This window comes from Mya arenaria, chromosome 13, assembly GCF_026914265.1.
Source record: "Mya arenaria isolate MELC-2E11 chromosome 13, ASM2691426v1".
In the NCBI taxonomy this organism is placed as follows: Eukaryota; Metazoa; Mollusca; class Bivalvia; order Myida; family Myidae; genus Mya; species Mya arenaria.
The window spans coordinates 24,444,854-24,568,795 of NC_069134.1; the positions used below are offsets into that span (position 1 = coordinate 24,444,854).

The 123,942-nt window shown below is 36.7% G+C and overlaps 4 protein-coding genes and 1 pseudogene across 10 annotated transcripts; 4 read left to right on the forward strand and 1 right to left on the reverse strand.

The window, feature by feature from the left end:
• Positions 1-683, forward strand: part of LOC128214491 (procathepsin L-like) — a 10,617-nt pseudogene extending 9,934 nt beyond the window's left edge.
• A 23,534-nt stretch (positions 684-24,217) lies between these two features.
• Positions 24,218-41,292, forward strand: LOC128214066 (E3 ubiquitin-protein ligase HECTD3-like). 2 transcript variants are annotated; one of them, XM_052920314.1, is made up of 16 exons: positions 24,218-24,609; positions 26,660-26,814; positions 27,402-27,633; positions 29,966-30,081; positions 30,822-30,938; positions 31,382-31,473; positions 32,877-33,042; positions 33,307-33,388; positions 34,397-34,473; positions 35,124-35,279; positions 35,951-36,119; positions 36,647-36,859; positions 37,075-37,278; positions 38,263-38,392; positions 39,172-39,325; positions 39,552-41,292. In XM_052920314.1, the coding sequence occupies exons 1-16, from the start codon at positions 24,331-24,333 to the stop codon at positions 39,703-39,705; spliced, it is 2,496 nt and encodes an 831-aa protein (XP_052776274.1). In that variant the 5' UTR covers positions 24,218-24,330; the 3' UTR covers positions 39,706-41,292. The 2 variants fall into 2 exon arrangements, with proteins under 2 accessions (XP_052776274.1, XP_052776275.1); XM_052920315.1 differs by having other exon boundaries at positions 31,382-31,470.
• Positions 41,293-42,184: 892 nt separating this feature from the next.
• Positions 42,185-51,954, reverse strand: LOC128214685 (uncharacterized). The gene is made up of 13 exons (XM_052921306.1): positions 51,833-51,954; positions 50,561-50,741; positions 49,253-49,320; positions 48,924-49,022; positions 48,139-48,351; positions 47,656-47,792; positions 47,237-47,357; positions 46,415-46,640; positions 45,788-45,993; positions 45,310-45,555; positions 44,662-44,768; positions 43,967-44,105; positions 42,185-43,711 (listed from the first exon to the last, which is right to left on the reverse strand). The coding sequence occupies exons 1-13, from the start codon at positions 51,945-51,947 to the stop codon at positions 43,563-43,565; spliced, it is 2,007 nt and encodes a 668-aa protein (XP_052777266.1). The 5' UTR covers positions 51,948-51,954; the 3' UTR covers positions 42,185-43,562.
• A 6,489-nt stretch (positions 51,955-58,443) lies between these two features.
• On the forward strand, positions 58,444-89,489 carry LOC128214310 (neurogenic locus notch homolog protein 1-like). 3 transcript variants are annotated; one of them, XM_052920706.1, is made up of 18 exons: positions 58,444-58,589; positions 60,437-60,526; positions 60,835-60,909; positions 67,204-67,272; positions 67,704-67,832; positions 70,618-70,830; positions 71,096-71,220; positions 74,709-74,842; positions 76,140-76,430; positions 77,741-77,868; positions 78,209-78,400; positions 79,262-79,624; positions 79,888-79,987; positions 82,663-82,802; positions 83,018-83,110; positions 83,579-83,755; positions 88,596-88,756; positions 89,010-89,489. In XM_052920706.1, the coding sequence occupies exons 1-18, from the start codon at positions 58,526-58,528 to the stop codon at positions 89,232-89,234; spliced, it is 2,769 nt and encodes a 922-aa protein (XP_052776666.1). In that variant the 5' UTR covers positions 58,444-58,525; the 3' UTR covers positions 89,235-89,489. The 3 variants fall into 3 exon arrangements, with proteins under 3 accessions (XP_052776666.1, XP_052776667.1, XP_052776665.1); XM_052920707.1 differs by lacking the exon at positions 79,888-79,987 and adding an exon at positions 80,874-80,970; XM_052920705.1 differs by lacking the exon at positions 79,888-79,987 and adding an exon at positions 81,644-81,773.
• A 6,457-nt stretch (positions 89,490-95,946) lies between these two features.
• Positions 95,947-113,488, forward strand: LOC128214312 (neurogenic locus notch homolog protein 1-like). Of its 4 annotated transcripts, none has more exons than XM_052920710.1 (18): positions 95,947-96,078; positions 98,151-98,240; positions 98,563-98,637; positions 99,916-100,008; positions 100,376-100,507; positions 101,785-101,988; positions 102,268-102,392; positions 103,400-103,533; positions 103,708-103,998; positions 105,305-105,432; positions 105,730-105,921; positions 106,748-107,110; positions 107,382-107,481; positions 109,911-110,056; positions 110,263-110,355; positions 110,821-110,997; positions 112,387-112,550; positions 112,799-113,488. In XM_052920710.1, exons 1-18 carry the CDS (start codon positions 96,015-96,017, stop codon positions 112,991-112,993), a joined length of 2,766 nt encoding a protein of 921 aa, XP_052776670.1. In that variant the 5' UTR covers positions 95,947-96,014; the 3' UTR covers positions 112,994-113,488. The 4 variants fall into 4 exon arrangements, with proteins under 4 accessions (XP_052776670.1, XP_052776671.1, XP_052776668.1 ...); XM_052920711.1 differs by lacking the exon at positions 107,382-107,481 and adding an exon at positions 108,096-108,192; XM_052920708.1 differs by lacking the exon at positions 107,382-107,481 and adding an exon at positions 109,084-109,213.
• Positions 113,489-123,942: the final 10,454 nt, after the last annotated feature.

Consider the following 123,942-nt stretch of genomic DNA (forward strand, 5'->3'; position numbering starts at 1 on the left):
TTTATATTTTATATTCCAGGTGTATTTACCGACCCAACATGCTCACCCTCAAAGTTGAATCACGGGGTGTTAGTGGTGGGGTACGGCTCGTCAAGCAGTGACTACTGGCTCGTGAAGAACTCGTGGGGCAAAGCCTGGGGCCAAGAGGGATACATCTGGATGGCCCGCAACAAAGGAAATATGTGCGGCATCGCTAGTTTTGCCATCTATCCGCTGGTGTAACCTAACACATCGTCGACGTGATCCATTATACAACACTACTTTGAAATATATCAGTTGTTGTTTGGAATTACTTTACTTAAAGATTGATGAGAAGGACCATGAATAAAAATTATTTTGTACATAGAACATTTCATATTATGAAAAATTGTAGACCATTGATAGTTATACACTTGCCATAATCGTTTAAATAATGCAAATAATATCTGAATGTATTAGTCACGACAAAATGTATTAAACCACATGTTGTTTCTATAATGTAACCTTTTGACAATGAGGGTATAATGACAATACATCAATACTATGATTCTTGTTCTTTATTTTTGAAGTAGATTTGAGATCTTTTTTATATAAGCTGGCAATACATTCCATTATTTGCCTATAAAATAAAGAAATGTTTTCTTTAACATAACTTTTTACAGCTTTTGATCTAGTGTAATATGAATTAAAATCCATGACATACACATGTCTTCCTTTTAAGTACCACACTTATTAATTACAATTTGAAAAAATACGTATCTTTGTTTCCATTTTCAAAATTCAACAGAGATATTGGCAACACGTACTATGAGTGTTAAGTCTTTCTCTTGGCCATAAACCATATAAACCTCACTGGAGAAATAATTTACACACAAATGTACCATTTTAGACTAAATATAGCCAACATATTCTTTGCGAGGCCAAATCCTTAATCCGCCAATGATTTGACTAAACTTGCCAAACACAGTGAAAAGTCCTCTATAGCCAAATCCTTGACCCGCCCATGGTTTGACTAAACTTGCCAAACGCCGCGAAATGCCCTCCAAAGCCAAATCGTTGATCCGCCAATGATTTTACTAAACTTTCCAAACGCCGCAAAAAGTCATCTAAAGTCAAATCATTGACCCGCCAATGATTTGACCAAACTTGCCAAACACAGTGAAAAGTCCTCTATAGCCAAATCCTTGACCCGCCAATGATTTTACTAAACGTTCCAAACGCCGCAAAAAGTCATCTAAAGTCAAATCCTTGACCCGCTAATGGTTTGCCTAAACTTACCAAACGCCGCGAAAAGCCATTCAACGCCAAATCGTTGATTTGCCCATGATTTGACAAACTTGCCAAACACGGGTAGGAATTTCTTTACTCGAACCGGAAACAAATGATTGATATTTTTCATGCATACCTTAAATTGTCAATTTGTCCACAAATTGATGAAGCAAGGTGTGCAAGAAAAATAATCGCAGAACACGCATTTTGTAGTTAAAAACGTTGACCTCATTCTGTTCGTCTAAAAATCGCTTTTTCGATTATTATTTATTTTCATTTTGTGATTAAATTTCATATTATGAATATATATTATATCGCGCTTTATTGATAAAAAGGGTTTGGTTGGAGGAACAAGGGTGTAGCTGTATTTTTCGTTCCGTTAAAAAAATAAGAAAATACGCGTTGTTGCGATTGAATCATCTTGCATGGGATTTTCCAGCACAACCGATTTCAACGGAAATGCCTACCTGGTGTGCAAGAAAAATATGCGTTAGGGACCAATTATCTATAAGTAGTTTAACTTCCCACGAAGTGAACTACTGTTTCGTTGCTGAAAGTTCCAAGGTGTCGACCACAGATTTTATACATATATTTCGATACGCGTGTGGTCAGTCTATGTCGTTTTGTATATTGTACGTCACTTGTTAAGTGTTTGTTTCTGCCTTAGCCGTGTACCTTTATACAAGCTCTTCGGTAGATTTTTCACTGCTAGGCTTATCCCCGTCCTTTCAACTGTATTATTAACATCAGTACAAAAACAATCACGAACGTGTCCGTGTTGCCACCAAAAGTTTTTTTATGTGCATGTATAATATGCTACATACTTTCCCTGTTTGATGCAGCAAGGTTTTATATTACTCATTCAGACACGAACTGATCATACATTACAATTCAAATTCAATGAGCAATGGATACGGGAAAAAATATAATCAAAGGACCATAAGCTGCAGTAAGACGTATTAATTTAATACTTTAGTTCACTTTAGCTCTTCTTTTTATCAATTAAGATGTATTAATTTCAACACAGTTCGTAATTATGTCAATTCTGTAAGTATCGATATAAATCAAACAGAGAAATATAACAAAAAAAGTACCAAAACAGCTCCTGTTGGCAGCAGGATTGAGGTTATGTAGTCCCGGACCCATGAATTTCAGACTACAGACCCAAAAGTGTAAACAAATGGTGCAACTGAATGTTTCGAAAGCGGTTGTTGGCAGTATCTATAGTGTCAAATGACAGACGCTTGGACATGAGACCTTTGTTTGGAGTATGGTAGAGATGTCAAGGCCAATGCATTCTAAGACTTTTATACGATTTATGGTGTTAAATAGAACTCGTACTACTCATTTTATTCATATAGCTACTGTTGTGTATGTAGCTAGTGAAGGCATTTCGCGATAGTCACGAGTTCGAGGCAAATGGAATCTTACATCTTTAAAGAAACTATTACCGATGGATAGGTAGATGCCATCAACGTCGGTTATATTAAGGGCCTCATACGTCGGTATGGTTTTTAAAAGGTCCGTCTGAATTGCTTTTGATAGGTCACCGCAGCCGACACTGAGGAACCGTCTCTGGGCAAGGTCACCGCAGCTGACACTGAGGAACTGCTCTGGGCATCACCGCAGCTGACACTGAGGAACCGTCTCTGGGCATCACCGCAGCTGACACTGAGGAACCGTCTTTGGGCATCACCGCAGCTGACACTGAGGGACCGTCTCTGGGCATCACCGCAGCTGACACTGAGGAAGCGTCTCTGGGCATCACCGCAACTGACACTGAGGGACCGTCTCTGGGCATCACCGCAGCTGACACTGAGGAACCGTCTCTGGGCATCACCGCAGCTGACACTGAGGGACCGTCTCTGGGCATCACCGCAGCTGACACCGAGGAACTGCTCTGGGCATCACCGCAGCTGACACTGAGGAACCGTCTCTGGGCATCACCGCAGCTGACACTGAGGAACCGTCTCTGGGCATCACCGCAGCTGACACTGAGGAACCGTCTCTGGGCATCACCGCAGCTGACACTGAGGGACCGTCTCTGGGCATCACCACAGCTGACACTGAGGAAGCGTCTCTGGGCATCACCGCAGCTGACACTGAGGGACCGTCTCTGGGCATCACCGCAGCTGACACTGAGGAACCGTCTCTGGGCAGAGTGCCACTTGGTAATCGTTCGGACCGAGCAATAAACATATTCGTATTTGTCTACGAAATATCTTAACAAGGTTTAAATAATTTAATTACGTAAATATATGCAGTGAATATGAATATGATATAAGGTTGTCATAATTCACAGTTTATGGTAGATAAAATCCTACTTTAGCCACCCTACACCCGAAGAAGTGATCACTCGAACAATTGCCTGACCTTTACCAAATTTGGACACATCGTGTATTGGCATATTATTTTTGGTATGTTTGATAACCAATCATTTGGTCTTATTATTAGAGACTCTTATGTTTTAGCCCTTGGTTTTATCTCAGTAAATCAATGAGGTTTTTTAACGGACGAATCATGCTCTGTCTCATTCACATATTTCAAAACAGCTATGCAAAGCTGAGAAAGGTACAGGTATATATTGTGTGTGTCCAACATTCATCAAAGATCCCTACCAGATTTACTAACGTCCTCGATCTGAAGTTAAAACTCGAGAGTAAAAGCTGACTACTTTTGACTGTTTTTGTGGTAATACTTTTTGTAATTGACAAATAGCAGATTGAACCGTTTGAGAACTAAATAGAAGACAAGCTCTCTAAGTTTCCCATTGAATGTACGGACACTGGTTTGTACCGAGAGATTTAGCTGTCTCCATGATTAAGCTTCCCATTGAATGTACGGACACTGGTTTGTACCGAGAGATTTAGCTGTCTCCATGATTAAGTTTCCCATTGAATGTACGGACACTGGTTTGTACCGAGAGATTTAGCTGTCTCCATGATTAAGCGTAAGTACATAAATTTAACCTTAAACTAATAAAAAAAACTACTTAAATACATTCTCTTATCTTAAAACGTGTAGCTTGGACATGAGACCTTTGTTTGGAGTATGGTAGAGATGTCAAGGCCAATGCATTCTAAGACTTTCATACGATTTATGGGGTTAAATAGAACTCGTACCACTCATTTTATTCATATGGCTACTGTTGTGTGTGTAGCTACGCCGTAAAGGACGTTATATTCCAACACGTCGACAGGCACCGGCTGTAACAAACCTAGAACGCTGTCAAGTTCGTAACATCCCGATACGGCGACAGGCACCGGGCTGTAACTAACCTAGAATACTGTCAAGGACACGGCGACAGGCACCATCAAGTACATAATATTCCGACCGGCGCCGGGCTGTAACGTACTTGCTCGGCCCGAACGTTTACCAAGTGGCACTCTGCCCAGAGACGGTTCCTCAGTGTCAGCTGCGGTGACCTTGCCCAGAGACGGTTCCTCAGTGTCGGCTGCGGTGACCTATCAAAAGCAATTCAGACGGACCTTTTAAAAACCATACCGACGTATGAGGCCCTTAATATAACCGACGTTGATGGCATCTACTTTCCATTGGTAATCATATTTTTTTTATATCTAATGAGTCTTACCGCGAATGCCGCATTCCATCTGTTTACTTTTTTGAGTGTGTTCTGTTTGATTTCTTAAAGCTAGAACGCCGTCAAAGACGTAACATCCCGACACGGTGACATGTGCCGGGGCTGTAACAAAGCTAGAACGCCGTCAAGGACGTAACATCTCAACACGGTGACAGGTGGCGTGGCTGTAACAAAGCTAGAACGCCGTCAAGGACGTAACATCCCAACACGGTGACAGGTGCCGTGGCTGTAACAAAACTAGAACGCCGTCAATGACGTAACATCCCAACACGGCGACTAGGTGCCGGGGCACCAACAAAGCTAGAACGCCGTCAAGGACGTATCTTCCATGGCCGAGAGTGTAAGATAGATTATTTCCGACCCGAGCGCAGGTTGTTTTGCGGAAACGAGAATTACCGAGTTTCCGCAAACACACCCCGCGCGAGGGTCGGGATGAACCTATCTTACACGAGCGGGTATGGTCAAGGCTTTTTCTCCCTCATCAGTAAAACAAAATTAAGTAAAAATGTTTTTTGCTGGAACTTTTTTGTGCTTAGTGAAAAAATTGCGTATGGGTATGCGATAATTCCTGGTTGTCATGGATATGCGCGCAGAGATTCAGATTAAGTTAATAGTCAAATCGGTCTTTAAATAGTTCTAAGGAGAGTGAAGCATTATTTCTTGAAAGGTCCGTGAAAACTGTTTGCGGTGACTTTTGACGAGAAGTTATTGGTTAGCGTTTTAAATATTGCCACAAGATTCACATGATGCTACAGACGACAGTCTTAAACAAGGGAGGTAATTACAATGTGGTGACCCTTAAAAAGGAGTTCCATACGGGCATTTCATCTTCGCCCGTGGGCAAGATAAGAATTTCTAGTATGGTTAAATTATTGGATCTACTTATCTGAGGTGGGAGAAAAGAATATCTAGCATGGTTAAATTATTGGATCTACTTTTCTCCCACCTCCGATAAGTAGATCCAATAATTTAACCATGCTAGAAATTTTCATCTTGCTAAACTAAAAATTGAACTAAAAATAAAGAAAATGATATGGGAAATATTTCGGGGTATATTTCATACTCTTACCTTGAAATGACCATTACCTTGACCTAATAAAGGTCAATGTCGTTTGTAAATTTGAAGTAGAATATGAAAGAATCCTTGTGTATGTCAAGAAAACAACAGCTCATACGATATTTGAGTATCATCGATCTTCGGAACAATATAACCTGACACAAAAATGTGTCTTGTTGAGTGTCTTGTTGGCTTTGTATTGATACCCATGTCTTTAAACTAGGTCATAATTTGGGCACGTCACTAAAGTTTGTATTCCATGATATAATGTTGGTTTTATAAACAAGACTATCGTTATTTTAAAGGTTTCCTATATGACATGTTTTTGTACAACAATGGTATATGATAAATCCGTTATTATATCGATATTTGTGCGATGAAGGGAAATATTTAGGGAATGAATGGCGGGATTGATGTCATTATCGGGGTATGAACGCCCTAGTATGCATTAACATAAAATAATATTGAATGTCTTGAATACAAAGGGTATGCATGAGACAATCTCTCATGTAAAACAACTATATTGATTGGAAAGACGTACGTTCAATACATGTGTAATGAATACAAATAGTAAGTGTCTATTATAAGTATAATGCATGAGGTGACGTGAGGCGGTCATATGGTATCGTGTCTCCGCCTCTCAATTAAGAAGACTCAGGTTTAAGAACCAAGGGCTACTGTACGTTTTCGTGTGTCTTGAAAGGCACCAACACCAAATTGAGTATAAACTAGAAACACAGACATTCTTGATGCATATAAATCGGTATAGTTGTCTTCACAGGCATTCGTGATGCTTACCAATCGGTATAGTTGTCTTCACAGGCATTCGTGATGCTTACCAATCGGTATAGTTGTCTTCACAGGCATTCGTGATGCTTACCAATCGGTATAGTTGTCTTCACAGGCATTCGTGATGCTTACCAATCGGTATAGTTGTCTTCACAGGCATTCGTGATGCTTACCAATCGGTATAGTTGTCTTCACAGGCAATTGTGATGCATATCAATCGGTATAGTTGTCTTCACAGGCATTCGTGATACATATCAATCGGTATAGTTGTCTTCAAATACAATCGTGAAAAATATCAATCGGTATAGTTGTCTTCACAGGCATTCGTGATGCATATCCATCGGTATAGTTGTCTTCACAGGCATTCGTGGTGCATATCAATCGGTATAGTTGTCTTCACAGGCATTCGTGATGCATATCAATCGGTATAGTTGTCTTCACATACATTATTGAAGCATATCAATCGGTATAGTTGTCTTCACATACATTATTGAAGCATATCAATCGGTATAGTTGTCTTCACAGACATTCGTGATGCATATCAATCGGTATAGTTGTCTTCACATACATTATTGAAGCATATCAATCGGTATAGTTGTCTTCACATACATTATTGAAGCATATCAATTGGTATAGTTGTCTTCACATACATTCGTGATACATATCAATCAGTTTAGTTGTCTTCACATACATTCGTGATACATATCAATCGGTAAAGTTGTCCTCACGATAACTCTAATGGCTACAATTAGTACAATACAATTTGCATGAAATATCATGAATTATATAAACGAACCAAACGCTGTGAAGGAACAATGCTGGTAAGGAAACATGAACTTAATTGTATGATTGAAACTGCCATATCTATACAATTATATCGAGTATTTCAAGTAGTTCTTATTTGAAAATAAAATTAATGGTCTTGAACGCAAGGGTCGAGGAAAAATACGGAGAAGAAAGAAACAGAAGAAAATAATAAAAGCATAACTATAGATTAATGTCGTTCTTTATGGCATACTAGAGTCGATATGAAGGAAATATTAATATCTACCATACCATACATTTATGAGGAAGTCGTTAAAACCTGATCCAACGTTCTAATGAGAAAACTGTCACAAAAAAAACATCTTTATGGTTCCCATATGAGACATCCCGGGGAAAATTAGCAAAGGAACAACAAGGTTGTCAGGTATTATGAGACGTCTCTAGTGAAACGATATGGTGTAATGGGTTTCTTACTTAATAGTCACTGCTATTAGACATTTTTAGATTTGTTTTTATTATTTACAAATAACAGTTATAATTTATGCGCATACCGTCTTCTTTAAGTGTTAATATTTAAAATTTATAATTACCGTTATATCTTTATTTCAGTGATTTGATAGCAAATATGTATTATTAATTAACCTTTCTCTGATTCGCAAATTATATATTACATCAAAATAATAAAAAAAGTCTGTATTTGTATCGCCATGAAGATCTCTGTCTATTTATTCATCAGTTATGCAAGAACAACCAATAATTAAAAAAAAATCATTACTAAAACTATGATCTCTTCTTCCAGGAAAACTTTAGCATCCAATTATATGAAAATGTTCTGGACACTTGATGGCAAATTGTGTCTGCCCTAAATTTACTTCGTTATGCAAATTCTCTAACTATAACGAAGAATCATTTGCCGTTGACAGACAATTGCAGTAAGCATATTTCCTACTCATTTTGCAAGCAGGACAGCGCAGTAAATCGAATTGCGTATACAATTTCAATGTTTTATTGGTGACATATAATACGTACATTGGGAGGAAAGTTTACTTTTTTTGTACAATAAACATTAGAATAGTGAAATATTTAAGGTCGAAAATTATTCACCCCTAAAATGATAACTGGGTTACAACAATCAGTGTTAAATATAAAGATGTTCGTTAAAATAGAAAGTCATAGGTTTAGAAGGTTTTCTATGTTGACCATAACAGCTGTCGGTAAAACTCTGTTCACTAGTTTTACTATCCATAACAAATATATGTTAACATACAATGTCAATGTCACCAAGGCTTACTCGCTCTCAAGTTTAACAGGAAAGACAACTCATTGCTTTCTTGTTTGAAATGAAGTAATATATACAGATCAGAGTTATCTCAAACAAGAAAGGGCCAGTTAATTAAAAACAATATTCAACACTTCATAAGTGTCAAACTGTAGAGTAGACACTGTGTTGGACATGCAACGTCCATATTCAACAGATGCATGTGATAAGTTTGATTTCAAGAGAACAAGAGAACACGATTTTATTTCATTTCAAACATTCAAAATACATGGTTTCAATGAAATAAGTCGAAATGACCCTTGATCATTGCAAAAGCTGATACACATTCACATATATATTTATATGTCGATCATAGTCAATAGGTCAAATGTAAACACATTTAGTATTCTAGCATGTATAGCACATAGATAAACTATACACACAGAGAAATGAAAGTAATATATGCGTTTAAATTCAAGGCTTTATAAATTATTACGCTACCTAGTTAACTCTTTCCTTATTTCAAGTGAAACATAGGCATGCATATTGTAATACGAAATAGTGGTGTTCATGTTTGCATTGTTGAATCCTCTTCTCGCGTGGTCATATTTAACATTAGCTCTATATTTCAAAGTAAATCATTTGTATGTTCCTGTTTTACATGCAATATGCTTGTGAGAAAAGTAATTGTCTTTTCATGTAAAGAGGTGATAGTCGTTTATAAATATTATTTTATTTTTACGTTTATAAATTTTGTTTTTATTTATGTGTTTGTCTTTTATTGAAAAGGAAATAAAAAAAGTTTGTATTTTACTGTTCGTTTGTGAATATACAAGAATATGTATGTGCAATGAGCCGTATTTTAAACATGTGTATTGAAATAGAAAAGTCAAAACAAGGCATTAAGATGGAAATTGGCCAGAATTTTCCTTTAAAGATAGGAATGGTCAAAACTGGTCCAGTTCTTCTCAAGACCGTTCTCAAATCACCTTCTATAGAGGAGATTCCCTGTATGCCTGTCTCACAGTATTAAGGAAAGTCAATTGTCGCTCCATCTTACTATTGGCCTTATCAGACAAAACCTATTCCCCATGATTTATCGGCTAATGACAAATCTGATTAGGGAATGTGCTTGATTTATTATAAAATAAGCAAATATTATTATATCCACACAAAAACAAATGTTGTCAGGTGACCAATGAATGGTGATATATAATTAAAGATTATATATACGCGGGTATAGACAGAAGTTCGTGGAATTGCTTAATAAATTCAGCTGTGTGAAGTTAGCTAAACATACGACATTGGACATTGGACATTCAAAATCGAATGTTGTGCTGGCACGACATTGGACATTGGACATTCAAAATCGAATGTTGTGCTGGCACGACATTGGACATTGGACATTCAAAATCGAATGTTGTGCTGGCACGACATTGGACATTGGACATTCAAAATCGAATGTTGTGCTGGCACGACATTGGACATTGGACATTCAAAAGTGAAAGTCGTGCTAGCACGACATTGGACATTGGACATTCAAAATCGAATGTTGTGCTGGCACGACATTGGACATTGGACATTCAAAATCGAAAGTCGTGCTAGCACGACATTGGACATTGGACATTCAAAAGTGAAAGTCGTGCTAGCACGACATTGGACATTGGACATTCAAAATCGAATGTTGTGCTAGCACGACATTGGACATTGGACATTCAAAAACGATTGTCGTGCCGGCACGACATTGGACATTGGACATTCATAACCGAATGTTGTGCTGGCACGACATTGGACATTGGACATTCAAAAGTGAAAGTCGTGCTGGCACGACATTGGACATTGGACATTCAAAATCGAATGTTGTGCTGGCACGACATTGGACATTGGACATTCAAAATCGAATGTTGTGCTGGCACGACATTGGACATTGGACATTCAAAATCGAATGTTGTGCTGGCACGACATTGGACATTGGACATTCAAAATCGAATGTCGTACTCGCACGACATTGGACATTGGACATTCAAAATCGAATGTCGTGCTGACACGACATTGGACATTGGACATTCAAAATCGAATGTCGTGCTGACACGACATTGGACATTGGACATTCAAAATCGAATGTCGTGCTGACACGACATTGGACATTCAAAAGTGAAAGTCGTGCTAGCACGACATTGGACATTGGACATTCAAAAGTGAAAGTCGTGCTGACACGACATTGGACATTGGACATTCAAAATCGAATGTCGTGCTGACACGACATTGGACATTGGACATTCAAAATCGAATGTTGTGCTGAGGTACCTAACACATATTTAACAAAGAAACTTGTATTTGAAAGTCCGCAACATTGTTATTGAGAGTTGTATTAAAACAATCCTTTCGATTGATATACATACATATTTCCATGTAAATGCAGACACATTCATTAATGTAATATAATTATTCTAAAGCTCTGTAGATAAACACATACTGAAGCGCACATTTGTTGGGTTTATATAATTATTTGCGCTTTGTTTCCTTTCAACCCTTTCAACCATTGTCAACCATTGTCAGTTCTGCCCAAGATGCCATTTCCAATGGCGCTGGTGTCACATTTTACATGTATAAATTGTATATTCTGTAAAACCTATAAGAACTTATGTCGTATGTGATGAAGACGTCATTTTGAATTCTTTAATGTCGATGCGATTGATTATAAAACGCTTTGTGTAATTCTGTCGACTTATCAAAAAGGTTTATCGAACACAATTATTTCATATAAACTTTACCAAATGAAGACGACGTAGCATGTTCGACTAACTGAGTCGATAAAAAACAAGTCGACAGGCAGGAATAGGTTACTTTATCGACTCATTGACAATATTTTTTTGTGTTTACGTAAAACCAGATAAAAAAGATGTACGGACGATTACATTTATACTTGTAGGAATCATCAATGCATGTCTATATTATCCATATGTCATTATATACTGTGGATATAATTATCTTCACTTCCTTTATAAATGGTACTAGATGTGTAGCAGTGGTGTGTAAACAATTAAGCTTATTAAAAATATGCCATTTTGAAAGCATTATCACTGTTTGTCTACATATAATCCACGACCATTCATAAGTATATTCATCTGAATCTTTCTCTGCATATGTGACATCATAGATATCTGAATCATGCTTAAATTTCAAATATTGCGATGGAATCGTCATGACAATGCTCTCTTGGTGTTAATAAATTTTATAATGGTTCATTGCTTTGTGATCTCTAACCCTTTTCAAATAATTTCAAGACAATATCTCAAACAAACAAAAAATCTGAATAATGCATGCAATCAAAATTAATTTAAAGTCGGTAAAAAAAACCATGCATTCATAAAACATGTCATACATTGATTTAAATGTGCTAACTGCTAGCACGACTTTCACTTTTGAATGTCCAATATCCGTGCTGGCACAACATTCGATTTTGAATGTCCAATGTCCAATGTCGTGCTAGCACGACTTTCACTTTTGAATGTCCAATGTCCAATGTCGTGCCAGCACGACTTTCACTTTTGAATGTCCAATGTCCAATGTCGTGCTGGCACAACATTCGATTTTGAATGTCCAATGTCCAATGTCGTGCCAGCACAACATTCGATTTTGAATGTCCAATGTCCAATGTCGTGCCAGCACAACATTCGATTTTCAATGTCCAATGTCGAATGTTGTGCTGGCACGACATTCGATTTTGAATGTCCAATGTCCAATGTCGTGCTAGCACGACTTTCACTTTTGAATGTCCAATGTCCAATGTCGTGCCAGCACAACATTCGATTTTGAATGTCCAATGTCCAATGTCGTGCTAGCACAACATTCGATTTTGAATGTCCAATGTCCAATGTCGTGCCAGCACAACATTCGATTTTGAATGTCCAATGTCCAATGTCGTGCTAGCACGACTTTCACTTTTGAATGTCCAATGTCCAATGTCGTGCCAGCACAGCATTCGATTTTGAATGTCCAATGTCGTGCCAGCACAACATTCGATTTTGAATGTCCAATGTCCAATGTCGTGCTAGCACGACTTTCACTTTTGAATGTCCAATGTCGTGCCAGCACAACATTCGATTTTGAATGTCCAATGTCCAATGTCGTCCTAGCACGACTTTCACTTTTGAATGTCCAATGTCCAATGTCGTGCCAGTACAACATTCGATTTTGAATGTCCAATGTCCATTGTCGTGCCAGCACAACATTCGATTTTGAATGTCCAATGTCCAATGTCGTGCTAGCACGACTTTCACTTTTGAATGTCCAATGTCCAATGTCGTGCCAGCACAACATTCGATTTTGAATGTCCAATGTCCAATGTCGTGCTAGCACGACTTTCACTTTTGAATGTCCAATGTCCAATGTCGTGCCAGCACAACATTCGATTTTGAATGTCCAATGTCCAATGTCGTATGTTTAGCTAACTTCACACAGCTAATAAATTCAACACATTTGAACATTTTTCAACGAACATCAGCTCGCTATAAAATATATTTCAGCTGTAAATGACATATTAAAATTCAAACTGATACATACAATATAAAGGAAACTACAGCTTTTTCATTAACATGATGTCAGTATAGTCCCCGCAGTTCAAACGTCAGAATCTGACGTCAACGTCATACATTCTCAAAGTAAGAGCCGTTCGCCACAATACAACATCGATGTCTCGCTACCCACTAACGGTAATTGTCACTGAACCACTCTGACTTGTAAGAATACAGTCGTGTCTAAGCTTCACTCTGTAGTTCCTGAAAGTCATTGAAGCGTTTACCTTTCAGTTCACATTTAAGTTTCGGAAATAGGGCAAAATCGTATATATTTCACCATTCATAAATTATGAGAAGGCCTATTCTTTGGGCTATTTTGGACTATGATAGGCTGCATCTGCAACATGAATATATTTTGTTTAACACATTATAAAACATGTATTTATTGTTCTTATGTTACAAACAAGTGGTAACTTAAATGAATATGAACATATTTCGAAAGTAAATCGACACAAGTCCATGTGTCTCATCGCGTTCAACAAGACCTTGTGTCTTTTCATAAAACTTGCATAAAGATTAGCTAAGAGGTAAAATATAACTGCAATTAATTCCGACAATGTTTCCATTACCTGTTTATGTTAGCCAACTACCTGTACCTTCAACAAGGTGATCAGATTTCATATTTTATTCAATAGTTTGCATGGTTGTAGGATATGGTGACCGCATCCAGAAACAGCATGTTCCTGAAAAGTTCATAGCATCATGAACACATGTCAGTGTTAAACTTCAAGTACAGAAATTAAGCATATTTAAAGAAGTTCAAAAATAACACCAGGAACAAATTCTATGGTACGCTGTACAGGCCGGTTTTGAGTATCAGGCTGTGATCAGCATATGAAGCTACTAAATGAATATCGCATGTCGGACTCAACCACAACACCCGGCGTGCAATTCAGGTACTAGATACCAACTAAACCGAGCTAACACCAACTCCAGCTAGCTCTCTGATATGTCCAAGTCACCGGTACCGGCTTAATATTGATCATAACTACTTTTAAATTTCATTTTTTTCAAGATTTGAAAAAGTCATGTAAAGTGTTTCACTCTCACAGATTGAACGTTTGAACATTTTTTTTTGTCTGGGAACAAGCCATTTTTTCCGACAATCCATGGAGACCAATTATATAAGACTGCTGACAAAAAATCATATCGCTGGTTTTTGTATTTAAGTTCAAAAAATTATGTTTTATGCATTTTTCTTAAACCGTTAGTAATCAATCTGTTCAATCATCAATAAAGTCTGGTAATTTTCCTACTAACAGATCATATAATGGACTGATGCATGATTGAAATATTAACATTTTTGTTATGTTAATGTTTTCGCCGCGGACACGAACGTTCACTTATTCGCTCGGCAGTTGTCAAATATTTTTACGATTTAACTTTTTAGCGTCGTTCAAGGCATTTTTTTCCATTTACAGCAGATTAAAACAAATTTTTAACACTCACAGTGGCTTGTAATTAAAAACAGAAAGAAATATCAAAAGTCATTCAAATATACTTTGCCATATTTTATATCACGGTTACGGTAGGGCTACAAACAGGGGAAGTAACACTACAATGGTTGTTCAATGGAGAAGACTTTTACAAAACAATTCCTTCAGGTTTATTTATACCATATTAGCAATTGTTTCAAGCTTTCGGTGAATTTATCACTGTTTCACTGCCATAATGTAAGAAATGTTAGAAGCTAAGATTAAAATGAAATATACAAAAAACAAACACGTTTCAAGCGTTTTATTTGACAAGCGAATACCATTCCAAATATAGACGGTATTCTGAATTACGAAAGGGAGGGTGGGGCAATTCACCCTCATTCGTATTAACTATACATGCTGCACAAACGGATATATATTGTAATAAAGATTTTTGTTACTTTATATAGTTTTTTACTTAGGTCAATTGAAGTGGTGATTGAAGAAAACCATAACATACATGTGTACAACATTTAAAATTGTGCTAGGGGAATATATCAGTGGAAGCATAACATACATATTAAACACGATTACTTCCCTTTATATATTATACTTACATGTAAGTTCAAATGATATACAAGTCATCCAAATTTATACCATCGGAAAACTAATTAAAGAAGAACTGCTTGTATTCGTACAGTATTACACTTTCTACAAACAAAGTATGCATGATATTACATATAACAAAGTGCTTTTTATTTTATAAGAACACTTACTCAAACTGCTTTTCCAAGGGCTACCTTTGGTACAGGACGTGTTACACAGAGCAACACTAGCAAGATGTAACATTTCGAAATAGCAACGTTTTAATGTTAAGTCTACTGTTACACGTGTAACATGAACGCAACAAGGGTGTAACATGGGTCTAACACCCTGTCACATGCACAGGATTCCAATGTGTTGGGGTTTTCGTATTTCGCAACTGTAACACACCTAAAACGCCGTAAAGGACGTTATATTCCAACACGTCGACAGTTACCGGGCTGTAACAAACCTAGAACGCGGTCAAGTACGTAACATTCCGACACGGCGATATGCACCGGTGCTGTTACAAACCTTGATTGCTGTCAAGGACACGGCTACAGGCACCGTCAAAAATATAATATCCGGACAGGCGCCGGGCTGTTACAAATATAGAACGCTGTCAAGGAAGTAACATCCCGATACGGCGACATGCACCGGGCTGTAACTCACCTAGAATACTGTCAAGGACACGGCTACAGGCACCGTCAAGTACATAATATCCCGACAGGCGCCGGGCTGTAACTTACATAATATCCCGACAGGCGCCGTCAAGTACATAATATCCCGACAGGCACCGTCAAGTACATAATATCCCGACAGGCGCCGGGCTGTAACGTACATAATATCCCGACAGGCACCGTCAAGTACATAATATCCCGACAGGCGCCGTCAAGTACATAATATCCCGACAGGCACCGTCAAGTACATAATATCCCGACAGGCGCCGTCAAATACATAATATCCCGACAGGCACCGTCAAGTACATAATATCCCGACAGGCGCCGGGCTGTAACGTACATAATATCCCGACAGGCGCCGGGCTGTAACGTACATAATATCCCGACAGGCGCCGGGCTGTAACGTACATAATATCCCGACAGGGCCGGGCTGTAACGTACATAATATCCCGACAGGGCCGGGCTGTAATAAATATTGAACGCTGTCGAAGAAGTAACATCCCGACACGGCGAAAGGGACCGGGGCTGTACCACACCTAGAATGCTGTTAATGACGTTAATTTCCGAAACGATGACAGGTGCCGGGGCTACAACAAAGCTAGAACGTCGTCAATGACGTAACATCCCGACACGGCCACTAGCTGCCGGGACTGTATCAAAGCTAGAACGCCGTCACGAACGTAGCATCCCTACACAGTGACAGGTGCTGGGGTTATAACAAAGCTAGAACGCCGTCAATGACGTAACATTCGGACAAGGCCACTAGGTGCCGGGACTGTAACAAAGCTAGAATGCCGTCAAGGACGTAACATCCCAACACAGTGACAGGTGCTGGGGTTATAACAAAGCCAGAACGCCGTCAATGACTTAACATTCGGACACGGCCACTAGGTGCCGGGACTGTAACAAAGCTAGAATGCCGTCAATGACTTAACATTCGGACACGGCCACTAGGTGCCGGGACTGTAACAAAGCTAGAATGCCGTCAAGGACGTAACATCCCAACACAGTGACAGGTGCTGGGGTTATAACAAAGCTAGAACGCCGTCAATGACGTAACATTCGGACAAGGCCACTAGGTGCCGGGACTGTAACAAAGCTAGAACGCCGTCAATGGCGTAACATCCCAACACAGTGACAGGTGCCGGGGTTATAACAAAGCTAGAACGCCGTCAATGACGTAACATTCGGACACGGCGATAGATGCCAGTTTTGTAACAAAGCTAGATCGCCATCAGGGTCGTGACATTCCGACACGGTGACAGGTGATGGGGCTGTAACAAACATAGATTGTTATCAATGACGTAACTTCCCGACACGGTTACAGGTGCCAGGGCTGTAACAAACATACAATGTTATCAATGACGTAACATCCCGACACGGTTACAGGTGCCGGGGCTGTAACAAACATAGAACGCCATCAATGACGTAACATCCCGACACGGTTACAGGTGCCGGGGCTGTAACAAACATAGAACGCCATCAATGACGTAACATCCCGACACGGTTACAGGTGCCGGGGCTGTAACAAACATAGAACGCCATCAGGGACGTAACATCCCGACACGGTTACAGGTGCCGGGGCTGTAACAAACATAGAACGCCATCAATGACGTAACATCCCGACACGGTTACAGGTGCCGGGGCTGTAACAAACATAGAACGCCATCAATGACGTAACATCCCGACACGGTTACAGGTGCCGGGGCTGTAACAAACATAGAACGCCATCAATGATGTAACATCCCGACACGAATACAGGTGCCGGGGCTGTAACAAACATAGAACGCCATCAATGACGTAACATCCCGACACGATTACAGGTGCCGGGGCTGTAACAAACATAGAACGCCATCAGGGACGTAACATCCCGACACGGTAACAAGCATAGAACGCCATCAATGACTTAACATTCCGACACGGTTACAGGTGCCGGGGCTGTAACAAACATAGAACGCCATCAATGACGTAACCTTCCGACACGGTTACAGGTGCCGGGGCTGAAACAAACATAGAACGCCATCAATGACGTAACATCCCGACACGGTTACAGGTGCCGGGGCTGTAACAAACATAGAAAGCCATCAATGATGTAACATCCCGACACGGTTACAGGTGCCGGGGCTGTAACAAAAATAAAACGCCATCAATGACGTAACATCCCGACACGGTTACAGGTGCCGGGGCTGTAACAAACATAGAACGCCATCAATGACGTAACATCCCGACACGGTTATAGGTGCCGGGGCTGTAACAAATATAGAACGCCATCAATGACGCAACATCCCGACACGGTTACAGGTGCCGGGGCTGTAACAAACATAGAACGCCATCAATGACGTAACATTCCGACACGGTTACAGGTTCCGGGGCTGTAACAAACATAGAACGCCATCAGGGACGTAACATTCCGACACGGTTACAGGTGCCGGGGCTGTAACAAACATAGAACGCCATCAATGAAGTAACATCCCGACACGGTTACAGGTGCCGGGGCTGTAACAAACATAGAACGTCATCAATGACGTAACGTCCCGACACGGTTACAGGTGCCGGGGCTGTAACAAACATAGAACGCCATCAATGACGTAACATCCCGACACGGTTACAGGTGCCGGGGCTGTAACAAACATAGAACGTCATCAATGACGTAACATTCCGACACGGTTACAGGTGCCGGGGCTTTAACAAACATAGAACGCCATCAATGACGTAACATCCCGACACGGTTACAGGTGCCGGGGCTGTAACAAACATAGAACGCCATCAATGACGTAACATCCCGACACGGTTACAGGTGCCGGGGCTGTAACAAAAATAGAACGCCATCAATGACGTAACATCCCGACACGGTTACAGGTGCCGGGGCTGTAACAAACATAGAACGCCATCAATGACGTAACATCCCGACACGGTTACAGGTGCCGGGGCTGTAACAAACATAGAACGCCATCAATGACGTAACATCCCGACACGGTTACAGGTGCCGGGGCTGTAACAAACATAGAACGCCATCAATGACGTAACATCCCGACACGGTTACAAGTGCCGGGGCTGTAACAAACATAGAATGCCATCAATGACGTAACATCCCGACACGGTTACAGGTGCCGGGGCTGTAACAAACATAGAACGCTATCAATGACGTAACATCCCGACACGGTTACAGGTGCCGGGGCTGTAACAAACATAGAACGCCATCAATGACGTAACATCCCGACACGGTTACAGGTGCCGGGGCTGTAACAAACATAGAACGCCATCAATGACGTAACATCCCGACACGGTTACAGGTGCCGGGGCTGTAACAAACATAGAATGCCATCAATGACGTAACATCCCGACACGGTTACAGGTGCCGGGGCTGTAACAAACATAGAACGCTATCAATGACGTAACATCCCGACACGGTTACAGGTGCCGGGGCTGTAACAAACATAGAACGCTATCAATGACGTAACATCCCGACACGGTTACAGGTGCCGGGGCTGTAACAAACATAGAACGCCATCAATGACGTAACATCCCGACACGGTTACAGGTGCCGGGGCTGTAACAAACATAGAACGCCATCAATGACGTAACATCCCGACACGGTTACAGGTGCCGGGGCTGTAACAAACATAGAACGCCATCAATGACGTAACATCCCGACACGGTTACAGGTGCCGGGGCTGTAACAAACATAGAACGCCATCAATGACGTAACATCCCGACACGGTTACAGGTGCCGGGGCTGTAACAAACATAGAACGCCATCAATGACGTAACATCCCGACACGGTTCCAAAGAAGAGGAGTATATTGCTTTGCACATGTTGGCCACTACGTCCGTCTGTCTGACAGTAGGCCAAAGCTTTTCCGGGTGATAACTCTACAATTCCTAGACCTATTGTCAAACTTGACATGAAAGTTTGGTTTAACCAGTAGATGACCCCTTTTGATTTTAGGGGTAATATGGTCAAAGGTCACAGTGACCTTGAACAGGAAGGTGTCAAACCATACATCTGACTGATAAGTTGACAATGCCTGCACCTATGGCCCTCAAACTCAACATGGAGGCGAAGTCTGACTATTAGAAGATCCTATTGATTTAAGAGGTCATTGCGTCAAAAGTCAAGGTCACAGTGACCTTGAATGCTTAAAGGTTGTACTAATAATGACTGGACAAAGCCTGCACCCATGGCCCTTGAACAACTTGACTTTGGGGTTGGGCCTGATCAGTAGGTGAGCCCTATTGATTTGTCACAGACCATTGAACACAAAAAGCTTGCCTGTGTGACAACTCGACAAAGTCTGCACCCATGGCCTTCAAACTTGAAATTTAGGTTTGGGGTAAACAGCAGATGACCCCTTTGGATTTGGAGGTCAAGGTCACATCTCCAATATTGGTCATTAAAACTATGTCATTTACTTATTCCCTGCTGCTAAGAGGATACATGTTTATCAGCAAATATCAGCCGTCATCTGAATATGAGTGAAAACTGTACCAACTACCCTCATACTTTGAATAGCATAATCTTAAAACTGCATCAAAGGCATCTTTTGTCAATGAAAAACCAGCTGTCATTTCGGTCCATGCATATTTCATTCAATTGTCCAGATATTCTTGACAACATGGCGCTAATTAATGCTGCAGGTTTGAAATTTAAGACATTAGTTTTTTTTCTTCAGCACCATGCAGATTTATTAACACTTTTATAATAAAAACAAACTAGAAAACAAATTTTAAAGATATTAGTTTTTTTCATGGTATGATGCAACAGCACCATGCAGATTTGTTTTCACTTTTATATCAAAAAAGGTAACTCGAACACAAATTTTGTAGATATGTGGACTCTGTTGAAGTTCTGGGAGACATTTTTAGGCTTGAAAGAGCATCATTTAAAAGTTATATTTTTATTATGTCCCTTGAATCTTGGGTATAGTTTGTATTGTATTTGCATTTTAAAGACATTGGCTTCAACAGACCCTAATGAAATGAAGGAATGTAATTGCTTACTGAAACTGTTATAAGCGACGTCATAAATTGAAGCAATTTTAACATAATGAATATGCATTTAACTAATTTAAAGCAGTTCAAAATTAGGAAATTTGAATTAAGAATCTTGTAGGCCATTGGATACATGATTAAGTAGGGCCAATATATTTGTGCTTATTATAATCACATTTATCCTTCTTCATCTACCTTAAAGAGTGTTCATCATTTGTATAAAATCATTTGATCACGTTTCATTTGAAAGAACTTTGCGGTAGTGTTTGCTTGCTTCAGTTACGTCACCGACGGTCTTGCAGCGCTTTCAGCGCTTTGATTTATATTCGGAATCTATATCCATTGGCATGCGTGCCGTACATATGGATACGTTTATTTACAAGGGACGCAACTCTTCCAAACGTATTACTCATATGTTTATATACAGTTGATGTGTTAAAAGGGTGGATGGTGGGCTGTGACAATGGCCTTGTGGTCTCGCAGTGAAGATCTAACCTTGTGGAACGAGGAATTGCATTGAAAAACAACAACAACAATAATTAAAACAACAACAACATAAAATTAGCTATATATTGGCGCATTTTAATGGGAATTTATGGCCACGTGGCTATAAATATTTTTAACAACGGTTGTGAAAACTAGTGTCCATCATTTACAGTGATTATGATTATAACTATGCAGTGTAAATGCATGTAATTCTCAACTTGACTGCAATAGTATTTGAAATTGCAAATCACTAGTATTTGAAATTGCAAATCAGTGGTGGTTATCCTTTCTCCAGTTTGTTGTTATACTGTTAATTCACTTTCTGTCCATTAAAATAATGCCACCGAAGAAATCATTAGGGCATGCATATCATGAAACAAAAATAAAAGCTAAACACAACAGATAAAAACACGTAATGTCATTATCATTTTATTTTGTTTTGAAGGTTTTAAATGATCATAGAAGTATCTTCTGACTTAATGTAATCAAAATAATGTATACACAATGCGAAAAGTCAACGTGTTTTTGGAGGGGCCTAAAAAAGGCGAAAAAAGGCCTATGGTAATGCTTACACGCAAATTTTGTGTGACATTAATTTCGGCTATTCGGAAGCATGTTGGGTGTTTTTTCTATTGTTATTTATTATTTGCTACATTTAGAAACCAAACGACGGTGTTGTGAACTTAAACAAATTTCTGAACAAACGAAAAAACTAAAATACACCCTTTTGTATCATTAAAACTGTTTGACAACATATTTATAGCTGTTAGGTATCAACGTATTAGGACTGCACTGTGCCCTCACCATTTGCTTTACTCATGATACTTCATCGAGCTTTTATAGCTTTAAGAAATCAAACAGAACACACTCAAAAAATGTAGACAGATGGAATGCGGTATTCGCGGTAAGACTCATTAAATATAAAAATACAATCAAATTGCACCTCGTTGACCAAAATCCGGATGTTAATACACACAAACAAATTCCTGTTAACGTTCTCTTTACATGTCACCGGGAATAGTGAATACAGATTTCGAGTATTTGAAAGGCATTTAAGTTTATTATTGAAAACGGAATAAAGTAAACGAAGCAAATGCATTTTATATAATATATTTTTATATATTTGCAGTTATGATTAAGCATAATGTAAAAATGCAATTATATGATCATGAAAAGAAAAGTTTTGTTGCCATAGAGTAGATTTTAAATCATTTTAATTTGTTTTTCAAGTAATAACTAATAAATAAAAGTAATAGAATTCAAAAATTTACGCGTTCATCTCATAACTCCGGAGATAAAATATGTGTGTGTCGGGAAGGGTTATGTCGGGTAGTCGCTTTGGTATTCTTTTGGTATTCTCGTAGGTGCATACACCTTTGTATAGGCAAGAAGAAAAAAGAGGCCTTAATGGATTAGTGACTCATGCCAGATAACATAATTACTACGAAAACATAAACAACAATTTCGATTAAAACATACCATTTTCAATCATCGTCTTATTAAGTAAAAATTGTTGTACTTGTTTTTGATTGTTTTTTGATTTCCAGATCAGGAATAACGTTCCATTGGCAAGCTTGTGTCTTTAAATACTAAAGTATTAAGTTTAGTTTTCCGGTCAGAGAGCTATATTTCCAAACCGGGAAACATAATTGCAAATAGTCCTCGCTGTTTAACTAAAACTTCTAAAAAACAAAGGAATTGATAAAAGTTCTGATAAACATGATTTAAGATTAGTCTTTCGTAAATACGACTATGCCTTTAGCACTTGTATACTTCTAATATTCTTAAACTCGGGGACACATGTTATGTAAAGACTCGCTTATGAAAGAATGTTTTATTTTGTAAATGTCAAGAGTATAAAATATCAGTATAAATAATATATGTCCAGTGTATGTTGGCTTTGAATGCACATGTATAACATAAGCTTAATTATGACTTGAAACCAAAGCTCTTGTGTCAGTAACTTGACGCATTTGTTGATTATATCTTAAGTGACTACTCAGCAGAGGTTTGGGGTACATATAATCCAAGAAGCTAGAAAGAATTCTTTTAAAATTTTGTAAAAGATTATTTAGAGTCAAAACCAATACTTGTAATGCAACCGTTCATGGCGAATTAAGAAGATACCCGTTTTATTTTCAAATATATGTGCGTGAATTGCCATCATGATTGGTTTAAGGTTACTACCACTGATAATATATGTATTGAATTATATATGCGCAAGCTTAGTATGATTGTGGTAAAGTTTGTCGTATTTTGGTGTTTGAAATTAAAAACATTTTATATGATTTTGGTTTTAGTTATGTTTATTATGAATTTGAAGTAACGGAGTACTGGCCGCATGATGCGCCCACTGGCACAGGAATAAAAAAAAAATAGGCCCTTGTACGTGGTAAAGGGGTTTTCGGGACCTCCCCTTTTGGTTTATTGTATTTTTAGATCTGGTTAATTCTTTCTAGAGTGCCGTATTGACATGCTTCAGATGTATGGTGCTCTTTTTCATTACTCTTGGTCTGTTTTAGGCATACAGTACTGTACCGAGTTAATAATCACAATGCAATAATGAAATAAAATATCAAATAAACTGATATATAAACTTACATACACATAACAATAACACTATCTTTCAAATTAATATGATAAAAAGTTGTATACATTTAGTTATTGATTTAGAAAAGAATGAGAGAACATTTGCCTATCTGGAAAAAAATATTGTCTGTCTCTATTTGCTATTTTCACGAGTTGCAAATGTAACCGTACCAAAATGGCGACTGAAAGTGAAAATTATTCTTGGAGATGACAAATTTTCCTACTACTATATTCGTTTTAATATATGTCACCTTTTAAAACATATCGAGTGTGTTTCACAGAAACAACATGAACGTCAGTCAACATAGGAAGCGTTTGGCTTTCCTACGCTGCTTACAAGAATGTATAAATTGTTTCAAAGATCGAAAGAAACTTCCGGAATGTTTATGTTACGTTCCGTCGGAAGTCATTTACAAATGCACTAGTCTTTGTTTTCTTCAAGTTTATAGCGAACCGTCAGTAGACAGTATAAGGATCCGCGATTTGAAGGGTAGTACAGATTCTATCGTCACTGTCACGGGAGAAGAGATGTGCAACTCCGGAGGAAAGTGGCTGAAAGTTGTAAAGGTACCTAACTGCAGTGTTCGACACTAACTGGGTCCCGGGATCCCGAGGACACCAATTTTTCGGGAGGGACACCTAAACTTCAAAGTGCGGTTTTCCGTCGGAACACTTAAATTTCTGACCGATAAACGCTAAATATCAATAAATAAGTAGCATTTCATTAATTTATTACCTATATTCGGGTCCCCCTAAATTCCTTGACAGTGAATGACAAAATGATATTATATTATTATTATCGCACACACCAAAGCAAAAGTATAGCTGACTTTTTTACTATAGTTAGGTCATGAATCTATAAATAAACAGGTCATGTCACAGGGCGCATGCGGGTTAACGCTTCCGTTTTGTTGTTTACATTATTAACAAGGTCAGAGGTGACAGAGATTTATTATTAAACTACTTATGTGGAATTGTTATGCGTATGTGTCAGAACCGCCCAAAAAAGATGCCAACACTGCTGACTTTAATGCCTTAATGATGCGACCTTCGAGTAGTTACAGTAACATTTACGGCACAATAGACCGACATCCTACATTCAGCATTCTTTGTTAATTAGCATTCAACTTATCAGTATTATTTGTTAATTTTAAAGACATTTATTTTAATGCTTTGATCAAAACAAAATAGTAATAAAATTTGCAAAGTTAAATTAATTATCTAGAATCAATTTATAAAATTTTACGACTTTTTGGCGCGAAAATTAACATACACAATTTTTGGTCGTCTAGCTGCTCTTCCAGTATGCACGACACCTGTTGGGCTGTCTGATTGATTTATCAGCAGCTCTACTAAATATTGACTTGAGTTTTCCCAAGCCAGATGTAATATTCCTACTGTTTCTCAATGAAAGGCACCGACATATGACAATACCCTGGACCATGATGTATTTTATGCGTATTTCCCGAAAATCTAAAAATAGTAACAACATCAAGTTTTTGTTTACATTGTATTCATCTTTGTTTTTGACTGGGACATTCTACCGCTTTTGAACCCAATCCACCGACTAAGAGACCCAAATACACCTCACTGCCATTGCCAGAGGTTCACATGTCTGACATTCAGTGCTACTAACTTGTCATTACATGCTGTTAAAAACATGTATAATAGGGTGTATACTTGAATTGCAAATTGAAAAGTAAAAGACACTGTATGTTGAATTAAATATTAAAACAGGCTCAACAATGATAAAAAAAATAAAAAGTGGAATGGACTCCTAATTTCAGGAAGGGACACCTGATTTCAAATGTTGGTGTCCCTTCGGGATCCCTTGGAAAAATGGTTAGTGTCGACCCCTGCTAACTGATAAATATAATCATATTTCATTTGTTTGATTACACTTAGGTCTCTCATGTTTAACTGACTTTACTCTAAAATCTGGTAGAAATTGTCAGAAAATGATTCATCAAAGTTCGTAAGGCCAAATTTACCACAACCTTGATTGCCATGATATATCAGAATTACGGACATAACTGACCATGGACATTACGGACTAGATTTAGGGACATTGCGGACCAGATTTAAGGAAATTACGGACCATATTTCAGAAAGCAATCGAGCATCTATGAGAACATATAAATATTCACATTTACAAATAACAAGTTGCTTGTAAAATTATAATTCATTGTATGTTTTAAGTGTAAATATTATCTTAATAATTTGTTTGTTACTGTTTAATACGAATCGGATCACTGTTGGTTGAAAAAGGATTCGAGAGAAAGTTTGCTTTGCACCTTCGATGCTCTCTATTTTGGCCTTCTCAAATTATAATTAGACCTGCTTCTTAATGAAAACCCTTAAAAAAATGTGAGATAAATTATAAATCATTGTCCGCAAATATGGTATGTTATAAAGTTAGTAAAATTAAAGATCTTGGTCCGTATTGTCCCGAAAAGTGGTCAGTTATGTCCTGTCCATAATGTCCATGGTCCGTAATGTCCGTGACCAATATATAATAAGTACAATGATTTTCGACTTATTCAGTTTTAAAATTGAATTATGTAAATGATTATGTAGCATGTATTTTTTGTTCACATTTTGTCACATGTATTTTCAGTTCAAGGCCAATCCTTCTGCTGAGGATATAGTATTTGACACAGATGCCTGGATCCTCTTGTTCAGCTGCAAGACCCCTGCTGAAGATTTACTCACTTTAAAGGAACAGCCTCCGTCCCCACCGCGTAATGCACCACCAAAGGTTGCTGTTAACAAGTATGTACATGTATACATTTATGCTAATTTATAAATGTGACATATGTATTTCTTTTACATTTTCAAACTATTTTTTTATAATAAAAGTTTATTTCAGAAATGCACATCAAAAGCAAATGTTGCACTTGTGGCTATGCCAATTGTTAAGTATAGGGTGTAGTGGCTCACTTGGTGAAATGAATTGCCATTTTACACTGAAGCAAACATTCTTCCAATTATATCTTTTTATTATCAATTAATATCACAATTTTGAGGACCCTAAGTAATTTAAATACCATATTATACTATGTATAGGACGCTAGCATAGATAGGATGCAGGGAAAAAAATTGGTGAAGAAACAGGTAAAAACCCTTAATATATTTAAGATAGGACGCAGCGGAAAAATTTCAAAATTGGAGCCGAAAAATTTAGGTTGGTTAAGTAATTATAACATATGGTTATTTATAACAATTTAAAACTTATTGCTTGCTGACTAGTCTTGATATTGTCTTGAGTGCAGTTCTGTGTTCATAGAATAAATTGTGTGCCCAAAGCAGATGTTGTCAAAGTCAGCAGTGTTTCATTCAAACATGTTTTTTTTTCACAGGTGGTCAGAGGTTGTGATTCACCATTTCTCGCTGGATCTACGCAAGAAAAATGTTCATGTTGTACCTCCTGATATCACTGCTGTTGTAAAACTACAAACATTACCCTCAAACTGGACTATAGACCATGATGAAGCTTTAGTTAGGCTAATGTCAAAACATCTCTCTCCAGAAAATGAACAATTAGGCAGTATAAAAACCTATGTGGATGCCATTGAAGTGTCCTCATATGTGGTAGGTATTTAAAAAATACTAATGGTTAAGATATGTAATTATACCCCCCAAAACAAAGTTTGGGGGGGGGTATACTGGAATCGGGTTGTCCGTCTGTCCGTCTGTCTGTCTGTCCGTCTGTCCGTCCGTTTTTTTGTCCGGGATTCATCTTTGTCGTTATTGAACAAATCTTTTTCAAACTTTCAAATATTAATGACCATGATGTAAACCTGTGCCTCCGTGGATTTGGTCAGAGTCGCATGATCCTGAGTGGAGTTGTGGCCCCTTAATGAGTTAAATTGGGCAAAATTAGCTTTGTCCAGGATTCTTCTTTGAAGCTATTGAGCAAATCTTTTTCAAACTTTCAAATATTAATGGCCATGATGTAAACCTTTGCCTCCATGAATTTGGTGGGAGTCACATGATCCTGAGTGGAGTTGTGGCCCCATAATGAGTTAAATTGGGTAAAATTAGTTTTGTTCGTCCTACTCCTTCGTCATTTTTGAATGAATCTTTTTCAAACTTTTAGCCATGGTGAGAACATTTGCCCCTGTGATTGTGGTTGGAATCACATGATCATGTCTCCAATTATGGCCCCTGAATAAGTTAAAATAGGCAAAAATTATACAGCTTTGTCTAGCCTAATCCTTGGTCATTTTTTCTCATTTTTTCTATAAATCTTTTTCAAACTTTCAGATGTCAATGACCATGATATGAACTGTTGAATATGTGATTTGGTGCACCTGTATTAATCAGAATGTTTGCATGGCCTTAAAAAGACCTTTAATTGATTTTGTCCTTAAAAAGACCATCAAAAGTCCTGAAGTTAGGTGCATACAGGCCTTAAATTTGTTACAATATTCGCTTTGGTGGCCTACTCCTTTGTCATTTTTCAATATATTTTTCTCAAACTTTCAGCTATCCATGACCATGATGTGAACCTTTGTATATGTGATTTTGTGCACCTGTATTATTTCCTTGGTACTCATGTGTGGGGGGGAGGTGGTGGGGGTGGGTAAACAGAAATTGGGTTGGCAGACTGTCAAATTCACCCGTCCACCTTCATTTTGGAATATCCTGTCAGGAGTCATGACCCCTTTATGGTGAAAATGAGAGAAACAGGTTTGTTATCTCCCCTGAGGTGGGTGGGAGTGGGGTAATATTCGCTTTGGTGGCCTACTCCTTTGTCATTTTTCATCATGACCCCTTTATGGTGAAAATGAGAGAAACAGGTTTGTTATCTCCCCTGAGGTGGGTGGGAGTGGGGTAATATTCGCTTTGGTGGCCTACTCCTTTGTCATTTTTCAATATATTTTTCTCAAACTTTCAGATATCCATGACCATTATGTGAACCTTTGTATATGTGATTTTTTACACCTGTATTATTTCCTTGGTACTCATGTGGCTGCTGCAGTGCCATGGCAGTCCCTGATTCAGTAATAGGTATTCTAAATAAACTAAATAAATGTATTGCCTTGTGCTTTCTAATGATACCATAACTAAGGCCAGGGCAAACAACCTAGACAGGGAAGGGTTGGGGGGTATTCGTTAGCCTTTGGCTTACAGTTCTAGTTGATTTAATGATTTAGTTATTAACATACTCATTTTGAAAGCCTTTTTGTATAAAATATTGACAAGAAGTCCTCCTGTAATATTTTTATTCAAATATTCCCCACTCTTTTGTAAAATAGGCATTCTCATAGCTCATTTTTGTAATTTAAAATCTAATAGTGTTTCTTTAAAGCCTTTTGACCAAGGTGTCAGTTGAAGATTTCTTTTTGTAATTTTGTAGTTTACTGTTGTTGAAGTACATGTAATTATGGTTCAAGTTTTTCGCCAAAAAATCTGGGGGGAAAACTGATCAAGAACACATTTTAAACCAATGCCAGTGAGTATATTTGAGTATTGGAGAAAGGGGGTTCACTCGCAATTTAAGAAGTCCTTAGTGTTACTGACAGATGCATGGATAAGCTTGTAGAAGATGACATGTCAGATCATCTGATGTGCCCTGGTGCCCTTTTTTGAAGGTGTAAACAGTGTCACATTACAGTGCCCTTTTTAGGAAGTAAAAAACAACGACATGCCCTTTGTCAATCCGGGATGAAACACTACATTTAAGAACTATCTTAAACTGATTATATTTTTCCTTAAACTTGTTAGCCAATTTCTGGTTATTGAAGGTGCAAACTGACTTGAGTTACTACCAGCTGTATTGTAGGCAGAACGTAACTCTATCTTAAAACCTTCAATATAGACAGGGCAAATATCAATATCTTGTGTAAGACAATGTACAATTTAGCATTGAGCCCTCCAATGTATTATGTGTATCAGCTGATGTGTACTGTTTTGACAGGAGGACTACGGAGCGTCCTGTCTGACAGATGGTGACCCCGACACATACTGGGAGAGTGATGGCTCACAGGGTAGACACTGGATCAAGCTCAAAATGAAGAAAGGAACCATTGTCAAGTAGGACTTATTTTTTGTCCCTGTGATCATTCCAATGCCTTGTACAAGTATTAGAAATTTAATAAAAATAATAGTATAATTGTATGCCTATCAATTTTCCGCACACCATATTGAATAACCTGTATCATGCTACTGTCATATTTCAAACCCATATCAGCACAGTAGCATGCATACTTTTACTGACTGAGGTTTATTCAAGTCTGTTTATAATATTAAGTTACTACTTGGTAACAAACTGTTTTTCATAAAGTAATGGTTCATATGTAATCAACCGCTGATTTATGTATATGTATACAAAAAATGCACTTGATCATCATGATTGATACAATGGACTTTTGACGTCAATTCCGGAATACAAATTCTGTAAAATCAAGTGTGAAATATAAGAGGGGTTTAGTAGGTTTAAACTTAAAAAGGTGCATTTAACATGAAAATAATCAAATGAGGCATCATGTAATAAATGTGATTTCTGATGACGTGTATCACTTCTTGTTCGCTGTATAAACATGTATATGTCTCTACCGCTATGCAGTCTCAATGGATATGCGTTAACACATCAAACTGGAAGAGGCACAGGACATCAGAAAAGCTTCCTGTCATAATATCCCATATGTATCACTACATGTGAAATGATGCACATTTAATTCCTCATAAATGTTACCAATCTTATACGCTTGAGAACAACATGTTCAAGTTTTCTGCTGTGACAGTCACATAATCATTCTGGTATTGACTTGCAGGAAGCTTCAGATAGGAGTGCACTCCGATGATGACAACTACCTGCCATCTAAGATCACAGTAAAGGGTGGAGCGGAGTGGCACAGCAGGAAGGTCCTCAACACCATCAATATTGACTGGTCTGTACATTGTACATGCATTTTAATGTTGTTAATGTTTTTTGACAGTTCTTAATTCATTGTATCTATACAGTTGTGTACCCTAATTCATGAGATTAATGAATTGATAGGTGGTTCTGATGGTGTTCATAGTAATCAATAATGCAATTATTAATATGGGCAATAGTAATTTTGTTTATAATTAATAAATTATATATCCATGTAAAATACCCCATGATGGCCTAACATGATTCCAATATGTAATTATTTCTATTTATTTATGGAAATTTTGCTTGAAACAGGGAATTTCGAAATTATACAAAGAATACTTTAATATTTATGAAGGTTAATGATAAATGTAATCAGGGCTGCCTGAAATTTCTGCCAAAAATCTCCAGAGAGACAGCCCTGACCATAAAGATTGTTAAGATATACTGTTCTTACAAGAGACCTGTATATTTCAGGGATTCCAATGAGGCCGGGATGATCACAGTTTTGGAGAACATGACTGAACACTACCTCTGGATCACAATCAAGATAGAGGACTGCAAATGTAGTATACCCACCTTTTTGCCTTAATTCTCAGTCAGATAATAAAAGAAAATGCATGCAGATCTAAAATTGTAAGATTTATTGGACTTGTGCTCAGTTTTCAGGCATGTTGTAACTTTCATTTATGTAAAAAGACCTTGGAATGTTATGGTTTTTACTGACCAATGAGATACAGGTACCAGTACTAGTATTCCATAAAATAGTCCTGTGTATTCTCACACTTTAGTTCTCCTTCTATTATCATTTAAATACACAGTAGAGAATTCTCCTGGGTTGCTATTTCACTTGGGTTTTAGAAGAATGATGCTGGTGAAGTTTTTCTATCATTCACACATCATCTGATCTTTGTAACAATTTTCTGGGATTTGAATGGTCATCGATTCAGTGTAAAGACGTTAGTGAGAATAGGCCTTAAACCGTGATACACAAAGTCATTTATACATGCACTGGATTTCCTCCTATAATTGAGCAAAAAGTGTGCCCCACTCGTAATACCAAAATTAACACTTGTTGTAGTATATGCAAAAGTCACAAAATCTGATGTTTAGGGCCTATTTTTCTGTATTGTTTTGGTTATGGTCTATTGTTAAATCTCTCTGTAGGTATGGTTTTTCTCAGGTTTGCTGAGGGTGAAAAGGGCACTTTGTATTGGACGGCTAAAACTTAAGCATTATGAATTCGACAAAAATGATAGGACTTGTTATAATTTGAATTAATATGAGATTTTTGCTGCCAAATATGTAAAGTTTGTATGTAGTATAATCATACATAAGTCTTAATCTCAAGACAAAACATGTTTGATTATCTTGAGCATTCAATTCTATGAAGGCAGAAGGGTGCACATTCTGGTCCACATGAGGGCAGAAGGGTGCACATTCTGGTCCACATGAGGGCAGAAGGGTGCACATTCTGGTCCACATGAGGGCAGAAGGGTGCACATTCTGGTCCACATGAGGGCAGAAGGGTGCACATTCTGGTCCACATGAGGGCAGAAGGGTGCACATTCTGGTCCACATGAGGGCAGAAGGGTGCACGTTCTGGTCCACATGAGGGCAGAAGGGTGCACATTCTGGTCCACATGAGGGCAGAAGGGTGCACATTCTGGTCCACATGAGGGCAGAAGGGTGCACATTCTGGTCCACATGAAGGCAGAAGGGTGCACATTCTGGTCCACATGAGGACAGAAGGGTGCTACTAAAAAGGGACTGTGTCCAGCACCCTTCTATAATTCTTTAGCTAAAACCAAACTGTACTTGTATTTTAACATTGACTTCAAAGTAAGTAATGGTATATGCCCAATTTCTAGCTCTTTCCACATGTAACCATGTATAATATGAATTGTTTTGTATCAATATTTTTTAAAGGCCACATTTACAGAATGAAAACACTGCATTTATACATTAATAGCTGGAGGAATCGACACAAGAATACGGGAGTTGAAACTGGTGTCTACAGAAGAACGTACTCTCGGGTTTGACCTAGATTTCTTCAAGGCGGAGAACCTGATACGGTATCCGATCCTGGAGACGTACAAGCCGGAGGAGTTGTACCAGCGTTCTCAGGTGCTACAGAGGTAAGCATGCTAGTTATACAAACAAATGTCACATGACCAATTAATGGAAGATGAAAAAGAGGAATTTTCACTATGTAATTCAGATAAAATTTTAAGAAAATAAAGATAATTATATTCTAAAGTCAACGGTTATTTTGATTTATAAGAGTAATGTACACACAAAAGCTATTGTTAAAATATGTAAAAAGCATCATTCCTGCCTATATTTGCAGGGAGTTTTATTTGTAATGACAGATATTCATATGACTTCCCCGTTTCTTGCAGGTTTATAGAGATTATAGACAGTGTTCTGTACTACATTGTACCTGCTTGGGAATACTCAATAGGTTCTTACAGCTCTCTAGAGGTAAGAAATGCCCTTATTTATCCAAATTATCTCTTATTGTATTGGTTGACATGGGAATAAATCGCTATTGAATCACATGGGTAAAATGACCTTGTCTCTAAGCAATATTAAAGTAGCTTTTCAGCCACTGGCTTTGTTGATGAAGATAAAGTCCAGGTATAGTCATAGCCTGGCTTCATTGTCAGCTTTGGTTTACAAAATCTCTAACCTTGGCCATCACTCAAGAATCGTTAGAGGTATTTAAATGAAACTTAGAACGCTTGTTGCCAGAGACAATACCCCTCAGTTAGGCCTCTTACAATAGCTTTATTAATTGTTTAAATATTTCCCTTTTTTACTAAAATCCATTAGACGTATGTTGGTGTTCACTTCATAGTGCTTTTGTTATTAGATAGGAACAAGCAAACGAAACTTACTGCCATAAATTGTATGGAATAGGTGGGAGGTGGCTACATGGCCCATGATGGGTGAATCACTTGACAAATAATTGGTGGGAAACCTTGATGTACCCCTTGTTGACATTTATTGGTGGCTTTGATCAAATATGCAGATTTATGAATGTGTCAATTTCAATTAATTTGTCTCATGCTTTTTAAATTTGAGGCTGTGAGTAGGACAACTGTAGTTTGTTAGCCTGTAGAGTAAATGTTTATTTTATTTATTATATATAAATGTTGCTAAAAATGTTTATAACGACATGTAAATAGATTTTGAACAAACATTCTTAAGAAACACCAAACTTATGTTTGAACAGTAATTACCATTTCCCCAACAGTAATCAAATTATGAAATACCAGTATATGCAGTTTCACCTTACTAATTGGGTGAATAAAATTTATTTTGTATGTATGCTAGGAGTATGATTAAAGTCCCAGATGTATGTGTGCAGTTGATAGTTCTACTATTTTGATATTATTTCCAAAAAATGTTGTGTTTATTAATATACAGATACATGTATAATTATTATATACATGTTTCTTATTTTTATTCCATTCCTCCATTTTTCAGTATGTACGTCAGCTATTGCCTTTATCCAAACGGAGATTAACCTTAATAGAAACATGTTTAAAGGAATCAGCATTGAAGTAAGTCCTTTACTACACATCTAACCATTAAGGTATCAGCTGTACTAAAACACTTGTCATTTCAGCCCAAAATGTTTAATTTTTATGCCTGGTGACCCCATATAATGTTGGTATCATTTGAAAGAGAATTGATTATTGATTACTTATACTGAAAATACATGACAGATAAAGTGATGGCAGTTTGTATTAGTTTTCTTTACTTCAACTGAAATCGGGAGTTAAATAACCAATTTTTGATTCTTTCATGGTCAAAACCATTCTCGTTCACCAGAGTGATGATGCAATGGATACCATGTTAGATTTAACACGATCGTACCTCTGATGAATACGAATGGGTCAGATCAGGGTGTTTGCAATATCTTCATCAGTATAATATGTACATATTTTCTCTACACATAAACCATTTCATATGATACCAAAATGTAATGGGATCACTAGTCACATTGTACATCGGATGAATAATTTATGTACATGTACATGTATGCAGCGTGACATTCTTCATCTATAGTATCAGTTTCAACTATTTTGCTTCCTTCATATTTTGTTACGTTCGTTATACTATAATGGCAAGAACTCTTTGAAATCAATAGGAATACATAAATGTACTAGAACACAATAATGTAAAAAGTGTGCATTTTTTTTTTTTTTAGATGGCCAAACATGCCCAAGTTGTTCATTAATCGCCGTTTAGCCATGGAACACAGATGTGACCCCACAGCAGATCCAGAGTGCAAGAATTCTGTATTTATGCAGATTTACGAGGGCCTAAAACCCCGTGACAGAACGTCAAAACCTTTGAACTACAGGTATGAAGTTTGAGTGTATTGATTTCTTTGTCTGCAATAATGGATACAACAAAAGATTGAATATTGCCATTTGACAGGTTCATTAGAGTATTTTGAAGTCCTGCAATAAGGAATAATAATGTAAATGGTGGTAAAATCAGCCTACCTTTAATGTCTAGGAAAAGTGATATTTGCTATACTGTTTTTACCCCTTAAAGGTGAGCATATAAAATTCGCATCATCCGTCAGTCCATCCATCTGTTGGCCCATACAGTTTCCTGTGTCTGATCTGTAATTTTGTCATGGAGAGAGGGATTTTTAAATTACTTGTGTTAGGTATATAAAGATAACATGTACCGTGCAAGACCTACCTCAAGGTCAAGGTCACATTTATATGCACATAGATAGAGTGTAGTTGGCTGTGTCCTGGCTGTAATTTTGTCATGCATGGAGATATTTTACCATTATTGATGCATGATCCATGTCCCTTCCTCTTACAGCATCACTCATCAACACTTTTCATCAACCATTATGCTAGTTTATATAACCTCCTCCTGAATACATGTTAGTGATTGCATAAGCTATTGAATTGGATGGACTTTGGGGGGGCATAAGTCCCTTACTGTGACAGCCCTTGTTTCTCACTTATTTTTTATCTAAGCATGCCAGATTATATGTACACATTTTCTCAGGTGGTCAAGTCGTTATGACCAATGGTGGGAGTGCAAGTTTATCTCAGAAGGGGTGATAGACCAGGGAGGGGGATTTCGGGACAGCATGTCTGACCTCGCGGCGGAGCTGTGTCCCTCTGCTTCCGACTGCCCTGTACCCCTGCCATTCTTTATACGCTCACCAAACCAGGTTTGTGTAAATTGACTTTTATGTTAACAAACGTTTAACAAACATGTATAGCATGGATTGAAAATAGGAATTAAATCATAAATGTTCTCTGAATGAACATGAAAGCAAATTCATATGTTATATTTTTGTTATTCTTCAAGGTTTTTCTTCATTGATTATATTTAGGCCTTTAGCTGAATGCAAAATGATTTATACCGTTGTATTATTCAACCATATTTTCTTTCTGTAGAGAATCAAGTCTAATAGTGAAAATCCATTCAGAGTATGCAATGGATTATTGGCAACCTCAGTTGTACATGATGGGTTCTCAATCATTTGTCACTAATGTACATGTTTAGAAGAGCAAGTATTTTTGGAAGCATTCATTCTTACTTTCTTTATTTTTAAATATTCCAGGATTATTATGTTCTACATATTCAGTGTTGTAATGCTTTGAAACTGAAACTTATACCATAGAAATATAAAATGAGCTGTACATGAATGAAGGAGGACTCTCCAAGTATTTGTTACCGAAATTTTATTTACAGTTTAGTGAAGACTCGAACATCAATCGAGATGTGTATGTGCCAAACCCCCAGTGTCGAGACTTCCCCCGCTATGACTGGATTGGTCAACTTATGGGGGCGTGTCTTCGAGGAAAGGAAAACCTGGTGCTCTCCCTTCCCCCTTTCTTCTGGAAAAAAATGGTCTGCGAGAGAGTGACATGGGAAAGGGATTTCTTCACCGTTGATGCAGCTACGGTATGTTAAGTTTTTAGCTTATCAGTATTTCCAAGAAAAAGAAATTTAGGTAATGTTATAATCTTGGTGCTGCTGTTTTCCTTTTTTATCAAAAACCTAGGCCAAGATTCAGAAGCCTTGCATTTAAATGAAATTTAGTAACTTTTCCTTTAATATCAAAAGTTTTTCCCCTTGATTACCAGAGCCTAAACATATTGACATGCTTATCACTTCAGGTGAAGATGATAGACACATTGGAGACAATGGAATCATCCGAGTTTTCCACAGTGAGTCGGAACTGGTCATGCACACTCAGTGACGGCTCTGTGGTGCACGTGAAGTTGGACGGGGAGGGGAATGCAGTACCATTGAAGTATGATGATAGGGATCGATACTGTCGGGAGGTGCGACGTATACGCATGACAGAGTCAGATGAACAGGTGGGAGTTCTTGCTTGTATAATCATACATATGATAATCAGTGCACCAGCCAGAATTTGATAAGGGCAGGGTGCTAGGTGAGAAGGGGCACTTTTGATGCACATAGAATGAGCCTTAATGGGGTACTTGCAAGGACCAATGTTCAATTCATATTGTGTATGTGTTGTAACTGAAATCAATGTTGATAGTTTGTTATGAATACCTTAGCTGTTATCTTTACTTTAGTGTCAAAATTATGTGTATTTTTTTTTCTTTTAACTTATTTCTGAAAATTGTCTCTGACAGTCAAACAAAAGGGCACATCAGGGTGTAGTAAAAGGCAGCAGGGTGCTGGAAAAGGGCAGCAGGGTTCTCCACTACTTTTTAGGCCTAGCTGGAGCACTGCAGTTATATATCCTTGTAGTGACCATGCCATAAAACATGTGCAGGCTAGTTGTTTGGGGATGGGCTTTATTGGTGTATTTATTTATGTATTTTATTTATGACAATTATCGTACTGTACTAAACAATGGATAATGTCAGGTAGCCGAACGTTATTAGGACAGGAAGCTTGTTGACCATTTCTCAGCCTGTTTTGGACGTCCTAACCTGGCAGGAGCCATTAAAGAGAGATGCAGAATTTATTCTCCTCTAATTACGTTTCTTCTTGCCAAGTGGGTACCCAAAAGCAAGAATAATAAGCTGAACAACCCAAAATTCCTTAAATGTTCCCAGAATTTTAATCTTGTAGCTTTATGCTATCCAGACAGGCCTATTGAAGCTCCTTTAATGTTCCCATGACTTTGTCTTGTAGCTAAATGTTATCCAGGCAGGCCTATTGAAGCTCCTTTAATGTTCTTAGAACTTTGTCTTGTAGCTAAATGCTATCCAGACAGGCCTATTGAAGCTCCTCTACTGTTTCCAGAACTTTTATCTTGTAGCTTAATGCCATCCAGACAGGCCTATTGAAGCTCCTCTACTGTTTCCAGAACTTTTATTTTGCAGCTAAATGCCATCCAGACAGGCCTATTGAAGACCATCCCCCAGGCTGTGTTAGACCTCCTTACCTGGCAGGAGCTGGAACAGAGGATCAGTGGAGACCCAGAAATCACCATAGATGCTCTAAGACTGTCAAGTATGTTATATATTTGTATAATGTTACATCTAGTTTTTATTCTGTCAATTCCCGATGAATCATTTGTTAAGTAATGTGTTGTGAAGGTTATTGTGATTAAAGTGAAGGTTTATTTGCTGATTATTTAAAGTGACACTCTTACTCAAAATCTATACATACACATGTATAACAAAAATAATCTTTGAGTGATTAACCTTTAACTACTTTATACTAAATAATGCATTTTTGGAAAATATTAATTACTGATAACACGATTGTAACCGTGTAATTAAAAGCTGAACACTCAAAAATATTAAATGATTTGTGAATGCTAAAAGATTTACTGTAGTATTCTATCGTCTCATTAGCAAGAAATACTGTATTTCTTGCACCTTTATTTCAAATTAAACTCGGTTTCCTTCAAACAAACTGTTGTTTTCAACATTTATTCCTCCTTTTTGGTATGTTAAAACATTTGTATTAATTTTGGTGAAACTTGTTTGGGAGTAAGAGTGCATCTTAAAAGATTATTTTTTTAAAAATGTATTGTGTGTTTCATGTAAAAATAATCATTCAATGAAGATGAAAAGGGATGATACCTAGACACATTGGATCTTATGACAACATGACACTTTTGATATTATATTTGCATACCGCAATGCTAGTTAAAAGATAACTGATTTCTTCTATTTCAAGACTTTAGTCCCAAACTGAAACAGTAAAATGTTTTAATTGTTGAAGTATAAAATATATATAAATAAAGGTTGATTATTTATATTCAAACTTTTCAATCTTTCAAGCACACTATGATGATGTGGAAGAAAAGGACACAAGGGTTCGGTACATGTGGGAGGCATTGAAAAACTTTTCAAACGAGGATCGTAGTCGATTCCTTCGCTTCATCACTGGCCGTAGACGACTGCCTGCATCTGTACATATATCTTCCAGTAGAGAGTGAATATGAAATTATTATTAACACAAATAGATACATAAATGGGTAGAAACCAGTATAACTTAACATTTTAAATGCCTTTTTATTTCTTAACCATCAAGCTTAAAATATACAAGTTTCAATTATTTTTTAATTGGGGGAGCCTCCAGCGCCCATTGACAAGTCTCTTGAAAACCTTGCAAATTCCTATAATTAAATGCGTAATGGAGTTCTCGCATCCCTTTGCAGTAACGCAATAGATTGCCTGCCGGAGTCAAGCACCTGTGGTAATGCACTCTACCTGCCGAATTACACAAGTGCCAAGATAGCTGAGGAGAAGATTAGATATGCCACCTACAACTGCATGGACATTGACACTGACATGAATCTATGGGAGGATTGAGTCTGAATACTGAGTGACCGGTGCTTGATGACCGCTCTGTGATCATTGATTGCCCATTAAGGAACATGCGATTACTATCTGCTGAGTAACACATCCTGAATCACTACTATTGCCACTCAGTGACCAATGGTTGCCAACTGAGGAACGTGCACTAGACGGGTGCTGAACTTTCATTAAATGGCCTATATGGATTATCAATTGCCATGGTGATTAAACATTCAATGGCCATTTAGCGACCTCTACAGGCCACTGTGACACATATATTAAAATAAATATCCACAAGGTGATGTATATTGAACAGTGAGTTACATTTGAGTGGCCCGTCCTGTTCATTCTTACTACTTCAATTGTGGCTTGTGATTGTAGATCATCAAAAGCTGATTGACCACTTTGCAGTGGAATATTGCATATTGATTATTGAACACTTGTGTTAATTGAAATATGAGTAGCCAGTACTGATTAATAAGCGAAGGTACTAACCATGTGTTGTATGTTATTATTACATTGTGTTTATTATCTGAATCAGTCTATTCATTAATTGAACAGTACTCATTATTTAGTGCCTGGCACTGATCTTTAGTTGCGGATACAGGGGATCATTTCAGCAAGTCTGTAATTCAAAATCGTTTTTAGGAATCTTAATGAAATTGCTCCCAGATTTTTAAATTACCAGTTCTGATTGGTACATGGTTAATACTGATATTCAGGTTGATGGTGCTTATTGACTGGTACTAATGATAGTGAACTAAAATGGAGCACTTAAATGCTCTTAATTTCTTGATAAGAAGTTGTGTTTATATGCAATTCCATGTCAACAGTGTTAAAAGGTATGACAAGAAATACCATGGTTTATGTTGTGCAGTTGGTAGTTGTACAACTGGCATGCACTCCACAGGTTAAATGTTTCCCAGGTTTGTTCAAATTTAAATTTTACATAGCAGGTCTTGAAGAAATTGCTGAAGCCAAGCTCAAAATCAGGGCTTGTGTATTTAAACGTTCATGGCCTGCCATACATGTATTTAATGGACATGGGCTGAAGATAATTGTTAAGATTATGTCATAGATGGTCAAACAATATATATACAGCAAAGATATTCAACCCTGGTTTTCACTGTTAACATTAATCAACAGAGGTTCAATGGAACATTTTGTTTATCAACAAACTCTTACTTTTCATCAATTTGTATTGTATTATTATTATTCACACTAATTTTCAAAGAAATTTAATTTTATCTGAAGTTAACATTATTTAATCAGAAAAAATAAACCTTCCATGTGGTGAAGCTGTATGGCTAAGATAAAAAATAATTTTAAGTAAGCTATTACACTTTTACATGTATATGAATGTTAGTATCTGTCATGCATGTACATTTTAACATGTAACTGATACTAGTCCTATCTTCATAGTCATGCAGTGTTAGTGCATGGTAAAATCATGTTGTTCATGTATGTGCATTGTTTTTAAGTGCTTACATTAGTGAATGTCTGACCATGTATTTTAAGAATTTGTTTTTCAAATCTAACACTTCTTATTGATGTAATAACTGTGATATGGACGTAGACATTCAATAAATTTTGTTACATTAATCTGTTTTCCGTTTTAGATTAATCTGTAGTCTGTTTTAGATTATGAATTTTTTGAATGTTCAGACGTCAAGTTGCCTAACTTTGACCAGCCTTGAAAATGGTAGATTTACAAATCATTGTGACATTGATAATTGATTTAATCAGTGTCCAGGAAGTATTGCAATAGTGTCAAAAACATTTTGTAACATTTGCTTTGCAATCTAACACTTGTCAGATACAAAGAGAGCACCCTACCACTGAAGTTGGATGGTCCTAGGTCAAACTGTTCTTTATTTATTGTGCCTACAGTTTTCATTACATTGTTGCCTATGACCTACTGACCTCAAAATCAATAGGGGTCATCTACTGGTAAGTGAAATCATACAAGTAAATATTAATGGTCTACGGTCAAACTGTTACCAGGAATTATTGTTATTGTGTGCACAAAGCTTTTATAAGACTGTTGACCTTGATCTTGAAGCCCCAGAGGTCATTCACTGTTCAAGGGCAATCTGTTGACCTTGATCTTGAAGCCCCAGAGGTCATCCACTGGTCAAGGGCAATCTACGCTTGATGGATTTTACTAGGTGAGACTGATCTTGAGTTTTTCCACGCAGTATTTTATCGTAAGGCCAGAGTGAATATTATACGTCATCCTTTCAGACATCAAAAAGCAGTCCTATTCAAATATTTTTGAAAACTAGTAATTTCAGTAAGAAGTTTTTATGCAACAAAAAAAATTCATTTAGGATGCATGTAGGGAAATGTTCTGTAATAAGAAAGGTGAGTAATAGCTAGTAAAAAACCAACAACATTTGTTGGTTTGGCTGGACAGGTTATGTGGCAAATATATCATCACCCTTCAGGAAGTTTAACAAGCCTGAACTTGTTCAATGATGAAAAACGATTTCCATTTTTATCTTTTATTCTTACATGTATGTAGAAAAATATTTACTGAGTAAATTATAGTCGTGATAAATGTATTCAAATGAATGTAAAAAATATACTATATACAAATTTACACCTTAATAATATGCATCTACCTGGAATGGTTAAATAAGGAATGGTGTTGTTACTTCTATGATATGTTTCGTTTATCAACAATATGGTGTATTGATTTCTTTAAACATTCGGCATGAATAACTAAATTCAGTAATAGTTCGGATAGCGATATGGAAAGCACTATTGTGAGGTTGTAATAACACCTCATATAGGGAACAATGCAAGTGGTTATGTTTGCAATGGGTAAAAATTCCAATTAATAACTTTTAACAGTTGGACTTCTATTGCTTTATTGGAAAACTATTATTTACATTATCACAATTTAAAAAATATGCACTTAAAAATGAAGATATTGGCATATATACATAGATAATAAAGGTCCTATATACACATACTTGCAAAATAGTAACATGTTCTATGCAGTATCTATTTACAAATTTAATCTGTAACAATAGCGCCGCAGAGCATATACCTATCGCTAGTCTGTTTTCTTCTGTCAAAAAAAAGAGCCGTTACTGGACAATAATTAAACTAAGAGTTTTGGCCGTGTGCACATTGTCACTTTGCAAACTATTACCAGAGTTCCATTTAAATATCTTGAACAGCCGAAAGTCACAACTCACAAGTAACATTCGATTTCCGTTACTCACCTCAACTCACACTCAAACTTGAGTTGAGATTTCCGTTACTTGACTGGTTTTTCATTTATGGCCACGGTTAAGGTTTTGTGCACGACACTTACACCAAGGCTATCACAATACCTCCATTTTTTTTCTTCAGAAAAACAGATAACAGCTAATAAAGTGATATGTTCATGGTAAAAGAAGACCATTCTAATGGTATTTACAATGAAAATTGACATGTTAAAAGCATGATTTTCCTTCTTGGAATGTTCCCTTTCAATTCTAGTACTATCAGATTAATTCAGTGCCAAATTAAAAGCACATCAGTTTGTGTCCCTAAAACAACTTGAAAAATTGAATAAAACATTGCACACGTAAACATTTCTTTCTTATCTTACTGACATGGAACAGATTTCTTTATAGATATACATGAAACAGATACCATTCTTCTATTTCACCAGTATCACTGTTATCTATCTGAAATTTCAGTATCCATTTATCCAAAGTTTTCGCCATACAATATTTTCAAAATCTACCAATAAGTCCAGAAATCCACAATTTCAAACATTAAACATTAAGTGTAACCTCTACCTTTGCTCTAGAGATACACATGCGTGAATGTTTTGTTACTTAATAATTTAACGTCACAGTTGAAATAGCTATATATTAGTGTAGTGTAACCGCCAGTGTTACTATTGAGATGAGCAGTGTAAGGAATGATGGGAAGACGGGCGTGGCCCCACTGAGCACCCACAGGGTGATGGGTTTCTTGTGTTCATCTGATCCAGGGTCAAACCGCTGAGGACAGTCATCAACTGAAATGTAAGAAACAGTCTGTGAACAAGAGATCATGTGCTGAGAAATCATTAAAAAAAAATGCAATAGATTAATTTACATAAAACATTAATGCAAATTTACCTAGTACATTTTTAGTACCATTTCAAAAACATGGTATGTGAACTTGATCACATCTTTAAGTTAAAGAGCACTAGGCTACCAACTATTTTCTCCGTTTATCAATACACACAGTTGTAGGTCCAAAACACTGGAAAACTTGAAAGAATACTTACACAGCCTTTCATTCTCTGTCAGATCCAGGAAGAGCCCTGTGCCGGGTATCTGGTAGTCAGTGGCGATCTGTAACCGGGGGCAACGAGCATTCTGGGCCCGGGACATGTACACTCCAGTCCAGCTCTTACGTTCATACACCTTTGTACAGGAAAGAAGCATAATTAAGCCTCAATGGTTTAGTTTCATTAAAATATCGTGAACTGTTATAGAGTTATAATGGCTATGGTTAAAGTTGAGTCATTTTTGCTTTTGACAGTGGCAACTCAGGTATGTTGCTATTAAAAGCATTAAGCTCTGAAGGAGTCTGTAGCCAACTCCTAGAAACTGGTGCAGTACAAGAAAGCTGTGTGGTCTCCTGACCGAAGAATTTTGCTGCCACACTGAGTCTCGAGCTTTTCCATAATACATTTTCAACATTTAAAAATTAAATAAACTGATAAAACCCTGTGGTTTAACATTCCCTGTTGTTGTTTTTTCTTGGTTAACTAGTTATTTTATTTTTATTAGAAAGTGGCCATTACTCTTAGCGCTACTTTTGTCCTGCCAAATAATGCTCTGTCTGTCTAAACAACTTGATCATGGTCTTTCAAAAACATTGCTTTTAATTTAATAGGATAATATAGAGTCATAGTTAATGCAGGCTATGCAATAACAAAACTACAGCGTATGAAGCTAAAGCAAAATCCATGCATACCCAACAACGATAGCTGGAGATGGCATCCTCCTCATCCCAGGTGACAAGGTACGACTTCATGTCCTCCATCCAGTAACCAACGCACATCAGGTAATTGTCCGGCTCGTCTGAAAATAGTAAAATATCAATTTGATTATAACACAGGGGAATATGTATTTCCCAGAAATTAAGAATGTACGGCCTAATAATAATTCTTATTATATGATTTAAAAAAAGCTGCTTTGATTGGAATACACACCTTCTATTTGAATCAAATGTATTATCATATTTAATGATTTGGGTTTCCTTAAAGTGATACTTGTAACATTATAAAGGAAAGAAATATAATTTCTCTCAATGTCAGAGTTTTGCAAAGAGTGAAAGTGTAACAACAGAACCATTTTTAAGAAATCAATTACATAACTTTAAATTTTTCAAATAAAAATGTAAGTAAAAACATGAAAGCAATAAATTTCTTACATCGGCGAATATCACTTCTTATTACACACTCTTCATAAAATAGCTGGTAGGTGAAAAGCTTATTTGCAAATCTTAAACAGAACAATATCTTGCTTATAATGTTCAATGAAAAAAATGATGTAACTATAAACCACTGCATATAAACAAATAATATTTGTTGGTGGCGTTGGGTCTTTTGAAAGTACACACCATACTCTCCGATGGGTCTTCCACGGTAATCAACAGACTCGCAATACTCGGCATCAATTTCAATCCTCGTCATCGTGTTACTGCAAGACTTGAGTTCAGTCACCCAATTTCTACAGGGCACCTTGACACGAGGTTTCTCAGTAACACCACGGATACGGGTGCGGTACTCTTCCTGGATGGACAGGGCACGCTGTCCAAACTTGTATCGGCCAGCAATGGGGCAGGGAACCGCTGATGGAGGATCCACTGAAATGGTACAGAATTTTATACATTTATTACCAAACAAAAGACTGTTTTCACTCTAATGTAAATATAAAGAGCAACTAATCATAAAGTATACTTAGGTTAACTCTAAAAATCTGAATCCATTGTATAATATAGTGTAAACTCATTTTTTAAAACTTAAATGTCATGAAAGCTGATAGCTCAAAGAAACACATTAGAGCAAAGAATCATGCTAAGTACTATCAAAACTTACAGATCATGGTCTCATAGTTCCACTCATATTCATCTCTATCGAATGTGAACGCCGTCCAACTGCAGGCATCCCTAAACGTCTCACGTAGAAAAGTTGATTGGTCTTTATCGCCCCCTGATGTAAGGTATTGATATGGTTTGCCCACACGGTAGCGCACAATGCTGTGTCTACGACGTACCAAGTCAAAGCAGACAAAGTCTACCTCACTGAAATGAGTAACTGTACATGTAACAAAGGAAATAAAATATACAATTTAATGCATTCAAACTTAGTTGAAAAATTATGTACAGAAATGAAAAGTATAGGACTGTAAACAAATTGAAAAGTATAGGACTGTAAACAAATTAAATACTATGAATTTGACAGAAATTGAAAGGGATTGTGTTTAATTCAAGTAAGAATATGTTTCAGTTGCAAAATATAAATTTATATGTATTTATAATCACATCATAAGTTTAAATCAAAACAAACGTTATTTTCAGTCTTTAGTTTTTATTTCTATGAAGGCAGAAGGGTGAATATGCTGTTCTCCATGAAGGATGGGTTGACAAAAAATGACATGGTGCAGCACCTTTCCATAACTCTCGCTAAAATTCTACAATACATATACATGCACTACAAACATACCACTTTCCTACAACCACTTTGGTCATGAGATAGCGTGTCCCCTGTGACTGCTGACAGGAGAAGAATGTTTCCTGGTACTCAAACTCGTTGATACGGGTGTTGTAGTAGATATGCGTGTCGTTGATTTTGATGTTGGACATGTACTGCACACCCTGCGTGATCCACGTTCCTGTCAGGTTACGTGGCAGACTGCACTGCGGGGTCAGGTAGTTAGTGGCCGGGGTCACTGTTTTCAACAAGAGTAACACATTTAATATACTGTTAACAAAATGTATAACAAACTACAAAATTGGCTAAGAACATCTGTTGGGAAATCCAACCATTCACTATGCAGGCTAGTCATCGAATTTAAGACTTAATGGTGAACAAGCCTTAAACGTAATACTAATGATACCATCAACAAATTTCACCTAGTCCTCTTATATGAAACCATTGAGAAAGCTTAGAAAGCAATTTACTGGTACAAGGCTTGCAGGCTTGTGCTAATTTGACCACTGGAAGGCCAAAACCCTTATCTCTAGCTATAAAACCTGCCTTATAATGACAGTGCCAATATCAAAAACCAGATTACATGTATTTGCATTTGGTCAATATTGTATTGATTGAAATGCATATTCATGATATTGTGACAGTTATTAAAGCCAGAGTTACGGGCCTTGTCACACATATGCATATTGTCACTGGTGACATGTGCATATCTACAGAGTTGTTTTTAGTATGTTCAATGTTGAAACATTTCATGCCATTGCAATGGGTGACATCAAGCCTTTGTTCATTTTTTTCTTAAAAAAAACAGACAAGCGTAAAAAAGACTGTACTCACCTCTTGTGAGCACCAGTTTGAGCGGTCCAACATAGGCACTCTCCAGGTATGTACACTGAGCAAATCGAGACATGGTCCACCGAACCTTGTTAAAGGCTTCCTTCTGGTTTCTGTTTGTCATCTGAATAATAGTTTTAACATTATCTTCAAGTATCTAATTTTACTTTATACAAATATTTACAGTAGTTAATTTTTGTCAAAGTAGATTATCTTAGTTGAACTCCCAAGACCACATCAATAGTTCATGTGGTGGTTTATAATTTAATTCTCTTCATTGGTTTTCACAGTTACTAATATTCATGTCAGCCGACTCAGCTTCTTGCTAATTCCACCTTTAAAATACAAGTCAAAACACAAAAAAGTGAAAAATATTAACTTATTAATTGATGACTATCTACATCCTACAATAACTGTCATACCAGGCACTTGAATTTCTCTCTCGTGTCCTTCTCAACGGTGTCTTCAATGGCGGCGTAGGTGTACCCCGTACCTCCCCGACCTTGCTTGTCCTGACCTTTCATCGCGTACCACGTACCCAGGCACTTGTACCGAATAACTGTTGAAGAATTATTGATAATTAACAAACTAAAAAACTTGTACAGTATACAGCAGTAATAAGAACCCTTTTATTATATACATTGCTGGTAAAATAACTCAAAAAGCACATGTTTTCATAAGATATGTCATTTTCATTATTCATAATGCACTATTTTGTTATATAAAGTCTTTTTTACATTGCGCAATGACACATTTATGATGCGAAGCCAGCAGAGTGGATTATGGTCGAACTGCACTGGGGTGGAATACAGACTTTTGTTTGCGATTTCAGATTAAGGCCAAGATATGAAGAGTATACCCATACAGACAAGAGATTGAATAAGTGTGTTAACTAAAAACGTCACCATTGTTATAAGATGTCGCTACATCCCGACACATTGCATAGGTCATTCTGAAGACCTGATTGTCTATGTAGCTAGAGCCAGGGTCTTGACACGCCATTATGATGGAGTTGGGGTTGTCGCAGATACCACCACCGCCAGAGTCAACTTCATACGTGAATTGGAAGACTCCCTCAAATGTTGAGATACAGTTCACATACACAGTGTCTGTCTGACCTGAAATTTTATAAAGGAATATATAAACAAAAGCTCATTTTTTTCTTCATTTAATTTTGTATGGTATGACATAAAATGTTCTGAATATTAAACAGTCCTTCTATTTTCAAGTTATTTTTGAGATGTGATGAAAAGATAAAGGTTACCTATCATGAAAATGTATTATAATATTTTCTGCAAATAGATCTACAAATTCAGGGATGCCAACGCAAATTTGTAAAAAAAAGAGCTAACTAGTACCAAATATGGGTATCTCCATCACACTATATACAAATATTGTTTTTGCATAGATCAAATGAAAAGCAACAATTTAAATTTAATTATTTTTGTGGCAAAAAAAGAGGAAATCAGCTGAAAAGAGGAAAATTGGAATCCCTTTTACACAGTCCGTGGAACGAGTGTTGGCCGTGAATACGACATCATTACGTTATTGAAACAATTTACAATGGCAACAACATATAATTTCAATTAAAACGGCTTTGCATGTAAGCCATTGTGTCACCAGGCATCAACTGGTGGTTTATAGGACTATATAATAACTTGTTTCTACTAGAAAACCATAATTTACTTACGGAACACTGTGATGATTTCATTCACCGTGGGTAGCACGTTGTTTGGTTTGAGCGCCTCACAATCATTGAGTTGAACTGTCTGCCCTGTCTGGCATTTACCTAAAATAACAACCAATCAATAGGTCACACTACCCCATTACTTATATCACTTACTTCATTATATGACTTGTTTCTTGAGTCATATTTTTATCATTTGATTATCAATCCCAAGAATATCAATTTTGGTACTTTATTTTGATTTTGCTAAAAATTCTTTAATTTTGAAGGTTGAAAATCACACGCCCTATGACACAAATTATAAATGAGTTGGACATGGTCACTCTACGTACCAAGTTTGTATTGCAGAACATTTGCAGTTCTCCAAAGAACATCCAAACAATGCCAGCAGTCCTCTTTCCTGAAATAAATATAAAGGCATTAAGTTGATAATTACATAAACAGCTTTTATGTTCAGCCATCATAAATGACTTTTGGCTCTTACCTGACAAAACTCAGTTTTAAATTTGGCAACTTGTTCGCAAACTCAAACTTCAAAGGAGAGACTGGGAATCTTGTTAATTCCCAATTCTGTGTTTTACTTTTGTAGCCTGAGTTATTAAATGTTTATAATTTAATCCTGTTTATAGTTTGTATTGATTTGGACCGTTATATTGTTGATATCATGATGCGTACCACAATCATTGGGTTAAACCAACACACCAAAACAGTAACTAAGATGGCAATTCATAATCATCCTGTTCAAAACAAACATTATCAGTGTTGTTTCAATCATTTTTGGAAAAATTGACACATTTACTAAAGTTATATATCCAAGAGATAAATATGAATACAATTTCAGAAAAGGATCAAGACGGTAAAACACTGTGATAAAATGTATTCTTTCATGAAAACATCGATAGTTTCACATGCAACAATTAAGTCTTCTAAATCGTTGTTGCTCATTCTTTTCAATAAATGATTTTCTCTCAAACATACAAAATTAAATCATATTAAATACCATTGATAATGGGACTATAAGTCGATCCAAATTGGTAAAAAAACCATTGTTGATCAGTATGTTCAAACTTTTGCCTTCTTAGAAACAAATGTGAAAGATGAGTGATTTTTTTGGCGCAATTTATACTGCCTTTTAAAGGCTGTTTCCCCTTGTGAAAATCTGTTCAACATTTTTCCCAAAATTTTATCCCAATTTGATCAATGCAGATGAAGTTTATGAATAAAAAAGCATGAATTTCTTTAAAATAAACAAAATCATGAAAATACTAACCCTTTCATAGCATAATGTATGCGTAAGAAAGTTAAAACATGTATTTTTCCCAATGATCACTTTTTTACCCAATTTGCAAGAAACAGGCCGTAAAAATAATTAAAAAACAAATCACTGAAGATGATAAAATATCACATATTTGGTAGTTGAATACTAATATTACTTCAATTAAACACAATTAACATTAAGAACATTTTCTGTCAGATAAATTATGTTTATGCTTACTTCAAAGCCCAATACAAAATGCACCTTTCACCCTTTAAAGTCCCTCTTCTGCGGCATCCTGCCCTTTATAAAAACTATCTAAAACATAAGACCATTACATATATGTAAATGAGTATTTCTGTTCATGAAATCGATATTATCTTACTTAAGTAGAAATGTGTGGTTTTGTCCAGCAGTGCCCTCGACAGGTTTTGGATGTGCATAGGAATCCCAACAGCGCATGTTGTTCCAGTTATTGTCATCTACTAAGAATGTAACACTGTCTCCACCAATCATGGCAAACCAGTCGCCCTTTATGTACTTTGGAATTGTGCATGATTGCGCCGCTGAAATATAAAGTACAAGACAATTGAAATAAAACTTCAAAAGATTACTTCCTTTTATCATTTGATTTGACAGTAAACCAGAGGTTAGGAATTAAACAAACATCATCATATTTGTAAAATAATTGACTTCTCGGCAATTTACTGTTAATTTTTCATTGTATAACTGAAAGGTAAACAGCACATATCAGGTAAGTCTAAGTCAGAAAAATAATTTATAGTGCTAACTGTTTACATTTAATTTGTTTTGTTTTTTCTTCAAGTTTACTCGTTTAATACAGAACTTACATGACAGCCTAGGACCAAGGCGTACATGTTTGTGTACATTTTCAAGATTTTGTCACCGATTTATTTTACTATTTTACTAAATAAAGTAACACCTGCAGTTCTGTCAAAGTATTAGCCAAGCAATGATAAGCCCAAAACACATTCTGCATTGAGATGATTCAGTAATGGCTGATACTAAAGTAAACCTGGGAGGAAAAGTGCGCCCGGTGTGGGGCTCGAACCCACGACCGCCGGAACACTAGCACAGCGCTCTAACCAACTGAGCTAACCGGGCGGCTGGTTCTTACCCACACACACTACACTCCTCCCCCCATTAACCTTTTAGGCCGACGGAGGCACTACTGCCGTTTACCGCTGCCACCAGTAAAGTAAACCTGGGAGGAAAAGTGCGCCCGGTGTGGGGCTCAAACCCACGACCGCCGGAACACTAGCACGGCGCTCTAACCAACTGAGCTAACCGGGCGGCTGGTTCTTACCCACACACACTACAATACTGTTATGTAAAATATGTGATCTTCTGAACATCATATCAAGAGAAATTTTGAACTGTTAGATCAGACTAATCATAAAACTGGTATAATCATATTAAGCCTAAGAAAATAAGTGATTATGAGACCAAACTGGACCCATCCAGCTGAACATCTTGTGAATCTTGTAAAAAGGCACACCTGAGTCACCTGTAAACAAACTTCCGGAAGTGACAGTTTTAAAAAATAGTCGTCGTAATGAGACTTTTTGGAAATGATTGCGTGAAAATATGAGCTTAAACAAGAAAACAAACGATAAACTACTGAAATTTTGCTTACCTGTGTATCCTAATAACGATGCAAAGAATAAATATATAAATGTTATGCGCTTCTGGGTTAACCAGGTATGCGCCATTTTTAATGTTCTCGGATCGGTACCTGAACAAATGCGCATGCGCACAGGTAAGAAATTATGAAAACCGTACGTTTCAGTACAGTTGTTTCCATCCTGGGTGAAATATTTACACCCTGTTCATTCGCTAATACCAATATATTCATGCAATTGAGGTTAATTGTCTGAAACAAATAACATGGCGGTAGTAATGATAAAAACAGATGTTTTGAAGTATGCGCACTGTAGTGAAACCCATTTTTTTTCACTGAAATTCGTTCAAATTATCATATATAATTCAAACATATATATATACCACTAGATTCTTGATATAATATAGAAACTTGAAAAAAACAAAACACTCCTATTAATGTTAGTACCAAAATTTGATCTGTGTACATTTGCCAGTGAAACTATTATTTTGATTTATATCTCTTAAAACTACTTCTAATTGGACGAAATTATCACTTAGAATATATAATAGTTACAGACGTGTACAACTTAGACTGCATTTGCTTGTTGCTTCGACTCATTCGTTGTTCTAGCTTATACGTATTATGATGCCTATAGAAATAGGGTTTTATTAGTTGCTTTCTTTCAGTGTCTCTTTGAAATGGTTAAAGTCAAACAAAATTTAATAGTGAAATTCATCAATCACCTAATTTATCATTGCAATATCTACACAATCTATCATCTAGTGGTATCCTATGCCAGTTGCCTGTTTCGGCGGGCATCGTAAGATTTTTTTCTTGAAAAATCTGTAAAAATATACTATTGCTTAAAGTTCCTATGTCACAATGTTTCAATGAAAACACTGAGAGAGTCAAAAGGCTGTAGGTTCGACAAGCGTGATTTTACTTTTTTACACGTCTTTTCGATAGGCGGCCAAAATCGTATCCAAGTAATATGTGGACTTAAACTGTAACAGATAAGTGCCGCTCAGAATAGGATATTTAGATTAGCGACTTTTTTGATACAATGAACTAGTTTCATAATGTAACCGATAAACCTATATGTACTGGGATATTTGAACATTGCTTTCATCCCGCAAGTGTAAAGTTAATTAAGTAAAACCCGATATTGGCTGAGGAAGTTTTTAATGTTTGAAGTAGGTAAAATAAAGCAGGGTATTTTAGTCAATATATTTCCATTTTCTGCGTAATTATTTTTAATTATCTATTTCCATTGGTTCTTCCCCAAGATTTATTAAAGATTATTGGGCTTTCGTTCAAATTCATGTAGTCGTTGCAAACTTATCATAATAAATCCTTAAATGCCCACTGTTTTAAACCGCATAACACCCTACATTCTATTTTGTGACCACGACGCATTATTTTTTAACATGTCATGTCAATTTGCGATACTAAAGCCTCCGGCCTAAAAAGCATTCATTTAAAAGGAAACTATTTAGCTTTTCAGTGGTTTTTAACCACTTTGTCAATGATATAAATTACCTCTTGGTTTAGCCAAGTATTATTCAGGCCGCACTTGATAAGGATGGATTTAATGAAGTGTATCCTACGATATTTTTTTTTCCTTTGTTGTTTCATCATTTGATGATGATGATGATGATGATGATGATGGTGGTGGTGGTGATGTTGATGATGATGATGATGATGATGATGATGATGATGATGATGATGATGATGGTGGTGGTGGTGGTGATGATGATGATGATGATGATGATGATGATGATGATTCCAAATAGTATATGACTATATATAGTTATGATGAGAGTTTACACTCAGAGCTGTTGTTTGCGGTAATTAGTATTCCAATAAAGGTTATATTTATTATTCGATTTCAATTGATAATAGTTTCATTCCGGTTTCTCCGAAAACCATGTATTTGAAACATGCACACACACGATTCACATGATGTACCGAATGGGATTATTACAGACCAATAATTAGTACATGTACTTGGGGTTTTAGGCTTTTCAGTTTCACAAACAGAAAATAAAATAAGTTTATTTCGACTTACGCAACAAAGCATATCGTCAAACAAATATATTCAGGTAAATTCATGCATGTGATCCCTGACGTAACAAGGTAGTCAATATTAAAAACAATTCAAGTATTGCTAAGAAATATGGAGAATATTCAAGTATAGCAATATTGTGAATAATAGTTATAAAATGCTGTAAAGCTAGTGAATTAGGTATAATGATGAAATGCGGGTGGTAAATGGCCATGACAATGCTTGACTTCCCTCGTTACATATAACGACTATGTTTGAATTCTCTAGTTGCATCCCACGACGATGTTTGACTTCCCTCGTTACATATCACGACTATGTTTGACTTCCCTAGTTGCATTCCACGAAGATGTTTGACTTCCCTAGTTGCATTCCACGACAATGCTTTACTTCCCTCGTTACATATCACGACTATGTTTGACTTCCCTAGTTGCATTCCACGACAATGCTTTACTTCCCTCGTTACATATCACGACTATGTTTGACTTCCCTAGTTGCATTCCACGACAATGCTTTACTTCCCTCGTTACATATCACGACTATGTTTGACTTCCCTAGTTGCATTCCACGAAGATGTTTGACTTCCCTAGTTGCATTCCACGACAATGCTTTACTTCCCTCGTTACATATCACGACTATGTTTGACTTCCTTCGTTACATACCACGACTATGTTTGACTTCCTTCGTTACATTCCACGACGATGTTTGACTTTCCTCGTTACATACCACGACTATGTTTGACTTCCTTCGTTGCATTCCACGACGATGTTTGACTTCCCCCGTTACATATCACGACTATGTTTGACTTCCTTCGTTACATTCCACGACTATGTTTGACATCTCTCGTTACATATCACGACAATGTTTGACTTCCCTCGTTACTTATCACGACGATGTTTGTCTATGAACTATTAAAAAATAGTTCGAATGAAGTAAGCAACCAACTTAAAATTTAAACTGGTACCATGCATACTTTGACATGTTAAGCTCATAAAATATCGTCACATGATCCTGTAATTTACATTCGTCAACATCCCAGTACCTCAAGAAAAAATATATTTGTGATTAAGTGTTTCCCATTTCAGTTTTGTACGAGTTTTCTCTGGTCCTTGCCAAACAATTATTCATAAACGATCTGGATCAAATGTTTTGCAAATGACATAATTTTGAGCTTTGACCATGACTTTATTCAATTACTACCTTTTAGAGTTCATTTGACGATCTACAGAAATTGGTGCGAGCTTTCTCGGGCTGCGGCCTAGCTGCGCTTGCCCAATCATTTTCTGTAGATAACCAAATAACTCTAACATATACAGGGAGTTTCATCGGTTGAAACAATATGTGTACTAGCATCGGCAGACCGGCCACTGATACCCGTTGGTACTTCGGCGTGCGAGTGATACAAGGAGATCCGTTCCAAGGAAACGAACTTAGTGGCCCCTGCGGACGCGGCTGTCGTGCTGGATTGTTTGCCCCCTCCCCCCACCCCCAGCTGGCCATCTAAATAACAGAGACCACTGCTTCTAACGAAGTCCGTATAGTTACAATTTTAACATGGACATTTTGATTGAATTCTGGATACGTGTTCTGGTGGTAAGGTAACTCGTTGCTCGGTTCGTATACGGCCGACATGATTTGATTTACGCTTGAAAAGACGTACACGACCTGCCTTGGTTTGCCAAATCGAAAGTTTCCACGTAAGAGTACGTTCTTCGCTATCAATAAACTCCTGTCCCACAATCCCCACATGATTTGCTTTTAAGAATTTCCATTGATAACGTTTTTCGTCTGTATCAAATTTTAGTGTAGCTTGACCTAAAATTTCCATCTTCGACCTGTTTGCTGTTATAAGATTTAACTCGTTACTCTCTAGTTTTGGCCTATCGTTTCTCAGTTTTTCCCATATGTATTTTGAAGTTGTGCTTACTGGTCATCCAGTGTCAAATAACATTGACAAGGCGACGTTTTCAATTTTGGCGCTGAATACCAACAGGCATTATAAAAAACGTTCAAGGAACTACATACGTTTGTTGCCGAAGATTTAATATTTAACCCCGGATTACTTTTCCGACATGATTTGATTCTTGTTTTAAAAGACGTATATACGACCTGCATTGGTTTCCCTAATCGAAGGTTTCCACGTAAGAGTACGTTCTTTGCTATCAATAAAATCTTGCCCCACAATCCCCATAAGACCCTTAAGGTTTGCTCTCAAGAATTTCCATTGATTAATTTTTGCCTCTGTATCAATTTTAGTTTAATATACGCAGTACTTGCACGGCTTCCTATTCCCCTCACGAACTGACAAGTCAACATGTACAAATTTGCTTCGCTATACTAGCCTGGTAACGCGGTCTCCATTGAATTTTGTAATGCACGTGTATACTGCCTTACAGACACGCCGGTTTGTCTTAAACGGTTGTAAAAATGCCCAGAATAATGCGCGAACACTTTGGCTCATCATACCTGCATCAAAGTCGCCTTAAAATGCTCTTAATTCACATTTGTGACGGCCTGAGTCGGCAAATGAATAAACCTGCGTCATCGGCCGTACTCATAACTTGATAATCAATCTTTTCTGGAAGACTAGATTTGCTACCCGCTATTTAAAACCGGTCAATACATGTTTCCCATGAACTTTTCCCGTTAAACGTAGGCAAGGGAATTCCCCATGAACCTTAGACAATCGAGAAACCAGTGATCTCTATGGCACAGGGGCATTGCAAGAAACTAAGCCTTTGTCAGCCGCACCACACACGGCCTGCAATAATTGAGTAGTGTGGAGTTTGCTCATGTCCACAACTCGGGTTTTGCAACCATACTATCCATATGAACTAATATACTCTCTTGAACTTGGCGCACTTAATGAAGGAGCGAACGAAACGTGAAGGAGTTTTAATCCTGCCAGAGACTGAGCGCCTGTGGTACACGGACGGGTGTACTGTGTGGTAGACGTAGACATGGTAACAGTAGTATTTGTATCGGACAGCGAGTTCGACCAAGAACTGTTTGCAGTCGGTACCATTGCATTAAACCCTATATCAGACGTTCGATTTTAGAGGCGTAGACAAGAAATTAAACTGGTTACTAGAACTGCTATACATCGCGGACGTACTGAGGAAGCCGGGCTCAAACGAAATGTTTATGTGATTATACATGACCAACCTCAGAATAGTGGAATATTCGCACAATTATATTTTACGAATTCTATATAAGGCTCAATAAGAACCCTTTTTTCAATACGCGTAACGTGAGTTAATCTCTATATGGAATTAATACCTTATGTAGTAAAATGAATGTCACTTTTTCCCTAAACCCAAAGCATAATAATGTCCTTACCCAAGAATGAACTGGAATAGTCTTTCACTTTCCCAGCAACCCTTGACCTTCGCCCTATTCGCAGCGCCAAAATGTAGCCGAACTCGTATTAAACGAGCGTTGGTAGGCGCACGGGCAGTCACATGAACCCTCGGGTTCGACACAGGGCAAAGTCAGGAGGTTGAGAGTGTAAAACGACTGAAATGTATTCATGTTTTATACAATATATTCAATATTCAATTCATTTTTTATTCAATTGGCAACAATTACGTATCAATATTTACTATACACTCTATAGTAAAGAGAGATAATATTATTTTAAAAGGAAACAAACTGCGATTTACATTGTTAATTTTGTTTCGTTATTAATTTCACTTTGTTAAGGTTAACGTTTAGTGTTTAACTCTATTGCATATATCCTTCTTCACATATTGTAGTTGTTTAAAATGTACATGTTTGTCATATAATATGTCTCTGTTCGTGACAACTAGGACATAAATACAATGTAGTTTGCTTAACGTTTGTTAGTCCATCCTCAATGTTAATTTAAACAATATTTAACGCCAGTACATAATTATCTCCCCTATGTCGTAGGCCATAATTAGAAGTAAACAATTGTTACTTCCCTTATATACACATTGCAAGAGAATTCTTCCATTGTTTTGAATTTTGCCATTATTGTTAAGAAAAGTTGTTAGAGTTATTAAAATATCAATATTCTACTATTTCTCTCGTGTGGTTCCTTACTGGCCTAATACAAAATTAATGTGTAAAATACCTGGGACCAATATAATAATCCTACTCCCAGAAAATACCTGGGACCAATACATTAATCCTATTCCTTAAAAATACCTGGGACCAATACATTAATCCTACTCCCAGAAAATACCTAATCCTACTCCCAGAAAATACCTGGGACCAATATAATAATTCTACTCCCAGAAAATACCTGGGACCAATACATTAATCCTACTCCCAGAAAATACCTGGGACCAATACATTAATCCTACTCCCAGAAAAGACTGAAAATTAATATTGGTCCTGCTATATTTTGCGTGTCTCACATCCAACCAATTGTGTTTACGTTGTATATATTGTATGTATAATTGAATTAATAAACATGTAATGAGGAAGACGTTTGTGTTCAAATTACTGCATGTGTAAAATGTATCCTGAATCTGAAATCTGACTGAATTTCATTGGCCACTTAAGACAATGAGCGGATTCTTAATTGTTGATGATAGTGTCTGTTCAAGTTTATTTTCCTGTTTTTGAAACTTCATTTGAAAGTCATTGTATACATGGGAGATGAGATCATGTGAACGTGTTTGAATCTGCGCAACAACATGGATTTCAACGCCATGCAAATAGTTTTGATTGGCATCTTAAGCCTTTTATATTTGAATAATGGTAAGACAGCATGTTTTTTTAATACTTCTCAAATTTCCTTGAAACGAATATCTGCAAAACAATATTAAAAGGTTTAACTTCTATCTCATTCAAGATGTCTAAGTTTTAAAGGGGGGGGGGGGGGGAATAGCACGAGGTGTCTTGGTAAGGCCATAATGCACTAAAATTATCCTTCGTTTCCCCTACCACGACCAATGTTGATTGAGCGTGGGTCGGACGGCCGATATGTTGTTGTTTTTTTCTTATATTATTTCCTGGAATCGAGAAGGAATGTATACGTGAGGGTGTATATGTGAGGTCATGTTTAAATACTGTGTCAGACGACCACATTCCGCGGTGATTTGCGACCACATTCCGCTGGATTTGGAGACAATAGTTAGTCACACTTTAAGTAATAAAATAAAATGATTTTGGTCGGGCTGATTTTTTATGGTCGGTCGTAGGCGGACAATAATTAAATATTCTAGTTTTGGCATAACTGACCTGTCGTAGCTAAAAAAAACTGGCACCAATTATGATCATTTCCTCTATATAACAGAATATAATGCAAACATTTCTTTTGTAATAAGTAGGTTGTGCAAAGTTTAAAGACAACGTTAAACAAAAAGGTGAATCATTCCCGGTTACACCCTCCCAATTGTCGGAGGGCACATAGTTATTTGCAAACATTGAAGAGCGCAATAATTAAAAACATTGGGTAAAAGAAGTAAACACGAACGTTTTTTTTTCTTTATATACTTTTTTTGCATCGCATTTTCCAGAAATATATGTAGCTTGGTTGTGATAAATGATTCATGCCATGAAACGGCCATATGTGCACATGATCCCATTGTGTGGTCGACATCCTGGAGGAGTATAAGAAGCAGACTTTCTGCCACTTGAAACGTTTAACGTAAAGAGAAAAATAACTAGTTAGACAAAGATCCACCGGCAAGGTTCAAGTGCTTTCATGACCGGACTGTTATCTTGGGCGACAATTGCACACCGTCTTCCGGAACGCTAATAATTAGTTTCCGGATTTGAATGATACAATCAATTGGAGGTTGAATGATGACGATGGTGATCGTGATGATGATACACTCAAAAACAAAACAAAATAAAATGATAAAAAACATTATATTAGTTACTTATTTTGAACACCATTTAGACAATCTAAACGTGCATATTTTAGGTCTTAACATAAAAAGCTAAAATAAACATAAATATCTTTGAATACGAATATAATTTTAAATTTAAAATAATAATAATAATCGAAGTTAACATGTTTAACTAGAAATCTTCAAATGGTTGCTTTCTACTATATGATGCATTACTTAAACATGTTTTTGCATCAAATGTTTTCAAACATATAATAATTTAGTTATATGCTAATATAGACAAAGAAAGTTCTTAAAAGAAATGATCATTTAATTTACAAACGTATTTTAAACATTTTTTTAATACAGTAAAACTGCGATAACTCGAACAGACAATAAATCATTACCTGCGGATTGGTCGATATCGTGGCTAAGTCCTGACCTTAAGTATTTTTATATTAAATATACTCTTAACATCGAATAACCAGAAGTTTTAGGCCGGGCCCTGGCTTCACCGAATTATCGCAGCTTTACTGTATATGTAAATGACAATTTAAAACATTTCACATACCCATACTTCAGATCCATATTAACATATATATTCGTTCAGACATTTATTATTTACCAAGTGGTAAATTTGAAAGGATGCATTTACTTCCTCAAACATAGATAAATGATACTTTCACAATATTCGTTCTTATACTATAGTACAAACGAAATGTGTTTAACTTTATATATAAAACTCATTTTTAACTTTTATTGTGCTTTTAGTTGCTTGGGGCAGCACCGTGCAAACAACAGAAGCCCAAACTAATCCATCCGACAATATTTATACCACCGACGAAACTAAAGACGTTACAGGTAATCATTTTTAATGTTCCAGCAGTGCGAGTTCATTATTTTAAATGGGTGACGCAATCTGCAAGATAACGCGTGAACTCACGGTTTTCAACACACTTTTTTTTAAATTAAAGCGAGTTTTTTTGTTTCTGTCTTTTTTGTATAGTCATTTCCACCTGTGACCTGGTCACGCAGATTTTCATAACACGGGCCTTAGTATAATTATAAATTTACTATAGTTGATATTTCTTATGCATATTTTTAGTAATCGCTGAATTATTATAATAAAATCAAATACACATGTACTAGAACTTATTTTTCATATGCAGATGTTGATGATTCTCCGACAAATACTATTCCACCAGTGTTGTTAGGAGGTTCGGCAAATGATTCCACTTGCACAGGTAAGTGTTTAATTCTACCTGAGTTTTTCACTGACTGTGCAAAGACAGTTAGCCCCTATATTAACCAACGCTTTACTTTCATAGTTGTGTGATGTGTGTTGTCTTGTAGAGTTATGTATCTCTGGTATGGTGCGTGTTGTCTTGTAGCGTTATGTATCTTTCGTTTGATGTGTGTTGTCTTGTAGCGTTATGTATCTCTTATTTGCTGTGTGTTGTCTTGTAGCGTTATGTATCTCTTGTTTGATGTGTGTTGTCTTGTAGCGTTATGTATCTCTTGTTTGATGTGTGTTGTCTTGTATCGTTATGCATCTCTTGTTTGATGAGTGTTGTCTTGTAGCGTTAAGTGTCTCTTGTTTTATGTGTGTTTTCTTGTAGCGTTATTTATTACTTGTATGGTGTGTGTTGTCTTGTAGCATTATGTATCACTTGTTTGATGTGTGTTGTCTTGTAGCGTCATATATCTCTTGTTTGGTGTGTGTTATCTGGTAGCGTTTTGTATCTCTTGTTTGATGTGTGTTTTCTGGTAGCGTTATGTATCTCTTGGTTGGTGCGTGTTTTCTTGTAGCGTTATGTATATCCTGTTTGGTGTGTGTTTTCTGGTAGCATTATTTATCTCTTGTATGGTGTGTGTTGTCTTGTAGCGTTATGTATCTCTTGTTTGATGTGTGTTGTCTTGTATCGTTTTGTATCTCTTGTTTGGTGTGTGTTGTCTTGTAGCCTTAAGTGTCTTTTGTTTGATGTGTGTTGTCTTGTAGCGTTATATATCACTTGTATGGTGTGTGTTGTCTTGTAGCGTTATGTATGATATGTTTGATGTGTGTTGTCTTGTAGCGTTATGTATCTCTTTTTTGGTGTTTGTTTTCTGATAGCGTTATGTATCTTTTGTTTTATTTGTGATTTCTGGTAGCAATATGTATCTCTTGGTTGGTGTGTGTTGTTTTGTAGCGTTATGAATCTCTTGTTTAATGTTTGATTTCTGGTAGCGTTATGTATCTCTTGTATGGTGTGTGTTGTCTTGTAGCGTTATGTATCTTTCGTTTGATGTGTGTTGTCTTGTAGCGTTATGTATCTCTTATTTGCTGTGTGTTGTCTTGTAGCGTTATGTATCTCTTGTTTGATGTGTGTTGTCTTGTAGCGTTATGTATCTCTTGTTTGATGTGTGTTGTCTTGTATCGTTATGCATCTCTTGTTTGATGCGTGTTGTCTTGTAGCGTTAAGTGTCTCTTGTTTTATGTGTGTTTTCTTGTAGCGTTATTTATTACTTGTATGGTGTGTGTTGTCTTGTAGCATTATGTATCACTTGTTTGATGTGTGTTGTCTTGTAGCGTCATATATCTCTTGTTTGGTGTGTGTTATCTGGTAGCGTTTTGTATCTCTTGTTTGATGTGTGTTTTCTGGTAGCGTTATGTATCTCTTGGTTGGTGCGTGTTTTCTTGTAGCGTTATGTATATCCTGTTTGGTGTGTGTTTTCTGGTAGCATTATTTATCTCTTGTATGGTGTGTGTTGTCTTGTAGCGTTATGTATCTCTTGTTTGATGTGTGTTGTCTTGTATCGTTTTGTATCTCTTGTTTGGTGTGTGTTGTCTTGTAGCCTTAAGTGTCTTTTGTTTGATGTGTGTTGTCTTGTAGCGTTATATATCACTTGTATGGTGTGTGTTGTCTTGTAGCGTTATGTATGATATGTTTGATGTGTGTTGTCTTGTAGCGTTATGTATCTCTTTTTTGGTGTTTGTTTTCTGATAGCGTTATGTATCTTTTGTTTTATTTGTGATTTCTGGTAGCAATATGTATCTCTTGGTTGGTGTGTGTTGTTTTGTAGCGTTATGAATCTCTTGTTTAATGTTTGATTTCTGGTAGCGTTATGTATCTCTTGTATGGTGTGTGTTGTCTTGTAGCGTTATGTATCAATTGTTTGGTGTGTTTTTCCTGGTAGCGTTATGTATCTCTTGTATGGTGTGTGATGTCTTTTAGCGTTATTTGTCTCTGGTTTGGTGTGTGTTGTCTTGTAGCGTTATGTATCTTTTGTATGGTGTGTGTTTTTGGTAGCGTTATGTGTCTCTTGTTTGATGTGTGTTGTCTTGTAGCGTTATGTTTCTCTTGTTTGATGTGTGTTGTCTTGTATCGTTATGTATCTCTTGTATGATGTGTGTTATCTGGTAGCGTTATGTATCTCTTGTATGATGTGTGTTGTCTGGTAGCGTTATGTATCTCTTGTATGATGTGTGTTTTCTGGTAGCGTTGTGTGTCTCTTGTTTTGTGTGTGTTGTCTTGTAGCGTTATGTGTCTCTTGTATGATGTGTGTTGTCCTGTTGCGCTATGTATCTCTTATATGGTATGTGTTGTCTTTTTGCGTTATGTATCTCTTGTTTGGTGTGTGTTGTCTTGTAGCGTTATTTATCTCTTGTATGATGTGTGTTATCTTGTAGCGTTATGTATCTCTTGTATGGTGTGTGTTGTCTTGTAGCGTTATGTATCTCTTGTATGGTGTATGTTGTCTTGTAGCGTTATGTATCTCTTGTTTGGTGTGTGTTGTCTTGTAGCTTTATATATCTCTAGTATGGTGTGTGTTGTCTTGTAGCGTTAGGTATCTTTTGTATGGTGTTTGTCGTCTTGTAGCGTTGTATATCTCTAGTACGGTGTGTGTTATCTTGTAGCGTTATGTCTTTCTTGTTTGGTGTGTGTTGTCTTGTAGCGTTATGTATCTCTCGTTTGGTGTGTGTTGTCGTGTAGCGTTATGTATCTCTGGTTTGGTGTGTGTTGTCTTGTAGCGTTATGTATCTCTTGTTTGGTGTGTGTTGTCTTGATGCGTTATGTATCTCTTGTATGGTGTGTGTTGTCTTGTAGCGTTATGAATCTCTTGTATGTAGTGTGTTATTTTGAGTGTTATGTATCTCTTGTATGGTATGTGTTGTCTTGTAGCGTTATGTATCTCTAGTATAATGTGTGTTGTCCTGTAGCGTTATGTGTCTGTTGGTTGGTGTGTGTTGTCTTGTAGCGTTATGTATCTCTTGTATGGTGCGTGTTGTCTTGTAGCGTTATGTATCTCTTGTTTGATGTGTGTTGTCTTGTAGCGTTATGTATCTCTTGTTTGGTGTGTGTTGTCTTGTAGCGTTATGTATCTCTTGTATGGTGCGTGTTGTCTTGTAGCGTTATGTATCTCTCGTTTGATGTGTGTTGTCTTGTAGCGTTATGTATCTCTGGTTTGGTGTGTGTTGTCTTGTAGCGTTATGTATCTCTTGTATGGTGCGTGTTGTCTTGTAGCGTTATGTATCTCTCGTTTGATGTGTGTTGTCTTGTAGCGTTATGTATCTCTGGTTTGGTGTGTGTTGTCTTGTAGCGTTATGTATCTCTTGTTTGGTGTGTGTTGTCTTGATGCGTTATGTATCTCTTGTATGGTGTGTGTTGTCTTGTAGCGTTATGAATCTCTTGTATGTAGTGTGTTATTTTGAGTGTTATGTATCTCTTGTATGGTATGTGTTGTCTTGTAGCGTTATGTATCTCTAGTATAATGTGTGTTGTCCTGTAGCGTTATGTGTCTGTTGGTTGGTGTGTGTTGTCTTGTAGCGTTATGTATCTCTTGTATGGTGCGTGTTGTCTTGTAGCGTTATGTATCTCTTGTTTGATGTGTGTTGTCTTGTAGCGTTATGTATCTCTTGTATGGTGTGTGTTGTCCTGTAGCGTTATGTGTCTGTTGGTTGGTGTGTGTTGTCTTGTAGCGTTATGTGTCTATTTTTTGGTGTGTGTTGTCCTGAAGCATTGTGTATCTCTTGTATGGTGTGTGTTTTCTGGTAACGTTATGTGTCTTTTGGTTGGTGTTTGTTGTCTTGTAGCGTTATGTATCTCTTGTATGATGTGTGATGTCTTGTAGCGTTCTGTATCTCTTATTTGGTATGTGTTGTCTTGTATCGTTATGTATCTCTTGTATGTAGTGTGTTGTCTTGTAGCGTTATGTATCTCTTGTATGATGTGTGTTGTCTTGTAGCGTTATGTATCTCTTGTATGTAGTGTGTTGTCTTGTAGCGTTATGTATCTCTAGTGTCGTGTTTGTTTTCTTGTATCGTTATGTGTCTCTTGTTTGATGTGTGTTTTCTGGTAGGGTTATGTATCTCTTGTTTGATATGTGTTGTCTTGTAGCGTTATTTATCTCTTGTATGGTGTGTGTTGTCCTGTAGCATTGTGTATCTCTTGTTTGATGTGCGTTGTCTTCAAGCGTTATGTATCTCTTGTATGGTGTGTGTTGTCCTGTAGGATTGTGTATCTCTTGTTTGATGTGCGTTGTCTTCAAGCGTTATGTATCTCTTGTATGGTGTATGTTGTCTTGTAGAGTTATGTATATCTTGTATGGTGTGTGTTGTCTTGTAGAGTTATGTGTCTCTTGTATGGTGTGTGTTGTCCTGTAGCTTTATGTATCTCTTGTATGGTATGTGTTGTCTTGTAGCGTTATGTATCACTTGTATGGTGTGTGTTGTCTTGTAGCGTTATGTATCTCTTGTATGGTGTGTGTTGTCTTGTAGCATTGTGTATCTCTTGTATAGTGTGTGTTGTCCTGTAGCGTTATGTATCTCTTGTTTGATGTGCGTTGTCTTTAAACGTTATGTATCTCTTGTATGGTGTGTGTTGTCCTGTAGCGTTATGTATCTCTTGTTTGATGTGCGTTGTCTTCAAGCGTTATGTATCTCTTGTATGGTGTGTGTTGTCCTGTAGCATTGTGTATCTCTTGTTTGATGTGCGTTGTCTTCAAGCGTTATGTATCTCTTGTATGGTGTGTGTTGTCCTGTAGCGTTGTGTATCTCTTGTTTGATGTGCGTTGTCTTCAAGCGTTATGTATCTCTTGTATGGTGTGTGTTGTCCTGTAGGATTTTGTATCTCTTGTATGGTGTGTGTTGTCTTGTAGCGTTGTGTATCTCTTGTTTGATGTGCGTTGTCTTCAAGCCTTATGTATCTCTTGTATGGTGTGTGTTGTCCTGTAGCGTTGTGTATCTCTTGTTTGATGTGCGTTGTCTTAAAGCGTTATGTATCTCTTGTTTGATGTGCGTTGTCTTGTAGCGTTATGTATCTCTTGTATGGTGTGTGTTGTCTTGTAGCGTTATGTATCTCTTGTATGGTGTGTGTTGTCCTGTAGCGTTGTGTATCTCTTGTTTGATGTGCGTTGTCTTCAAGCGTTATGTATCTCTTGTTTGATGTGCGTTGTCTTCAAGCGTTATGTATCTCTTGTATAGTGTGTGTTGTCTTGTAGCGTTATGTATCTCTTGTATGATGCGCGTTGTCTTCAAGCGTTATGTATCTCTTGTATGGTGTGTGTTGTCCTGTAGGATTTGTATCTCTTGTATGGTGTGTGTTGTCCTGTAGGATTTTGTATCTCTTGTATGGTGTGTGTTGTCCTGTAGGATTTTGTATCTCTTGTATAGTGTGTGTTGTCCTGTAGCATTATGTATCTCTTGTATAGTGTGTGTTGTCCTGTAGCATTATGTATCTCTTGTTTGATGTGCGTTGTCTTCAAGCGTTATGTATCTCTTGTATGGTGTGTGTTGTCCTGTAGGATTTTGTATCTCTTGTATGGTGTGTGTTGTCTTGTAGCGTTGTGTATCTCTTGTATGATGTGTGTTGTCTTGTAGCGTTATGTGTCTCTTATTTGGTATGTATTATCTTGTAGCGTTATGAATCTCCTGTATGTAGTGTGTTGTCTTGTAGCGTTATGTATCTCTAGTGTCGTGTGTTGTCTGGTAGCGTTAGGTATCTCTTGTATGATGTGTGTTGTCTTGTAGCATTGTGTATCTCTTGTTTGATGTGTGTTGTCTTGTACAGCTGTAGTAGTTTTTTAATAGTTTTATTGTTAGGCGTAAAATGTTTGTTTACGCTGATCCGTCCGACCTCATTATTTGCAGTCGACCGTTAAGTATATTTAGTGATATGTTTTTCCGTATACTAGTTACTTCATGTCTGTCTTCAGTTTTTGTGTTCGTCTTTTGCTTACATACAAGGTATCACATGGAACAAAGTAAAGGACTAATTCACAGACTTTATGTAGGTAAAGATATTTTCAAACGATATTTAAATTGAATTATTTTACTCACTATTGTTAACGCACACCAAAACCAACTGGCAGTTTGAATAAAGCGCACGTTTTGTATGTACTGTGTTGCTAATGTTTGCAACTGTTGGCAACTGTTGTGTTGGAAACTCATACAGGGCATCCTCTTGGTAGTGACGTACTATTTAGCAAGATATTTTTGTCATATGTGACGTGTTAATATCACTCGAGACGATGGGTATATAAAATAACGCATATTGCAGACGACACCAATTGTCAGAACAACGGAACATGCAGCAACGGTTCGTGTGTCTGTACGGGAGAATTTGGAGGTAGGAATACATAATGCATGATACTTGTACATATACAATATAAACTGTAACTTTATTTGTTTGTGTTTATTATTTTAATACTTCTTTTATCCCACAAGAAATCAAACTCAATAGAAAGTAGTTATTATTTTACATATTACCATTTCCTACGACAGTATTTTATACATTGATATCTAATTTAGAATGCAATGATTTCGGGCGTGAAATTAAAATTAGAAACAAATTTATATTTATCATTTCAAATGGACCAAACGAGATGTACAGGTCTCTGTAGAATTGATGTAATATGAGAGGTTTATCTCGATTGTTTTTAAACATTAAACTTTTTTGAGAGAACCCCCTGGTATTACAATCATACTACACTGGAGACTGCTACTACCATTTGTATACGTATACTTGCTAGAAAGAATGATGCTTTTATATTCCAACAGGACCTCAATGCAACATTTCCCTCACGTGTCCTTCTAGTTACTGTAACATTAACAACACGAACAACTGCACCGTAGAGGTAAAAGATGGAAAAGCCGTCTACAAGTGTAATTGTAACGACTCTTGGATAGGTAGGTGTATTTGGATAGGTAGATGTTTTTGGATTTACTTTAAGTGGCAATTATAGTATTCAAAGATAAATTTTGAAATCATTATAAACTATTCACCGCTTTTCAGTGACAGTAGACAACTAGAGTTTGGATTGTAAAACAATAATCGTTATGTTCATAAAAGCAGCACACATTTTATTTTTACAGTAGTTTAACTTGTTAGGGAGTGCACTTGATAGCTGCCGAGTTTATCTACTGTTTGTTAATGCACTCAGTGTTTCAAGGTTTGAATCGTTGAATGGATATAGGTTTAACGCAGCCTAAATGAAGTGAACTTTAAATCAATATTATATAGCCTCTTTACCGCAACAGAGAGTTGGCATATACCTGAATGGATGCAATGACCCTTCTCGCTTCCCTTTGCCCGATTGTGTAACTCTGTAGATGACATTCATCGTTGTTGCATTGCCTCTTTTTGGGAGCAGAACTATTCCCTTTAGCTTTACACCTCGTTTAAAAGTGAAGTTAAATATCCCTTTCGGATGATGATTTAATATAAATTGCACAGGATATGAGGTGGAATCGCTGAGGCAAACCTTCTCCCCGCAAAACATCAACAAAAATTCAGTTGATATTGGTTTCATTTCAAGCACCCATTTAATTTTAGCGTTGATTTAAGCTAGCAGAAGCCTGTATCACTGTTCAATACATTGTGAAATATTGCTTATATAAACAATGAAGATAATTATCGTAATTTTACTTAAAGTTAAAGGGATGATAATAATAGTGGTGATGATAATAATAATAGAAATGATAATAATTTTCGTAATGGTAATGATAGTTATGATAATAATAGTGGTAATGATAATAATAATAGAAATGATGATAATATTCGTAATGGTAATGATAGTTATGATAATAATAGTGGTGATGATAATAATAAAAGAAATAATAATAATATTCGTAACTGTAATGAGCGAAAGCGTGGTCTTGTGCTGTGGGTGGAACCGGAGTACCCGTAGAAAACCCAATTGTCCGGCTTGGTGACCACAAACCAAACTCACTTGCGCCGCGGCCGGGAATCGAACTCTGGGTCGCCTAGGTGAGAAGCGAGTGCGCTAACCACAGCGCTAACCGGACAACCATAAATGTCAAACAGTAACACAGTACAGTGGTGATGGTAATTATAGTAAGTACAATAACAGTGGTGATGGTAATTACATTAAGTAAAATAATAGCAGTAATGGTAACAAAAGTTATGATAATGATGATACTGGTAAAGATAGTAATGATAATAATAGTGGTAATAGAAATTATAGTAATGATAATGATAGTGGTGATGGTAATGATAGTAATGATAATAATAATAATAGTGACAATGGTAATGATAGTAATGATAATAATAGTGGCAATGGTAATGGTAGTAATGATAATAATAGTGGCAATGGTAATGATAGTAATGATGATAATAGTGGCAATGGTAATGATAGTAATGATAATAATAGTGGCAATGGTAATGATAGTTATTGTAATGATAATAATAATGACAATGGTTATGATAGTAATGATAATAATAGTGGTAATGGTAATGATAGTAATGATAATAATAGTGGCAATGGTAATGATAGTAATGATAATAATAGTGGCAATGGTAATAATAGTAATGATAATAATAGTGGTAATGGTAATGATAGTTATTGTAATGATAATAATAATGGTAATGGTTATGATAGTAATGATATTAATAGTGGCAATGGTAATAATAGTAATGATAATAATAGTGGTAATGGTAATGGTAATGATAGTAATGATAATAATAGTGGTAATGGTAATGGTTATAATAGTAAAAGTGGTGATGGTTATGATAGTAATGATTATAAAAGTGGTAATGGTTATGATAGTAATGATAATAATAGTAGCAATGGTAATAATAGTAATGATAATAATAGTGGCAATGGTAATAATAGTAATGATAATAATAGTGGTAATGGTAATGGTAATAATAGTAATGATAATAATAGTGGTAATGGTAATAATAGTAATGATAATAATAGTGGTAATGGTAATGATAGTAATGATAATAATAATAATGGTAATGGTTATGATAGTAATGATAATAATAGTGGCAATGGTAATAATAGTAATGATAATAATAGTGGTAATGGTAATGGTAATGATAGTAATGATAATAATAGTGGTAATAGTTATGATAGTAATGATAATAATAGTGGTAATGGTTATGATAGTAATGATAATAATAGTGGTGATGGTAATGATAGTAATGGTCATAATGGTCGTGATGGTAATAATAGTAATGATAGTAATAGTGGTAATGGTAATGATAGTAATGATAATAATAGTGTTAATGGTTATGATAGTAATGATAATAATAATGGTGATGGTTATAATAGTAATGATAATAAAAGTGGTGATGATAATGATAGTAATAGTGGAAATGGTAGTGATAGTTATGCTCATAATAGTGGTAATGGTAATGATAGTAATGATAATAAAAGTGGTCATGATAATAATAGTATGTATAATTACAGTGGTAATGGTAATAATAGAAAGTAAAATACTTCTGGTGATGGTAATGATAGTCAGTATATTAATAGTGGTGATGGTAATAACAGTAAGTACATTAATAGTGGTGATGGTAATAATAATAAGAATAATAATAATAATAATAATAATAATAATAATAATAATAATAATAATAATAAGCATGATGATGATGATGATGATGATGATGATGATGATGATGATGATGATGATGATGATGATAAAATATTAATATTGTTTCCAGGCGACCAATGCGATGTGTTCGATCATTGCTCAAGCAACCCTTGCGAAAACAACGGTACATGTGAAATAAGTCAAAATACCACTCACAGTTCCTATAAGTGTCAATGTATGACGGGGGACCAAACCAAGAATTGTCGACTTAATGAAGCCGATGACTGTACATACAGGCCTCCTATCTCAACAGATGCTTTCATAACGTGCATTGACAGAATAGGTATGTTCATATTTCATCGTGTAGGTATGTACTCAAGGGTTTACTAATTAGAATCGTACTTTGGTTTTCCTCCTAAAGTTTTAGTATTGTTAAAATGCAATACAATATTGTTTTTTTTATATTTGACAAGCAAATGTTGCATTAAGATTAGCATATGTATTAAGAAAAACACAAAGGCAGACGCTGGCTGAACCCATTCACACGGCTCCTTTCTTAATATGAAATAAACAAAATATGAAGTATGAACATGCCGCTGATTTTGCAGATGGACGTGATTTAATATGTGCCCCTGGTCATACCAAACCAAAAGATGGTTGTGGCGATCGCGAGAATCCGACCACTTTCTGCACGAAGTATGGACAGAATTGCGCTGACGAAGGCTACTGTAAGGTAACCTTATAAATACTTGTATAGAATCAGACCACTTTCTGTACAAAGTATGGACAGAATAGCACTGACGAAGGCGTCTGTAAGGTAACCTTATATATACATGTATAGAATCAGACCACTTTCTGTACAAAGTATGGACAGAGTTGCACTGACGAAGGCGTCTGTAAGGTAACCTTATATATACATGTATAGAATCAGACCACTTTCTGTACAAAGTATGGACAGAGTTGCACTGACGAAGGCGTCTGTAAGGTAACCTTATATATACATGTATAGAATCAGACCACTTTCTGCATAAAGTATGGACAGAATTGCACTGACGAAGGCGTCTGTAAGGTAACCTTATATATACATGTATAGAATCAGACCACTTTCTGCATAACGTATGGACAGAATAGCACTGACGAAGGCATCTGTAAGGTAACCTTATATATACATGTATAGAATCAGACCACTTTCTGCATAAAGTATGGACAGAATTGCACTGACGAAGGCGTCTGTAAGGTAACCTTATATATACATGTATAGAATCAGACCACTTTCTGTACAAAGTATGGAAAGAGTTGCACTGACGAAGGCGTCTGTAAGGTAACCTTATATATACATGTATAGAATCAGACCACTTTCTGCATAAAGTAAGGACAGAATTGCACTGACGAAGGCGTCTGTATGGTAACCTTATAAATACATGTATAGAATCAGACCACTTTCTGCATAAAGTATGGACAGAATTGCACTGACGAAGGCGTCTGTAATGTAACCTTATGTATACATGTATAGAATCAGACCACTTTCTGCATAAAGTATGGACAGAATAGCACTGACGAAGGCATCTGTAATGTAACCTTATATATACATGTATAGAATCAGACCACTTTCTGCATAACGTATGGACAGAATAGCACTGACGAAGGCGTCTGTAAGGTAACCTTATATATACATGTATAGAATCAGACCACTTTCTGTACAAAGTATGGACAGAGTTGCACTGACGAAGGCGTCTGTAAGGTAACCTTCTATATATATGTATAGAATCAGACCACTTTCTGTACAAAGTATGGACAGTATTGCACTGACGAAGGCGTCTGTAAGGTAACCTTCTATATATATGTATAGAATCAGACCACTTTCTGTACAAAGTATGGACAGAGTTGCACTGACGAAGGCGTCTGTAAGGTAACCTTCTATATATATGTATAGAATCAGACCACTTTCTGTACAAAGTATGGACAGAATTGCACTGACGAAGGCGTCTGTAAGGTAACCTTCTATATATATGTATAGAATCAGACCACTTTCTGTACAAAGTATGGACAGAATTGCACTGACGAAGGCGTCTGTAAGGTAACCTTATATATACATGTATAGAATTAGAATCAGACCACTTTCTGTACAAAGTATAGACAGAATTGCACTGACGAAGGCGTCTGTAAGGTAACCTTATATATACATGTATAGAATCAGACCACTTTCTGTACAAAGTATAGACAGAATTGCACTGACGAAGGCGTCTGTAAGGTAACCTTATAAATACATGTATAGAATCAGACCACTTTCTGTACAAAGTATAGACAGAATTGCACTGACGAAGGCGTCTGTAAGGTAACCTTATGTATACTTGTATAGAATCAGACCACTTTCTGTACAAAGTATAGACAGAATTGCACTGACGAAGGCGTCTGTAAGGTAACCTTATATATACATGTATAGAATCAGACCACTTTCTGCATAACGTATGGACAGAATAGCTTTGACGAAGGCGTCTGTAAGGTAACCTTATATATACATGTATAGAATCAGACCACTTTCTGCATAACGTATGGACAGAATTGCACTGACGAAGGCGTCTGTAAGGTAACCTTATATATACATGTATAGAATCAGACCACTTTCTGTACAAAGTATGGACAGAATAGCACTGACGAAGGCGTCTGTAAGGTAACCTTATGTATACTTGTATAGAATCAGACCACTTTCTGTACGAAGTATGGACATAGTTGCACTGACGAAGGCGTCTGTAAGGTAACCTTATATATACATGTATAGAATCAGACCACTTTCTGTTCAAAGTATGGACAGAATAGCACTGACGAAGGCGTCTGTAAGGTAACCTTATGTATACTTGTATAGAATCAGACCACTTTCTGTACAAAGTATGGACAGAATTGCACTGACGAAGGCGTCTGTAAGGTAACCTTATGTATACGTGTATAGAATCAGACCACTTTCTGTACAAAGTATGGACAGAGTTGCACTGACGAAGGCGTCTATAAAGTAACCTTATATATACATGTATAGAATCAGACCACTTTCTGTACAAAGTATGGACAGAGTTGCACTGACGAAGGCGTCTGTAAGGTAACCTTATATATACATGTATAGAATCAGACCACTTTCTGTACAAAGTATGGACAGAATTGCACTGACGAAGGCGTCTGTAAGGTAACCTTATATATACATGTATAGAATCAGACCACTTTCTGTACAAAGTATGGACAGAGTTGCACTGACGAAGGCGTCTGTAAGGTTACCTTATATATACATGTATAGAATCAGACCACTTTCTGTACAAAGTATGGACAGAGTTGCACTGACGAAGGCGTCTGTAAGGTAACCTTATATATACATGTATAGAATCAGACCACTTTCTGTACAAAGTATGGACAGAATAGCACTGACGAAGGCGTCTGTAAGGTAACCTTATGTATACATGTATAGAATCAGACCACTTTCTGTACAAAGTATGGACAGAATAGCACTGACGAAGGCGTCTGTAAGGTAACCTTATGTATACATGTATAGAATCAGACCACTTTCTGCATAAAGTATGGACAGAATTGCACTGACGAAGGCGTCTGTAAGGTAACCTTATAAATACATGTATAGAATCAGACCACTTTCTGCATAACGTATGGACAGAATTGCACTGACGAAGGCGTCTGTAAGGTAACCTTATAAATACATGTATAGAATCAGACCACTTTCTGTACAAAGTATAGACAGAATTGCACTGACGAAGGCGTCTGTAAGGTAACCTTATGTATACATGTATAGAATTAGAATCAGACCACTTTCTTTACAAAGTATGGACAGAATAGCACTGACGAAGGCGTCTGTAAGGTAACCTTATGTATACTTGTATAGAATCAGACCACTTTCTGTACAAAGTATAGACAGAATTGCACTGACGAAGGCGTCTGTAAGGTAACCTTATATATACATGTATAGAAGCCGATCACTTTTTGTATAAAGTATGGACGAAAAAATAACATCATTAAACATAAGACAGTCAATAAGCAAAATATTATATATACAATGAAAATAATAAAGTTTAACAATTATGAAGGTCATTTAAACATAAATTTAATTACAAAAAGCATACGGATGATTTTATTTAACCATGTTTTATTATGCTAGAAGTGCAGAAATCAAAGGGGAATGCACCACTCGTGTATATGCGTACATGTAAAGTGTTTTGTCTTTTTAAGCCATTCTGTAATGTTGAAGTATGCAATGGGACTTCCAACTGCAATTTCACCACTAAGCCCTTCCCAGATACAAACACAACAGACGACTGCGAAATGAGGTTTGCGGATGGATACATAGAAACAAAATGCTCAAGGTAGTTGTTGAGTTCACATCTTGACTGTTTTTTGTTTTGTTCCTGTTTATCTGTTCATTACTGTGTTCCAATTAAGGACCGGTCTTAATGCAAACGTCGTTTAAAGGACCAAAATTTCATTATTTTTTTTTAAAAATCAGTTTTTATTTAGTTTTGAGGTTCAATATTTAGCAAACATAATTCATATATCCGATGCAACATGTGAAGCTGTAATTAGGAGTTGGGCAAATTTAACGAAAGAAATTTTTATCAGATTTCCAATCAAGAAGCATTTACGTTTTCTTGGAATGACTTAATACACAATGAATATGTTTATGAGTCAAAGTTATCAGAATTACCCTATCAACGATGTCTTTAGGCTTTGTGGTGATTGTAGTTATTTAAAAAAATATATAGATTTTAATAACTTACTTATTTGCAAAGATATCTTTAAGAACTCTCAAGACATTGTTGATTAGACAGTCTGGGGTATTTTGACACAAAAACACAGTAATAATGTCGACGGACTTTTCCGAAAGAATGGGAATGCTTTTTGATCCAAAATCTGATAAAATCTTGTTTTCTAAAATTTGTTTAACTCCTTTCTACCCCAAAACATGCACCAATAGTGTATGTCTGACTCCCCAAAAAAGTTCGTTTCTCAAAACCATGAGCTTTTGAAACGTTTAAATGTTTCACCTTCCCCACCCACTTTTGCACTTTGGAAGGCCCTTAACTAGTAATATTATACCTCACATAAATGTATCCCTTCTTTGTATATATAAACTCGATCGGTCCGTATATCACTGTATTTTGATGAAAATCTATTTTTATGACGTCAGCGGTCCATATTACATTTTTGGCCGGTCCGGACCGGCCAAAAATATAAGATGGACCGCTGACGTCATACAATTGGTAAGTGCGGCTTGCTATTTTCACAACGGCGAAAACTTTTTCCCAGTAAATATTATTATATTTGTTCAATAAAACACATTTAAATCGCTTTAAAAATATTGAATTATATTGAAAAGTGTTCGGTATAATATAAGAAATATAACACACCACTTCGGGCCGTATGGCATTATAAGGACCGGTCAGTCAGCCCCCGAAGGTGAATGGACCTCGGCTAGCGCCTCGGTCCATATACACCTTCGATCGCTGACTGGCCGGTCCTTATAATGTCATATGACCCTTAGTGGTGTGTTATATTTCTTAATTATTCAAGTTAAATTATGGAAAGGACGTGAAAGTAAGCCAAATGCTATTTTTGATTCCTAAATACACTGTGTACACATTGGAGCGATGTTTTGTTTGCTAGCGAGGACATGCTGTTTGATGGCAATGACGACATCGTGCACAATTTGACAGACTGCAGCCCTTTCTTCGATACAGTCTGCACGGGCAAATTTGGGAATGGCATTTGTGACCCAGAATGTGATAATGCCGACTGCCTATACGATGGTTGGGATTGCACAGAGAACCACAACGACACTCTTGACAAACAGCTACTAGGGGGCGTGGTCATCGAATTTGCACGCCACCCGACGCCTCTCTTCCAAAACAAGCTATCCATGCTCACCCGAACGTTCCTAAATGTAACTTTAGACAAGTAAGTTGTTTTGATGTCAGACTTGAACATACACGTGTACGTGTGAGATACCTTTCTGGGTGCAACGTCATTTAGATATGTACAATGTACACGTTAAAGTGTCAAGCCAATATGAAGGACTTCTTGTCAAACAGTTGTGTGTAAGATCGTGCAAAGTGAGTTTTTAAAACATGGACACAGATATATGATATAGATAAATCACGAGAAATGAATGAATGTCAGTTAGTCGTCAAGTCAACTTTTAAGGCAAACTTCAACTATTATATACTTCAACATGTAGCTACATGTACAAGTACAAACAGATATTCGCAAACGACAAAGGCTAAAGGCGACTATTACTGGTAAGGGTAGCTACTTGTCAAGGTACAAACATATATTGACAGACGGCATTTAAGGTAAACTGTAACTTATACTTGTACGGGTAACAACATGTACAAGTAAAAACAGATATTCCCAGACGACATGTGAGGCAAATAGCAACTATAACTTCTACGGGTAACTACATATACACGTACAAACAGATATTCGCAAACGACATAAAGGCGAACAGCAACTATTACTTGTAAGGGTAGCTACATGTACAAGTAAAATCAGATATTCTCAGACGACATTTAAGGTAAACTGTAACTTTTTTACTTGTTGCTACATGTACAAGTAAAACATATACTTGCAGGCAACATTTAAGGCAAACTGTAACTTGTACTGTTAGCATCATGTATAAGTTAAAACATATATTCGCAATCGACATTAATGCGAACAGCAACTATTACTTATACGGGTAACTACATATACAAGTACAACTATATTTTGACAGGCGACATTAAGGCGAACAGCAACTTTTACTTGTAAAGGTAGCTTTATGTACAAGTACAAACAGATATTTGCAAACGACATTTAAGGCAACCTGACTTTTACATATACGGGTAGCTACAGGTACACGTTAGGGTTCGAGAGTAATTTAGGACACAGGTAGAACCTTTTTTCTTCCACTACTCGAGGTACAACCAAATTCTCGCGACCTCTCTTATATCTTGTTCTGTCGAGTATGCAAGTTAATATTCTTCTATTCATGCTTTAAAATACAGCAACTGTCATTTTAGGTAGGTGATAAGGTTTCCAACGAAGCAAACATGCATAAAACGATAAAATACAAATACACAAAGCATAAATGATACAAAGACTTAAAGAGCGTAAGAAATATTAACATTACGTCTGTTACCACACAATTCAACTCCATTCATAGCGCATGTAATACTTGCTGATGTAATTTGTGTAACCAAATTTATAACTCAAACATGGTTTGTACAAAGGTCCGGCAAAACAGCGTATATGAAAGTGAGGGCGGAAAAATTCACGACTGTTGCTAACGTTACACGATTCCTTGCTGGAGCGATCGCTAAACTTCCCTACCTTATTGCCTACGTCGCTGACGTCTTTGGTAAAATCGTTTGTTTTATTTCCTTTTCTGTGTATTTTTATGCCACTCTTTATTTATTGGCTCAGATATTGTAGCGGTTTCCTTAGTTTGCACATCCTTTTGATTTTAAATAAATATGTGCAACACATGTTTTACCAAGAGCGCCGCGGAGCGAACGTCATCTCCCGTCTTATATCTCAATATTATGCCAAATTGCAAAAAAGGCGCCGCCACTGACAACGCCGACAAGAACAATAAGGCAATTACAATGTATCGATTTACAAATGAGCGACACAGATCTTCTTTAAAGATTTTACTATTTTTTAAGAAATTAACTAATTACTATCTAAATCACTTCTAGTATGTGAAGCGGGCATGTGGAACCCTTCAGCCAAATGTAGGCACAAATGTGGTAGTAACTGCTTACGGCAAGGGGAGGAGATCTGTCACTGGGAAACGGGCGCTTGTCTTCATGGATGTAACGATGGTTTCTATGGTGGAACATGCAGTATGCCATGTCCACCAGGCTGTAAGGATACATGTTATGTGAAAGGTAAGTCAGCTTGGATTGTATAGTTAGTTATCTTCTATTAGCATACGACAAAATATCATCTGTTCAAAGATTGAATCTGTTTGACTTTGTTATTTTGTACGTTTGCTTGCAAATAAAAATAATCTTTGTTTAATGGGACAACTTGATGGTTGTCGACTGGACAAGTTGTCGCACGATGCTTTCGTTGATATACGTGGTCTTGACGATCAGTTATTTCGAATACTTTTCTGAGTAATAACATTACTAGAATTTCTTCCATCACAGATAAATAGATCCAAATGCTAGTAATCCTTATCTTGCTTACTGGCAAATATAAAAAGTAGCCGTATGTAAAAAAAAACAAGATGTTTACCATATTTATCTACCATGGTCGCCCGTGTAAGATAGGTTTTTCTCCCACCTCAGATAAGTAGATCGAATAATTGCTAGATTGCCATACGCAATTATTTTCACTAAGCACAAAAGAGTTCCAGCAAAAAATACATTTTTACTTAATTTTGTTTAACGGATTGGGAGAAAAAGCATCAACCATAGCCGGTCGTGTAAGATAGATTCATCCCGACTCTCGCGCAGGGTGTTTTGCGGAAACTCGGTAAACCTCGTTTCCGCAAAACACCCTACGCTCGAGTCGGAATGAACCTATCTTACACTCTCGGCCATGGAAAATACTTATAATCCAAACCCTCGCTCAGATAATCTGTGGAATTTCAGTAAACCTCGTTTCCGCGAAATACCATTTGCTCAGGTATTAATAATATGTTGTCCAAAATCACATATAAATAAATGGGAAAATTCAAAATGTATTCCTTCAATAACTACTGCTCCAACTGTGTTATTTTATGTTTTGTACGTCGCTAACAGATGGAACGCCTCTATGTAGCGAATGCAAGCCTGGGCGTTTTCTTGAAACATGCAACGCCACATGTGACATACACTGTCAGGTTAGGATGTGTCAGTTCAGTTCAGGTACATGCACGTGCTCTGTTGGAAGAGTTTGGGTTAACCAGACAAACAGCTGCCAGTGTCAACACGGTTTATTTGGAAACAGTTGCACGGAGAAGTGTAACACCTACTGTAAAGGTGGTGGTTGCAACGAGGTTTCTGGAGCTTGCGCGATAGGGTGTATTTCTGGTTACTACGGATCTCATTGTTCAAAGAAGTGTGTAGGCTGCGACAATTGTGACGAAAAAGGAGCATGTCCATTGAAACCAGACAAGAAAACGGGTAACATTAATTTTACACCACCATGAATTGAACTAGTCTACATTAAAATGTTTTATTGTCAATTTCTTTGCAATGTTCATGTCTTTAGCGAAATTTTAATTGATCAATATAATTAATCTTAACTTGAACGGCGTCTATCCAAACACATTCACGTGTGACACTTCTAATGAAAAATATAGTAAATATTTCGGACATTATCAAAAACCATATTACAAATCAACACAAGGATAGTCATAGCAAATATACTAATTTGTCAACTTTAGCACCTGTCAATGATGCGGGCAGCGACAACACGGGTTTGATAGTGGGAGTGGTGGTCGCCCTGTTGCTGGTCGCCATCATTATACTGGTGGCATGCTGTTGGTGGGTACGCCTCTTAATGTGGCCAAATACACGGTGTTAAAAGTCTAAAGTATTGAGTATTCTTGTTTAGAACGCTAGTGACACGAATCTAGAGACCTAGTGACACAAATCCAGATACCTAGTGACACGAATCCAGAGACCTAGTGACACAAATCCAGATACCTAGTGACACGAATCTAGAGACCTAGTGACACAAATCCAGATACCTAGTGACACGAATCCAGAGACCTAGTGACACGAATCCAGAGACATAGTGACACGAATCTAGAGAACTAATGACACGAATCCAGATACCTAGTGACACGAATCCAGAGACCTAGTGACACGAATCCAGATACCTAGTGACACGAATCTAGAGAACTAGTGACACGAATGCAGAGACCTAGTGACACGAATCCAGAGACCTAGTGACACGAATCCTGAGACCTAGTGACACGAATCCAGAGACATAATGACACGATTCCAGAGACAAAGTGACACGAATGCAATCTAAAATCTTGTTTTACGTTGACCACATTTTCAATATGCTTGAAATATTTCGATAAATATACCGAACACAGTTATATTTTCAAATTAAAACAAGCAGCCTTTGACAAAATAACCATTCAATCTAGACGCAATATTGTCATAATGTTCGTATCTTAAACACAGTACAGCACTGATGGAAATGTCTGTCATTGCTGACTTTTCGTAGACGACACACTTTTGGATACTAATAGCTATTTACTGTCATTCCGATGCTACTTTAACCATACACCATGCAATCTGACAAAACTTGGAGACCAGCAACATGACAGCGTTCCACCACTTCCTGCTTCTCAGTTATCCAAACATGTTACAACTTATCATCAACGTTCGATGTTTCATTGAGGTATCGTTGGTTTAGGGAATGGTGGTGATAACAGTGAAGGTCCGGTGGTGGTGACGTTTATAATCTTGTTGCTGCTGTCACCAACGGTTGTTCTTGCAGGCTGTTGGTTTTGGTGCGTATGAAGCAATAAATTGATTCGATAAGATACTATTTGATAACAAAGGATAAGATAAGATTACATAGGGTAACATAAGATACGTTAAGGAAAGATAGGATAACACTAGATAAGGTAAACTAATTAGATATGTTAGATTTGGACTTGTTCCGTGCTACAACAACTGTGCTCTAAGTTCTAACAATGTTCGACTAGCAACACAAGTTGACGGGTCGTTACGCTAGAGTGTTGTTTTGTTCAGCGGTTTCTTGACATTTAGCAGTAGCTTAAAGCGTGGTTGTTTGGGAAACAGTGCACATATGTGCAATATATGTTGATGTGTCTTTAAATTGCTCCTTGACGAAAATTACGCGTTCTCATTTCGCAAATATTTATTTATCCACCCACAGTATGTACTGGCCAAAGCAATGCTTCTTCTATGCGACGACCAAAACCACCGCTACCACTACCAACCTGTGATGTCGACTGATCGCCAAATGTCCAATTGGCTACAATTAAGTTTTATTTAAACATATTAAAAACGGAATTTATTTGTTTAACAATTCTCCAGGTATTCAACAATATCGCTCATGTTACGTGAAGTCATTATTAGGTTTATTCGATCACAAACGTGGTCGATATTTGTGATGGTTTTTTTTCTTAACCAACTATTTAATTGTACTTCCTCCAGTGAATGACGACTCGAATTCTGATAGCGTGGTAATAGCGATCGTGGTGGTGGCGGTTTTGGTCCTCTGCATCTACGTATTTGTCGTCTGTATCTGTAAATCAGACTGTCAGAGCGCGAAACAGTGGTGTCTGTGGGTATACGTTTTGTATTGTTTTACCCGGTGTTCTTATATTTCACATCAGTATATTTTTTTTACATTTAACGTATTATTTAATATAACTCCATTCCTGAGCCCTAGGTAAAACGATTCTGTTGTAACTGTGTTGTTATACCGAACCTGCGTCTACATTATCTCGGATCGGTAAAACGATTCCGTTGTAACTGTGTTGTTATACCGAACCTGCGTCTACATTATCTCGGATCGGTAAAACGATTCCGTTGTAATTGTGTTGTTATACCGAACATGCGTCTACATTATCTCGGATAGGTAAAACGATTCCGTTGTAACTGTGTTGTTATACCGAACCTGCGTCTACATTATCTCGGATCGGTAAAACGATTCCGTTGTAACTGTGTTGTTATACCGAACCTGCGTCTACATTATCTCGGATCGGTAAAACGATTCCGTTGTAACTGTGTTGTTATACCGAACCTGCGTCTACATTATCTCGGATCGGTAAAACGATTCCGTTGTAACTGTGTTGTTATACCGAACCTGCGTCTACATTAGCTCGGATCGATAAAACGATTCCATTGTAACTGTGTTGTTATACCGAACCTGCGTCTACATTAGCTCGGATCGGTAAAACGATTCCATTGTAACTGTGTTGTTATACCGAACCTGCGTCTACATTATCTCGGATCGGTATAATATTTGAAATTTTCTTGTAAGAAAGAGCCCGAATGGTCCCTGGAAAACACTTATTGTAATAATTTATAGGATTGAACACACAAAAATAAGCATAAAAATCATCATGATTTTGCCCCAATTCTTAGTTATTTGTTGTTGTTGTTATACCTATATATGTATATATGGCCATTAATTCCGAATAAAGTGAACCAAACCAATATCCGTGCAGGCGCAGACGGTCCGGCGAGTACCCGATTGTAGACGATGACGAAGCCATCAAAGATCCCGTACCCGACTCGCCAGCTTTCCTGGCGGCGACTGGAGTTTCCGGTATGCAACCCACCACGCCAGATGTCGGGAGGTCCAAAGGTACATCCATATTGTTTAGTTCGTTTGCTAGTTCTATCTAACTCATTTAAACCAGCGCCTTTTACGTGTATTACTTTGGAGATACAAATTCTCACTTTGACATGAAATAGTATGTTTCAATGCGGCTCATTTGTTTTTGTTTTTTTTTCGAGATACGTTGGGTTCTTTTTTATCCACGGCCATATTTCTTAAAGCGTGTATTTCTTTTGTTGAAGACATGATAGATATGGATATCATGGACGTACCTGCGGTTTATGACGGACGTAAATCAGAGCCTACTCTGGAGCCATTGCAAAAAGAGCCAGAAGGTAAACTAGTGGTTTATCTTTTTTCAAGCACGCGCTAAATTGATGCAAAGCATTAAAATAATTTAATTCATTTTTAAATCTGGCCAAAATATCACGAAAATACAGTCAAATCTCAAACTCAATCTCAACTCATTTTACCACATAAAAGCTTTAATCGCTTCAGTTTCAGTTGGTAATGCATTCAACTGTTCTATTTTCTTTTTTGGGTAGAAATTGATTTTAAGAGAAAAATCAATTGCTTATTTAAATAAATTTAATCAGAAGTCTTGCGGTCTACGTCAACCATTTTAACCAACTTTTAATATTATTGCGAAATTCCTTTTACTTAAGTATAAAACACAAGAACAAAAACCTCTAAAACAGACACGTTTTAAAAGGCGTCCTAGTACAACGTTTTACCTGTACGTCCTTATCACTGAGATACATGTAGAATCATTGGACGCTATTAGTATATGCTTACACATTTAGATGGCAGCCCTGAATCAAGACAGCCGGCTGACGGTGCTAGCGAAGTTGAACCGGAAGCGAATGCCAACGACAAGGGTACATTCGCCTCGTCGGTTGTCATCGAGGTTGACGGCAAGGGTCGACTGTTATCCATAACGGATCGAAATCAAGTGCCCCCACCCAGCGCTCTGAAAGAAGGTATTGTTGTAAGACACGGCAGGGTGGATTTGTATTTGTAACTATCATGCTGTGCACTTTAAGGTGACGATAAAGTGATCAATTCACCTGTGCTAAGTGTGTCAGTGTTAAAAATGAGAGAAAACTTAAAACAATCAAAAAGAGAAACCCCGAAACTCCAACACTAGAATTTAAACAAACATTTTATTCACAATGCAATTAATACCAGGCCATGTTCAAAAAAAGTTTTAAAATGTTATCGGTACTGTCCAGAACTCTATTTTCTGTGTATTTTGAATTTAAAGAATTATGTTTTACAAAGTTTTGCCTCATATTCACTTATTTCGCTGCAAGAAGTCTTTTGTTATTGGCTGTGATACATTTTAAACAAAGAGGTCCGAAGTGAACGAAGCAATGACACTCAACCTTTATACCGAACAACAACAATCAAATGTGCCGACCATATTGAATGTGTTGGTGTAATTTTAAATATTAGGCCCCAAAAGTGGTCTAAAAAAACAACAGTTTGTTCTTCACACCACTTTTTTCGATGTCTCTTGAGCGGATCGTTGCCGCTGCTGTATTGTCACATTCCGTAATGTCCAGAAAGAATCGATGGCTGATTTTAAGGTGACAACCTCGGATATATGCCGGTACATCAGTAGAAGAAGTTCGTAAAATTTTAAATAACAGTATTAATTAATTGATATGTTTTAACGTGTATTTTGTATTATTAAGTTTAGTTCAATCGTATTTTATTGTTAATAATAAACACACGTGGTATACATATATTCGACAAACAATATAATTGTACAATTGGGTTGGGCCACAAGTTATGACAACATTAGAAAATGGCCCTCCCCGAAATGTGTCAGACTATCGTTAGAATTGAAAAGTTATGACAATGTCTATATGCATGTGAATACATAAGTAACTTATAATGGTTCTATATTTAAAGTTCGAATAAGTACGAGATTGGTTTAAGAAATAGGTAAGCGGAAAAGAGAGAGAGAGAGAAAGAGGGAGAAAGATAGGAAGAGAAATGGTATCTGAAACGAATCCGTTGTCGCCAAGTCCACTTTGACTAAACCTACAATTGTTTAGTAGACAGGCATCCTATTGAACTTCAGTTGTCTTAAATCTTTTAGATGCAACAATATATGTATGCACTCTTTGACAAATATATGAATTATGTTCGTCACTTAAATTACTGTAGCCGTGTAGTAATTTATAGGCACTCAGTGGGTGATATTGCCTAGTCTGAAGGAATAACTGACGCCTTTGTGTAGTAAAACGACTACATTTGAAATGAAAGTGTTCAGCATCTTCGATTTCAGTACCACAAACACAGTTAGGAGACGTGGCGATATGATTATTGTAAAGATCAGAATTAAAGTTGCTGCAATTGTTACGCATTCGACCATGATGGACTGAAGCGGATCTTTCGCCTTCGATATAAAATGTAGGGACTTTGGGAACAGTATACATAGATTTCATTTTACCTTTAAACGTGGGCAATGGTACTGCATTTTTAATTGAGTTGTCAAGATCGTTCCACATCCTCAATGCGGATGGAAGTATAGACTGTGCATAAATTTGAGTTCTTCTAGGTAATGTTTGAAAGTTATCAGAGTTTCGTAAATAATACGTGTTGTTACTAAAAGCTTGCACACTTGGAGGAAATAATTGTTCGAGATATGGTGGTAACATGTTGTGTTTGTATTTATATACTAATGTCAGCTTTTGAATTGTTCTTCTATCCGTAAGGGACACCCAGCCAATTTATATTTTAGTAGATTGATTATTGATACGGATCGTGTAACTACGCGAGCAGCCTCATATTGAATTTTGTCTAGTGTATCTTTTTCGAATTGGGCACAATTATCCCATAAAAGTGATCCGTATTCTAGATGCGGACGGAGATATGATAGGTATATGTGGTTAAGTGTTTTTCTGTGTAGTTTGAATTTCATCATTTTCATTGTTCCAAGAATTTTTGATGCTGTTGCGATGATATTAGTGATATGTTGGTGCCAAGACCCATCGTTACTGAGTGTTAAGCCGAGATGCTTGTGGTGATCAACAAACTGAACAGCGATGTTATCGAAAAGAAGTTTTGGACTATTTCTTTGACAATATGTCAGAAACATAGCTTCTGTTTTAGCGGGATTAAAGTTAACCAACCATTGTTTAGACCATGCTAAGATTGAATTTAGATCGTGGTTTATTGTGTCTTCTATCATATTTACGTCACGGGAGGAAACAGCTAAAGAACTGTCGTCTGCGAAAAGACGAGTTATGCTTAGTAGAGAATCTGCTATGTCATTTACATAGATAAGAAAAAGTAGAGGCCCTAACACGGATCCTTGAGGGACACCACCACCTAATACTCTTGATTCTGAAAAGGATGATTTTACGAAGACCTTTTGGTTTCGGCCTTTTAAGTAATCAGTTAGCCAATCCAATAAATTTCCATTTATACCGTATTGCTTTAGTTTGAAAATGAGACCTGTGTGCCACACTCTGTCAAAGGCCTTGGATATGTCACAAAATACAATACAAGTGGATTCTTTGTCGTCAAGCGCTTTACAAATTTGGTTATAAATGTCAACTAGCTGATATTGAGTCGAATGACCTGGTAAAAAGCCAGATTGCTTTGTAAATATTAAGTCATTACCATTAAGATGGTTATAAATATTTCTCAACATAATTCTTTCCATGACTTTACCAACACAGCTTATTAAGGAGATCGGTCTATAGTTAGAAGGTTCGTCCGGTGCACCCTTTTTAAAAAGAGGCATTACATTAGCGGTTTTCCAATACTCGGGATATTTTCTTTCTACCAAAGACTTGTTAAATAATAAACACAAGGGAAGGCATAGCGTTTTTGATGTAGCTTTCATTATTTTGGGACTTATTCCGTCTGGGCCTATAGCTTTGTTAACATTAAGGTTTTCTAAAACATCAGTTACATCCCGTTCTGTGCTTACGAAGTTAGATAATCGCGAGTGTGATTTATAAGTAAACAAGGGGAGAGTAACATTTGAATCGTCAACTTTAGATATTGACACGAAGAAATCATTAAGCGAATTTGCCTTTTCTTCGTTAGTAGTAGCAACATTACCATTCGCTGTTTTCAAAGGAGGAATGACATCAGTTTGTTGCGAGTTATTTTTAACAAAAAGTTTTACAGTTTTCCAATACTTCTTAGGATCTATTGTGCTTAAGTCATTTAAAGATGTTTCAAGGCTACAGTAAAACGTTTGTTTAGCATATTTTTTCATATTATTAACTTTGTTCCTTAAGTGCTTATACGTTAGCCAATCAGATTGTTTACCCGAATGTATTGCCTTTTGTTTATGTCTATCACGTTGGCGACTTGTACGTCGAATATCTGTGTTGTACCATGGTTTATCGTTTGGTCGTATAGTTACAAATTCGAATGGTATACATTTTGTACAAAGTTCAATAAGTTTATGTGAAAATATTAAACACGAGTTGTCAATATTCTCGTTGTTAATAAATGACCAATCCGTTGTTCTGATTAATTCATTCAATTTATCGAAATCCGCTCTATTATACCTCCATATTTTCCGCTTGTAAGGCAATGAGTTTGGAACTGTGATTTTACTAAATATGTAAGTGCCATAATGGTCACTTACGTCTGGATTTATTTTAAAGACACCTGAATGAAGAACTGATATATTGTTTGTAATGCCAATTGGATCGATTAATGTTTGAATACGTTCGTTGACTCTGGTCGGTTCGTAAATGCAGTTTGTCATGTTATTTAACGATAAAACATCTCGAAATTTGTGATTATTTATGTTTAATTGATCTTCATTAATGTCTCCAACTATGATCATTTTATCTTTATATTCTAATGCCTTTTCTAAACAGACATTGAGTTTGTCCCAGAAATCTATTGCATAATGAGGTGGTCTATAAATAGTGCAAAGTAAGTAGCAAGTGTTCAGGTCATTAATCTCAATCCATAGAGATTCCGGTAATAATCTCTCTAAATCAAGTACTCTCTAAGTGTGTTGCAACATAAACTAGGAAGCCACTAGAATGGTTAGTAAAGTCTTTTCTTAACATATAGGTATAACCTTCTATTTTTAAAAAATCGTATGTGATATTATTATCTAACTTTGTCTCTGTAAAGCATAAAATATCGTGATCTAAGAAATTGTCCTTAATATATTCTAATTTATTTCTAATGCCTCTAATATTTTGGTGAAAAATGGAAAGACACCAATCTTTATCTTTTTGTGGACCAGGATTAGTTTCAATATCACCCGAACGAATAAGTAATATACGACTCGTTAATAAATACATCAGATCGTAAGTCGTGAATAAATTATTAAGTTTAAATTGATTGCCAGTGAAGTGCATTATTGTATCAATATTAAGATTCAAAGAGTAAAGTCATTAGGTTTAACTGATTATTTGAAATAAATACGCGATCTACTTGCAGCGTAGTTAAATGTAACGAGGTCTGAAATTGAAAACCTTCCATATACATCCGAGGTTGTTTTCAATGAAAAATGGCCGTGATGTTCCAATTCATATTTTCTGGATTCTGGATATTGTCAGATTCTATAAGAAGCTAACAACTGATTACATATTGAAATATTGACTTCGGCAGATCATATACTATGAGTAATGGCCCAGATTACTGGCCCATGTGTTAATAGATTATGGTGTCATGCTTGTTGTTTTTAGGAAATTTATATTTTAATCTTATACGGGAGTGTTTCTTGTGGGGGTTTCTAATTAGTGGGGAAAAACAACGTTTAGTTACTTGGAAAATGAAATTACCCTATTTTGTTTCCCTAATTACCTCAAAATGTTCTTTCAGCTCCGGATGACGAGGTGTTTCGTGTCGAGAATGACGCAGAAAATTCTGAAAATTTGCCTCATATTGACAAAGACATAACGCCACCCCAGAGTCCACTTGGAGAGTCCAGAGCTCCACTAGCGTCTGAGGAAAACATTCTGCACGACATTGGTCCGAGAATGGTAGATATCTAAGATCTTGAATCTATGTCCCTGAAAAGGGACATATTGGCTCATTTAGAGACAATGTTTTGCCAGATTTCTGCTATTCTTTTTTGATTGTAAGATTGATATTTATACATTATTATGCATTACTTTATTCTATGTAACTTTATAAAAAGTATTATGAATTCGTTGGTCCAACTAAGCAAGGCAAGCTAACATCATTAAAACAATATTCCTTATCAAGTACACCATTTGTATCGCCTGCTTTTAGAGCGTGAAGTCTGAAAGCAGTGAGGCCAAGAACAGAAAGGATTCCAGTCGATCATCCTCGAGTTCTAGCACGAATTCATCGGTAAAATCCAGCTCGGTGAAATCTGGCTCAAGGAAATCTAGCTCGGTGAAATCTGGCTCGAGGAAATCCAGCGGGCGTAATTCAAGCTCGAGCAGCCATTCATCACATGACGAGGCGGACAAAGAACACGTGACGGAGATGTAACAACATGTGCACAATAAATAAATTGATACTAACTTAGGACATAATGTGTCCAAATAGTGTACGATATGAACCCATACAGCCGATACTTCTCTTTTCGTGCAATAACACTGCCATCACGCAAATTACGTCATGATGATCTAAATCACGTGACATTATTTAAAAAGTTAAACTGTTCTCTCATTTTGAAAATGATTATTTAAAAAAAGTTGTTATATGGCACTTGAATAATTTATTTTGTATAAAAACTGAAATCGAGGTTTTTTCCTGTGTGAATCGGCTCGTCAAGGGCGATCACTGTGAAGGAGATTGGCATGGTACGCGCACTAATTCATAACCTGATTTAAGTGCACACCATAGACATTGTGCACAGTTAGTTTAAACTTTATTTATTTAACAAATAGCATACAAACATACATACGTCATATGTATAGAAATGAAATACATCACAATATGTTCGATTGTGCACAGTTGCATCCGAGAAGAGACGGTGTTTTTACATAAGCCGTGCAACATAAATGTATGTACATATCGTTATATAAATATCTGTATAGTTTTAAATCATCTCTTAAGTCGTTCAAATGTATCTTTTTTTTTGTATTATATATAGTATATATGCACTGCGCTGTTTGTGGAGTTTTGTGCTGTTCTTCCATGTTTCTTGTTTGTTTGTTTTTTTGTTTTTTTTGTTTGTTTTTTTTTTGTTTTGTTTTGTTTTGTTTTTTTTTTGGGGGGGGGGTGTTCTATGTCTTTGGCGTCTACCCAGTGCCATTAAACCGTGTTTATGTTTTGGCTACTGAACTTGTTTCTGTAGTTTTTCACATAAGTATAGTTTTCACTTACCCGACCGACCATAGTTGCCCCTTCCGATCCTTCACTTTATAGTAGTGTGTATTTTGTTTCCGTTATTTCCTAAAAGATAAGTATTTTTTTAGCAAACATGTTAAATTTGACCTTTTTATGACATTTTCTACAATAGTGATATACCCTGATACAGGTTGGTTTGTTACAGAATCCCCCTTTTTTTCTTTATTTTTGGAAAGCAGCTATACCTACCTACCTTCCCTCTTATTTGGAAATGTTAGTGGAACATAGGACTTCATTGCCTAATAATCATTGTTGTTGCACTGTATTATGAAAATTGTTTATTTGTGTCATGGCGTGTCTAATTTGTTCGACTGATAAGTGTTGCCAGAATGTTTTTACTGCTGTTATAATTCATTGCTTTAAAACACTTCTTTGACCTGCATATATGACCTTATCTGTGCATAAACCTTCATTTTCAAAACCATTAAAGTTATTTATGTATCCCTACTCCCACAATATTGTCACTACCATATTATCTACTATCACATCACTCTATCATACTACCTACAATCGCACCATCACCTTATTTTCTACTATCACAGCACTGCAATACTAACTACAATCACAACACTGCAATATTACCTACTATCACATCGATGCAATACTACCTACTATCACATCACTGCAGTACTTCCTACTATCACATCACTGCAATACTACCTACTATCACATCACTGCAAAACTACCAACTATCACATTACTGCAATTCTGCCTACTATCACATCACTTCTATACTTCATACTATCACATCACTACCATACTACCTACTATCACATCACCGCAATACTACTTACTATCACATCACTGCATTACTACCTACTATCACAACACTGCAATACTTCCTACTATCACGTCACTACAATACTACCTACTATCACTGCACTGCAAAACTACCAACTATCACATTACTGCAATTCTGCCTACTATCACATCACTGTAATACTACCTACTATCACGTCACTACAATACTACCTACTATCACTGCACTGCAATACTACCTACTATCACGTCACTACAATACTACCTACTATCACAGTACTGCAATAATATCTACAATCACAACACTGCAATACTATCTACTATCACGTCATTACAATATTACCTACATTCACAGCGCTGCAATACTACCTACTATCACTTCACAACCATACAACCATATTATCCACAATCAAAACACTGCAATACTACCTACTATCACATCAATGCAATACTATCTACTATCACATCACTGCAATACTACCTACTATCACATCACTGCAATACTACCTACTATCAAGTCACTACAATACATCCTACTATCACTGCACTGCAATAATATCTACAATCACATCACTGCAATACTACATACTATCGCATCACTACCATACTTCCTACAATAACTGCACTGCAATACCATCTACAATCACAACACTGCAATACTACCTACTATCACAGCACTGCAATACTATCTACTATCACATCACTGCAATACTACCTACTATCACAACACTGCAATACTATCTACTATCACAACACTGCAATACATCCTACTATCACTGCACTGCAATAATATCTACAATCACATCACTGCAATACTACATACTATCGCATCACTACCATACTTTCTACAATAACTGCACTGCAATATCATCTACAATCACAACACTGCAATACTACCTACTATCACAGCACTGCAATACTTCCTACTATCACGTCACTACAATATTACCTACTATCACGTCACTACAATACTTCCTACTATCACAGCACTGTAATACTACCTACTATCACATCACAACAACACTTCCTACTATCACAGCACTGTAATACGTCCTACTATCACATCACTACAATATTTCCTACTATCACATCACTGTAATACTACCTACTATTACATCACTACAATACTTCCTACTATCACATCACTGTAATACTACCTACTATCACGTCACTACCATACTTCCTACTATCACATCACTGTAATATGTCCTACTATCACATCACTACAATACTTCCTACTATCACATCACTGTAATACTACCTACTATTACATCACTACAATACTTCCTACTATCACATCACTGTAATACTTCCTACTATCACATCACTACCATACAACCTACTATCATACTACATACTATCACTGCACAATTGAAACGATGTCGCCACTTAGCAATATTGAGACTCTGCCACATCACTGCAATATCAAGACTGTCATACCGCTGCAATTTTGAGACTCTGTCATACCGCTGCAATATTGAGACGCTGTCACATGACTGCAATATTCAGATATTGTCACATCCTTGAAATTTTGAGCGGAACTGTCGCATCACTGCAATATTGAGTCGCCGTCAATTCACTACAAATTTCACACGCCGTCAATTCACTACAATATTGAGACGCAATCGCATCACTGTTTTTTAAGTTGCTGTCATTTCACTGCAATTTTGAGTCGCTGTCATATCACTGCAATTTTGAGTCGCTGTCATATCACTGCAATTTTGAGACGCGGTCACATAACTGCAATATTTCAACGAAAATGGTATTTTAACTGTGTATAGAGAACTTATAGAGAACTTAATATGTAAACTCTAGACTGTCACTTTAAATTATTCTCGCTGAGTGTCGAAAATCGACAACCAACAATACAGGCTCTTAAAATAGCGAACTCGGTATCTCAAATGCCGCTCAGACAGAAATTACAAAAAAACTCACGGTTGACTTTGCTGAAACGAAAGCATATTGTGAAAACCTCGTACAAGCGACAAACAGGACTCGTGGGTATCGTATGCATCTTATACATTACCTAAGGTGAGGTCGATACCCTTATAAAACTCATGTTCACCTTCTATAGAAGACAACGTGAATAAAAGCAATCCATCGAGGATAATATGTCAGGACCTGCAAAAACCTCCAAGACAACAGCCATAACGGATTCCCCACAACAAAACACAAATATACAGTACAGTCGGAACATGCAGGACGGGTCCATCATAATACACAAGGCATACTTATCACACAAAAATAACCCGTATTTGAAAGAATCCGGTCAGGGCGCACTCGACGGTATTATGTAGAAGGTATTTCGGATAACTTAAATCGCGCAGTCCTTTTTCACAGATAGAGGAATACATCCTGTAGGGTTAGGCTTAACGACACTAAACGGGGTAGTCTAACAACCAAAGTAACACGTCACCAAAACGACTGGAAAGTAGTTGAAAACAAGCGAGAATGTATTGTGAGCGTTGGTATTCCGAGAAAGAGTGGAAATCCCTATTTTATTCTAAAGCCAAAAGAGAATATGGACAAAAGAGCATGGTAGACTCATGTTTGCCACAGCGTTAACGTTAATGATTCATAACCTTATCTTAACAATGTCCATTTTCGAAACAACGTCATCCACCTGCCAACTGCCAATTTTTCAATTGGAAAGTTAGAGGTGCAATTTCCACTGCTCCAAGTTTAAGCTACGCTCTTGATAAACACTATTGATAAAGCGATTTTAACCGAACACAAATAGATGGAAAAATCCAAGACATATCTCAATTCAATCCATAATGGCTTTACAGCAATGGCAGTATGTGAATTCAACACGGCCTAAAATTAAAATGCGGAGTCAATAATATGTACAAGAAGACACTTTCTTTCACTGCAAAAGAAATAGTAGTAAATATGTAGTAAAATATGTAGCCTGAAAGTATTCGGCAAAAACTCATTACCGGTATTTATATTCGCTGTCTACGTGCCCTTTGTAAATTATGGCATTCAATGTTACATAGAGTGCCTGGATCATATTCAAGGTCTTTTAAATAAATACACTTCTGAAGACATCCTCATCTTCGGTTGGACATGAATGCTGACAGCATGTCCAACATTCACCAAAACAAAAACTCAAGTGCGCAGGTAAACAGTTTCTGTATTAAAACAGTATGGCGTCTGTCCCGTTTAATAACGATCATGCATACACATTTAAATCAACGCTAAAACACTTAGATTAGTTTCTCATCGGCACATGGCAAATGTACATGTGAAAAGTGTGACAAGCAACAAAGAAGTTACAACGCTAATGCATAATTATTAATTATGCTTCAGATATAAAACTTTACAAACAAGAAGAAGAGCAATTTTGAAATAAAAATAAATTGCAAGAAACATATCGTCAATATTATACACTAAATGCTATTTCCTTTTTTAAGACTAACGGAAAATATTCGTATACTAGTATTATGTACCATAACATTAATGATTAATACATTTGGATGGTAAAAATAGCTATCTTTAAAGTCACTTTGATATCAAACAAATACATACAAAAATGCATTATTTGAGATAACATTAAGGGAAAATGTCAGTATTTCGGCTTTGCTTATCTGTCTAAATTTTATCTCAGTTATGACGAAAATATTTTGTATTAAATAAATAGAAAACAGCGTATTACACTACTATCGATATTTGCAGATTGTCGGAGGTCATGGAGGATAGCAACAGACAACTGATAAGCCCCGCCTAATGTGGACGCTGATTGGTCAGTCTGTTTTCGACAGGCTAGTTTCACTGACAGGCCGCGTTATGTTAGAAACGTTTTAAAACGGAGCGTTATGGTAACAATAGAATTGGTAATATAAATCAACGCTATTGTACCATATGTAATAGTGGTGTAATTAAAGATGAGTTTCATTTTTCGTTTTTACAATGTATTTGATGATTTACGTAGAACATATTTAAACAAAAATACTTTGTTACGATCAGCATGATGAAATTCATTGACCTTATGCAAGATACAAACTATTCCATTCAACTTGATTTGTGCAAATTTATTTCTAAAGGAAAAGGACGTCGTTATAACATTGTCCATATTGTTTCGTAATCAATTTCACTTAGTTAGGCTAACGTTTAGAATTAAATTATATTTTATATATCATATTATATCTTTCTTCGAGCATTATAGTTGTTTACAATGTACATGTTTGTCATATGATATGTCTCTATAAGTGACAAATAAAACATAAATACAATGTACATGTTTGTCATATGATATGTCTCTATAAGTGACAAATAAAACATAAATACAATGTACATGTTTGTCATATGATATGTCTCTATAAGTGACAAATAAAACATAAATACAATGTTACTTGCTTAAGGTTTGTTAGTCCATCCCCAATGTTAATTTAAACAATATTTAACGCCAGTACATATTAAGTATCTTCCCTAATGGGGCCGTAGGCCATGATTAGAAGTAAACGATTTTTAATTCTCTTATATACACATTGCAAGAGTAATCCCTCCCCTGTTTTGAATTTCGCAAAAAGTTGTTACAGTAATTAATATGTTAATCTTGTATTTGCCTCGTGTGGTTCCTTACTGGCGTATTACAAATTTTATGTGTAAAATACCTCGGACTAATATATTAATCCTACTCATAGAAAATGCCTGGGACCAAAATCCTACTCCCAGAAAATACTGATTATTTATAGTGGTCATGCTCTATTTTTCGTGTCTCACATTCCAACCTATAGTTTTTTCGTTGTATATACATGTATGTGTAATTGAATTAATGATCAGATAATTAGGAATACGTTTGTGTTCAAATTACTGCGTGTGTTAAATCCCGAATCTGTGTTTATTTTTTTCTCTTTTCGTTCTTATTTTGCCATGTATTATTGTGACCATAATAATTATTATTTGACATATCATGTTTTGTCATGAAACTGTTATTTACATGTTTACGACAATAAACTCCTCTGTCTGTCTGTCTGTCTGTCTGTCTGTCCTGAAATCTGACCTATGAATTCCATTGGCCACTTAAGAAAATGAGCGGTTTCTTGATTGTTGATGACAGTGGCTGTTCAAGTTTGTTTTCCTGTTCCCGAGACTTAAGTCATTGTATACATGGGAGATGAGAAAATGTGAACGTGTTTGCATCTGCGCGACAACATGGATTTCAATGCCATGAAATTAGTTTTGATTGGCATCTTAAGCCTTTTATTTTTGAATAATGGTAAGACAGCATGATTTTCTTACTTCTCAAACTTCTTTGAAACGAATAGCAACAAAACATTATTATTATTTTTTTTACTTCTCTCTAATTCTAAATGTCTCAGTTTTATAGGGGGGAATTTATTTATTTATTCATTTCTTGATATACCTCATTTATATAGCATTTTTTCATGAAGCAATATACGTTCAGAAGTGCTTTACAATACATATACACAAAAACAATAAATCAAGCTTTTTAACTACAAATTAACCGTGACTACACTCCAATTATATACGTATTTAAAGAACTCAATTTCGGACAATACTAATTAATAAACCAATCAGACAATACAACATTATCTTAAATTAAAAGGTAAACGAATAGATTAATCGTTTTGAAAATATAGCTTAATAATATTGTGAAATATACATAAAATCAATTACAATTATATACGCAAAATAGCACGAGTAATCTTGGTAAGGCCATTCATACTGTACTTATATTAATCTTCGATTCCCCTACCACGACCAATGTTGATTGAGCGTGGGTCGGACGGCCGATATGTTTTTGTTTTTTTTTTATATTATTTCCTGGAATAGAGAAGGAATGTTTACGTGAGGGTGTATATGTGAGGTCATGTTTAAATACTGTGTCCGACGACCACATTCCGCTGTGATTTGAAAGCAATAGTTATTCACACTTAGCAAACAAAAATGATTTTGGTCGGGCCGATTTTTTCGGGTAGGCCGTGGCAGGGCGATAATTCAATATTCTACTAGCTTTAAAAATCCTTGGCACCAATTATGATCATTTTCCCTGAAGAACGGAATACAATACAAACATTTCTTTTGTAATAAGTAGGTTGTACAAAGTTTGAAGACAACGTTAAATAAAAAGGTGAATCATTCCCGGCCATACTATTCCAATTGCCGGAGGGCACATAGTTATTTGCAAACACTGAAGAGCGCAATAATTAAAAACATTGGCTGAAATGATTTCAACACGAACTTTTTGTTTTTTTGTCTTTATAAACTTTTACTGCTTCGCATTTTCCAGACGTATATGAAGCTTCATTGTAATAAATGATTCATGCCATGAAACGGCCATATGTGCACTAATCCCATTGTGTGGTCGAAATCTTTGTGGAGTATAATAAGCAGACTTTTTTGCCACTCGAAATGTTTACCGCAAAGTGGAAAAAAAACTAGTTAGACAAAGATCCACCTGTCAGGTTCAAGTGCTTTCATGACCGGACTGTTATCTTGGGCGACAGTTGCACAACCTTTTCCGGAACGCTAACGATTAGCTTCCGGATTTGAACCCTACAGTCAATTGGAGGTTGAATGATGACGATGGTGATCGTGATGATGATACAGTAAAAAATTATAAAAAAATACTTTAATAGTTACTTATTTTGAACATCACCTAAACAAACTAAACGTGCATATGTTTAGGTCGAAACATAATAAGCTAAAATAAACTATAAATATAACTTTGGAGACGAATACATTTTCAAATTAAGATTATAGTAATCGAAATTTACAAGTTTTACTAGACATCTTCAAATGGTTGCTTTCGACTTTCTGATGCATTTCTTAAACATGTTTTTGCATCAAATGTTGTCAACCATAAATTATAATTCATATGCTAATAAAGACAAAGAAAGTTATTGAAAGAATGATTTTATTTACAAACGTATTTTTGAATACAGTAAAACTGCGATAACTTGATAACTGCGGATTGGTCGAGATCGTGGCTTAGTCCTTATCTTAAGGATTGTTTATATTAAATATACTCTTAACATCAAATAACCTGAGGTTTAAAGCCAGGCCATGGCTTCCCCGAATTATTGCAGTTTTACTGTATATGTAAATGACAATTTAAAACATTTCACAGTTATCAAATACCCATACTTCAGATCCATTCTTACATATGCGTTCAGACATTAATAATAATAATATACCAAATCGTAAATTAAAAATAATACATTTACATATTCAAACATAGATGAACGATACTGGCCCAATATTTGTTCTTATACAATAGTATATTCTAAATGTGTTTATCTTTTTATGTACAACTTTTGCTGTCAGTTGCTATGGGCAGCACCGTGCAGACTACAGTTGCCCCCACTAATCCTCTCGACAATATTGATACGACCGTCGAAACTATAGACGTTACGGGTAATCAGTTTTTTTATTACAAATGTCTGTTCAAGCAGTGTGTGTAAATTATGCTAAATATGTGACGCGAGATAATGCGTAAATTCACGGATTTCAACACACTTTTTTCAAAATGAGACATTGGTTTTATCGTTTCTGTCTTTTTGATATTTTTGAATAGTCATTTCCGCCTGTGACACGGTCACGCAGATTACATAAAACAGACTTTAGTATAGTCATACTCTTACTACAGTTGATATATTTACGCAAATTTTTAGTTATCGCTGAATTATTATAATAAAATGAGCTAAACATGTACTGGAACTTATCTATGTATATGTAGGTGTTGATGATTCTCTGACAAATACTATCCCGCCAATGGTGTTAGGAGGTTTGCCAAATAAATCCACTTGTACAGGTAGGTTTTTAATTCTAACTCAGTTTTTCACTGACTGTACCAAGGCGGTGAGCCCCTACATCAAACAACGCTTTACTTGTATAGCTGTATGATGCTTGTTGTCTTGTAGCGTTATGTATCTCTTGTATGATGTGTGTTGTCTTATAGCGTTATGCATCTCTTGTATGGTGTGTGTTGTCTTGTAGCGTTATGTATCTCTTGTATGGTGTGTGTTGTCTTGTAGCGTTATGTATCTCGTGTATGGTGGGTGTTGTCTTATAGCGTTATGTGTCTCTTGTATGGTGTGTGTTGTCTTATAGCGTTATGTGTCTCTTGTATGGTGTGTGTTGTCTTATAGCGTTATGTGTCTCTTGTATGGTGTGTGTTGTCTAGCGTTATGTATCACTTGTATGGTGTGTGTTGTCTGGTAGAGTTATGCATCTCTTGTATGATGTGTGTTGTCTTATAGCGTTATGCATCTCTTGTATGGTGTGTGTTGTCTTGTAGAGTTATGCATCTCTTGTATGGTGTGTGTTGTCTTGTAGCGTTATGTATCACTTGTATGGTATGTGTTGTCTTGTAGCGTTATGTATCTCTTGTATGGTGTGTGTTGTCTTGTAGAGTTATGTATCTCTTGTATGGTGTGTTGTCTTGTAGCGTTATGTATCACTTGTATGGTATGTGTTGTCTTGTAGCGTTATGTATCTCTTGTATGGTGTGTGTTGTCTTGTAGAGTTATGTATCTCTTGTATGGTGTGTTGTCTTGTAGCGTTATGTATCACTTGTATGGTATGTGTTGTCTTGTAGCGTTATGTATCTCTTGTATGGTGTGTGATGTCTTATAGCGTTATGTATCTCTTGTATGGTGTGTGATGTCTTATAGCGTTATGTATCTCTTGTATGCTGTGTGTTGTCTTATAGAGTTATAGGTCTCTTGTATGGTGTGTGTTGTCCTGTATCTCTTGTATGATCTATGCTGTCGGGTAGCGTTATGTATCTCCTGTTTGATGTAACTTGTCTACTAGCGTTATGTATATTCAGTGAAATGTTTTGTTCGTATACTAGTATCTTCATGTCTGTCTCCAGTTCTTGTATTCGTTTTCTTTCATACACATGAACAATTGTAAAATATTTAAGGGCTCATTCACATACTTTATGTAGGCAACGCTTTCTTTAAAACGATATTGAAACACGCACCAAAGGCAACTGGCAGTTTGAATAGACCTACGCACGATTTGTTTGTACTGTGTTGCTAATGTTTGCAATTATTGACAACTATTGGGTTTGAAACTCATAAAGGGCACAACATAACGAATATTGCAGACGGAACCAATTGTTTGAACGGCGGAACATGCGATAACGGATCGTGTGTCTGTACAGGAGAATATGGAGGTAGGACGACATTAAGCATGATACTTGAAAACAAGATAAACTGTAACGGAGATTTTGTGTTTAATGCTCAATATATTGTTTTGTTGTGTTCATGGATGTCAAAGTCAGACTACGTTTCCCTACATTTATATACCACTTATTATAAATCATTGTAACAAAACCCTTAATCTGCTGTCTTTACAACATGAACTCAGCAATAGTTTTAGTTGTAAAATTATACTATAACTTATATATAGGGTAAACAATTTTCGAGATAACTCCTACATGTCCTATGTAATTACAATCATACTTCAATGGGAAATGCTACTAACATTAATTTTGTATACGTATACCTGCTAGAAAGAATGATGCTTTTATATTCTAACAGGACCTCTATGCAACATTTCCCTCACGTGTCCTTCTAGTTACTGTAACCTTCACAACACGAAAAACTGCACCGTAGAAGTCAAAGATGGACAAGCTGTCTACAAGTGTTTATGCCAGAGCGTCTTCTGGATAGGTAGGTGTATTTGGATTTACTTAGAGTGGGATAAATTTTGAAATTAATATAAACTATTCACCACTGTCCACTTGACAATAGACATCACGAGTAGAGGTAAAAGATGGACAAGCCGTCTACAAGTGTATTTGTCAAAACGACTTCTTGTAAGGTAGGTGTCAAGTTATGGGTATTTTGATATTATTTATTCACTATTCACCAAAGTATTCACTTTGCTATATACAACTTGAGTATCGAATGTAAAACAATAATCGTTTTGTTCATAAAAGCAGCACACATCTTGTTTTAACAATAGTTGAACTTGTTACGGAGTGCACTTGCTAGCTACCGAGTTTTACTACTGTTTGTTGATTAACTCAAGGTTTAAAGGATTGAATGTCGTTGGTTTAACGCCGCCCAAATGAATAGAACATCAAATCAATATTATATAGCCACTTTACCGCAACAGAGAGTTGGCATATATCTCAATGAAAGCAATTTCCTTCCTCTTTTTTCTTCGCTCGATTGTGTAACTTTTTAGATGACATTCATCGTTCCTGCACAGCCTCTTTTGGGGTGTAGAATTATTCTCTTAGGCTTTAGCCCTCGTTTAAAAGTGAAGTTAAATCCCCCTTTCAGATTATGAATAAGTCTTTAAACTACACGGGAGATGAAGTGGGGTAATTTCATAATGCACCTGACTGAGGAAGACCTCCTTCCTGCAAAACATCCACAAAAGATCAGTTCATATTGGTTTTATTTCAACCATCAAGAACATATTTTAGCGTTGATATACGCTAGTATGAATGAAAAACAAAGCTCTATTAAGTGTTGAAAGTCTCTGTTGGAGCGGTACAAATCGATCATCTCTTCGCTGAAAATGGCATTATGGCCATGATTTTATAAATTGATTAGTCTGTTGGTTGACAAAGAGAAGCAGAAGCACAGGCCTGAATTACTTTTCAAAACAATGTGAAATATTGCTATAATAATTAATGAAGATTATGCTAGTAATTTTAAGTGGTACGGATAATAATAGTTATGATAATGATAGTGGAGATGCTGATAATGATACAAATAGTAATGATAATAATAGTGGTATGCAATGACGATGATGATGATGATGATGATGATGATGATGATGATGATGTAAACTTAATAATAATTCAGAAAGAAATATAGAACAAGCAATTAGAACTCTATAAGAATGTAAATGAGCATATGCAGTAGTAGGCACCGTTTTCTTCCATTTCGGTTCATGACCAACACCTGTATTTTATATCCCGTGCTGTTTCCAGGCAATCAATGCGATGTGTACGATTATTGTCTAAGCTATCCATGCCAGAACAGAGGTACATGTGAACTGACCAATGAAAGATCCTTTATGTGTCATTGTATGACGGGGGACCAAACCAAGAATTGTCGACTTAATGAAGCCGATGAATGTAAAAACAGGCCTCCTGTCGGAACAGATTATTTCATAACGTGCATTGACAGAATAGGTATTTTCATATTTCATCGTTAGGTATTAAATCAGAGCATAGAATGTGAATCGTACTTTGTTTTCCTCTGGAATTTTCTGTTTAGTTTTGTTTGCTGGATTACAATGCAATATTTTTTTTCCTTTAACAAGGAAATTATTGATGTATTTTAAGATTAACATATTTATTAAGATTAAGCTGATTAACATAAGTACAGACGCTTGCTAAACACATACCCACGGCTCCTTTCTTAATATGAAATTGAACATATGAAGTATGAACATGAGGTTGATTTTGTAGGTGGATATGATTTAATATGTGCCCCTGGGTATACCCGCCCAAACGATGGCTGTGGATATCGCGAGAATCCGACCACTTTCTGCACAAAGTATAATCAGAATTGCACTAACGAAGGCTACTGTAAGGTAACCATAAATATACATATATAGAATCCGACCATTTTCTACGCAAAATATGGACAGAATCGAACTGATGAAGGCTACTGTAAGGTAACCTTATGAATACGTGAATAGAATCCGACCATTTTCTACGCAAAATATGGACAGAATCGAACTGACGAAGGCTACTGTATGGTAACCTTATGAATACGTGAATAGAATCCGACCACTTTCTACGCAAAATATGGACAGAATTGAACTGACGAAGGCTACTGTATGGTAACCTTATGACTACGTGAATAGAATCGTACCACTGTCTACGCAAAATATGGACAGAATCGAACTGACGAAGGCTACTGTAAGGTACCCTTATGAATACGTGAATAGAATCGTACCACTGTCTACGCAAAATATGGACAGAATCGAACTGATGAAGGCTACTGTAAGGTAACCTTATGAATACGTGAATAGAATCCGACCATTTTCTACGCAAAATATGGACAGAATCGAACTGACGAAGGCTAATGTATGGTAACCTTATGAATACGTGAATAGAATCCGACCACTTTCTACGCAAAATATGGACAGAATCGAACTGACGAAGGCTACTGTATGGTAACCTTATGAATACGTGAATAGAATCCGACCACTGTCTACGCAAAATATGGACATAATCGAACTGACGAAGGCTACTGTAAGGTACCCTTATAAATACGTGAATAGAATCCGACCACTGTCTTCGCAAAATATTGACAGAATCGAACTGACGAAGTATATATCCAATATATACATGTAGAACTCGAAAACAATGTCATTATAAAACGGCAGGCAGCCAGTATGTACACTATTATGTTCAACGAAAATAATATAGTTTAACAAACATGCTGGTCCATTAAACTATAACTACTTTACAAAAAAACATACGGATGATTTTATTTTAACGATGTTTTATTATGCTAGAAGGAGTGCGGAAATCAAAGGAGAATTCACCACTCGTGTAAATATACGTTCTTGTAAAGTGTTTGTCTTTTAAGCCATTGTGTAACGTTGAAGTATGCAATGGGACTTCCAACTGCAATTTCACCACTAAGCCCTTCCCAGATACAAACACCACAGACGACTGCGAAATGAGGTTTGCGGATGGATACTTAGAAACAAAATGCTCGAGGTTTGTTGTTGAATTCATACTTTACTTGGTATTTCTTGTTCCTGTTTACCTGTTCATAACTATATTCCAATGAAGTCGTATTCTTTAAGTTAAGTTATGGAAAGTAGGTGATAGTAAGCCAAATGTTCTTATTTATTCCTAAATACACATTAAGGCGATGTTTTGTTTGCTTAGCGAGGACATGCTGTTTGATGGCAATGACGCCATCGTGCACAAACTGACAGACTGCAGCCCTTTCTTCGATACAGTCTGCACGGGCAAATTTGGAAATAACGTTTGTGACCCAGAATGTGATAATGCCGACTGCCTATACGATGGTTGGGATTGCGCAGAGAACCACGACGACACTCTTGACAAACAGCTACCAGGGGGCGTGGTCATCGATTTTGCACGCCGCCCGAAGTCTCTCTTCCAAAATAAGCTATCCATGCTCACCCGAACGTTCCTGAACGTAACTCTAGACAAGTAAGTTGTTTTGATGTCAGACTTGTACAAACACGTGAACGTGTGAACTATCTTTCTTGGTGCTACGTCATTTAGATGTGTACAGTGTACATGTTAAAGCGTCAAGCCAATAAAAAAGACATCTAGTCAAACAGATTTGTGTAAGATCATGCACACTAAGTAATAAACATGGACACAACAAGATATGAAATAAATGAATCCCGAGAACAACCTTTTATGAATGTCAGTTTGTCGTCAAGTCGACTTTTAAGTCAAATTTCAACTATTACTTGTAAGGGTAGCTACATGTACAAGTACAAACATATATTGACAGACGGCATTTAATGCAAACTGTAACTTATACTTGTACGGGTAGCAACATATACAAGTAAAAACAGATATTCCCAGACGACATGTAAGACAAACAGCAACTATAACTTCTACGGGTAACTACATATACAAGTACAAACAGATATTCCCAGACGACATGTAAGACAAACAGCAACTATAACTTCTACGGGTAACTACATATACAAGTACAAACAGATATTCGCAATTGACATAAAGGCGAACAGCAACTATTACTTGTAAGGGTAGCTACATGTACAAGTAAAATCAGACATTCGCAGACGCCATTAATTCAAACAGCAACTATAATTTGTAAGTGCAGCTATATGTACAAGTAAAAAAAGATATTCGCAGACGACATGTGAGGCAAATAGCAACTATAACTTCTACGGGTAACTACATATACACGTACAAACAGATAATCGCAATTGACATAAAGGCGAACAGCAACTATTACTTGTAAGGGTAGCTACATGTACAAGTAAAATCAGACATTCGCAGACGCCATTAATTCAAACAGCAACTATAATTTGTAAGTGCAGCTATATGTACAAGTACAAACAGATATTCGCAAACGACATTTAAAGCAAACTGTGACTTTTACTTCTACGGGGAGCTACAGGTACACGTTACAGTTCGAAATATTAATTTAAGACACAGATAGAACGTTGTTTTCCTTTCACTACAGGGCACTTTCAGGTACAAGTTATGTTTCGCAACCTCACTAAAATGATATGTCAATAGTTCAAGTATATACTCGTCTGTTCATGCGCCATAATTCAACAAAAGTTTCCAAAGAAGCATTTAACGAAACAATACGAATACGCAAAGCATAAACGATACAAAATCTTAATGAGCATAACAAATATTAACATTACGTCAATTACCACACAATTCAACTTCATTCATAGCTCATGTAATACTTGCTGATGTAAGTTGTGTAACCAAATTTTATAACTCTAACATGATTTGTCCAAAGGTCCGGCAAAACGGCGTATATGAAAGTGAGGGCGGAAAACTTCACGACTGTTGCTAACGTTACACGATTCCTTGCGGGAGCGATCGCTAAACTGCCCTACCTTATTGACTACGTCACTGACGTCTTTGGTAAAATTGTTTGTTTTATTTACTTTTCGGTGTATTTTATACTACTCTTTGTCTATTGGCTTAGATATTGTTGCGGCTTCCTTAGTTTGCACATCCCTTCTCCCGTCTTTTTTTCAATTAAAAGAAGAGGTATAACTCAATATTAAGCCAAAAGGCACTGCCACTGACAAAGCCGACAAGAACAATACGGCAATTACAATGTATCGATTTACAAATGAGCGACACAGATACGAATCTTGTTTAAAGATTTTACTAACTTTTAAGAAATAAGCTAATTACTATTTAAATCACTTTCAGTATGTGAAGCGGGCATGTGGAACCCTTCAACCAAATGTTCGCAAAAGTGTGGTAGTACCTGCTTACCACAAGGGGATGAGATCTGTCACTGGGAAACGGGCGCTTGTCTTCATGGATGTAACGATGGTTTCTATGGTGGAACATGCAGTATGGCATGTCCACCAGGCTGTAAGGATACATGTTATGTTAAAGGTGAGTTAGTTTGAAATGTATAGTAAGTTATCTACTAGCAGCGTTCGAAAACATATAAACTGTTCAAGGATTGTATGGGAAAACTTGATGGTTGCGGATTGGACAAGCTATCGTACGATGCTTCGTGGATAAACGTGGTCTTGGCGATCAGTTATTTCAAATACCTTTCTGAGTAATTACATTACTAGCATTTCTCCCATCCCAGATAAATAGATTCAAATGCTTGTAATCCTTATATATGAGGTGGGGGTGGGAGCAAAATAATCTACCATGGTCGCTCGTGTAAAATAGGTTCATCCCAACCGTCGGCCAGGGTGATCAGTGGAAATTCAGTAAACCTCGTTTCCGCGAAATACCACTTGCTCAGGCACTTAATATATTTTGTCCAATAGCATAAATGAATGGGAAAATCCGTGTAGGTTACACACCACCATTGTTATTCCCTATATTATTCAATGTAAAATTATAATTTTTAGACAACATTTAAAGGCATTTCGAGCGAATGCAGGCTATGATAACCACATATATTCTTAAAGTACAAGCTTTAAATTACCTTTTAAGCCAATAAAAAGGGGGGTCAAGTTATTCAAGCAAGAATAGATACTTTAGGTATAAAAGTTTCAGGAATAATGATAGTTTTGATTTACAGTGTATTGAGCATGTGAAAACATGTCTATCAATCATAAGAACATTTTTTTTTATTGAGAATTTTCCACACAACGGACATATGACGTAATGGTGACGTCATTCCTGTAAATAAATGTGTTGTTTTTCAATAACTACTGTTCCAACTATGCTATGTTTTGTTTTTGTATTTCGCTAACAGATGGAACGCCTCTATGTAGCGAATGCAAGCCTGGGTTTTTTCTTCAAACATGCAACGCCACATGTGACAGACACTGTCGGGGCGGAATGTGTCAATTCCGTTCAGGTACATGTACATGCTCCGATGGAAGACTGTGGTCTAACCAGACAAACAGCTGCCAGTGTCAACACGGTTGGTTTGGAAGCAGATGCACAGAGAAGTGTAACAGCAACTGTGAAGGTGGTGGTTGCATCGAGGTTTCTGGAGCTTGTGCGATGGGGTGTATTTCTGGTTACTACGGACCTGATTGTTCAAAAGAGTGTGTAGGCTGCGACAATTGTGACGAAAAAGGAACATGTCCATTGAAACCAGAGAAGAAAACGGGTAACATTGGTTTTTCACTACCATGTATTGAACTGCATTAAAATGCTTAAAGTTCTGTCAATTGCTTTGCAACCTTCGTGTCTTTTGAGCGAAATTTAAATTGATTAACATGAATAATCTCAACGTGAACTGCATGGCCAAGCCTACTCCAACACATTAACGTATGACATTTCCAATGAAAAAAATAGTACACATGTCGGACATTATCAGAACCATATTATAGATCAACACAAAGATAGTCTTTGCAAATATACTCATTTGTCAACTTTAGCACCTGTCAAAGATGCGGGCAGCGACAACACGGGTTTGATAGTGGGAGTGGTGGTCTCCGTGTTGCTGGTCGCCATCATTATACTTGTGGCATGTTGTTGGTGGGTACGCCTCTTAATGAGGCAAAATACACGTTGTTAGAAGTCTAAGATATTAAGCATCCGAATTGGCAATCTGGTGTTCTTGTATAGAGACCTACTGACACGAATCCAGAGACCTAGTGACACGAATGCAATCCTAAATCCGGAGACTTAGTAACTAAACCCACAACGCACTATAAAGTCTATTAACAACATCTTCACTTTTTTCGTCTTGTTTTACAATTAGCACATATTGTTTTTGAATTATAAAAATAGTCCGATGGTTATGCCAAACACAGTTTGTTTTTGTTTTTCAAAAAAAAGCAGCCTTTGACAACATTAACCATTCAATTTAGACGCAATAGTTTCATGATTTTCGTATATTTAACGCAATACACCTCTGATAAAATGTCTGTCATTGCTGATTTTTCGTGAACGACACACTTATGGATACGAAATAGCTTTTTTACAGTCCTAGCCGTGCTACTTTAACCATACACCATGCAATCTGACAAAACCTGGCGACCAGCAACATGACAGCGTTACACCACTTCTTTCTTCTTAGTAATCCAAACATGCTATAACTTTAACTAATCATCAACGTTCGATGTTTCATTGAGATATCATTGGTTTAGGGAATGGTGGTGATAACAGTGAAGGTCCGGTGGTGGTGACGTTTATAGTCGTGTTGCTGCTCTCACCTGTGGTAGTTCTTGCATGCTGTTGGTTTTGGTGCGTATGAAGCAATATATAAGTAGATGCGATGAGATACTTTTGGATAACAAAAGATAATATTACATAGGATAGCATTAGTTAGTATAAGATAATAATGGATAACATGAGATAAGGTAAAATAAGTAGCTGTGTAAGATTTGAACTTATTTCGTGTAACAACAACGATTTAAGATGTAACAATATATGACTAACCACACAAGTTAACACGTCGTTAGGCTAGACTGTATTTTTGTTTTGCGGAGAATACGAAGTACCTGGATGTAACACACTTGCAGTTTTTTGCGATCACGAACCAATTACTCTTTTGTCCTGATTCTGTTAACCGCTTCCTAACCGAACTAAAAGTATACATGCGTTTACGCGCATAAATTAAATATAAAAACTCTTCGTTAGATACCCACACATTCATGTGGTTATCAAACTTTCATAAGAAGTAGTTTGTTAACAAAGTGTAAACCAGCTGTTTCTTGTCATTTAGCAAAAGTACAGGGTGTAGTTGCCTGTGTAATATTGCATAGTTATGCAACATTTGTTAATGCGTCCTTAATACGCTCCTTGATGAAGTTAACGCGTACTCATTTCGCATATATTTTGAGTCACATACCCACAGAAGGTACTGGCCAAAACAATGCTTCTTCTATGCGACGACCAAAACCACCGCTACCACTACCAACCTGTGCTGTCGACTGATCGCTAAATGTACAATTGGTTACAATTCAGTTTCATTTAAACATATTAAAAACGGTATTTATTTGTTCAACAATTATCCATGTAATCAACAATATTTTTCATGTTACGTGAAGATATTTTTGGGTTTATTCGACCATTGTGGTTGATATTCTTGATTTTCTTTTTTTCCAACCAACTATTAAATTATACTTCCTCCAGTGAACGACGACTCGAATTCTGATAGCGTGGTAATAGCGATCGTGGTGGTGGCGGTTTTGGTCCTCTGCATCTATGTATTTGTCGTCTGTATATGTAAATCAGACTGTCAGCGCGCGAAACGGTGGTATCTGTGGGTATACGTTTTGTATTGTTTTTTCTTTGTAGTTTTGCAAACATCAGGCGATTACAGACAAAATTCAAATTATATGTGTTCAAGCAAAGACATGATTAGACTATAAACCAGAGACATGATGTATTACACTGAATCGTAGCAGACAACATTTTCAGTGTTCTGGTGTTACTGATATGGTTGACATCACGGCATTTACTCCCCTTTTGAACATATATTTTAAAGCTTTAACATTTGTTTATCCTGAATAGTTTTCCGAAAGTCAGGCAATGACAGACACAATTCAAATAAAACGTTAAAATTGTGTAAGCCAAGACTTGATTCTATCAAAAACAGAAGTACATTGTTAATGTATTTGAATTGTCATTGTGCATAATTCCGTTAAAAGTACGATCCTATTTTACTGTAAATATTAGTTCTATGTAGCCTTGAATAACGTTTGTATTGTTTCAAAGTTTGCAACAAAAGAATAAATAATACTGCAACAATTGTCTTTCTTGTAATTTTGTTTTAAAAATGGGCCCGAATGGTCCAGGGAAAATACTGATTGTAATATCTTTTAAGATTAAACAAAGAAGTAAAACATAAAAAAATCATCATGTTGTCGCCCTTATTCTTAGATAATTTGTTGTTGTTTTTATACCTTAATATAGCCTAAATTACGCATAAAGTGAAACACAAACCAATATTTGTGCAGGCGCAGGCGCGGTCAGTCCGGCGAGTACCCGATTGAAGACGATGACGACGTTATAAAAGATCCCGTACCCGAGTCGGAAGCATTCCTGTCGGCAACTGGTGTTTCCGGTTTGCAACCCACCTCGCCAAAAGTCGGGAGATCCAAAGGTACATCCGGATTATTTAGTTCGTTTGCTAAGGCTATCTTACTCGATTAAACCAGCGCCTTTTACATGTATTATTTTGGAGATACATATTCTCACTTTGACACCAAACAGTTACAATGCGGCTCATTTGGTTTTGTTTTCGAGACACGTTGGTTTCTTTTTCATCCACGGCCATATTTCTTAAAGCGTGTATTTCTTTTGTTAAAGACATGATAGATATGGATATCATGGAGGTACCTGCGGTTTATGACGGACGTAAATCAGGGCCTACTCTGGAGCCATTGCAAAAAGAACCAAAAGGTATACTTATGGTTTATCTATTCTCAAGCACGCGTTACATTGACATGAAGCAATAAAATTATTGTATTTTTTTTAATCCGACCTTTTAAGTCATGATTCTACTGAAGTAGAGAAAGAAATTGAGCGATGATAGGCATGCGCAAACGCTAAAATCAACATTTAAGTTCGGATCGGTTATGCATTGAACTGTTCCATTTTCTGCTTTAGGTAGAAATTCATTTTGAGGGGACATTCAACAGCTTATTTCAATAAATTATATCAAAAATATTGCGGTCTACGTCAACCATTTTAGCCAACTGTAAATAATATTTCGAAATTCCTTTTACTAAAAATAACAAATAATAATAAACACAACGTTTTACACGTTTTAAAAGGCGTCCTAGTACAAGGTTTTACCTGTACGTCCTTATCACTGAGATACATGTAGAATCATTGGACGCTATTAGTATATGCTTACTCATTTAGATGGCAGCCCTGAATCAAGACAGCCGGCTGACGGTGCTAGCGAAGCTGAACCGGAAGCGCATGTCAACGACAGGGGCAGATTTGCCTCGTCGGTTGTCATCGAGGTTGACGGCAAGGGTCGACTTTTATCCATTACGGATCGGGATCAAGTGCCCTCACCCAGCGCTCTGAAAGAAGGTATTGTGTCTTATCTTGTAAAACACGGCAGAGTGGATTTGTTAACGTACGTATCCACCTGCGCTAAGAGTGTCTTTGGTCAAAGTGAAAGAAAACTTAGACAAATCAAAAAAAGAAACCCCAAAACTAAAAAAAAAGAATTTAAACACAGATTTTATTCACAATTTTATCAATACCAGGCCATGTTCAAAAAAAGTTAAAACCTGATTTCGGTTCTGTCCAAAACTCTCAATTCTGTGTATTTTGAATGTAAATAATGCTGTACAACAATATTTTGCCTCATATTCCCTTATTTTGCTGATTTTAACTAATCGTAAGAAGTTCTTTTTCATTGGATGTACTATTTTTTACCAAAAGCATCCGAAGTGAATGCATTATTTACAAACAACCTTTATAGCGAACAACAATAACAAATTGTGCCGACCATATTGAATGTTTTGGTGTAATTTTTATTATATGGCCCAAAAAGTAGTTGAAGAAAATCAGTTTGTTCTCCACACTTTTTTCAATTTCGATGTCTCTTGAGCGGATCATTATACCACACACTGCTGTATTGTCACAGTACCTACTGTCCAAAATGGCTTACTGTTTCCGTGCAGAAAGAACTATGACGCCTGATTTTGGGGTAAACGGCATCATCAAGACTGAAGACAGGTCATGTCAATAGAAGTGGTTGAGCATATTTCGCCTTGTTGCTCTCAATGTGTGTTTATATAGTGTGCATCCTAAGAGCCGCCACACATCTTCACTGTGTCGAGTTTTCGTCATTTACAACACATATAGTCATCATTTGGAACACCTCGGCCATTTTCCATAGAAAACAACCTCGGATGTATGCCGATACATCAGAAGAAGTTCGTAAATAAAAGTAATAAAATGAATAAATTGGAGTATTGGAACGTGTCTTTTGTATAATATATTCAAATTGACTGCCAGTGAAGTGTATTATTGCATAAATAGTTTAAAAAGATTCGCAAGAGTAAAGTCATTAGGTAGTTAAATGTAAATATTTATGATATTGTAAACCGTCCATATACATCCGAGGTTGTTTTCGATACAAAATGGCCTTGAAGTTCCAATTGATATTGTCTGGATTCCGGATATTGTCAGATACTATTAGAAGCAAACGACTGATTTCATATTGAAAGATGGACTTCGTTGGGTCATATACTTTAAATAATGGCCCAGAGTTTTGGCCCGAGTCTTAATAGATTATGGTGTCAAATTCATCATTACATGGATGGTGTATTAACGAAAAATATATATCTTAATCTTAAAAGGAGATCTTCGTTATGTGTTTTAAAAAGTGGGGAAAACAGCGTTATAAGTTTCATTGAAAATGAAATCGCTGAATATTGTTTCGCTTATATCCTCGAGATGTTCTTTCAGCTCCGGATGACGAGGTGTTTAGTGTTGAGATAAATGACGCGGAAAAGTCTCACGATTTTCCTCACATTGACGAAGACATTACGCCACCACAGAGTCCACTTGGAGAGTCCAGAGCTCCACTAGCGTCTGAGGAAAACATTCTGAATGACCTTGGTCCGAGAATGGTAGATATCTAAAATGTTGATTCCATGTCCCCGAAAAAGCACATGTTGATTCATTTAGAGACAATGTTTTGCCAGATTTCTGCTATTCTTGTTGTAAGATTGATATTTATACATTCTAAAGCATTACTTTATTCTGTATTACTTTATAAAAAATATTACGAATTCATTAGTCCAATTAAGCAAGGCAAGCTAGCATCATTAAAACAATAATCCTTTTCAAGAATAGCATTTGTATCGTGTGCTTTTAGAGTGTGAAGTCTGGAGGCAGTGAGGACAAGAACAGAAAGGGTTCCAGTCGGTCAACTTCGAGCTCTAGCACGAATTCATCGAGGAAATCTAGCTCGATGAAATCTGGCTCGAGGAAATCCAGCTCGCGTACATCTAGCTCGAGCAGCCATTCATCACGTGACGAGTCGAACAAAGAACACGTGACGGAGATGTAACACCATATGTACAATTAAAACATTGATACTAACATATGACATAGCGTGTCCAAATAGTGTACGATATCTTGCACGATATCAAAATCCATACAGCCGTTACTTCCCTTGTCTTGCAAATAGCATTGCCATCACGCAAATCACATGACATTGATAACTTTAAAAACAACGTTATTATATGGCACTAAAATAAAATATTGCATAAATACGTATACAAAGGATAGTTTTAAGAATTAATTTTATATAGCTTAAGTCCAGGGGTATTATTATGCGTGGATCGGCTCGTCAAGGGCGATCACTGTGAAGGAGATTGGCACGGTACGCGCACTAATTCATAACCTGATTTAAGTGCACACCATCAACATTGTGCACAATTGCATCCGAACAGAGACGGTGTTTTAACATAAGCCGTAATAATACAACATATGTATATGTAGTACATATCGTTATATAAATATCTGTATTGTTTTATATCCTCCATTAAAGCGTTAAAATGTTTGTTTCCACTTACCCGACCGACCCTACTTTTACCTTCCGACCATACACTTTGTATTATTTACGTTATTCCTAAAAGATGGGTATTTTTGAGTGAACATGTAGACTTAGACCATTTGGTGACATACATTTTCTACAATAGTGATATACCCTGATATAGGTTGGTTTGGTACAGAATCCCTTTTTATGCCTACCTACCTACCTACCTACCCCATTTTTTAGAAATGTTAGTGGAAACATAGGACTTTTTTGGCCTAATCATCATTGATGTTGCACTGTATTATGCAAATTGTACATTTGTGTCACGTTGTGTCTAGTTTCTTCGATGAATGAGTGTTGCAAGATTGTTTTTATACTGCTAATATAGTTCATTGCTCGAACAATTTCTTTAAATTGCATATATGACCTTATCTGTGCATAAACGTACATTTACCCAACAATGGTATTAATTTATGCATCCCTACTCCCACAATATTATCACTACCATAATACTATACTTCCTACTATCACATCACTGTCATTCTATCTACTATCACAGTACTACAATAATACCTACTATCACACCACTGCAATACTACCTACTATCACATCACTGCAATACTACCTACTATCACACCACTGCAATACTACCTACTATCACATCACTGCAATACTACCTACTATCACACCACTGCAATACTACCTACTATCACATCACTGCAATACTACCTACTATCACATCACTGCAATACTACCTACTATCACATCACTGTAATACTTTCTACTATCACAACACTACTATACTTCATACTATCACATCACTGTAATACTTTCTACTATCACAACACTACTATACTTCATATTATCACATCACTGTTATACTACCTACTATCACAGCACTACTATACTTCATACTATTACATCACTGCAATACTACCTACTATCACATCACTGCAATACTTTATACTATCACTGAAATATTTAGACGCTGTTAGGTCACTGCAATATTGAGACGCTGTCACGCCAATAAACTGTTGATACGACGTCGCAACTTAGCAGTATTGACACTGTCACATCGCTGCCTTATTGAAACGCTGTCGAACGATTGCAATATTGAGACTTTGTCAACTCACTATACTATTTAGAAGTTGTTGCACCATTGCGTTATTGAGATACTGGAATTGAGACGCTGTTACATAACTGCAATTTTGAGACGCTGCCACATCACTACAATACTGTACAATATTGTGACGCTGTCACATCACCGCAATATTGTGACGCTGTCACATCACTGCAATATTGAGACGCTGTTACATCACTACAAAAGTGTACAATATTGAGACGCTGTTAGGTCACTGCAATATTGAGACGCTGTTAGGTCACTGCAATATTGAGACGCTGTTAGGTCACTGCAATATTGAGACGCTGTTAGGTCACTGCAATATTGAGACGCTGTTAGGTCACTGCAATATTGAGACGCTGTTAGGTCACTGCAATATTGTACAATATTGTGACGCTGTCACATCCAACAATATTGAGACGCTGTCACATCACTGCAATATTGAGACGCTGTTACATCACTGCAATATTGAGACGCTGTCACATCACTGCAATATTGAGACGCTGTCACATCACTACAATATTGAGACGCTGTCACATCACTACAATATTGAGACGCTGTCACATCACTACAATATTGAGACGCTGTCACATCACTACAATATTGAGACGCTGTCACATCACTACAATATTGAGACGCTGTCACATCACTACAATATTGAGACGCTGTCACATCACTACAATATTGAGACGCTGTCACATCACTACAATATTGAGACGCTGTCACATCACTTCAATATTGAGACGCTGTCACATCACTACAATATTGAGACGCTGTCACATCACTGCAATATTGAAACGCTGTCACATCACTGCAATATTGAGACGCTGTCACATCACTGCAATATTGTGACGCTGTTACATCACTACAATATTGAGACGCTGTCAGATCACTACAATATTGAGACGCTGTCACATCACTACAATATTGTGACGCTGTCACATCACTGCAATATTGAGACGCTGTCACATCACTACAATATTGTGACGCTGTCACATCACTACAATATTGAGACGCTGTTAGGTCACTGCAATATTGAGACGCTGTTAGGTCACTGCAATATTGAGACGCTGTCACATCACTGCAATATTGAGACGCTGTCACATCACTACAATATTGAGACGCTGTCACATCACCGCAATATTGTGATTCTGTTATATCACCGCAATATTGAAACGCTGTCACATCACTGCAATATTGAGACGCTGTCACATCACTACAATATTGAGACGCTGTTAGGTCACTGCAATATTGAGACGCTGTTAGGTCACTGCAATATTGAGACGCTGTCACATCACTGCAATATTGAGACGCTGTTAGGTCACTGCAATATTGAGACGCTGTCACATCACTGCAATATTGAGACGCTGTCACATCACTGCAATATTGATACGCTGTCACATCACCGCAATATTGAGACGCTGTCACATCACCGCAATATTGAGACGCTGTCACATCACTGCAATATTGAGACGCTGTCACATCACTGCAATATTGAGACGCTGTTAGGTCACTGCAATATTGAGACGCTGTCACATCTTTGCAATATTGAGACGCTGTTAGGTCACTGCAATATTGAGACGCTGTTAGGTCACTGCAATATTGAGACGCTGTTAGGTCACTGCAATATTGAGACGCTGTTAGGTCACTGCAATATTGAGACGCTGTTAGGTCACTGCAATATTGAGACGCTGTTAGGTCACTGCAATATTGAGACGCTGTCACATCACTACAATATTGTGACGCTGTTACATCACTGCAATATTGAGAACGCTCATCACTGCAATTTTGTGACGCTGTCACATCACTGCAATATTAAGACGCTGTCACATCACTACAATATTGAGACGCTGTTAGGTCACTGCAATATTGAGACGCTGTCACATCACTGCAATATTGAGACGCTGTCACATCACTGCAATATTGTGACGCTGTTAGGTCACTGCAATATTGAGACGCTGTCACATCACTGCAATATTGAGACGCTGTCACATCACTGCAATATTGAGACGCTGTTACATCACTGCAATATTGAGACGCTGTTACATCACTGCAATATTGAGACGCTGTCACATCTCTGCAATTTTGTGACGCTGTTACATCACTGCAATATTGAGACGCTGTCACATCACTTCAAAATCGAGACGTAATCATATTAAGGCAGGTTTGACCCGCTCGTATTTCGCAACTACACTATTTACAGTGAATAAACAAGAATTGCATTCTAATCATCAATGCGAGCGTATTCGGCTCTATGACAAGGGGAAAGTGATCCTATTTGAGTTAATAATCAGCGATTACTTTTAATACACCCCCTGTTTTGGAATGCTACATAGCCTATCGATTGACCAGTTAAATTCTGTTTCCTCCGCTTTATGCATTTTCAACATCGTCTTTGCTTATTTTTAAAACACCTAAATTTCCCAGAATGTCAACGGTTCATGCGACTTTGCTTAATTTTGACATTCGAAATTTATTTCGGGATGATTTAATCATTGTACAGATTCGTGTACAGTTTTCTATAGATAATAATAAGGAGCTTTATTTATGAAGACCTTCGTAACGAGAATTATGAACTTTCGTCAGTCAGATAATGGCCGTAAAATTCGAGTGTCGCATTTAACTTTAAAACTATTGAACCTACTCGCATAAAACGTCATGGTGATGTATGTCAAGGAGACCAGGTATGCACATGTGTTTTCTGTTCATTTCACTATATCTAACAGTGGTTATGGCCATTGATTTAGTAAAAATGGAATACATTAAAAGTATCTTCCATGGCCGCTCCTGTAAAATATGTTCACCAAAAGCCGAGCGGAGGAGGTTTTGCGGAAACGAGGTTTACCTAGCCATGTTAGACCCTCTTCTCCCACCTCAGTTAAAAGAATAAAGTTTAAATGTATATTTTTGATGGAACCTTTTTGTGCGCGGTGAAAATAATTCGCGTATGGATATGTGATACTACTTGTTTGTCATAGGTATTAGCGTAGTGATTTAAAATATATAAATAGTGAAATTGTTCTTTAAACAGTGGAAACATGAATCAATTTAACTTGATATAAAACGTCTATTTTTACGTAAATACATATTCAATGGCGTTGTACAAATAAATAAAATAAATGCAAAAGCAAGTTAATAGAAAGAATGTATATTATACTGTTAAACTGGTATTAGTTAAAAGTAAGAAGCAATCTGAATAAATTCATGACTTAAGAAAATGTATATAGTATTCTAAGACAGATGATGCACTTTTGTGATACAAAGTACAAATGTAATCAGTTCTTAGATACACTCGTTACTATCACAGCCACTGCAGTCTCTAAAAAAAATGCATAAAGGTCTCGAAAGTATTTTAGTGTTTTCAATTTCTTCTTAAAAGTTTCTACTGTTTCTGAGTTTCTGATACTAAGAGGCAACTCATTCCACAATTTTGGTCCTACGGTAGAAAAACTTCTGTACTAAAAGTTCTCCTGTTATTGAATGGAACAACATAACACCCGCTAACAGGATGGAACGATCGTAAGTTCCGTGTAGGGGTCTGTTTTGTTAGAATCTCTGTAAGGTAGTCAGGAGAATTACCAACAGAGCAGTTGTACATTAAGGTTAACACTTTGAATGTAATTCTGGCTTTGATTGGTAGCCAATGCAGGTCACAAAGAGCTTGTTTGAAGCTGTCAAATTTCTTGCGATTCAGAACCAGTTTGGCACACATATTTTGAATACGCTGTAATTTGCTAATCTCACTCTGTGCGATTCCGTAGAGGATTACATTACAATGGTCAAGATGGGAAATGACTAGTGACAACAAACATTTTCTGCAGCTTGTTTGATGAGACATTTCGAATACTTTTGATTCTGAAATAATTGAACATGGCAGTTCGACTTTTTTGTTTGAAATTAAATGTCTCCTTAAGAAATGCCCCAAGATATATGATACAGTTTCCTGATTTCACTTCACCTCCTGCTATGCAAATTGTTTTTGTGTTACATTTATGAAGCTGTTGCCTACTACCGAACATAATAAACTCAGTTTTTGAAGTGTTCATTTTAAGTTTATTTTCATTCATCCAATTGTTGATTGTAACAGCACACTTGTCCAGTGCCTGTATTTCTAGAGTGTCAGATATTGAAGATGTTGGTTAAAAACGTTTGTTCGCATTGTGGTCATCTGCAAAGTCATAGAGTGAAATAGAAGGTAGAATTACGTCAAACAGTGTCCCAGCATAAGTTAGGTAGAGCCACGGTCCAAAACAGCTGCATTGTGGAACGCTACAATGTAGCTGACGTGTTGACGGCAGGGTTGAATTCACACTAACACGGCAACTGCTTGGTCGTAAATAGGAGTTGATCCAGTCAAGTGCTGACCCACAAACACCATACTGCTTGTTTAGCACATCAAGGAGAATGTCATGGTCCACAGTATCAAAGGCGGCGCTGAGATCGATTGCAATTAGTGCCGGTACGTACTCAATAGCATCCAACAAGTCATTCACAAGCCTTAACAAAGCTGACTCACACAAATGATGACGTCCATATGGAGATTCATTTTTTGGAAGAAGATTATTTTCATTAACATGATCGCTATGTCTAAACATAACTGCCGACACTCAATTTGGACAAAAATGAGAGGTTACTTGCAGGTCCAGTGTGTGATAAGTGACGTCATAATGCTACGTCGGACGGCAGTATTTTGCCTCGGATAAGAACGAAAATTAAAGGTAACTTTTTTATTTCTTTATCATTTTTAATGAAACATAGCGCAGTCTACGCCGCTAATAGTGCCCTACCTCCGTTTTTTTACCAGAGTTTGATTCGTAATTTAGTTTTTCCAAACACTTCGACAAACCTGTTCAGAATTTACTTTCTGACAATGCTCCGTCAGACGGCCTTTTTATTTTCTTATTGTTTTCATTGTTTTGGATGCTTGGGTATCGCATATTGCAAATAAACATTAACTTTGATGTTTTCAAACATAATAGTGATAGTTTTGTTTTGTAAGCATCGCATTTGGCAAGAATCGAAGTGATTTTAGAAAAATGCTACGTCGGACGGCTATTTAGGAAAATGCTACGTCAGACGGCAGTTTTTAGTTATAGTAACAGACTGTTGAAAATGGCTAAAATAGTGTTCTGAAAATATTGCAAAGTATTCAGAAAGCCTTTGCCTTAATTGTCTTTACATTATGCATTGACTGCTTTATTTGCGTACATTGCAGAATGAACAAGCAAAAATACAGGCTCACCCTCGGGGGAAAAAGAAACGTACGACAAGAAAACTGAAGCCTATTTCACATTGGTTAGATGCAACGGTAGATAATTTGTCATGCTATTTACCAAGACAGCCACTTAAAGGGAAAATAAAAACCTTATCTATCTGCACAGAAAGGAATGCAGTTAAGCGTGGGTCACTCGGTGTGTGCTGGGAAGGAGCAAGAAGGAACGAAGGCAAGATGTTAGCCACGACGAGGATGGTGCTCGACATACAATATTATGTAAACAGTAAAGAATAAATGTATACGATTTACAACTTTATTTTTGCCATTTTAAAACTAACCAATATACTCCTTGTATATACTAAAATTACAACAAATCAATATCACAGTGTGTACCTGCACATATAAAAATCACAAGAAATAAAAACATGGTAATGGTAAATAGGTTAAATGATTTAAAGCTATATACGTTAAAAAGTATTTAAATAGCACCCATTATAAATGGCAAGTGAAATAGAAAAACATAAAATCAACGTATTATAATGTTTTCAGCACTGCCTTGAAATTACGCGAATAAAATTTAACAATCAATGGTCACTGATGTCAACGAGATCAAAAACATATACAGCATGAAACGGTTTTAACATGGATGAACTGTTTTTGAAGTATATTCGTAAAGGACTTAAACAGACTTTTTTATTTTCTGTATACTTAAACGATCTAAATTATCTAATGAAATGCATGGTGGATAGTTAAAGAAAATAAAACACTGCATCTGCACACAATATGTAACACACCAAATTATGTATATGGGAGTTACTGCAATGCAATGGTGTCCAAACAGCACACATAACATGATTTAAAACAGCCAGTTTCACGGTGCATATCCATATCGGTACCCTCTTTGCGAAATCTATTGAAACGGTACCCTCTTTGCACATGCCCCAGTCATTTTCTGCTGAAAACAATTCGGCGATGGACAACAAGCCAGTACATTCAACTGATGAAAGGAGGTATGTCATGTGCAAAAGAAGTATACCACGGAACACTAGAATGTTATAGCTATGTCTTATTTAGTAATGTGCCCATTTTTCAATTACTGCAACTCCACAATAAGCAGCACAATATCGATATGTCTTGCCTCCCCCACCGCCTCTGCATGTTCTGCGGGCTTAAATGAACCACTGGTTTGATTATGTACACCCCATACACTATTACATGTATTCATTTATATATCATATTCATACAAATGGCAATTTAAAAATATGTGGTAAATTCATAAAAACACCCTACTTTCGGTTTTGCAGCGTCACGGGATACCTCTTTGCTATTGATAACACAGGTTAATGTATGAGAAGAAAAGAGTCGTTAAGAAAACATTTTAACAATCGATGTCCCGTATATCGATTTAAACGTGCTTCCCTTTAAAAAGAACTTCTTGGCTACTTTACCTTAAGAGAATGCTAATGCTGCTACATCTTTCATATTAAATTTGTATGGAAAATATATTCTCTGTTTCACATTTACACGAACATTGGATCTTTCTAAGACAAAATATAAATAAGTTGTCAAAACTTTAAATATGTGAGAGTGCATCTTTAAAGGAGAGGACACATCAGAACATCAAAGAACGTGCTGAATTCATTCTGAATGTTTATCCCTCATGTGTCGACGAAGAGATGACGGGTGCTTGTATGGTCTTCCACATTGTTGACAAATAAAAGTTTTTTCGTCCAAGTGTGTAGCCAGATGTACGCGAAGATCCCCGCACCGACTAGATGTCACATGTCACATGTCAGTTTAAGACTTCCAGTCTCTCGCCTGGAGTGAACCCGTAAATCTGTACTGGAAGCAAAATGCTTGCCACACGTGGAGCACGTGTACTCCTTCTCGTCTTTATGTACAGCACATCTGAAAATAAACGAGGTGGTTATAAATGTAAACTCGGTACTTTGCTCAATACGTTTGGGTTTTTTCAGTGGTCAAAATAATTATAAAATATCAAGGCAAACTTCTGAACGGTCAAGGGCAGTTGCCTACCTGTTTATATTCATCTTTTATAATTATTTCATCATGATATTAACTAAAACTCAATAAATAAGAATACCTGTGACGTCGGTGTTGATCCTTTGTAGGAAACACTGTCCCGCAGCAGGTGTAGATGCTAACTTTTCTATGAAGCTTTTCATGCGAAACCATATTCCGCTTAAACTTAAAAGAACAGCCGCACGTGCTGCATACATATATGGCCGCGTTGACTCCATATCGCCAATCAATTCTGAAAGTCAGTTATTATATTCTTAAATAAAAACAAATTGTACTTTAAGTGGTGTTCATGCAAATATTAAAAACTGCCGTCTGACGTAGCATTTTGCTAAATAGCCGTCCGACGTAGCATTTTCTTAATTCACTTCGATTATTGCCAAATTCAATGCTTTTAACACAAAACTAGCAGTATAATGTTTGAAAACATCAAAGTTAATGTTTATTTTCAATATGCGATACACAAGCATTCAAAACAATGAAATCAATAAGAAAATAAAAAGGCCGTCTGACGGAGCATTGTCAGAAAGTAAATTCTGAACAGGTTTGTCGAAGTGTTTGGAAAAACTAAATCACGAATCAAACTCTGGTAAAAAAAAAACGGAGGTAGGGCACTATTAGCGGCGTAGACTGCGCTATGTTTCATTAAAAATGATAAAGAAATAAGAAAGTTACCTCTGATTTTCCTTCTTATCCGAGGCAAAATACTGCCGTCCGACGTAGCATTATGACGTCACTTATCAGGTGGTAAACACACATTGAGGTATATAGGTCGTAAACTCCAGTTTAGGTCCAGCTTTTTTCAGCAAAGGTCTAACAACTGCTTGTCTCCATTTCGTTTGAAAGACACCATCTCGCAATGAGATATTAACTAGCTTCTTGATTGCAGGTAACAATTCACCTAAGTAAGCTTTCAACAATTTAGTTCGAAGAATGTCAAGATCACATGATTTTGTCTGCAATTGATTTATTAGTTCTGTGGAGAGTGCAGCATTATTGCTTAAATGCAGCGTGAAAACGTTGTTGGTGCCATTTGAACCGAGAAATGATCTACTGGTATTTGGATTTTAACTATTGTCACAATAGAAGGTTTCCGTGTTGCTTGCTACAGACAACGGTCTTCAAACGGGAGAGTAATTGTTTGACAGAAACATGCAGTTCCATACGGGTACTTTTTATTTTTGTCCGTGGGCAAGAATTTAAGTATCTTCCATGACCGAGAGTGTCGGATAGGTTCATCCCAACCCGAGAACACAACCCGAGAACACCATGTGCGAGGGTTGGGATGAACCTATCTTTCACGAGCGGCTATGGTAAATGTTTTTTTCTCCCACCTCAATTAAACAAAATAAAGCAAAATTGATTGTTTTTCGTTGGAACTCGTTTGTGCGTAATGAAATTAAATGCGTATAGATATGTGTTATTTCGTGGTTGTCATGGATATGCGCGCAGTGACTCAGATTATGTTATTAGTCCAATCGTTCTTGAAATAGTTCTGAGTAAAGTGCAGCATTATTTCTGAAAGGTGCGTGAAAAAATATGGTGCCATTTGAAGCGAAACATTATTAATAAGGATTCTAAATATGTCCAAAAGACAAGGTTTCCATGATGCTACAGACGACGGTATTCAACAAGGGAGGTAATTGTGTGATGACAATAAAAAAGTAGTTCCATACGGGTACTTGTTTTATCTTTGGTCGTGGGCAAGGTAAGATTTTCTAGCATGGTCAAAGTTTTGGATCAACTTATCTGAGGTGGGTCCCACATGAAGCCCCAAAAGTATTACTCCTACACCCATCGGCAACGTTATCGGAGTTGTGATGTACATCTGCGATTTGAATTTTTAATTAATCTTAAATTAGTTATTGCGCTTAACTTAATAAGAAATGGCAGATTTATTAAATGCCAGACGTTGAAATCGCGTTTTAATAACATAACACTCAGGGGCGGATCCAGGGGTTGACGTGACAGTAGCCTGGGTGCACTTTGGGAGCGCAATTTAGGACAAACACCCTCCCACCAAAATCGAGAAATAGATGGTTTCAAATGAGGTGTAATGGGTTTTGCCTCTTTCCCCAAGGTGTGTTTGTATTTGTGAATTAT

What these genes read in the sequence shown, in the direction of transcription:
- LOC128214066 (XM_052920314.1), top strand. Translation starts at nt 24,331, where the DNA reads ATGAACGTCAGTCAACATAGGAAGCGTTTGGCTTTCCTACGCTGCTTA. An exon ending in TTGAAGTGTCCTCATATGTG is followed by an intron (nt 27,634 to 29,965) that starts GTAGGTATTTAA and finishes CTGTTTTGACAG; the next exon opens with GAGGACTACGGAGCGTCCTG. An exon ending in TCACCGTTGATGCAGCTACG is followed by an intron (nt 36,860 to 37,074) that starts GTATGTTAAGTT and finishes TTATCACTTCAG; the next exon opens with GTGAAGATGATAGACACATT.
- LOC128214685 (XM_052921306.1), bottom strand. Translation starts at nt 51,947, where the DNA reads ATGCGCATTTGTTCAGGTACCGATCCGAGAACATTAAAAATGGCGCAT. An exon ending in AGCGACATCTTATAACAATG is followed by an intron (nt 47,793 to 48,138) that starts GTGACGTTTTTA and finishes ATTCTTCAACAG; the next exon opens with TTATTCGGTACAAGTGCCTG. An exon ending in AAGACCCATCGGAGAGTATG is followed by an intron (nt 44,769 to 45,309) that starts GTGTGTACTTTC and finishes TACTATTTTCAG; the next exon opens with ACGAGCCGGACAATTACCTG.
- LOC128214310 (XM_052920705.1), top strand. Translation starts at nt 58,526, where the DNA reads ATGGATTTCAACGCCATGCAAATAGTTTTGATTGGCATCTTAAGCCTT. An exon ending in GGATACATGTTATGTGAAAG is followed by an intron (nt 78,401 to 79,261) that starts GTAAGTCAGCTT and finishes CGTCGCTAACAG; the next exon opens with ATGGAACGCCTCTATGTAGC. An exon ending in ACGACATTGGTCCGAGAATG is followed by an intron (nt 88,757 to 89,009) that starts GTAGATATCTAA and finishes GCCTGCTTTTAG; the next exon opens with AGCGTGAAGTCTGAAAGCAG.
- LOC128214312 (XM_052920708.1), top strand. Translation starts at nt 96,015, where the DNA reads ATGGATTTCAATGCCATGAAATTAGTTTTGATTGGCATCTTAAGCCTT. An exon ending in CCAGAGCGTCTTCTGGATAG is followed by an intron (nt 100,508 to 101,784) that starts GTAGGTGTATTT and finishes TGCTGTTTCCAG; the next exon opens with GCAATCAATGCGATGTGTAC. An exon ending in ATTGCAAAAAGAACCAAAAG is followed by an intron (nt 110,356 to 110,820) that starts GTATACTTATGG and finishes TTACTCATTTAG; the next exon opens with ATGGCAGCCCTGAATCAAGA.